Raw genomic sequence first — 144,179 nt, 5'->3', positions numbered from 1 at the left:
CAAATGTTTGCAAATTAAAATCAAAACCTCCTAAATCCATTTATTTGAATGAAATACACTAATTTAACTATATAGAATCATAGATTATAATCTTAGTATAATAATAATTCATAACTTTACCTGATTTGCCTCAATTTTCAAGGCTCCAAGTTCCTATAAAATAACCTTTCATTGATGATCTTCCCATAAGCTTGTTTCTTCTCCTTCCCTGTTCTCAAATTCAAAGCAAAATCAAACCCTAATACTTTTCAAATCCTCGAAAAACAAAGCATACTATTAGTAGGTGACGTTTACCTCACCATACTATTATGCATTTGTGCGAGTGTTCACGGATGTTGGCCTTGGATGAGGGTTTTTCCCGGTCTAAATGCTAGTATATCTCAATGTAATGAATTTAGCTAGTAACTGATTTAAACGATTCATTTACCATTAGAAAAAGATATGGTACAAGATATGAGATAGTTTAAAGGACAGAACTTCGATATTGACATTTGAGCAGAAAAGTACGTAAAATCGAATACAGCCACGTTTTTTTTCGTGTATTCATAAGAGCGTTAATTTTGTATTTTAAATTTTAACTCACTATTGTTCACATGGATTTGTCAACTGTGTTAAATTTAGGTGCAACTATGGCATTTACTTGCACCTGATTATTTTAATTCAAATTTATTCTTTATGTTTTTTATTGAATACATTATATATTTTTTTCTATCTTTTAATACAATATTTTATATAACTTTTCGATATATTCAATTTTTTCCCGAAAATTTGATATTAATTGCATAAAAGCTATCGTACTCAAATTTATACTTTTTTTTTGAATCATCAGCAAAAGTTATTAACTATCCCAATTTATAAACTCTTCCTATTTAACTGTCCAAATTTGATACTTGGACCATGAGTTATACTCTACTACCCAACACAAGTTCAGATGGCATGCCACTTTAAATATGCATTAAATCACTATTCACTAGTGTTAAATTTGTTAAAAAAAAGCCCATTGATTATGCTTTTTACGGGTTAAAAGGAAAAATATGTATTAATTATGTATTGATTTATTAAAAGTTAATATGAGTGAATATGGAACTTATATGAAATTAAGATGTGTTAGAGTATATCCTATAGCCTTAGTTTCGGTACTTTCCCTTTATAACCTTGATAATATATGATATTAGTTCATATTATAATTGCATTGGAAAGTTTTCACTTCACTTTAAATTTCGGATTTCAAACTGTTCAAAAATAAAATAACTAAAATGCAAGTTTCTCATAATTATTATTGTCCAGAATTTAAGCCTAGAACATGACGGGATAGTGGGCTAAGACAAGAAGCCCAATTTTTAAAACATATGATATATTATAAATAGTTATATAAATCTAATATAAAAAATTAAAATTTATATATAAATAAATCCTACAGTCCGGTCCGGTTTTTTACGGTCGGTTTTCAATAAAAACCATAAGCCAAACCGTTCATTACGGTTTGAAAATTTTAAAGCCGACCGACCGTAAAAAAAAAAACAAAAAACCGACCACGAAGCCAAACCAATGACCAGCGTAGACGGTTTTACGGTTCTAAACCGATCGCTTAACACCCCTAGTTTCAACTTTTAACAAGCTACCAAAGCATAAACCGTTAAACCAGGAAATCTAAATAACTTTGTTCCGTTTTGTTTTGACTATTTATGGGGAAAAAAAAAGAAATAATAATAATAATAATAATAATAATAATAATAATAATAATAATAAATAAAGGTGTAACAGAAAAGGTTAAAAATGAAACGAAATGAAATTTGGAGACAATTGGAGTGAGGTGAGACATGCACCCACGCTACTGTCTTCTGATGACATTCTGACACATAACAACACACCTGTCAATCACATCCATAACCGCCCATGCCTACAGACCACCTGTATTGAGGTATTGGGGTGCCCTCCTCATCCATAGAGCCCCATAGCGTTGGGAACATAGCCACCCCAGGTGCTATAGAGGTAGGGCCGGCTTTAAGAATTGAAATTTTTTTTGTATAAAAATATGCTTAAATATGTCTCAAATAAGATTAAAACCTATAATCTTTTGGTTGGAAGTTATATCATTTTGCCAGTAGACCAAACTAGTTGTTAATTTATTATGTTATTGAATTTAAACATCAAACTAGGTTTAGGACCCCGCGCTTCGCGGGGCCATAAACTGAACAAACAAACACGCGTAAAAACGTTAAATCACGAACACGTTGTGAGTCGACGTGAAATCATGAGCCTGTATGAGGTTATACATCAAAACTAAACAAAATAAATAAACTCACCGATACCAAAACATAACAAATTATCATATATATAACAAAAAAACCAGCATGTTACAATTGCAAACCGGCGTAGATTCAGTTAGTATCGGTAGTACCAACACAAATTGGTAAACATGAATTAGTAAGCCAAAAAAAATCATATTTTAAAGGCTTGGTATCAAGCGTTAAGACACGGATATAAAAAACATGTGATGATGGAATAAATTTAAATCATGAAAAACGTTTCGTTCATTTTAAAGACCATCTAGAACAAATACGAAAGCAAAGTTTAAGAAAACCATTTAACCGACAAATAAAACATGTAAAGCCGACACTTGCGCAAGTTTAAGGTTTAGAAATATAGTTTTTTAAATTTTATAATTAATTAAAACAAAACGTAAAATAAAGAGAATAAAAACCATCTAATAGTGACCTCTACTGTAATTTTATAAAACATATATAAATAACATATAATAAAGTAACACAATATGTTTAAAAAGTAATGGAGTTAAAAGTGAAAAAAAAAATAAAAATATATGAATAGTAAATTGAATAGTGATTTTGTGAGTAGTATGGAATCCTCTTTTTAATATATATAATAATAAAATATTATTTTTCATAAAAATACATACAATTTTAAAAAAAATTCAAGCGTAGCGGGGTGTCGGGCTTAGGGCCGTCGACCACCAAGCCCCACCCTAGGGTCGGCTCTGTATAGAGGGGGAATGATGGAAGTTGATTGGTTGTTGATTTATTTGTTTTTTTTTTGTTAATAACATACAATAACAAAATAATAATAATAATAATAATAATAATAATAAGGTAATGATTTGAAAATGTTTCACCACTGCATCCATTTTAACCATAAAGCCCCTATGATGACGTGGCGTCACACGCCCACATAAGGCTCTATCCACTACACATGTCTTAGACCATGCGTAGTGGGGCGCTACCCCATCTCATGGAGCCCCCATAGCGTCAGAACACCGCCCCCGGGGCGGTATGAAAGGAGGTGCGCACTTCCAACATAGCGCTGGTGAGGGGAAGAGTGGAAGGTGATTGGTGACTTGTAAATTTGTTTTTTTTTAAATAATAATAACTAGGTTTTATCCCACGTATTATGGGCATGGCTTTCATTTTTCGTTTAATATTTATATATATTTTAATTTTAATTTTATTTATTGTAAGGTAGTTAATAATATAACTTGAGGTTTGATGATGAAAGAGTTTCATAAATAAATAAGATGTTATAATCCGTTTAAAAGCTACATGAGTTTGGTGAGAGCTATGGCCCGCTTATTTTTTCACTATAAAATTCTTTCTTAACTATAAATAATATATTTAAAAAACTTGATATTAATTTTTAGTATATCTCATTTTATACGATTTTCTATCCGTGAGATTAATTTTTAATATAATGAGATGTTATAACCCGCTTAAGAGTTATCTGAGTTTGGTGAGACCCATACATGTGAATTCGGGTCAAATACAAGAAAAACCTCCATTTACAAATAAAACAGTGTGGTGGTTTGGAGGAAGACGGAGTTTATTAAATGTTTCGTTTATATATATATATATATATATATATTTAAGATAATAATAAAATAATAATTAGCAGATGATCCGTAGTGTAAGGCAACACCATTTGTTCATTTCTCTCTCGCTGCTCTGCTTGCTTATTTAACCAATAGTAATTTTGCATCCATTTCCAGTTGTGATATAATTCAACACGAACGATGACGATGATGACGATGCTGATTCGGAGGTTGACAAAGCCTAGGGCTTCATTTCAACTTCAACACCGGTTTTCAACTTCTATGCTGTTCGATGATACTCAGATTCAGGTTTAAATTAAATTAATTACTCTCTTTCATCAATATCATATATTAATATGTGTGTTGCTTAAATTAAAATGCATACATTTACTTCATTATTTATTGAACAGAATGAATGAATGCATAGAGTTATTTATGGTATTTAGGCACCTACTTACTTTGGATAGTTGTTAGATAGGCTCATATAAGCCTATAATTAGTATCATTTTAGCCCATATTCATTGTTGTTCAACTAACTCTGCTCTAACGGTCGGGTCGGGTCGGGTGGGGATTAACGATTGATCGGGATTATTAGTTGGACTGGAATTTTTTATATCTAATTTTCAATTTTCTATACACACTCACACACACACATTTTTATATGTAATATATATATATATATATGTATATGTAAACATTTTATGTATACACATTATATATATTTGTGTGTGTGGGGGGGGGGGGGGGGTAGCGCTGTCCACGAGTCGAGCCAGGGTGGGTTCGGCCCCGATCTCAAAATTAAATAAGGCAGCTTAGCTAGGCTCTAGCTCGATTTTGAATTTAAACGAGCCGATCCTTGGGTCGGGTTTAACTTGGTTACAAAAAGAGCCAACTCAGCTCGGATTGTTTCTAATCAACATTTTTTAGCTAGTTTTATTCGAGCTTTTATCAAGCGAGCCACGAGCTCGAAATTAAATAAGGTAGCTTAGCTAGGCTCTAGCTCGATTTTGAAGTTAAACGAGCCTAAGATCGAGCCATGACCTGAGCCGAGCCTCGGTTACAAAAGTGAGCCAACTCAGCTCGGATTGTTTCTAATCAACTTTTTTTATCTAGTTTTATTTGAGCTTGTATCGAGCGAGCCGCGAGCTTTTTGAACAGCCCTAGTTGGGGGGGGGGGGGGGGATTGGCCGGAGACTGCTGGAAATAGCCGGAATTAAGGCCAGAGTTAAGGTCCGACTAGGACTGACTACCGATTTTCTGGCTGATTACCCAAAAAATTAATTAGTCATCGGCTGACTAGCGAATAATCATTGACTAGTCGCGATTTTTACAACAGTGGGCAAATTTGTGGAGTTTGTTACATAGAATTGGTAATGGTGGTATAAAGTACTAAAGTAGACCTGTTAAAAGTTTAAAAATCTGCTGTGAGTTTATCACAAAATATATAAAATTTGTGTTCCCTGTTACAAAGATTTGCTGAATTAGAGTGGTGAATTATTATTATTTCTTTTACTTGACCTTTTGAGTAGCTGGAGGAAATATTTGGTTGATTTCTGACAGTTTTATGCAATATGACAGTTCAAAGAGAGCGTTGCACAATTTGCACAAGAGCATATCGCTCCTCACGCATCAAAAGTTGACGAAACGAATAATTTCCCTAAGGTTCTAACTTCCAAGACATCAATCATCAGTTTTTATATATCTTATACAGTTATACATATATACCAATGTCCAAAGAAACTGATTTTAAATCTTGTTTATCGATGATCTAGGAAGTTAACTTATGGAAACTAATGGGAGACTTTAATCTTCATGGCATCACTGCTCCAGGTAGAGTTGCAGCCTCTACTGTCAATTTCTAGTTAATTTTCAAATTTAAACCGTAATATTAATATTTTTTTTGTAGAGGAATATGGAGGGCTAGGACTCGGTTATGTATATCACTGTTTAGCTATGGAGGAGATTAGCCGTGCATCGGGATCGGTTGGTTTATCTTTTGGTGCACATTCTAACCTCTGCATTAATCAGTTGGTAATACTGAATAGCTAATCAAACTATGTAGTTTTGAATATTTGATACGTCACGTGTTTAACAAGTTTTGATATAATGAGTTTGTTGATGTTGCAGGTGAGAAATGGAACTGCTGCACAGAAGGAAAAATACTTGCCTAAGGTTTCATACTTTTATTTAATCTTTTATTCTTTTGTTATTTATGTATGCTATTTCACGGCTTCGGTTTAATTTCTTTTATTTGTATAGCTAATCAGTGGGGACCATGTGGGAGCTCTTGCAATGAGTGAACCTAATGGTACTATTTCTGATTTAAGTAATTTTGGATTATGTTGGGGATTAATTTTGAGTTATTATTATTTTTTATATTATCAGCTGGTTCGGATGTTGTTGGTATGAAATGCAAAGCTGATCGTGTAGATGGCGGTTATGTTCTTAATGGGAACAAGATGTGGTGCACCAATGGTCCTGTTGCTCAAACGCTGGTAATTAATTAATTAATTAATATGTTCATCGTTTCTTTGTATTCTCTTTGTTAACATATTATTTTGTTGGGTAAAATCAGGTGGTTTATGCTAAAACGGATATTACTGCTCGTTCGAAAGGGATAACCGCGTTTATTATTGAGAAAGGGATGCCCGGGTACATATTTTGTTTATCTTGATGACTATATTAAACAAACCGAACGAACACGAATGGATCATGTCCGTGTTCGCTCTTTTAACTTTAACCTAACATACGATCGAACAGTTAAACAAACAGGTTTTTCTTGTCCATCTGTTAAGAAAATGAACGTATTCGTGTTCATTTATGCCTGTTCATTAACAGTATAACTGAACGAACATAACCTGGGCTAAAACCAATTAAAAACATGTGAACAACATCATGTCGGGCCTAAAAAATTTAAATACGTACTAACGAATGTAAACAAACGTAAGCATACATACATAAGTGAACATAAACGAACCTTCATGAACATAAATGAACGAAAAAGACGTGTTCGTTTATTAATTACACAAACATAAACGAACTTCCCGTCACACGGTTTACAAAAGGTTCATTGAACGTTCGGATCATTCACAACCCTAGAAATAAGTACTACATGAGTTTTTGTATGCCTGCATATTAAATCAATGTTTGTATATGTCTCTGTAATGCAGGTTCAGTACCGCCCAAAAATTAGACAAACTTGGAATGCGAGGAAGTGACACGTAAGTTCAAATTATAGTTAATTAAATAATCCTAATATTTTATTAATAGCAGTTTAAGAACACCATTTGATTATCAGATGCGAGCTCGTTTTTGAAAATTGCTTTGTTCCTAATGAGAATGTTCTTGGCGAAGTGGGAAAAGGTATCATCATAATAAAGATAAATTTATATCTGATATATATATATATATATATACATATATACATACATACATATATATATATATAAATTTAAGTATGAATATGAATGATATATAACCTTAAGTTACAAATTCTAGGAGTTTACGTGATGATGTCGGGTTTAGATTTAGAAAGACTTGTACTGTCAGCTGGACCAATCGGGATCATGCAAGCATGTCTTGATGTTGCTCTTCCTTATATCCGTCAAAGAGAACAATTCGGTCGCCCCATTGGCGAGTTTCAACTTATGGAGGTTAGTTATTAGTAGCACGTTAAATATGGTTACAAAATAAACAAAATATTATTTCAGTAATTAAAAACAAATTCTATGAAAACAGGGGAAAATTGCAGACATGTATACATCCTTGCAGTCTTCAAGGTAAACCGTGACTCGATAGCATGTTTACTATGTCCATGTTTAATGTTTATTAACAGTTAATCAACATTTTTACAGATCATATATGTATTCTGTTGCAAGACAATGTGACAATGGAATACTTGTTCCAAAGGTGTGTTTTTGTTCTAGCTTATCAACGCATTATGGTTTGTACATTGTGCATTGACCGTTGTGCCACTTGGTTACAGGATTGTGCTGGAGTTATACTCTTTGCTGCTGAAAGAGCCACCCAAGTTGCTCTGCAGGTTAAACCAAAATTTTCAATTTTATAATTTTATTATTTAATTTACTCCTTTTGGTTTTATATTTAAAGTATATATTTTTTGCAGGCGATTCAATGCTTAGGTGGCAATGGGTACGTGAACGAGTACCCAACTGGTCGGTTGCTGCGTGATGCTAAATTATACGAGATCGGTGCTGGAACAAGTGAGATTAGAAGGATGATTATCGGGCGTGAACTCTTTAATGAGAAATAATAAAATGATTAAAATGAATATCTTAGATAGCCCTTTTAAATTTTAATTGACATACCTCAAGAATGTATTCAGTCAAAATGCATGGTTGACTTTGCAATGAGTGTTGCTTTGAAATGAGGTGGTAAAATTACTTGCATGTTAGTAACTGTTTCTTCATGAAGTATATTCATGTTTACAAAATTTTGGACATAAACTCGTGTAAGCCCGAAAACTTGAATCGAACCCCTTCCGATCCGAAACATGTCTTGGCCCGAAACCCAGTCTGAACAGAACCCATTCTAATCCAAAACCCGTTTATGCGGTAGGACGTTTCATGTTGGATACGTGTGCCTGCCTGAAACCCGTTCCGATCCAAAACATATATCGTTTCTTTAAGAGACAACCAGTGTTGTAGAAATCACTAGGCGCTAGTCAGACGGTGGGGTAGGGACTAGCGGCTGATTGGGATTAATAGGGATTAGTCGGGAATAACCGGATTCGAATTTATATGTAGGTTTTTAAATATACAGATATATTTCAAATTTTATGTATAAAATTTTCAATTTTGACTGATTTTGGGCAAATGGGGATTAATCAGTGACAGGTCGACGAGGTAACGACTAGTGATTAATCGGCGCCTAGTCGGGATTTTTACAACACTGGACACGACGTGTCCACATCGATCCATTTCATTTAAGCTGCCGACCTGCTTTGACCCAAAAATAACATGGAATTTCGACTGTGTCACACCCCGACCAATGAAGGCGGAAACGTCGAGGCGCGACATGATTGCTCATTGCACAATGACACTATAAAGTTACAATATTTAAACAACTCATTTAAATCCATATCATCATAAATAACACAACAATTGTTCATACAAAATCCCAAATAGATAGATAAACAAATAACTTGTTCTTTTATTTTCTAATATCCTAAAGCCAAGATAATAAGTTTCTTCAAGTAATCCAATCAAGCTAACATCAAACCTGTAACATTGCATAAAATAGAGTTTGTCAACACGAAGGTTGGTGAGCAATTTTCATAGTTTTGGACAATAAGTATATAGTATGAAATCCACAACTAGTATATGAAAACAATAAATAATAGCAACAATTTAGATAATAAAACTGTCAATAAGAATACATTGACAACAATAATGAAATCGTCAATAAGAATACATTGACGACACCTTTCTATATGGGGATACCATATATACTCGGAATTAACGTATGATCATACTTTGATGAGGCTACCCGCCTTAGCATTCAAGAGGCTACCCGCCTTAGCATTCAAGAATTTGCACATAATCATGTAAAGCATATAACACCAAATCGAGCATTTATTTAAGTAAACATATACAATACGTGTTGTGGTTTAAGACTCAAGTATAAATCATTTGAATTTGAATAAGTATGCAATGCCACCCCCAAAACGAAAGATGGAAAACGGGGGATGAAAAAGTACTCACATTAACAAATAACTTGAAAGATAGTGTCGTGAATAATCGGAGAGATCGGTTTAACGAGCAAGACCTATATTAAACGGGTCTCGTGTTAGTAGGTAGTCTTGGAAGGGTTTAAAATAAAATACATGACAAATAATAATACACAAGTTTTACATTCAAAAAGTTAACAATAATGCTTTTAAACAAAAGTTCGGTTTTTGGTTCGGTTCTCAACTCGGGATGAAACCGAGGCTAGTCACCACATACCCAATACCATGGAACTTGACAAATATGAACAATAAACTAAAATATGTAGAAGTTAAGCAAGTATAACAAGTTATATGGTTAGATTTGTTAAATATATAAACAATGACTACAAAGTCCTCCATATAACCTTGTCTTGCTAGCCCGACATTTCAACCGGCCGAGACCGGAGAAATGAAAGACCGAAGGTAAACAATGAGTGTATATTATATATATGTTGTAACATCAAGATTTAAGTATTGAGAAGTTAGTTAAAATGAAAGATTAGCTTATGAAGAACAACCTTAGAATTCAAGAATTTGAGAGAGAAATGAAGAAATGAGCAAGCACAAATGAAGAAGATGGGTGTGTATATATAGGGTAAGTTGAATGGGTCTTTCATAAAGGGTGTTTCATGAAAATGGGTTGGTTATAGACCCAAGAAAGCACAAACTACAAATGGGTCCTTCAAGTCTCCATTTTGGTAGTTTTAGCCCCTGGAGTTCGTTTTGAGCGTTTTCGGGGAATTTTAAGAACCGAAAAGGGTGTTTTTTTTATCCAACAACTATAAAACAAATATTTAACATACAATTCATCATTTTGATAATATCGAAAGGTTCGGGATACAAAACGGGTCGGGTTTACATTAAGAATACAAGTATAAAATAACCCGAAATTGACAAATGTCACAGTATCCCCTACTTTAGGAAATTTCTTCCCGAAAATTAAGATGATGTAAATAAATATGGATATTTCCCCTTCATCGAGTCTTCTCGTTCCTATGTAAACTCCGCGCCACGCCGTGATTCCCATCGAACTTTAACTAACTTAATGCGACTTCGCTTGGTTTTCTTTTCATTGCGGTCCATGATTTCAACGGGTCGTTCAACTATAATCATTGATTCATTGACTTGTACTTCGTTGAGAGGTATATGGAGACTACATTCGGCTAAGCACTTCTTGAGATTTGAAACATGAAAGGTCGGATGAACACCGGTGAGTTCTTCCGGTAGTTCGAGTCGGTAGGCTACTTTTCCGACTCGCTCAAGAATCTTGAATGGGCCTACGAAACGGGGAGCTAGTTTTCCTTTCTTTCCAAAACGAACAACTCCTTTCCAAGGGGATACCTTGAGAAGAACGAGATCGTCGACATTGAATTCGATCGGTTTTCGCCGTTTGTCGGCGTAACTCTTTTGTCGACTTCTAGCGGCAAGTAGGTTCTTGCGAATTTGGTCAATACGGTCGGTGACTTCTTTGACCATTTCGGGTCCGGTAATTTGAGCTTCACCGATTTCGTTCCAACTAATCGGGGAACGACATTTGCGACCGTAGAGAGCTTCGAAAGGAGGCATACCGATGCTAGAATGGAAACTGTTTTTGTAAGAGAATTCAATGTAAGGAATGTGAGAATCCCAATTCCCACCGAAATCGAGTACACACGCTCGAAGCATGTCCTCAAGTGTTTGAATCGTACGTTCGGATTGTCCATCCGTTTGAGGATGATAAGCGGTGCTAAGATCAAGACGAGTTCCCAAGGTTTCTTGAAGTGATCGCCAAAAATGAGACGTGAATCCAGACCGCAAGGACTCCAGACGCAAGATGGCCGCTTTAGTAGCCGAACAAGTCGCCGCTGTGATTCCCAAACTCCTAACTCACTTGTAAGCAAACCAACCTCCACCCGTTGTAGCACCCGTTGAACCCACACCCGCTCCCTACTTGTATAAACAATTTATCGGTGCTAACCCAACTAAATTCCTTGGTACGAACTGTGCGACTACCTTGTTGCAATGGTTTGAAAAGATGGAAAGTGTGTTCCGACACAGCGAGTGCCCTGAAGCGAAGAAAACTAATTTCGCTTCGAGCATGTTTGAGGAAACTGCTCTTACGTGGTGGGGTAGTGTTATGCATCTCCAAGGGGCGGAAATTGCCATGACGCTTCCATGGACCGAACTTAAGGAACTCATGATGAAGAAGTTTTGTCCCAAACACGAGCTCCAAAAGCTTGAAGCCGAATTTTGGGAATTGAAACAAGAAAGTGGTGATAATGCCACTTATTCGCTCCGTTTTCATGAATTGAGCACCCTTGTACCTCATTTGGCTACCCCGCTCGAACGTAAAATCGACAAATACATCGGGGGTTTACCCATGCTAATTCGGGACTCAGTCATGAGTAGCAAACCCGAGAACCTTGAGGATGCAATTACTCTAGCCGGTGCGCTATCGGAAAACCATGTTAAGGCGGGTACCCTAACCATCAAGAAGAAAAGTGATAAAAGCAAAACCGAACCCGCACCTCAAGCCAAAGTTGACCCACCACCTCAAGCCATCAACTACTCAAACTCTTCCCGCCACAACAACAAAAAGAAACCCAAACAAAACCACCGAAACTATGCCGTTACCCAACCGCAACCGCAACAACAACCCCAAGCTCCCCCGCAAAATCGAAAACCCTATACCGGTACTTTTCCACTATGCAACAATTGTCAACTTCATCACCCATCTCACTTACCTTGTCGCCATTGCACCATTTGTAACCGTTTTGGCCATCTAAATAACACATGTCGTTCCGCACAACGTACTCAACCCAACAAACCAAGAACCACTCCACAAAACACCCAAAACCGCTATGCACCTTACCCGCAAAACCCTCCTCAACAACCCCGAGCTTGCTTTAACTGTGGTGACCCAAATCATTTCCGCAACAATTGCCCACGACTCACTTTTGCAAACCAAGCCCAAACCGTAACCATACCTTACTATCAAACCCAAGCCTACCAAGTCCAAACCTACCAACCTCAACTTCCCCAACTCAATGCACCACTCATCCAACCCATGCAAGCCATCCAAGCATCTCCTCCTCCACCACCTCATGCACCTCAAGGAAATCCCGGTAACCAAGGATGAGCTTTTATGATGAATGCTAATCAAGCTCAAGTGGCAAACGATGTTGTGAACGGTATGTTTTTAGTGAACGAGCATTTGGCTTCTATATTATTTGTTACGGGCGCCGATAGAAGTTTTATTTCATTAAAGTTTGAATCTACTCTTGCCGTACCTCGCACTAAACTTTCTCGACCCTTTTCTGTCGAAGTCGCCAATGGAAATTCTATCACCATAAACTCGGTCCTTCGTAATTGTTCTCTCACTCTTTGTAAGCGTAAATTCTCCATCGATCTCATTCCGATGCAAATGGGAAGTTTCGATGTCATAGTTGGCATGGATTGGTTATCTTGCACCGTGCCGAAGTCATTTGTTATGATAAATTCATTCGGATTCCGCTTGTCAACGGTAAAACTCTCAAGGTCTACGGCAAAATGTTTCCTAAAAGGCTCAATCTCATGTCGTGTTCTCAATCGCAAAAATACTTACGCCAAAAGTATGTTCCGTTCCTAGCCCAAGCGGTGGTAAAAGACCACAGGGAAAGAAAAATCCAAGATATCTCCATTGTTTGTGATTTCCTCGACGTCTTTCCAGATGATGTTACCGGTCTTCCACCCATTCGTCCGGTTGAATTTCGAATCGATCTTGTGCCCGGCGCAATGCCCGTGGCCAAGGCTCCTTACCGTTTAGCCCCGTCGGAAATGGAAGAGTTATCAAACCAACTCGAAGAACTTTCCGACAATGGATTTATTCGTCCAAGCTCCTCTCCTTGGGGCGCTCCCGTCCTCTTCGTGAAAAAGAAAGATGGCTCATTTCGCATGTGCATCGATTATCGTGAACTCAATAAACTTACTATCAAAAATCGTTATCCGTTGCCACGAATCGACGACCTCTTCGATCAACTCCAAGGCGCAACGTGTTTCTCCAAAATCGATCTTCGATCGGGATATCATCAGTTTATACATAAACCAAATGATAAAAACTTATATATAAGTATATGTTTCAAAGTTTCGAGAATTTAAAATTTGGACGTTTTGAAGTGTTGAAATTTGTATATAGTTGTCACACCCTCAAAATCCACTAACTGAGTTTTACCGTCAGAGGGTGTGAACTAACAGGATCGGAATCATTAGTTATAATCAAACCATAAAAACGTTTAAATGAAATTAAGTGCGGAAGCGTAAAAACCAAGAGATAAAAGTTGCGTCACGCAGGACGACTCAAAACCCCATAATAACAGTTTAAAATCAGGTTGCATAAACAAAAGCGTTTCAAACAATGCATGATCCTATACAGCGCGCCCGCATCGGCTACCTGAGAATAACATACTAAAAGTGTCAACACGGGGTTGGTGAGTTCACAAGTTTATATAAAATAAAGCGTTTAACGTTTGCGTTCAGCGTTTTGCGTTCAGCGTTTTGCGTTAAGCATTTTGCGTTAAGCGTTTTGCGTTACCAGATAGTGTTAAATCAATTATATATCTATAGGTAGCTAGCCTATAAAACAAGTATTACTAAGTGTTCGACACCGAAGCTGACTGTTTATCATTTGCCTTGCCACCAGGTCTATCCCGACCATGGTATGTGTTTAGCCAAGATTACACCCACTCGACCTCCAGTCGAGTTTAGCGTTGGGTGGGGTTTGTCAAACCCAGTAGTACTACTCAACAATGTGTCGCTATTATCCAATATTAAACGGTTCAATGTGAATGAAGGACTTTAGTTATTGCGTTTGCCACTTAGTCTTTACAAATGATATATAATCTATATTAACAAAATCTTAAATGCGTTTTCGGAGTATGTTATCTCCCCCAAGTGAAAAGCGTTTGAAAACAGTTTAAAAGGGGTAAGTGAACTCACTGTTTGCGAAGTATTCCCAAAATAATTCACCAAGATGCGCGTCACAGAAAAACTCTCTCTAGCGTTCTAAAACAACAAGGAGATTTTCTAAGTGTCGGAACTATTATCGAGTCTCTAGACCCGGCACATAATACCTATGCAAACAGTATGTTTCGTGTTTCGTTTGTTAATCGTGTGTGACTTTAACAAGTGTATTTGTGATACGTTACATGTGTGAGCAATTATTTACGTGTCATGTATTCATAATGTACATCACTAGCAATTACTCACCGTAAGGGCAATTTGGTCAACACATAACAATTAACTAGCAATTATTCCCCACGAGGGCAATTTGGTCAAATCATGACAATCAATTAGCAATTATTCCCCGCAAGGGCATTTTGGTCAAAACACGATAATAAATTAGCAATCACGTTGTTTCATGCAACTTTCACAAAATTCAGCAACTAGTTTCTTAACGACAGAATTCTACTTGAAAAACTAGTCTATCCCACCGATCATAGCATCACAATTAATTTACCAAAAATCATCACAAAAGCATATATGTCTTAGGTTTCCAGAACATATTTTATTATATTTTTATTCCACATAGGTTTCTCACAATAATCAAATCATTACAGAAAACTCATAACAGTCAAATTCATGCGCAACAGAATGTTATTTGAAATTCCCGTTAAACGAAAAATCCAATAATTGCAAGACCACTTGGGTTAGGTTCCTAACTCAACAAGTCAACTTTCAGAAGTGGAACCAACCCAATTGGTCTCGTAGTTCATGAGATATAACATTTACAAAACAACCTAACAGCAAGTCTAACAACTCAGCTTTGCACAACGTTTTTGTAAAATCATAAAGGTTAACTTTTACACGTCCAAAAATTGCAAATTTACATTCTTTAGAAACTAGACTCAACCTAGTTTACTGTAGTATCAATTATCTCAACCAATTTTCAAATTTACACCCCGTTACAGTCAATTGAACATCAACAACACAATCTGTCCAGAAACTGTTTGCATCCAAACTCAACATATTAACTATCTATGGACCACAAATCATTCATATAACATTCTAGACACTATAACCACTATCCATGCATATCAATTACACCATACACACATGGTTAGGGTTTTATTTGATCTCAAACTCAAAGACACAACAATTAACATGCAATAGCACCAATACTAGCTATCAATTCAACAATCAATACATCTTTCAATCAAAACAAGACACATGAACACCATCACATATAAAAATCAGACCTAGGGTTTATAATTAACCCATTAAAATCGAAATTAAGCATAGAGGATGCATAGGATAGTTGTTTATATCTTCCTAACACCTTAATCTTCAATCAAACTTGAACAATCTTGATTGTATGTGTGTATATGAGGCCGATCGCAAGGGGGGGGGGGCATAGAGCTGCCGTCGGGTTTGGGAGGGAGAGAAAGAGTGTTAGGGTTTTAGTTTATGTTATTATTTATAATAACATGTTACACTTTAGTCTCTCAACTTCCAAATGTTACTTTTCTAGCTTAAATAACTAGTTCTAGCACATTGAGTTAACGTTTATACCATGTTATCACATAACACATAAGTCTAACACATAATTATCACATAATTATTGTTTTGACGTTTTTCGTTTATTCACCAATCGTTTGCGTCAACTCGTTTGCGTTTCGGTGCAATTCCCGAAAGACTACACATGTAGTAAGTGTTAAGCGTCATTTAAACCCTAGTTTAAATGTAATGAGGTGTGCGTTATAGATCCATTGATCTTTAAGTTTGAATTGATGGAGTTGAGTTAACGGAGTTAACCTGAAATTGACGATTGTCACAATAGTCGGAAAAATCGTACATGAACCACCATGATTTGATATTTCGAAAAAAAAAACAACAAAATTTCTTGTAAACATATATATAGTTGGGAAAATCGTACATGAATCAACATGATTTCATATCCCGGCAATAAAAACTTATGTAAAAGTAATATATATGGAGTCGAACATGTGCACGTTTCACCGCGTCTTTCATGTTGTTGACTCAAATCATGATAATAACATACAATAAAACGGAGATACAACGAGATGTTAAAAACACTTGTCCACGTATCACCGTGGCTTTTATGTTTTCAACACCAAAAATAAGGAGGCGACCGGAACGCTCGCATACGACAACTTAAAGTGTCGGCTCATATAACTCGAGTTGCTTGACCTAGAAACCAACACTAAACCCAATCATCCCAGGTAAGTAAATCACCTTCGATTCTTGGAATCTTTTTGTCAAATGATCGAATCAAGTGTTTCGTTCCCTACAGTCGTCACAAAACAAATTATAGAACCTAGCTTTAAGGAGATTGTAAACAACGAGATCCAAGTTAAGCTTGTGATCCATAAAACACAATATAAAAACTAATGTTTCGTTTTAAGGTAAAAATACCTTAGAATACTATTGAAAGTGTGTGTATGTGTACATTTATGATGCGATAGATTTTTAAACAAGTTTATAAATAATCAATAAATGCAATAAACAATCAAGTAGGGTAAACACGTATGAGCACACGTATAGGTACCCTAGAGCATAAACTATACTAGGCTGTTACATCTAACAACCTATCCTATAGTCGATGGCTCTGATACCAATCTGTCACACCCCGACCAATGAAGGCGGAAACGTCGAGGCGCGACATGATTGCTCATTGCACAATGACACTATAAAGTTACAATATTTAAACAACTCATTTAAATCCATATCATCATAAATAACACAACAATTGTTCATACAAAATGCCAAATAGATAGATAAACAAATAATTTGTTCTTTTATTTTCTAATATCCTAAAGCCAAGATAATAAGTTTCTTCAAGTAATCCAATCAAGCTAACATCAAACCTGTAACATTGCATAAAATACAGTTTGTCAACACGAAGGTTGGTGAGCAATTTTCATAGTTTTGGACAATAAGTATATAGTATGAAATCCACAACTAGTATATGAAAACAATAAATAATAGCAACAATTTAGATAATAAAACCGTCAATAAGAATACATTGACGACAATAATGAAATCGTCAATAAGAATACATTGACGACACCTTTCTATATGGGGATACCATATATACTCGGAATTAACGTATGATCATACTTTGATGAGGCTACCCGCCTTAGCATTCAAGAGGCTACCCGCCTTAGCATTCAAGAATTTGCACATAATCATGTAAAGCATATAACACCAAATCGAGCATTTATTTAAGTAAACATATACAATACGTGTTGTGGTTTACTTACTCAAGTATAAATCATTTGAATTTGAATAAGTATGCAATGTCACCCCCAAAACGAAAGGTGGAAAACGAGGGATGAAAAAGTATTCACATCAACAAGTAACTTGAAAGATAGTGTCGTGAATAATCGGAGAGATCGGTTTAACGAGCAAGACCTATATTAAACGGGTCTCGTGTTAGTAGGTAGTCTTGGAAGGGTTTAAAATAAAATACATGACAAATAAAGTAAATAAATAAAGTTTAGGATTTAAAATGTAAATATTTGAGAAATTAAAGAAACGAGTTTTGTAAAATAAGTTTACTCGAAACCGGGTCTCGGTATTCTATTCATTAGTTTTTTTCTTTTTTTTTTTACTCAACCTATGTTAAGTAATAATGTGGGTTAAAATGCGATATTGCAAAACCCTTGGTTATAAGAATACCAAGACGAGGTTTAAACGAGTGTTCGGGTTTGTCGGTTCGAGACTTGATAATTGACCAAGCTCACAGTTAACTTCTCAAAATAATAAATGTTATGAGATAACTCAATAAAATCAAAATAGACTTAACCAAGTATGTAGTTCTATTGTGAAGAACCTTAACGTTCGTTAAGCTAGTATACGACCTTATCAGTTCGAACTTGTTATAAGATCAAGTTGGTTACCGACATGCCAAGTATGTTTAGAAATTAACTAAAATTGATTTAAAATATAATCTTGATGAAAAATATGAGTTTTGGTGGCAAAAAACACACTTGTGTGTCTTAAGCGAGTGAACTCGGTTTAGTTCGGGTTTTTTTTTGTTCGGTCCTTGACTCGGAATAAGACTGAGGATGGTTACCACATACCCAATTACCATGGAACTTGTAAAATAACTTATAAATAATAATACTCAAGTTTTACATTCGAAAAGTTAACAATAAAGCTTTTAAAACAAAGTTCGGTTTTTGGTTCCGTCCTTGACTCGGAATAAGACCGAGGATGGTTACCACATACCCAATTACCATGGAACTTGTAAAATAACTTATAAATAATAATACTCAAGTTTTACATTCAAAAAGTTAACTATAATGCTTTTAAACAAAAGTTCGGTTTTTGGTTCGGTCCTTGACGCGGAATAAAACCGAGGACGGTTACCACAAACCCAATTACCATGGAACTTGTAAAATAACTTATAAATAATAATACACAAGTTTTACATTCAAAAAGTTAACAATAATGCTTTTAAACAAAAGTTCGGTTTTTGGTTCGGTTCTCAACTCGGGATGAAACCGAGGCTAGTCACCACATACCCAATACCATGGAACTTGACAAATATGAACAATAAACTAAAATATGTAGAAGTTAAGCAAGTATAACAAGTTATATGGTTAGATTTGTTAAATATATAAACAATGACTACAAAGTCCTCCATGTAACCTTGTCTTGCTAGCCCGACATTTCAACCGGCCGAGACCGGAGAAATGAAAGACCGAAGGTAAACAAGGAGTGTATATTATATATATGTTGTAACATCAAGATTTAAGTATTGAGAAGTTAGTTAAAATGAAAGATTAGCTTATGAAGAACAACCTTAGAATTCAAGAATTTGAGAGAGAAATGAAGAAATGAGCAAGCACAAATGAAGAAGATGGGTGTGTATATATAGGGTAAGTTGAATGGGTCTTTCATAAAGGGTGTTTCATGAAAATGGGTTGGTTATAGACCCAAGAAAGCACAAACTACAAATGGGTCCTTCAAGTCTCCATTTTGGTAGTTTTAGTCCCTGGAGTTCGTTTTGAGCGTTTTCGGGGAATTTTAAGAACCAAAAAGGGTGTTTTTTTATCCAACAACTATAAAACAAATATTTAACATACAATTCATCATTTTAATAATATCGAAAGGTTCGGGATACAAAAAGGGTCGGGTTTACATTAAGAATACAAGTATAAAATAACCCGAAATTGACAAATGTCATACACGAGCTCCAAAAGCTTGAAGCTGAATTTTAGGAATTGAAACAAGAAAGTGGTGATAATGCCGCTTACTCGCTCCGTTTTCATGAATTGAGCACCCTTGTACCTCATTTGGTTACCCCGCTCGAACGTAAAATCGACAAATACATCGGGGATTTACCCATGCTAATTCGGGACTCAGTCATGAGTAGCAAACCCGAGAACCTTGAGGATGTAATTACTCTAGCCGGTGCGCTATCGGAGAACCATGTTAAGGCGGGTACCCTAACCATCAAGAAGAAAAGTGATAAAAGCAAAACCGAACCCGCACCTCAAGCCAAAGTTGACCCACCACCTCAAGCCATCAACTACTCAAACTCTTCCCGCCACAACAACAAAAAGAAACCCAAACAAAACCACCGAAACTATGCCGTTACCCAACCGCAACCGCAACAACAACCCCAAGCTCCCCCACAAAATCGAAAACCCTATACCGGTACTTTTCCACTATGCAACATTGTCAACTTCATCACCCATCTCACTTACCTTGTCGCCATTGCACCATTTGTAACCGTTTTGGCCATCTAAATAACACATGTCGTTCCGCACAACGTACTCAACCCAACAAACCAAGAACCACTCCACAAAACACCCAAAACCGCTATGCACCTTACCCGCAAAACCCTCCTCAACAACCCCGAGCTTGCTTTAACTGTGGTGACCCAAATCATTTCCGCAACAATTGCCCACGACTCACTTTTGCAAACCAAGCCCAAACCGTAACCATACCTTACTATCAAACCCAAGCCTACCAAGTCCAAACCTACCAACCTCAACTTCTCCAACTCAATGCACCACTCATCCAACCCATGCAAGCCATCCAAGCACCTACTCCTCCACCACCTCATGCACCTCAAGGAAATCCCGGTAACCAAGGACGAGCTTTTATGATGAATGCTAATCAAGCTCAAGTGGCAAACGATGTTGTGAACGGTATGTTTTTAGTGAACGAGCATTTGGCTTCTATATTATTTGATACGGGCGCCGATAGAAGTTTTATTTCATTAAAGTTTGAATCTACTCTTGCCGTACCTCGCACTAAACTTTCTCAACCCTTTTCTGTCGAAGTCGCCAATGGAAATTCTATCACCATAAACTCGGTCCTTCGTAATTGTTCTCTCACTCTTTGTAAGCGTAAATTCTCCATCGATCTCATTCCGATGCAAATGGGAAGTTTCGATGTCATAGTTGGCATGGATTGGTTATCTTTGCACGGTGCCGAAGTCGTTTGTTATGATAAATTCATTCGGATTCCGCTTGTCAACGGTAAAACTCTCAAGGTCTACGGCAAAATGTTTCCTAAAAGGCTCAATCTCATGTCGTGTTCTCAATCGCAAAAATACTTACGCCAAAAGTATGTTCCGTTCCTAGCCCAAGCGGTGGTAAAAGACCACAAGGAAAGAAAAATCCAAGATATCTCCATTGTTTGTGATTTCCTCGACGTCTTTCCAGATGATGTTACCGATCTTCCACCCATTCGTCCGGTTGAATTTCGAATCGATCTTGTGCCCGGCGCAATGCCCGTGGCCAAGGCTCCTTACCGTTTAGCCCCGTCGGAAATGCAAGAGTTATCAAACCAACTCGAAGAACTTTCCGACAAAGGCTTTATTCGTCCAAGCTCCTCTCCTTAGGGCGCTCCCGTCCTCTTCGTGAAAAAGAAAGATGTCTCATTTCGCATGTGCATCGATTATCGTGAACTCAATAAACTTACTATCAAAAATCGTTATCATTTGCCACGAATCGACGACCTCTTCGATCAACTCCAAGGTGCAACGTGTTTCTCCAAAATCAATCTTCGATCGGGAAATCATTGCTAGTTAATTTTTATGTGTTGACCATTATCGTGGTGAAAAATCTAGTGAACGAAAGTCTCGGTTCAACAAAAAACGGTTCTCGTTACCATGCTACAAATGTGGTCAGAAAGGTCACATTGCCCGGAATTGTAGTGACAAAAGTGAAGAAGGAAATGCAGCCACAGTCGAACATGAAGATGGCTGGGATGTCAAAGCCTATGTTGCCAAAACTGAAGAGGTTGTTGCTCTTACAGTTTCAACTGAAAGTTGAAGAAACAAATTGGACGATTGGATCATGGATTCGGGCTGCTCAAACCATCTCACCGGTGACAAAGAGCGGTTAAAAGACCCAAGCACTCGATTGCACATATCGGTAGAAACAAGCATGAGCTAGTGTTGAAAGATGTCTACCACATTCCCTTTATTCAGAAAAATCTCATATCTGTTCGACAGATGAAGGTCACTACGTATTGTTTGGACCAAAGGACGTGAAAGTGTATAAACACTTTGAGACCCCATCGACTCCAATTCTTTAAGGTCGCAAAACAGAAACAGTGTATGTTTTGAATGCCGAATCTGCTTATGTAAAGGGAAACAAACGGCTGATTTATGGCATCAGCAACTGGGTCATGTAGGGTTTGATAAGTTGGGCTGTATGATGAATCACAACCTCGTAGATGGGCTGCCCAAGGTGGAAGTGAATGAAGAAGGGGTTTGTGCTGGGTGTCAGTTTGGAAAAGCAGAAGAATTGTCATTCAAGAGCTCCGACTATCGTGCCAAGGAGCCGCTTGAACTCATCCATTCTGATGTGTTTAGTCCAGTTAAACAAGCATCTATGCAAGGTTTGCGGTTTCATTTATTGACGACTATTCTCGTTTTGTGTGGACTTATTTTATGAAAGAAAAGGCTGAAGTGTTCTCAAAGTATAAAGAGTTTGAGGTTGTGGCTGAAACTCTAACTGGGAGCAAGATCAGATGTATGAGATCTGATAATGGGGTAGAATACATAGCCCAAGATTTCTGCGAGTATTTGAAGGAGAAACGAGTTAGAAGGCAGTTTACGTGTCCAAATACACCTCAGCAAAATGGTGTATCGGAACGTATGAATTGACATCTTGGAGAAGTCTCAAAGAGTCTAATTCATAGCAAGAATATGCCTGGACGATTCTGGGCTGAGGCAATGAATGCAGCAGGCTATGTCATTAATCAGGTACCTTCGCAAAGTCTCGATTACATTTCTCCTTTTCAAAAATTGACTAATATAAAGCCAAATGTTAGCTATTTTCGAGTCTTTGGTTGTGTGTGTTATGTGTTTGTCCCGATTCATCTCCGTCATAAAATGGAGAAGAAAGCTATCCGTTGTGTGTTTGTTAGGTATGACCCAGAACGCAAAGGTTGGAGGTGTTGCAATCCTAATACCGGCAAGGTTTATGTTTCAAGAAATGTTATTTTTGATGAAAACTCTTCCTGGTGGTCATCAAGTTTTGAATTGTTACCTGATACTCAACAACTTAAATCAGAACTTGAAGTCCAAATGGTGAAGCTACAGTTTGATGATAATCAAGTGGAAGAAGGTAGTAACGCATGTGATCAAACTGTTGTAGAGGAAGAAAATAACAATGGTTTAGCACCTGGTCTTAGAAGGTCACAAAGGGTTAGAAATCCTAATCCTAAGTATGCTAATGTAGCAATTATAGAAGATATTATTGGTGAACCAGAGTCATATGATGAAGCATGTGTGAAAGAAGAATGGGTTATGGCAGTGAAGGAGGAGATGAATGCTCTTCTAAAGAATCAAACTTGGGAACTCATTCCAAAGCCGACTGATGCAACAACAGTTTCTTGTAAATGGGTCTACAAGTTAAAGAGAAAAGCTGACGGGTCCATTGAAAGGTACAAGGCCCGTTTGGTGGCTCGTGGTTTTTCTCAAACATACGGAGTTGACTATGAGGATACATTCAGCCCGGTAGCCAAGATAACCACTATCCGAGGGTTACTAGCTGTTGCAGTTAGTAAACAGTGGAAATTATGGCAAATGGACGTCAACAACGCATTTCTATACGGTGACCTTGACCGGGTAATACTCATGGATCAACCACTGGGGTTTGAAGATAAAGATCGTCCGGAAGATGTATGTAAGTTGAAGAAAGCGATCTACGGGCTGAAACAGTCTCCGCAGGCATGGTTTGGTAAGATTGGAGAGTTTCTTGAACAAAATGGTTTTATCCTAACTATGGCTGATTCAAGCTTGTTTGTCAAGAAATTTGACAACAAAGTTGTACGAGTGCTAGTGTATGTTGATGACTTAATTATTACAGGAGATAGTGAAGAAGAAATCACTCAGTTGAAGAGTAACTTGTGTGTACGGTTCAAGTTGAAAGATCTTGGAAAATTGGTGCATTTTCTTGGTTTAGAACTAACTTATGCAGGGGATAAGTGTCTTCTGCACCAAACCAAGTATGCAACTGATATGTTGCATAAGTTTAATATGATCTCGCGCAAACTAGCAACTACTCCAATGGACCCGAGTACCAAGTTATATGCTGATCAAGGAGTGGAGATCGACGACCCTTCAGAGTATAGAAAAATGGTGGGGAGCCTAATTTACCTCACACTAACAAGACCCGACATTTCCTATATAGTTGGGGTCTTGAGTCGGTTCATGCAGTGTCCAAGGAAACCGCACCTGTTTGTCATTCGGAGAGTGTTGAGATATGTAAAGTCCACTGCAGGTCATGGAATATGGTTTAAGAGGGAGAATGAGCCAAAGTTGGTTGGTTATTGTGACGCGGATTATGCTGGGGATTTAAATGAAAGGCGGTCTACCTCAAGATGTGTTTTCAAGTATGGGTCGAGTACAATTTCATGGTGTAGCAAACGACAATCAACCGTGTCGTTATCTACCACTGAAGCCGAGTACCGAGCCGCAGTGGTTGCAGCTCAAGAGTGTGTTTGGCTTGTTCGTTTGCTAGGAGAATTGAATCAGGATGTGAATTATCCAGTTAGACTATTATGTGACAACATGTCTGCAATCAAGCTTGCAGAAAATCCCGTGTTTCATGCCCGCACGAAGCACATTGAAATACATTACCGTTTTATCCAAGAAAAGGTTTTAAAAGGAGAAATTCAAATGGAGCGGATTGACACGACTGAGCAGCTTGCAGATATTCTTACAAAGAGGGTGTCAAGTCCTAAGTTACTCAAACTTGGCAGTGGTTTTGGTCTGGGAAATTTGGATGTTGAGAGGGAGTGTTGAAGCTGTCAACATCCAAAGCTGAAGTTTCGGTCACAAGTTTTACAAGTCAAATTAATCATGTTTATTTATCTTTTATCACATGTTTATTTCTGTTACTAGTGGTTAGTTATTTTCTGTTTTCATGGTAGTATGGAGTCATGGCTTAGTGCCATAGTGGTAGTTTCTTTATTTCTAGTATTTATATTCTCAGTTTGTACGTTGATTATTATTCAGTTTTTCGTCAATACAAAAAGCTTTCACAGCAATTTGTTCTTGTGTTCTTTTGTGTAAACAACCTGCAACTAGTTTCCTTGCTTTGATTCATCACTTAATTCAACAAGAACCCACCGGTCGTTAACACAAATCATTCAGTAGTCCTAGTTGAAAAGGTTCGATTCAACATTCGGGTTACTTTCTTTACAAGTTTTTACGATTTGGGCATTAACAAAATACAATACTTTTTTAATAATGATGTAGGAGCATCTACAGGCTCCCATCGTTGGCTCGCGTGTCATCGGGTTAAGTCAAAGAGAGGATCTTGTGGAGCATTGTGACCGACTGACCGAGTATCAAGCCGTGCGGATACGGACGTTGGTGACAAGTGCTAGGCAAGGACATTGGTGGAGTACAAGAGTTTGTAATTTTTTTTAACTATTTAAAATTTAATTTTCTAGTTTATCTTATTTGTATCCTGTTTGATTGCTAGACATTGAGCAGTTTTCTTATTAAATATTCCATCAATGCATTTGACTTGAGAAGCTTACATTTTTTTAAAGAGAGATAATTGTTTGATAACAGTTTGTTTATGTTTTCGCATCCATCTACCTATTCCAATAAAATAAAATAATTAAAAACACGTGTTATTTGAATATTCATTCTTAGTTTAAATTTTTTGCTCAAACTATTCTTTCATTTTTAATGAAAACATATTTATGTCAATGCAATCAAAACATATCAATCTTTTAATTAAATAATTAATTACCTAAATTATATGGATTACAAACATGTGGGTATTTATAATAGGGGAAAGTGAATACGGTGTTGTTGGGCGTTTAAGCTTGCATGCCAAAACAATCAAAACTACGTAGTTTTGATTAAAACCTCCTTATTTAACTAAAATACCTTCCCCTTTTATATAGTAATCTTGAATATTCAAATCATTTTTTTCCCTTAAGTTTTCCCCAATTCCTACCACAAATATAACTTAGTTTTCAACCGTTTGGATCAGCTCATGCGCGCAATTGGCTTGCCGATTTTGGATTATTTTATTATTTTTTTGAATTTTAATTAATGCATTGAAAAACATATTTATACAATAAAATCACAAAAACCACATATTGAAATCTGCAAAACTTTTCACTCCTTAAAATTGTACATTAGTGACTTCATTTCTTGGATTATTTTGTTTTATTTTTTCTATTCAATTTATAAGTTCCGTATTACTCTCAATAATGCCATACATAATACTTCAATTATAAATGAATGAGAAACAAATTTATTCAATAAAAACCATAGAAGTTTCATCTTGAAAAACCTGCAAAAACTTTTCTTTGTTGAAATCACAATAGCCAAATTTGTTTCCCTTTCCAAAAACCACAAAAGATGGTCTAGTCATAAGTCAAGATATGGAATTTTTTGTAAATATGGAAGGGATCGTGAATTAAATAAGGGTTTTTAATCAAAACTCCGTAGTTTTGATTGGTTTGACGTACAAGCTTATACGGCTAACAGCACCGTATTCACTTTCCCCTTTATAATAATATAATCAAAATATTATTTTGATTATGTTAAATGAAATTAGATCTATCTTTTTTTATTAAATCAGTTTGTATACACTTTTGAGTGTCTAAGATGAATGTGGTGAAGTTCAATAAACGATATTTATATGTCTAAGATGATAAGATCAGAAGAATTTATGATTGAATAACAATTTTATTCTCACATATTCATGCAACCGCTCTATGGGTCTAGGGAGTTTTCATCCATCTTTTTCGAATTCGCTATTCCATTAAAGTATAAATCTTATCGTCTTTTGTTAGAATTCGCTATTCCATTAAAGTAATATAATTACAACTTATAGAATCACTAGGTGTATCTTTTTCATTATTGTAAAAAAGTTACGTGAGAATACACCACGTATTCCTATGAATATTCTATTAAAAATATATTTTGAACTTATAAAACTATTTAATTTGATAAAATATTGGTGTTTTTAAATTTAATCATTTAATTTTATTTATCTTGGGAAAGGTTAAGATACAAAAGAAGACAAAAATGAGAAGTGTGAGAAGAATTTGTGGCTACACAAAAAACCCCTCAACAAAAAATTCAAAAAAAAAAACAATAAAAAAGTAATAACTCAAAATATAAACAAAAAAACAAAAAAAAAAACTCAAATGTTTCCTCCGTCATTCTCGTTCAAAAAAAATGATGAAAAGACACAATGCCGAGATTAAAGACACAATAACGAAAATGAACAAAAGACACAGTTATAACTAAAAAAAACACAATAGATCGCAAAATATAACACAATGTTGAGTAATATAACACAATATCAAGAAAAAAGACACAATGTCAAGGAAAAAAGACACAATCAATGACGAAAATAAACACAAAACACCATGATAAACAAAAAGACACAATGATCTTTTTCACTTAGCATTGTGTCTTTTTTTAGAACAAGAACACGGTGGAAACATTTTTGTATTTTTTACTTTTTTGTTTTTTTATTAAACTTTGAGTTATGATTTTGTTATTATTATTATTACTATTTTTATTTTTTTAGAGGTTTTTTTGTGTGGCTACAAATCCTCCTTATCCTTCTTATTTTTGTTCCCTTTATAGAATAACTTGACCCTCTTTGTGATATGTTACATTGTTTAAATACCTGGCTATTTTTCATTTCATTACATTTAAACACCCGGACGGATGGATATAAAACTAGTTCCATAAAGTTCCTCTAAATGAAGGATACAAACTTACACAGTTTCAATTTGGTCACATGATATTGGAATGGGGGTTAATATTTAATAATCGTTAAAAGGTATATGATTATAGATAGAGGTGTACAAACCGGTTTTTTAATCTAAACCAGTTTTGGCTTAAACTGAACCGGCTTCAAGTCAAATTAGTTAAAACCGGTTTTGTATCAAACCAGGTTGAAGCTTCAGAAACTTGTAACTACTTGTAACTGATGAAACCGGTTGAGGTCAGTTCCAAACCGGTTTGGAGCTGTGAATTGAAGAAAATGTTATAGTACAAATGTTATTTAATGACATTATGGCAGAAACCAGTTACCATTTGTCATAAATGTCCAAAACTTACCATTTTGGAGTTTTGAAATTTTGAGTTTTTGAGACCAATTTACCCCTAAAGATAATAGTATAAATATATCATGCATGTCATAATCAATTACACAACTTGAATTCTCCAAGATAAAACTTTCACTTCTCCAACTTTTTAACCTTCAAGCCACAAATTCACGACAGCCAACTACTACGATGTCGTTATGATAATCAAAACCCAATGAGCCCCGACGATTTGGAAGCACGACGACGTGTGTTTGATGTCAGACAACAACACATAATACCCGTGTTGCAAGTATTGCAACGCGTTTCTCAAGGCCTACTCCAATTCAACTTTGAAAAAGCATACTGAGGGGACTTGACCGATGAACGAAAGGCAACAATATATGTATGTGTTTTTAACTGAACTTTTTTGTTTCTAAGCGTGGAGTGGTTTTCTCATGCGTATTTACTCCAATGACATTTATTTTCTAACCCTAAAATTTTGATTTACCAGCAATGATTACTTCATTTATTTTATATTACAAGTATAAATGTTATTGAAATTCGTCTGAGAAAACTATTCTACGCATAGAAACAAAAGTGGAATTACAAACACATGCACATATTGTTGTTTTTCATTGACCTCGTAAATCCCGATATGTTTTTTCAAAGTTGAATAGGAGTAGAATTTGTGTATACAGCACAACACTTTACACATTCATTATAATTAATAATACTTTATCAAAGGGTAAAAGTGTCTTTTGAAACTCTAATAACTAATCTACATTGTTTATAAATGCATATTTAATTCACTACATTAAGAATATATAATAATGCACATTTAATAATGATAACAATAGTTATTGTTTAAATAATAATGCCCAAATATATTCTATGTTTAAGATAGGTCGGGTTAGATTTAACTCTTATAAACCCGTCACGAAGCGTGGGCAACTCACTGGTACAAACAAAAGAGATGTTGATGCCCCGCAACTTTTTTTTTTGTTTCTTTTTAATTTGTTTTATATTTCTTTTTAGCTTTTTCTTTCAAATTATTTGTTGAAGCTCATTTTGTGAAAGAAAAAAAAACAAATAAAGGGAACATATTTATTTCTTTGACTTTGGTTAGATCTTATATATGTTTCCTCTGTTTGTTTTGTCACTCTTCGACAAGAACGAACTTCAAATCAATCAATCAATCATACCCGGTAAAATCCCACCGACAGCAGTAGAACGAACTTCAAATAATAAATACAATTAAAGAAATGTAAAAAGAATAAAAGTCAAACTGAAAATAAATTTGAAAAACAGATAAAAATTTTAATAGAAGAGTTAAGTTCTATTTAGTATAGGATAATAGAATGAACGGGGGAATGGAATGGACAAGGGAATGGAATGAATCATTACCATTTCATTGTCTTGTTTGATTATCACGTGGGAATGAAATGAATCATAACTTTATTATTATTTTTTCATTAAATAGTAAACTATACACACATATATTTATGTCAATTAATGGAACGATAATAACATGATACGATAAAATAAAAAAATATAATAATTATTATAATTTAATAATAGGTATACTAAAATAAAATAATAATGATGATATAATAATAATAATAATAATAATAATAATTGTTGATCATTTTTCATTCCATTCCTTGAATGAATGAAAGAAAAACCATCTTTTACTAAGGAATCAAAAATGCTATATATGGAAGTAATTGCATTCCTTAGAAATGATTCATTTCATTGATAAATGACAACTAAACTTGTTTTATTTCATTCATTTGGAATGATTCATTCTATTCCACCTATTAATACTTCATACCAAACACTATCTTAAATTATATGACGTAATTATAATTGCTAATAATTTAAATTTCAGTTAGCGTTAGATAATAAATGTCGGCAGAGTATTTATGTAAAAAACCACTATACATGTGGAGATAAAAAAGACGTGGTCTTCTTTATCAGTTACAAACACATACTTAATAGTGGAGAATAAAATAAAAAATGTTTTTAAAGTAAAAGCATTACACATTTTTTCTTCTTTTACCCAATTTTACATTTAAAATTCAAAATAATGTGATGACATATATTGTGTCACAAACTCACAAATAATCAAATTAATTACGAAAAGTTAAACTTTATCCATAAAATTCATCTTTAACCATTAAATAAACAATAAAAAACTTACCAATACAAAGTAGCTTATTAATTTAACTCTAAGAATTAAAAAAACATGGTATCGAAGAGAGGAAACACGTTGTAAGGTAGAGAAGCCATGCGTAGTTATAGAAAAAAAGAGCAAGTTTTTATATTGATATAATCGCATCCATAAATTGTTGCATTTCATCAAGATTTACATCTAAATTTTCTCAAAACCCAAGATTAAATCTAAGAAAATTTAGGTGTAAATCTTGATGAAACGCAGCAATTTATGGATGTGATTGTATCAATTTAGAAAACTTACTTTTTTTATTTTCAGAATTACGCGTGACTTCTTTTCTTTATAACGTGTTTCCTCTCTCTGATATCATGTTCTCTAACCCTTGGATTTAAATTAATAAGCTATTTTGTATTGGTAAAGCTTTTTATTGCTTATTTAATGGTTAAAGATGAATTTTCTGAATAAAGATTAATTTTTTAAATAAATTTAATTTTAAATGTTGAAATTGGGTAAAGCAATAAGAAAAAAAATGTAATGCTTTTGCTTTAAAGTCACTATTTATATAATTTTACACTATTCTTATTTTTTATACCGTGCTTTTGTTTATCTAAAGTATTTGGTTTAACAATGTATTTGTTTTTCATATAAGTTCAATAAAGTTGTTGTTGTTATTATTATTATTATTATTATTATTATTATTATTATTATTAAACCATGCTTTTTAACTTATTTCCCCCCTAAAATATCTGTTCAAATTAAACATTGTTTCTGCTTACAATTTCCTTTTGATGCTAACTTCTCTTACTAATCACTTCCATTTGATGCTAATTTACTTATTGTGTGATTATTGATATATTGCTCTTTATTGGAGTTTTTGGTTATAGAGTGATAGTTTATATAACTGGTTTGATTATATTAATTATTTGAGCATGCATTTTACACAAAATAAGGAAGATGCTATTGTTATAAGCACACAAACACAAAATGTTCCATCTTTATAGGTACTTGTATTTGTTTGGTGATGTGGTTCCAACGTTTTTTAATCGTTGGCCAAGAAATCTAGAGAGAAGTCACATTATAATTCATAGGTTTTTAGAAGAGACTTGATCATTCAATCAACATATTTTCATTCCCTATTTCATTCCTAATCGAACATGCTTTTTATAGACTTCCAATTGAAAACTAAATAGACTCACTAACAAAGAAACTACCTGTCCACTACTTCTAAACTAATAAAACATTTAACTGCCAATACTCAAATTAAAGGTATTAGAATTGCATGTTATTTCCCATGATCTTCAATATGCCCACGTTATGCATGTTTGGTGGCACACAACATTTGGATGAATTAGTTAAGTATATTAGTGGGTCAAATGTTTTTTTTTCTTAATACTAATGATCTTTTGATGTCAAAAATTTATGGACCCTAAGTTTTATCTCTTTTGAGAATAATTTGACCCTAATTGTATTTCCCTTTAAGCATCTCGTGCATCACACAGGTTCTAAAACTAGTTAAATAATAAAAAAAAAATTATAACGGCACCACAATTTTCAAATTGGAGAGCCCCGTTGCCCCACTTTGGCTAGACTATGTTGTCTCAACCGTGCTCATGCTGGCTTCAGAGTTTGGCTTGGGCATTCCCTGGGAAACCATACTACCGGCTTTCATTTGGTAGTCGTAGTGCCACCATAAGAGCAGAACTCTCTGGCGTAACACACGGTGGGACGAAAACTCGGGTGGCCTCGGGATTCGAACTGACAATTTCGTAATGTCTAGTTCAAATTCTTCGTTGCCATAATCCACCAAAAGTGACGCAAGCGAGAATCAAACTTGGGTCTCTAGTGAAGAAGCCAAGGTCTTCTCACCACTAGGCCACAAGTGGTAAGTCCACGAAAATTTTTTGTCCAGCAAAGTGACACAAGTTGTGCTGTCACAAATGCCATAAAAGACTTTTTAGTTTTTACCCACCTGGAGCGGTAAGTCCTTGAAGATTTTAGTCTCCCATTAATTTCCATAAGTTCACATCCTGTACCATGCAATACACAAAGTCATTCTTTTTTGTAATTCAGTATGAATATTTTTAGACATAAAGTTAAAACAATAATGAATTTGTCTTGAAACCTTCGGGAAAGTATCTGTTCGGTCTATGTTTTCTGCGTGAGGAGCTATATGCTCTTGCGCAAAGTGTGCAACGCTTTCTTTAAACTGTCACAGAATATCAAAACAAATCGTGAGAAACTAACCGTATATTGAGACCTAAACCAAACTATAGAATTGGAGTACTTTTGGTAGAAAGAGAAAAAAAAAAGTTTACTCGGATGCAATATTTGAGTTCAGGTGAGTTTTAGTAAAAAAGAATGATCTTTCAGGTATACAGATTATTTGCGCGTGTAGTCAAAATTATATTAGCTTGATTCAAAGATTAGATTTGTTCTAGATTAAATTAAGTGTGAAGTTGAAATCCAAGATCTATAAGCATGTGTTTGTAAGTAGCCTATAATGTTTGGAATTAGTTAATAAAAAAAAAACAATCATCAATCATACTAAGTGTTATGGGATCCTGGAAGACCTAGAAAAGAGTTAGTTAACCAAAAATGTTGTTACATCACCGCCACAGTGGACATTAACTAACCTATAAAATTGTGTAATGAATAAGGGTCAGTTAACCAAATGCTTGTGTTAGTTTGATTGATCAAAAAATGGAAGGTGGGTTTATATGCTTTAACCAGTGCCAGGGGAATGGCAAGGAGAGGGGTGGCACCAGGATCGGCCCAATCATTTTGAAGGCCCAAAGCAAAGTAAACCTTCGGAGCCCTTTGCAATGATAAAAAAGGCGGCTCGTACTTTCACATTTTGTATAACATGATGGACATCTAAGAACTTATAAATTAAATGGCTGTTTCTAGTCGGATAAAGTTGGTTATCTCAAAATAAATCAAAACAAAGTTGGTCAAGTGCATTTGTCAATGTCTTACGGCTATATTGTGTCAAAAGAATAAAAGAAAACATGCATAAAAAGAGATAATGAAAACCGACCACATGCCCACATATATAGAAAAAATATACAAAAATAGACATACTTGGGACACCCAATAAAAAAATAAAAACAAAATACGATACTATCAGAATTACAAAAAATGAATTAGGAATATTTATTCGCTTAATATTATCATGTGCGAGGAAACTTGGTATTTAAGGACTTTTACTTTTTTTTTTTACTAAAATCACCTAACATAAACATATTATAGTTCTTGAGGATTATATAATTTAACGGACTACGAACAAGTATTCTCTAACAATAGATACATTTTATATGCTTTTTATTATTTTTCTTTAAGACCGAGAACCGTAAAATATCATATTTGATAGCATATCAGGTAATATTTTCAATCATTCAAAAACTAAATAATTAATTTGGCTATATTACTATCTATAATCTTAATATATAAAAGAAGACAGTGACATTAAATCAAACCCACCCAGGTTTCACAAAAACAAATTGAAAACCTTACCATTAAATCACACTCAATATTTGGCCGTAAACTAAAACCACCAAAACCATATGCTTAATAAACATAATATACATGATGATTTTTGTAAAAAAAAAAAAAAAATAGGGGCTCTAAATATTTGGTGGCCGTAAGCAGTGGCTTTACTTGCTAATAAGCTAGGGCCGGCAGTGGGTGGCACCCCCTTTCATTTGGCTGTAGTGGTGTTTCCGTGTTTGGCGCCCCCACCATATTGATATGTAGATGGGTGGCGTCCAAAACACTTTATAAAACTTAATAAACTTTTGGTATGTATTTCACTGAATCATCGTATATGGAATTACATCAATATATATATGATCAAAAAGACATAATTCACTCCACTAAAATAGTCTCTAGACTGAAACATGAATCAGGCTATAGAAATTTAGACACTTTGTCTCGATAGATTAAAACAAAAACCTGTATTTGAGTATCATCGAACAACATTGAAGTTGAAAAGAGCGCGTTGTGATGTCGAGCGAAAACTCTTGCTGATGATGATGATGCTGCAAGCACTCTTGATCTCACGAATCTCAGCAACATCTTGGAACACACAAAGTGTAGCAAATTTACCGGTTTAAATAAAATTAGCCGTCATGTCTGTTGGATTTTATTTGACTTCTATTAAATAAAATAAGGTGTCATGCCTGTTGGATTTATTTGACTTCTCTATATCTAGCTATGAACTATTAAAGTGCTATTACCTTTTATGTAATTATTGCTATATTGTGGTCTACCCGCTAGCAGCCTAGCAGGTTTTCTTCTTCTTCTTTAGCACTTTATTAAACAACCAATACAATCAAATACGACAAAACAGAGTCTAGTAAGATACTACACAACAACACAACGACAACAAAACCAGACCCCAAAAAGGTCCCAAACACTCCTCAGTTGACAATAAATCTAACCCTATCCTCCCACACTAAACTTAGCCCACTCGATCTATTTTTTACCCAAAGAAAACTAAGAGCTTTAACATCCTCCACCACGCTTCTAACTGAAATCATCAACCCACCAAACACCATGTCGTTCCTTGCCTTCCATAAACATCATATGGTAACCATACATACTGCGTGAAACGCCTTTGCATTTCTCTTTAGAAATGTAGTAAATTTATATAATTCAAGGAGATCCCGGACACTAATTGCAAACATTTGAGGTACTTTACACCAAATGGAGATAGCTTGCCATACCGACTATGCCAATCCACATGAAACGAAAATATGTTCGGTCGTCTCATCCAATTCACCACAAGCCGCCACTCAAATAGCTTTTAAACGAGTTATAACATCTCATATATTTGTGAAACCCTTTCATAATCAAACCTTAATTATATTATTAACTTCCTTACAATAAATAAAATTAAAATCAAAAAAAATATATAAGCATTAGAAACGAAACATGTAAAACAACCCCCGTATTACGAGGGATAAAACCTAATATATAACAAATGATAATCATAAATATATAAAATAAAACAAAATAAAATAATAATATTCAATAAACAGTCCCACCCGAACTTGAAAACCTGCTTGAGTTTGGTGAGACTCGTGACCTGCTTATTTTTTACTATAAAAAGTGTTTCTTAAATACGAATAATATTTTTTTAATCAGATATTAGTTTTTAGCATATCCCTATTTTATAGATTTTCATATCAAATATTTGGTAAGGTTAATTTTTAATTTAATGAGATGCTATAACCCATTTAAGGGCTATCTGGATTTGGTGAGAGCCATACCCGTAAATTCGGGTCAAATGCAACAGAAGCTTCCATTTGAAATAAAACATTCTGGTTGCTTGTAAGAAGGCGAGGAGCAACCAAAAAACTTTTAAATGTTTTATTTATATATATTTAAGATTATATCTATTATTTAGCTTTTTATCATAATTTTAATACAACAATAACTTATGCGTGTGTATAGTTAACGTAAAAACAAAACAAAAATGTGCTAATCATGCGAATCAAATAGTGTAGTTACACATACAAGTATCGTAATTATTATGTAATTAGTTGTATCATATGCGGTGTTTTGTATACAATGTAATTATGTTGTTTATAGTTTTTGTAACACTGTAATTACACTACACTATAAATTCAAAACCAAATTGCAAAGATTAACTAACTCAATGAATACATTTGGTAGTTCAACAAACTAATAAACAAATTAGGTGATTAAACGAATTACTAGATCAATGAAAACGATTGAAGAACTAAGTACCTTGAATACCAACATAACTTCCGCCATTGAAGAACGTGATTCAACAATTGATCGCTCTGGGATTTCAAGTGAGAGATTGTCACAGATTGATAACTAATTGAATCTAGGTCTCTATTTCAATTGATTGATTTACGTTGATCGCATCTAGGTCTGTTTCAAAAGGTCGCATCTAGTTTCAGATGATTGATCGTATCTAGGTCTATTTCAATTGATCGATCGCATATACATTTGTTTCAATTGATCAAGCAGTTGATTATTACAAAGTTGTCACCACGTTATTTCTTATTTTTGTTAATTCGCACGCTTAGCGCCATTTTTTTTGTTTGTGTTCATCTAAAGAAACTTTTTTAAGTTGTCTGATTTGTCAACTAGCACACTAAATCCTTTCCCAAGCTACTCAAGACATTATAAAGTTGTCATAGATGTCGAGTGGTTATAGACTTGTAGGTAGCTTCAAGCTTTGAAGTTTAGTTTATGTGAGCCGAATTAATTTTCGGGCTGTGGCCCATGCCATAGTTTGTGGACCACATCATAATTAGGGGTGCAAACAAGTCAAGCCACTGACGAGCTCCTCAAGCTAAAATCGATCAATAGAAAGCTTGAAACGAGCCAAGCTTTTTCAAGCTCAAACCGAGCCCAAACCTCAAATAGAGTTATCAAGTTGGAGCTCTAGCCTTATTGGGAAGCTCGTTTAGGCTCGTAGAGCCTTAACGGGCCCTGTGTATTTTCAAATTTTACCTCTTTTGTACTTAATGTGTATTAATTGCACAATGCATAAACGAGCTCGAGCAAAGCTTTAGCTCGTTTACACGAGCTCAAACCAAGATTTGGCTCGTTTAAGATGCTGCACGAGCTTGAGCCGAGTCGAGACTCGTTTAAGGTTCTTCTCACAATATATAAAAATAATTAAAACATATATAAAATAAATAATAAATGAGCCTAGCTCGAATTGAGTGCGAGCTTGAAAAATGACTTGCAAGCTGAGCAAGAGCTTTAGAAAAAGAGCTCGAAACGAGTTGAGCTTGAGCTCAAGCTCTCGTAAGTTGAAACGAACTAAGCTCAAGCCTAATCAAGCTCGGCTTGTTTACACCCCTATTCACAATTCAAGTGCATCTGTTAGGCCGACATATAAATCCTTGTGGCCTAAACATATGCTTGCCTAAATACAAACATAAGGAAAATACAAATAGTCACAGAAATATAAAGAAAATGTTAATCAAATCCTAGCATAAGTAGCTGAAAAATATGTTAACCGGTCTTTTGTGACACATAAAATAGTCACAAGACAGTTATCATATTTTTAAAACGCAAACGAGTCGCTAAAACCATTAGTCAGTCACTACAAAACATCACTCACTGTTTTCTTCTTCGAGAATCGGAAGAATCCCCAAAGCTGAAGATCCCAAATGCATTCCTCTAACAATGCCACCATAATCTGTCTTAATCTTATAACAAAAAAGCAACACCGAGTCCCACAATGCTGTTCTTCCCTGCAATAAAATAAAACATAAACTCTATTACCAAACCGGATGGCATCATAAATAGTTTCAAGCTAATATATGCATACCTCAAAAGAAAACTGTGGCTTCTTATCCCAATACAAGGCGAAAACAGGAGGGCTTTGTTTGCCAACCACCAGTAAACAAGCTCCGGGATGAAGCACAGACGGGACTCCAGTAATTACACCTAAATACTTCTCGGGAAATCGTTCTTTGGGTGGAAGTAAACCTAAAAATAAAGGGTTTTTGCTCGACTGTACACCCGCATGGCACGTGGGGTCCACATGTAGCATCCACTTTGGGTGTTCCAAAAAAGCACAAAATAGATACAGCAAAAGATGTGAATCAGTTGGAACTTCAGTCCACTTCTTACTCAAGTTGTTTCCGTTTGTAATATATTCATAGTTCTTAACACAAGTTCCTGCAGCAAGCTCTGCAAAATATCGGTTCACACGGGTATTCACAGTTTAATTTTCATGCACTCAAACTTGAATTTTAAATGATTAATTGAATTACATATTATAAAAATAATAAAAAAACAAACTAGGTGTTGTGAGAGAATTCTACTATTCGTTGATTAGTAAAGAATACAAACTTTAATGCATATTGTACAACTAAATGGTATTATATATTTAGTTTATTTTATTTCAATTCGCACCTTACTATACCGAGTGTAGTTAATGTCCCAGTACTATGACAAACGCAACCGATACCAACCGAACAACACAGATACTTGTGTCGGTATTATCGTGACCAGTATCGGTATACGTTTTTATGCTTTTCAACTGATGTAAAACACGTGACAATATCCTTTACAACATAGGTAGTGATATCGGTATTCGTTTTTATGGTTTCCGTGCGAGGATGATTACTAGCTTAATATAAAAAAAGGAAAATATTAAAAAAAAAGGACTACCTCGGATTCTTTGTACTGTATAATCGGCCCGTATATGACTCTGGGGTGTCAAGCCCTTAGCCCATTCACCTTTCATTAAAGCTAGAAGCTTCTGGTGTTCTGTAATGGCATCTATACACTCCTGTATGACAGGTATTGAAGGGTTCTGAGCTGGCATCTGTTGGAGCCCACCTAGTGGAGGCCTTGCTACAAAAAAAAACATCAAATTTGACAAACACCTATGGAAGATATGAAAAAGGAGTCAAAGGTACTTACACATGGAAGCATCAAGAGTTTGCATAAGAGTCGTGCGCAACTGAAGAAGCAATCCGTCTTCATCAAGTGTATAGGCAGACTGCCAATCATTAGTACTCTCACTGGAAGTGACAGTTGTAGTAGTCGCAGCTGTCAAATCAGTTCCTATTTTGCTGATTGTGACAGATATACCAAGTTTAGAAGCCGTCTCCATAACCTATAAAATCAGAGATAAAAAGGTGTTAATAAATCAGTGGTATATATTAAGTGAAGTGTCTTTTATCAGTGCTAAATAATCATTTAACAAAAACAGAAGAAACGATAGAACACTAACAACTAAACAAATGGGGTTTTCTTGTTTGTGTTCGTTTGTTAAGATGCATGTTGTTTGTTGAAAGCGTGTTGTCTTTGTTGTGCTAATAAAGTAACAAAATGACCATGAATGATTAGATAACAGATGCACATAATGTAACCAATTTGGATGAATTAGTGTGCATGCATACAAGTTAAGCAGCTTTAACAGGCAAGTAAAACTATATAAATAACAAACTGCATCAAACCTTTATGTGACTGGTTTCAATTTTGAAAAGCAAAGGATTGAGCACAACTGAAGAAAACCACTGTCTGATAAGGTCACGCCACTGCTCGATTTGTGGATAAACACCGAGGCGGTCAAAGGCATCAGTTGACTCTTCCATGGACATAGGTGGAGGTAGATCACCTTCCCCCTTCTTTGGTGGAGTGCTAAACTTCTGAGAACCAGGAGACATACGAACAGGCCTTAATGGTGTACTTCTTGTCGTACCAGAAGTATTGGTACTCGGGCTAGATATACCAAATCCGTTTACTGTAGGAGGTGGAGTCGCCATTTTACCAGCAGAAGTTGAAAACTTCTCCTCAAAATCTGCTAAGAACGATTCAAGCTGCTGTTCAGTTGATATCTCTCGTGTAGAAGAAGCCCGTTTACTTGACCAAGGAGTGGAAAGTTTTTGGTCCGGGCCTGGTGGTGTCTTTATGTTTGGTGAGGAGACAAGATAGACTGATGGAGAAACTGGTGGTTTTGATGGAGTGTTGAAAGAATGCATCTTGGTTCCACTGTTTGAAGTCAATTTCTCACTGTTTTTACGGGTCAAGTGGCCCGAAGTGACAAATGGTTGGTGAAGAGGGACAAGTGGGCTTGAAGGTGATGTGCTGGCTTTAGGTTTAGGTGGCTCTTTTGATTCAGTCTGCTTCAACTTTGGTTTTGTTCCCAATAGCTCTCGTTGTCGGTTGGTTAGATTTGGTTGGTTATTGGAGGTAGATGCAGGTGTGGAAGCTTTTATTTTCCATAATGAGATTGCTTTGATAAGTGCAAATAACGATCCAATCCAAACCAGAGCCGTGACAGCCTGCACTACTTTCAAGAAGATATCTGTAGACAAACATAAAAAAAATTGAGTACATAACTACATACATCAACTCAATATTTAACAATTTAAAACCAGAAGCTACTCACAAGCAACGTCTTGAGTAACATATCTGAGTTTGGAGCTGTCAATGATATCGTTTTCCCTAAAATAGTATACAATAATAGAATGTATTAGTTTTGGATACAAGAAGCTTATGTAAAAGAAAAGGTTACCAATCTTGCTTATTCATGTTATGAATAACCAGCCCCAGGCCCAACCCAGTACCGGGATAGACACTAGAAGAAGCAGCATGTCCATTCAACCACCCAGAAACTGGAATGATTAAATGGCACATTCCAAGTCAGCCAGACGGAATTGAGGCATCAAGAGCATGGTGAATATTGCATATAAAGAGGACTGAGAATAGTTTCTTAAGCATTTCATTGTAGTTGTTAGTTATCTCTCCCTCTCCCTCTCTCCCTCTCTCTCTCTCTCTCTCACACACACACACACCTACACTCTTTGTAATTTCTACTTCTCGTCACTTGTAGCTCTAATTTTGATCTGATAAACTTCCCCTGCTTCCCAATTCTGCTATATCGATTATCATATACCTTTCAATTCAGGCACTATGATTTTAGCTCCTATGGTTTCTATCTTAATGTGTTTTTCTAACTTTTGTTAGGTTACATATGAATCTACTATCAAATTTGACAATCAGGTTATTTCTCATAACAGGTATGAACACAGTTGTCAATAGCGAATAGCGGTAAATAGCGACGGGTCACCCATATGCTACATAGCGAAGAGCGGTAAATAGCGACCGCTATTTCATATTTAACGATAAAGGAGTATAAAATTTTTAAGCAAATAATAAGGGTTTATATTCACAAAATAAGCAATAACGGTGGAACTTGTGGAAGGTGCAGCTGTTTGGTCGATAAACAAGCCTAAAAAATAAGTTTCTACAACTTTTTATATTAAAAAATAAAAAAAACCCTAAATACCGCTATAGTCACACTAAATGACCGATATTTAGTATATAGCGGCCTATAGCCACATCGCTACATAGCACGCTATAGCGCCCACTATCACCACTATTGACAACTATGGGTATGAACATTTGAATAGCTGTTTGTTTCAGTCAAATTCAACTGGTTTTATTTTATATTTTATAAATTACAATTCACACATCAAGCATGCTCAAAACAAAGTATACCAACAAGCAATACCAGAAACTACTAATCAAGCAATAAACAGAAATGTAACTTAAACAGTGAGATATGGCACGTGAAACAAAATGTATTAATGCAGGATTAAATCCTAGAGCTTCTATCTTAAATTCTTGATACACTTTTGTTAGGTTACATATTAATCAACTATGCTGATAACAATGCATGAGAATTTGGATACAAATTCGACAATAACAGGCATGAACATGAGAAAATCTGAACAGCCATTTGTTTCAGCTAAACTCACCTGGAATTAACTTCTAAACTACAATTTGTAATTGAAACAGTGAGGTATAGTGCGCGAAGCAAAATGTATTAATGCAGGATTAGATCCTAGGGTTTCTATCTTAATATACTTCTGTTAGGTTACATATTAATCAACTATGCTGATAACAATGCATGAGAATTCGGATACAAATTCAACAATAACACCTATCAGCATGAGAACATCTAAACAGCCATTTGTTTCAGCTAAACTACAATTTGTAACTGAAACAGTGAGGTATAGTGCGCGAAACAAAATGTATTATTGCAGGATTAAATCCTAGGGTTTCTATCTTAAATTCTTGCTACACTTTTGTTAGATTACATATCAATCAACTATGCTAATAACAGTGCATGAGAATTTGAATTTGGATACAAATTCGACAATAACAGGTATGAACATGAGAACATCTAAACAGCCATTTGTTCAGTTAAATTCCCCCGGAGTCAACTTCTAAACTACAATTTGTAATTGAAACGGTGAGGTATAGTGTGCGAAACAAAATGTATTAATGCAGGATTAAGTCCTAGGGTTTCTATCTTAAATTCTTAATACACTTTTGTTAGGTTACATATTAATCAACTATGCTGATAACAATGCATGAGAATTCGGATACAAATTCAACAACAACAGGTATGAACATGAGCACATCTAAACAGCCATTCGTTTCAGTTAAATTCACCTGGACTCAACTTCTTAACTACAATTTGTAACTGAAACAGTGAGGTATAAATATTAATTCTTAACGCGCTTTTGTTAGGTTACATATTAACCTACTACACTGATTTGCTGATAACATTGCATGAGCTACCTATGAAAATTTGGATACTAATTTGACAATACCACGTACAAACATTTGAACAGCCAAATTCACCTGTAATAAGCTTCTAAATTACAATTCACGCATCAAACATGCTCAATACGAAAGCAATAGCAATAAACAGAAATAGAAAACAGCGAGTGTGTGCAAACAGCAATACCTGCGAACGAAGGAAGCTAGAGATAGAGCAGAAGCAGATGACAGAGAGAGGATGAAGAAGAACGTGAACTTAGACGGACGGAGGCTGTTGGTAGTTAGGGCAGCAGAGAGAGCTTGATTCTGGTGCACGGCGAACTTTGTGACCGGGTTAGCTGACTCCTTTCGTCCGGCTGCCTCCATTGGTGGAACGATTAGTTGTGATTTGGTGAGTTAGGGTTAGGGTTTGTACTGGTCCGCCATTGATAAACCTTCTCGAGTTTCCAGGTTGTTCAAATAGGAGACTCCCTGCGAAGTGTTTTAAATTTTCAACAATTTTACGTCTTTCGAACGCGGGGAGAATTGAAGAATGCAAGGAGTCATTGGTCAAGCAATAAGCAAATTCAGTAGCGGTTCTGGTATCGATTTGGTACCGATTATGTACCAAAGTTTTTGAGTTTTGGTATTGATATGGTACCGGTATTTCTTGAATTTTACCTTAAATACCGGTACCGAACCGATATCGAACCGAAATTTGCGATACCGGTACCAAGAATTTGCCTTTTTCAGGATCAGTATTTTTGGTCCTTAGGTTGGTCGACTGGCGAGTTGCGAGTAGAGGTGTGCAAATCAGTTCGGTTTGATTAACAAAAGTCAAACCTGGTTTATTATCGGTTTCGGTTTGGCTTTTGATCGGTTTTGGCCGGTTTTGGTTTAGTTAACGATTTGGAACCGGGTTCGGCGGAGAAAATTACAAATTGGTTCCAAACCTACGATTTTAATCGGTTCTAAACCGGTTTCTACGTAATCGATTTCAAACCGGTTCGTTTCGGTTTGATTTTCAGGTTGGTTCGGTCAACTGGTTAATTTTGCCCACCTCTAGTTGCAAGTACTCAGTCTAGGCAGGGAGTACTCGGGGATTTTACTCGTTGAGTACTCGACGCCTATGCGTGATTTTTGCAACCATAAGTTAAATCACATAAAATGTGTTGCTTTCGTGGACAATCATGACATGTGGAGTTCAGGTTGTCATTGTTAGACTTACGTTGTGGCAAGCGGGCAACTGGCTTCAGCGAGTGGCGCGAGCCATGTTCGCGAGCCATGTCGGCCAACAACACCACAACGCCCTCATTTCACCACTCGCCGTGAGCGAACGCCGCGACCCCAGGCGAGCGTGCTCACTTGGGCTAAAGAAAGAAAATCAATGGGTTGGCTCACAAATGAATGAATTCAAGGGGCGCGAACGACAACGGGGTGAATTCACCAGTCAGCCCAATGTTACTCAATATGATTGGATGAATTCGAACGCCAGCTTCAACGACAACATATCGTCTTAGCGGTGATTGATTTGGAATTTCGTCATTAGATAATATGGATAAGTGTTAGATTGGATTAATCTTAAGCATCTTAGTGATTAAATGATTTGGTCGGTTCTCCTAGCAATCCAAGGAGTGATTTAAGAGTCTATTAAATACTCATAATAAACTAATTTGTAGTATTTGTCTATTAAATAAAATAATTATATGTAATAATTTAGTTAAACTAAATAAATAGCGTCTTAGTCACAGTTAATTTTAAGGTTTACGGGTTTAGTGTTTAGAATTTAAACATAAAAATCAAACAATAAAGAAAATGAGCTTATTGTAGTGAAAAAGAAAATAGTCAAGAACATATCGAAGTATTTAGTGACAACAACAACACTAAAAAGTATAGAGAGTTTAATGAGAAGTGGCAACAACATTAAACGGTAGGTGCAAACAAGGACCAGAGGCAGACAACGACAATGATGGGGCGAATCCCAGTACATGGAGGCCGACAACGATGTATTGAGGTTTATAGGTAGTTATTTTTATATCTGCTAAACCTTAGTTTTGCAAATACAAGTAACGTGAAATGTTATAAAATTCCATTTTTTTAACATTAATAAATCATGTTATAAAATTTCCCTCATTGTTTAAATCGGAGATGCATAAAAGATGCACCATTAGAGAGAAAACAAGAAATGGGTCATCAATTGATGGATGGTTATGGAGCTGGACGGCTGATCCGGCTACTCAAGAAGAATTGGATGAATTTTGGGAGTGTCTTGATCTTCTGCCATGGAAAATTTGGAGGATAGGGGGAATCGATGGAGTTGAAATTTAGAAGGACATGACAAATTTTCAACAAAGTCATGTCAAACTTACTGCCAAAACAGTTCCACTATTTGTTTTTCTCTTTATTGGAATAATTGGGTCTCAACAAAGTTAATTTATTCGCTTGGAAAGCGGAAACGGGAAGAATTGATACGTCGGATGCTCTTTATAAAAGGAAGATAGTCGAGGAGATCAAACGGTGTCCGCTATGTGAAGATCAACTGGAATCATGCTAGTGAGTTGTGAGATATTCCCCCGGTGTATGCGCTTGAGGTGCAAGATCTCCTAATTTCTCATCGAGATGTTGGGCTCCATAGCATGAAACAAAAGGCAATTCAAATGGTAATACTTACGGCATGTTGGTGCATATGCAAAACTAGAAATGAGTCCCTCTTCAACAATAAACGAGTCTCAATTAATAGGCTCAAGGAGGACATAAAGATATAGTTTCACTGGGTAAAATACAGGGGGGAAATAGCAGGGGTTGAATGGGAAACTTGATGTTCGCTTTGCTTTTGAGTATGTATTGTAATAAGATTCTTTTGTAGCCGGGTGTATATGCACTTTGGTGTGTTTGTTCTTGGCTAGTATCTTGCTAGTCAAGTTCTTTTTTATTTTTAATAAAAATTGGCCGTTAGAAAAATAAAAATAAAAAATTATTAATTTTATAAATATGTCAAAATTCATAAATTTTAATTTTCTTATACTAAAAAATACGTATACATTTTCGATGAGAAGAAGATTGACATGTTCATTGGGGGCATTTGCCCTTTTCTTCCTCCATGTATCAAGGGATTGGTTCCATGTAGTTATAACCAAGGGTAACAATATCGAATTTCCAAATCATAAAAAATGGTGATCACATGAAAGTTCTCTCTATTTATCCTTTCTTCTCAATTCTCGTATCAATCAATTCACAAACCATTTGAGACTTTGGAAGCTGAAACCTTTTATGTCAGTTTTCCAAGTTTATTAGGGCATCCGCAGTTGTAAAAAAAACGTCATTTTTTCATGTCACATCAACACATGTAGGCACGGGAGGCTTTTCTAATTTTATCCATAGTAGTTTAAGCCTTAGATGATTATGAATTATATATATAAAATAACAAGTTAAAAAAGTGGGATGATGTGGTTGATGGAGGTTGGTTGAACCGTTGAACTAATGGTGGGACCCTTTTTCTGCATGCAAATGTCGTTCCTACATAAACGCGTTTTGGGTCGAAAACTCACCATCCATAGTGGTGTGGAGGCGTTTTTTATGCTTTTTGAGTGTCGAGGAAGTCACACATTATGAATGCCCATTTTGATTGGTGTAACGCGGGCACGCAGCTAGGGGTGCAGACGAGCCGAACTACTCGAGATTTTGGCACGTTAAAAAACTCAATCAAGCCGACCTTAATCAAGCCCGAGCCCAAGCCCGAGTTCAAACCTAAAAGTAAGCTCGTTTAATAATCGAGCCCGAACTCGAGCTTCACTAATCGAGTTCAAGCCAGCTTGCGGGCCTAAATGAGCATGCCATTTATATAAAATTTAATATATATATATAATATTTATTAATTAATATTACAATGTATAAAAAAATAAATAAAAATAACTAAATAATATATATATTTTTATACATAAAATTATAATAGAAAAAAAAATATATAAAAATAATTACAATCATATAAAAAATAATTGATAAATAGTAAACAAGCCGAGCTCGAGCTTTACGTAAGTTAAACGAGCCGAGCTCGAGCTCGAGCTCAAACTCTGTGTAAATTAAATGAGTCGAGCTCTGGCTCGACTTGTTTACACCCCTAAACGCATGTCACTCCAATCAACATGCTCAACTGTTTCACATCTAGCAACATGTTTCCATCAATGTTTTAAAACCATGAAAGTGATAATTCAATGATCATGGTACAACTGGCTATTACTTAGACATTTTTATATGTAAGAATATATTTTACAAGTTGCTATTCGTTTTGCTCATATATATGTCTACTAGATTTTATCCCTCGTATTACGGGGTTATTTTACATTATTCGTTTTTAATATTTATATATGTATATTTGGATTTTAATTTTATTTATTGTAAGAAAGTTAATAATTAATATACTTGAGGTTTGATGATGAAATGGTTTCACAAATAAATGATATGTTATAATCTGGTTTAAAAGCTATCTGGGCTTGGTGATATCATTACCCGTTTATTTTCTTTATTATAAAATTGTTTTATTAATTATAAATAATATCTTTTTTAAAATAAAATAGGATATTAATTTTTAGTATATTCCTATTTTATAGGATTTTCACATCAAATATTTGATGAGATTATTTTTAATATAATGAGATGTTATAACCCGTTTAAGAGCTATCTGGGTTTGGTGAGACCTCTACCCGTGAATTCGGGTCAAATGCATGAGAAGCCTTCATTTACGAATAAAACATTCTGATGGCTTGAGAAAATGATTGTTTTACATTTTTCGTTTTTTAATAATTATTTTTTGGATTTTAATTTTCTTTATTGTAAGAAAGTTAATAATATACTTAGGGTTTAATGATGAAAGGGTTTCATAAATAAATGATATGTTATATCCCGTTTAAAAGCTATCTGGATTTGGTGACCCATGACCCGCATATGTTTTTTACTATAAAATTGTTTATTAATTATAAATAATATATTTTTATTTTTTAAATTGGATATTAAATTTTAATATATTCATATTTTATAGGATTTTCATATCAAATAATTGGTAATATTAATTTTTAATTTAATGAGATGTTATAACCCGTTTAAGAGCTATCTGGTTTTGGTAAGACCCATACCCATGAATTTGGGTTAAATCAATGAGAGGCTTCCATTTAAAAATCAAAAAATCTGGTGGCTTTCATAAAAGGGGGGAACGACCACATCGCGACACATAAGATTTTAGGGTTTTCGTTTATATATATTATAGATTATTATATATAGATGAATTATATAAAAATATTTGATATTCATGTTTTATATTGACATTTGATAAACATGTTTACGTCAAACGATGCAAGGTTTCATTTGTATTAGTCGATTTATACTTATGAGTTAAGTATTTAAAGTTTACTTCATATATAAGAAACACCTTTTGTATGCTTCAAGGGTTACATCCCACTTTATATAGTTTAGGCTGTTTAGCCACAAAAACAAATTCATGAGTTATTGAATAGGCTATTCATCGAGGGTAAAATGAACAATATTGGTGGTATGAGAAGCCGAATGTTACAAATGATATAAAAAAAAAACTCTTGAGTCATTCAGGATGGTGGCGCAAACCTCATCAGTAACGATGAGTCCTGAAGGAAAAATGTTGCAAATGGTATCAAAGACATTTCTACGTGTTTGGATGGTTGATGTCGAGTTATTTAGCGTGTGTTTTGTTTGTGTAATTATGTTACATATTTCTTTGTTTGTCTTGATAACTTATGATAACATTATCTTATGCTAATTATTTGTATAATCATAAAATTTGGATTTATACATGGTATACTTTGCATTCGTATTTACCTGTTTGACCTTTTAATTAAGATCGTGTGTATATCAACTTTTTACATGCCACTATTTATTTCATTGGTTGTATAAAAAGTAATATAAATACGTGTCCACAACAATAAATTGATACAAAAACAAGTGATTTTGTATAGATACATTATACATACATCACAAGCTAAAATGGCTAAAAGGCTAAGGCCCACCCATAAGAAACTATCATTATGGGTTGACTAACTTTGTTAAACGCATTTCACGTTAGTGGAAATGTGAACTATTAGATGCACTTGTGGTAATAAAAAGCCAATTTATCTTGCGATAGTCTCATGATTTTTCTTATAAGATGTTGTGAGTTGGAGTCTTGCTTGTATCAATTTGTTTTAGGTTAATCTAGGAGGTTTTACTAGTTGTAAGTTAATAAGTTTCCTCCTGGGCAGGTGGGCCGGTAACCACATTTTATTATTTGGGTGAAAGAGTGATTCATTACCAGGATCATCCAATGTGTTTAAGCCATTGCTATTAAAAAAGAAAAAAAAAAGAAAAGAAAGATGCCCTTGCTATTAATTATGTTTAAAGTCAACCGTTTAAACAAGTGAAACCGACAAGGTGATGCTTTAACCAGGTTGTAAAACAGGTCTGTGTTGCGAGTTGAAGCCAACACAAGCTTCAAACCTTTACGGATTGACATGAACATAACCGGCTTATTGTTTGCACATTACTATGTTTTTATTCTAAATTTACATATAACTTTTAATTTTAAGGAATTACTTTTAACTACACCAACTTAATTCTAAAACTTCTAAATTTTAACTATAAAAATACCTAACTAGTTTAAATTAATACATAAAACGCAATTTAGAAAACTAGAAAGTAAAAAAAAAACAAAAAAAAAGGTCATATTTAATCCCAAAGCCCGCCAAGTTAACACAAACACAACATGTTTAACTTACTATATTCAAGAGTTCTAGGGATGAGCAAATGATACCCGGTGATGGTACCGAAATGAGCATTTTGATGCATGTACTAAGTTTTTAAGAAAACCAAGATAAGGAAATTAAGTATCGATATTTACCGAATTTTTGCCTACAGTACCTAGTGGCGTAGCCAAAATTTTTTTCTTAAGGTTCGAAAATTTTTGATGGATAGACGACCAATTGTCTGTCACTTCAGTTTAGGTTTTATGTCGGTTCGATGTCAAAATACATGAACACATACCACTAAAAAGAAATTTATACAATTTCGCCCGTTCCTCAAAAGCTGCCTCACTACTGGTATGGTACCGAGCGTATTCATAAATGGTTCAGCTCGAATCCATTCATACTTGTTGGTGTGTATTGTTGTACAAGAAAAGAAAAATGAAAAACTAATTAAAAGATAAGAAGAAAAGGAATAAAAAACCAAAGGGACAAGAGTTGATAATAACAAAACATACCAAGGCCAATACCGTAATAACACATCTCATTAACAACGACCACAATACGAAAGCAAAAATAATAAAAGGAGGCTGGGCAGCAGCTAGGGCATCTAAAAAAAGATTCCACATCCGATTCCATCACAACCGTCAGATCATCTAATCCAACGGCCATAAAAAACCCTAATCCCATACCCTAAACCCTATTCTTCATCTTCTCCCATCGGCCGTTACTTCTCGTCTGCATATTCTTCGCTAAGGTCAATTCTAATCCATAGCTTCTGTGTGTGCGCGTCTATATATATATATATATATATAGATCTGCTGTTAGTGTTAATTATTTGTTGTTTAACTCTAATCGGTATTGTTTTCTCGTAGCTGTATGATTAAGCTGTTATGATTCGTGTACATGTTATCGGATTTGTTAATCGCTTGTGAATAATTAGGTTATGCAAATATTATTATGTTTATTGATGTCTAATTGCTTGATCTGAGATGTATTGCTTCAGGTCTGGTGCGTAGAGTGACGTGCAGATGCGTAGTTGTGCTTATTGATTAACATTAGGTTTACGTTGTTTATTGTAGGTTTTGGTTAGATTGATAGGTGAGCTGGAATCGTAGTGTTATTCAACAAACTGCTTTGTTATCATGTTTTTTGATTTATATTCTGCTTATTTGTATTGTTATTGCTTTTGTTTGTAAACTTGTTTGTATTGTTACTGTTTTTTGAAGCTGATTGATTAATTAGTAGTTTGATGATTTGTTTAATTAATAATTAATAAATTAATTCATTAAGCTGTTTGATTATTTAGTAGTTTGATTTGTATAGCTGGTTAAATTTAATTTAATATAATATAGTATTCTATGCATATTTGTATTTGGTAGTGCTTTTGTTATTTAACTTATTTGAGCTGTGTTGAAAGTTGTTGATTAAGGAGCTGAAAGCATTGTTTTATTAGACAAACTGCTTTATAATTTAGTTGATTAGTTTGTTTAACTTGCTGAATTGGTATTTACATATGAATTTGTTGTTTTTTATTATAAACTTAATTGATATGTATTTCTTTATTATTTAGCTTGTTGAACTGTACTTGCTGATTTTAAGAATTTACACTTTTAGGTTGTAGATTGATAGGTTGAAGCATTATTTTGTTGAAAAAACTAGTTTGTTTTACACCTTATTTATTTGTATAGCTGATAATATTTAAGTATCTTTATTTGTTTTAGTTTTTGCTTCTAAACTTATTTCAGCTGAGTTGTTTTTTCTAGCCTTTTGTCAATGTTTAGCTAGTTAACAAATTTTATCCTTATTTTGTTTTTGTTATTTCTTTTGTTTTGTAACTTAATTTGATCTGATTGTATTTATTAATTATGTTGAATGAAGCTAGTTTTTAACAGTTGTTTTGTTTTTCAGATGGGTAAAGAAAAGACTCACATCAGTATCGTCGTCATTGGACATGTCGATTCTGGCAAGTCTACCACAACCGGTCACCTTATCTATAAGCTAGGGGGTATTGACAAGCGTGTCATTGAGCGTTTTGAGGAGGAAGCTGCTGAGATGAACAAGAGGTCTTTCAAATATGCCTGGGTGCTTGACAAGCTTAAGGCCGAGCGTGAAAGAGGTATCACCATCGATATTGCTTTGTGGAAGTTTGAGACCACCAAGTACTACTGCACTGTCATCGATGCCCCTGGCCATCGTGATTTCATTAAGAACATGATTACGGGTACCTCACAAGCTGACTGTGCTGTCCTGATTATTGACTCCACCACTGGTGGTTTTGAGGCTGGTATTTCCAAGGATGGTCAGACCCGTGAGCATGCTCTTCTTGCTTTCACCCTTGGTGTCAAGCAAATGATTTGCTGATGTAACAAGGTATATATAGGCATGTATTTTGTATGATTTTTTAACATTGTGTATGCATGTATATATATAAAATTTGCTAATTGTTTTGATTAATGTGCAGATGGATGCTACCACACCCAAGTACTCGAAGGCTAGGTACGATGAAATCGTGAAGGAAGTTTCATCTTACTTGAAGAAGGTCGGATACAACCCTGACAAAATCCCGTTCGTGCCAATTTCTGGTTTTGAGGGTGACAACATGATTGAGAGGTCAACCAACCTTGACTGGTATAAGGGTCCAACTCTCCTTGAGGCTCTTGACCAGATCAACAAGCCGAAGAGACCTTCCGACAAGCCACTCCGTCTCCCACTCCAGGATGTGTACAAGATTGGTGGTATTGGAACTGTGCCAGTGGGACGTGTTGAGACTGGTGTGATCAAGCCCGGTATGGTTGTTACCTTTGGACCATCAGGGTTGACCACTGAAGTTAAGTCAGTTGAGATGCACCATGAAGCTCTTCAAGAGGCTCTTCCCGGTGACAATGTCGGGTTCAACGTCAAGAACGTTGCGGTCAAGGATCTCAAGCGTGGATACGTCGCTTCAAACTCCAAGGATGATCCGGCCAAGGGTGCTGCTAGCTTCACCTCCCAGGTCATCATCATGAACCACCCGGGCCAGATCGGTAACGGTTATGCACCAGTTCTTGACTGTCACACTTCCCACATTGCTGTTAAGTTCTCTGAGCTTTTGACCAAGATCGACAGACGGTCCGGTAAGGAGCTTGAGAAGGAGCCCAAGTTCCTGAAGAACGGAGACGCTGGGATGGTTAAGATGCTTCCAACCAAGCCCATGGTTGTTGAGACCTTTGCTGAGTACCCACCACTTGGACGGTTTGCTGTTAGGGACATGCGTTAGACGGTTGCAGTCGGTGTTATCAAGAGTGTTGAGAAGAAGGACCCAACCGGAGCCAAGGTGACCAAGGCTGCAGTGAAGAAGGGAGCCAAGTGAGGGGGTTTGTGTTTTGGTGGTTTATGGACTGTTTTATGTTTTTCTGTCATTTCGTTTTACTAGTTTTGAACTTTATTTTGTTGAAGAGTTTTGTTATTTGATCCTTGAAGTTTTATGGGTTACAGACATTTGTTGTGGCTTAAATTTATAGTTATGATGAGTTTGTAGTTGGTGGATGAAAGCCTATTGAAGTCATCTTTTTCAAAAAACATATTTTTCAATATATTTTTATTATATTTTAAGTAAGCTCGAAGTGTTTGCTGCCAATCATTTTGAGTAGTAAAAATGATTTTACATTTACTTGCTAACACAATTGTCTAATTAGAGGTTGACTAGTTAATAAAATAAATTTTAAGTATCGGATAAATGTAATCCAGCACCATTGTTTAGGAAACCATATCAATCGATACCCTCACCATGTCTAATATTCGAAAGTATCCAAAAGAAGTGATTGCAAGTTCGAAAGTTTGATTATACGAGGCATAAGCCCAACACCACCTTCTATTGATTGCGATTAGTTTGGCGATTGCGCTGTTTGTTATCTACATTGTATTTCTTCGCAGGTTACCTGACCTAATTACCCAATTGCTCGTAATAAACACCATTCCGGTCTACTTCACCGTAACCAAATATTTTGTATCATAAAAAATCTAACTAATATATTAAAGCAACATAATTTTGTTCACATGTCCTTCACCTAGATTGTCCACATAGATTTCCATGTCATCAATGTTTCATAAATCTAATTTTCATATATTCACAAAAAAATTTTAATCAATGATATTGACTTTTATATTTTTGTAATTTATTAATGTAATTATGATATTAATTATTCTAATTATTGTTAGAATTAAAAAACTTATTAAATGTTTCATAAAGCTAATTTTCATATATTCACAGAAAAATTTTAATCAACGATATTGACTTTTATATTTTTGTAATTTATTAATGTAATTATGATATTAATTATTCTAATTATTGTTAGAATTAAAAAACTTATTAAATTTGCTAGGTTTAAATTGTTCATCGTTTTTTCTTTAAAAGACATATGGTTCGTTCAAAAATCATAACGCTTCCCATTGTTTGTAACCAGATTCTTCGCCTCATCTATAACCGACATTTTTTGTTTCAAAAGGTTTTTGAACGAAAACTCTACATGGGTGAAAAATATAAGTTTAAATCTGGTATGTATTTGTAAGCTTAGTTTTCAAATAATATTACAAAATCTGTTACTAATGTGTTTTTTTATTTTTTTTAGGTATAATGGTTCATTTATGTTATTTTCTTTTTATGTTATAGACATAGTTTAACATCTTTTGTAATATCTGCTGGTAAAAAACTTATATCAAATATTTGTGTTGATTGAATATGTTTTTTTACATTTTATATAATTTCTTGATATATTTTCCACCCGTGTGTAACACGGGTTATTACCCTAGTGATATAATAAAGCATTTATTGAAGTTAAAACCTCATATTACTAAAAATCTTTAAATTGGTGGAATTTAAGTGTTTTGATTGGTGAGCTTGAATTTTTCTTACTTTTTGATGGTTTTGTAGGTTTTAGGGCCAAACATCCTAATGGTAAGCTTTAATTATCTAATATTATAAACTATAAACGGGTTGTGAGGAAGCTCCCAAACCTGAAAGTTAAGTAAATGAATTGGACGCCAGAGCCCAGAGAACCATTTGGTGGAAGTTCATTTATGTTCGTTTCTTTAATAAACCAACGCTTATATACAGCCTTTTTCGTTCATTTGATTAAACGAATAGATACAAACACATGTCATGTTTCTTTACTTCTGTTTTTAATGTTAGTTAAGCATCATTGAAAATTTCAAATTATTTATTATTAATGTAACTTTAAACTTTTGTTTAGTCCAGTTTTAGAACATTTGATTTTCAATGAGGCCAACACTCATTTCATAATATATTATAGTGATTTGAAGTTGGTGTTTTTGAACTTGATTTTTTTACTTGACTTTAAATTATTCAAGATTACTACTTATGATTGTGAGTAGTTTGTTTACCATATTATTACATGAACCATAAATGAACACAAACATATTCATTATCTTAAGGAATGGACACGAATAAGAAAATGTGTTCATTTAACTGTTCCTATTTGTTAAGTAAAGCAAATGTGCATAAACATGCCTCAATCTTGTTCATTAAGCTCGTTTACTGGTCTAACGACAGTCAATGAGTAATTGGGTAAGCGATACAATTACAGCCATACTTTAAAGCAAAGCCTTACTTGTATCCCCATGAGACTTTTCTAATATGAAATGCCAAGCATTAGCTAGGGACCAGAAGTTCTTAGGACTATTCTGGATTGACAATCAATTTCAGTAGTCATATTTATGAATCAGCTTGAAATTTTTTAGACATTATAATTGTGAACAGTTCATTCGAATGAAACCACTATTACCGGTTCATCCATGGCTTTGTTTTTTAAGTAAACATATCATCAGACGGGGTGTTCACGAGTGTAAATGATGTCGGACATGAGAATGTGTCAATGTGTCAATCGCAGATGCTGCTTCGGGGAACCAAGCGGTTTATGTGGCTTCATGTCAACATTAAATGAGAAGGTAAAAAAGAGTGACAAACAAACTGTAAATGATAAGTAAAAACCATTTTTACCTGACCAACTGAATATAACAATACTACTTTTACATATTGACATCAATAACTTTTTAAAATTTAATACACAATTATAAAAGGTATGATGTTTGCTTTGGTAAGCTCTTTCAAACCAATTTGCTAAACTCTCAATTCAATCCAAAGCTTGACCCCAACTCCCAAAACCTAAATTAATACTCGCTTAATAAACGAACTCAAGCTAAACTTTATATACCAAGGTCGAGCCAAGAGGCTAAGCGAACCTATTATTTATGAATATAATAGTAGGCAAAATAATTAACATACATAAAATGACTAACAAATAATGAATAAGTTCATCTAATCTTAAAAAAAAAACTGAACACAAGCTGAGATGAGACTGGACACGGGCTCGACTTGTGTACACCCTAATTAAAACAAACACAAGGCATGAAAATGGCAAAAGCTGAAGGCTTCCAAATTCAATCCTCACAACTTAAAAAAATTGGTAAATAAACAAAGATCTAGTTTTAAATTATACCACAACAAAACTGTGCTTGCGATTGACAATAAGAACACAAAAAACATAAATGGGAATAATAGTAAATCCTTTCTATCAAAACACTAGCCCGATAAGGTTATACAACTATCAAGTAATGTCACCTGTGTCCGCGTGCAAACCTCCTGACGTGATCTGTTCCGGACATAACACATAAACAGGTTAGCAGAGTAATAGTCACATTTATTATTATTACTTAACAAAATCCCAAGAAAGAAAATGGTGTCTCAAAATACCTGAAAAGTAAATCATAACTCTTTATCATCCTGTAGATGTGCATCCACCGCTGCGGCAGTTGCCTTTTCTGTTTCTTCCAAAACAAACGTTCTCATCGACTCAACATCGCGTGCACCTAATAATTAACCGGTTTAAAAATTCATATTCAATCAAGATAAATGAATACAACTAACATAATTGGATTAATTGAATATAACTGTACCTCGGTATCTAGCAACCTCTTCACCATTATAAAAAACCTTAAAAGTCGGATACGATCCGATCTTAACCTTTGAGCAAAGAGGTTTATTAGTTCCACAATCCACTTCACCAACCTCTATCTCATCTTCACCTTCCATTGTTTTCCCAAGATCTTCCCACAACGAACCCAAACTCTTACTGTATTATCAACACAAATCACAAAAACACAAACAAACCTCTCATAACTCATCATCAAAATGATTCATGTTAATGAATAGATTGAAATAAATGAATAATTACTCACCAGTGCTTACACCAAGGCACACAGAATTTCACAAACCAAGCAGTATCTTTCTCTTTCACCTTAACACACACAAAGCAAACAAAATGCAGATATTAAATCACTTATCCAGCATATACAACTAGGGCTGTAAACGAACCGAACATTCAGCGGAAAGTTTGTTTATGTTCATTCCTTTAATAAACCATGAACAACGAATCTCATTCGATTAACTAAATGAATGAATACGAGCAAAGACCATGTTTGTGAATATTAGATAATGTGTTCGTTTACGTCCATTTATGTTCGTTAACATTTGTTCACCAAAGGCTTTAGTGTCTTTTAATGATTTCTCTAATCTTGTTATATAGATTTATTATCATATGCGCTAAGCGCACTTAAGGCGCATAGGCCTCGCCTGGGGCCTAGGCGCAAAAAAAGCGAGGGCCTAAGGAAAACAAGCGCACTTACATAAAAAATTAAAAATATATTTTGTATATGAAAAATAATACTGTTCTTCAAATAAAATAAACAGAAGCTATTATATAACATTTAATATCATCTAATTAGTACCAAAAGTTATAATATAGTCAAGATTCAAATGTAATTCCAAAACTTGAATAACAAAATATATCAATACAATGCCTTTGACATCTCCTAGATCTAAGTTTGAATATCACTCCTTGTGTTTCTTTTGCTCGGCTTTATCTTCTCGTGTTCTTGGCATAGACGATGCTGAAGCACTCGTCTAGGGACTAGAAGCGCCTTTATTGAGCCTTGCCTGAAAAATGGGCCTAGGCGCAAGAAGCAAGGGCTTTTAATAACTATGAGATTTAAGCAAAATTATTAACTATAAAACAAAGATATCTATATGTGAATTACGTGATTAATATATATATATATATATATATATTAACATACAAATATAAATGTTAAAAAAACACCAACACAAACTTGGTACCAGGACCGAACCGTTGACACCGACCAGGCGACCATTCTCGGTTAGTCAAATCATATAAAAAATTGATTTTGAGTTCATTTGTGTCTGTGAACTGTTCACGAAAAGTTTATTTCCTTAATGAACTAACAAGAAGGTGCTGACGAAGCGCCTGCTTGTCCGATAAACGCATAACCGACGAACATGAACACGATTCGGTTCGTTTACAGCCCTAATAATTAGGTCAAAGCTAATTATGAAAATCAAACTTCATCAACAGGTTAATCAGAAACTCAAATTCACATTGAATTATTAAATAAACAATAATTCCTAAACATACACGTTGAATTTTGCATAAAATAATAATAAAGCTAATATCGTAGTCTGAAATAAATAACTAGGGCACAAATAAAATACAAATAGCAGATAATCGGAGATCTTAGAATGCATCAATTACAGTAATACATCAGCAATAACCGAATTGAATTGAATTAAAAGGATTATTGATTAATTGAGTACCTTGTCGGAGAAGGTAGCTTCGGTTAGGGTTATGACTTCAGCTCTTGAATCCAGTACAAAAGTGGACAGGAAAACTAATGAAATCACCAGCACGGAGTATAAATGATCGCCTTTCATGGCAGCAGCTTAGCTTCTGCTTCGATTGCAGATCGATCGATGTTATTCGTTTCCGGTGAATTAGGTAACCAATCAACATAAGAACCCGAACTCGAGAGAGAGTAACCCAAACCCGAACAGAAGAAGTAATTCATGTTGGTTCTCGGGTTTGATATTTAAGTTTCAGGATACCCTGAAAAACCCGAATAAACTTTTAGTTTTAACATTAAATATATATATTTAGGTATAATGGGTTAAGTGTTAGCCTTAAAGTTATCAGAATCTGGCTCAATCAACTGTTGTTGTTCTAATTATTATGGATCAATTATTTATTATTAATTTATGTTTTCCGTTTATTACAATAGCAACCGTGAACAACCAAATTGCGGCAGATTGAATACGATTATGGTTCGACTTAGTTTTACTTTCTTTTGAATTGTTTTATCAAGTTATGTTGGTCTATTATTTGATTATTTGCGTTATAAGCAAAAAATAATATGTTTTAATTTTAGCATTGTAGTTTTTAAAATTTTTGTTGTTTTCGTTTTTGTGTTTTTTTCTAGGATACTCGAAACCTGATTAATACAACCCGAAAAAACCCGAACCCGAAAATCTCATGTGAGATTTGGGTTGGGATTCGGGTCAAGATATTAAAATTTTGAAACCCGAAAAACCCGAAACCCAAAAAACGAACCCGAAGAATACCCTTAGGCCTACACTGGCTTCAAAGTATATGGTGGGACGAAAACCTGGGTAGGTTCGGGATACGAACTGACAATCTCGCAATGCCTAGCTCAATTCATTCATTGTCAATATCCACCAAAATTGACACAAGTAGGGATCAAACTTGTGTATCATTATTATAATTATTTTTTGTTTATATATAGTAAAAACTAAAATGGTTAATTAAATTATGTGTGTTTTGTCTATTTGACTTTGTAGAGGAGAGGAATTAGCCAACCAAAATAATCGTCACCTCTTGTCACATAGACAATGAGACATTAACTAATTAAATCATAAATCATGTGGATTGTTGTAAGAGGTTAGTTAACAAGTTATTTGGTTGGGCCAATCACAATGGTAAAAAATTGAAGAGCATGGAGATGTTGGAGCGTTACTCGGGTGACGCTTAAGGGGAGTTGCGCCGCCACCTTGGTGACATGGCGGTTCCACTAGACTATTACTGGTACGAGTTACTTAAAAGTAAAAACCGTTACTCCCTGGGTGTCAGACTTGAACGGGTTTGGATTCACTGGTTAGGGCCAATATGAGACAATTTGAAAATGTAACTTCGGTTTGTGTCAAGATGTGATGTTACAAAACTGAAGGTCCAAGGTGGATAAATCTTGATAATAAAAGATGAAAGATGTTATTTAGATTTTTACGTAAGAGAAACCGAGAAACTGGTTTTTATTTCATGAGTAACATAGTAATGTAGCATTGTAGTAATGTAATACACTAGAAACTCATAAAGTCGGGAGTTATGCAAAATTACAACCGTGTATCTGTTTTAACCCGTTCATATTATTGTATGCCATCAAACGTATACACAAATCATGTTTTAGGTGAAAAACCACTTTTGTGGAATCTTGTATTCGTGCATGGAAACACATACGTTTTGCTAATGAAATTTAACGCATCATGTAGTTGTATATTTTCTTCGTGTAGAGACCTTTATTTAAGGTATGAGGTTAATCAACAACCTCGTAACACATTTAAACACAAAATAAACATAGGCTATAGCTATGTATTAGTTGTTTTCATATTGAAGGTGTTTAACAAGTGGTTTTACATGACTTATCAACTTTTCAGAACGTGAGAGCATGACTAGTCATGACACATGATTGAAAAGTATAGGTACATGACAGTTTGGTGCTTGAGTTTATAATTGTCCTAGGCAACGCCCGACATGTTATAAGACCCATAAAAATGTGTTTCATGAATGTATGTCATCCAATGTATTAAAATTAAACGCACAAATGTTGTCAGCTTAAAATGAGAGTCCGACAACTTATTAAAAGGCGAGAGGACAAGTAGTAACAGGGCGTTTACACTGCAACCGACCTCTGTAGAGTCAGGTTTGATAACAGGTGATGCCTGATGTTCAGGTATTTTGTATATATATTAGTGTGTTAATTATGTAGTTTTGTTTAGTATATTGTTAGAACTTTTGTACTCCATACGTCCTTTTGTATTTCAGGTCATTGATCGTTAAAGATGCTAAATTGGAGACTTGTACGAGCATGAAATGATATCTCGGGAATACCGGAGCATAAGTTGAAGTCTTGGGAAGTGTTAGAAGGACTCGGGAAGAATTTGGATGAGAAACCTAAAGCCGATGCTAAAACTGAACAAGATGGGTTCACAAAAAGCGACCAGGAAGTAAAACGAGCATATCCTGGGCTAGAAAATGAGTTACGGAACCCATAATATATGAATTTTGGGTTTCTCGACGAGAGGAATCTAAATATGAGGTTTTCTTGGACCATCTCGTAGCGTGACGGTCCATGGAGGGTGACCATCGCGCTACGCGATGGTCCCCACCGACGGGAAAGTTAGGGTTTGATGTTATATCTTGTTTTGACGACCTTAGACGCCCCAATTCAGTTTCCAGAGCACTTTTAGAGAAGGAGAGCAGCCTACCATCACTTCCAATCATCTCAAGGCCATAGATATGATCCATAACATCGTAATCGAAGACCGAGAGATGCCGAGACGCGGTTAGATCCTTCGAGTCATACCCGGGATGTATAGTTTGTAATCTTTCAGTTATTTTATCATGTACTAGAACGATTGATTGTAATTATCTTGATGTTAATCTATGAATATTGATGTCTAGTATTATTGCGCACAACGTCAGTTTAGGTTTATTTCGATCAGAACGATTAGTGTGCCAGTTGCTATGATAATTGCTTATAGGATTGTTTTGACCTGTTAATTGTGAGAAAGCATACGCTTGCCCTTAGTTGAGTCACACTGGCAGGGACCGTTTGATACCCCGTGCCGTGTGTTAGCGAGCGTGGATGCCTAAGGTTTAACCGGTTAGTCAGTCTGTAGTTGACACATGATACTTTATCTGTTATGTGCATGAGTTTGCTTACTTGAATTCCCGGGTGTTATTTGTCTTTGTTAATTGATTGAATACTTGATTACTTGTTTGCTTATTATAAAACACAAACTGTTTGCTAGTGTGATCAGCACTTTAATTGAACTACTTCATAATTTTAAGAATTGATTTCACTTCACGCTGACCACATACTCCTCGTGTTCGACACCCTACTTACCCTAGCTTGCTTAGGTGATTAGGACATTGATTTAATTGTTTTTTACTAGATAGCGACAGTCTCGCATCAATGCCTGGTAACTGTGTGAATTCACCGATTTGCCCCTTGGTGTTTCAGTAGACCCATAGCGCATACTTCTGGTCTCTTGGCAAAACGACCACCAATGCCCCTAACCCTTCTCATTGCATGTTGATGGCGCGACTCATGAAGATATGGCTGTAAAATAAAACCAATAGCACGTTATTTACCACTTTACCAACCACATTCAAGTTATAAAATCACAATTCACCTTTACTATCTTTGATAAGTTTCTTTTCGACCTCTGCTTTTGCATGTGATTCTCTTCGCCTCAGTATCGCGTGGTAATGTTTGACATTGACATACACATACATGGGCTCTTGTGCCATTTCATGCGCCACAGGTATCCTTGCTGGCACCTCAACAAAATACATTCATACAAACAAATATGTGTATATATAAATTACAAATAAAAATGTGTAATGTTGCCAGAGTGATTAATGTTCATTCAAGTCGAGGTCGACTCGACTTAACTCACTTTTTGTTCAGAAGTTCTAGTTTTTTTAATAAATAGTAGCCATAGTTTATACAAATTTCTATACAAAATATGTACAGAAAGTTTAAAGCTGAAGGAAACTATGAGTGATCCGGAGACAAATCAAATAATATTTTCTGCATAGATTCGTGGAAAGAGTTAAAACCCGAATCAAAGCTTCAGGTTTTGAGCAGTCCTTAATTGTCTTCCAATAGCGTTTAGTAAAAGAGCATCTTCTGTGAAGACGTAGTCAACAGACCCGTTAACAAGGTTGTAAATAAGGTCCGAAGCGATTTGTATGAACTGGTCTTCTTTATCTCTAACAGGTCAAACATTGAACAAGATGTAGCATTAGTAAGTCTAGTTAACCCGTTAATTATTTATTAAAAAAACTAGAACTTCTGAACAAAAAGTGAGTCGAGTCGACCACATCTGTTGCAACTTGAACCAAACATAGTCAACACCAAATGGTACGTTTCATCAATATCAGACTGCACACACTTTGAAAGACCAGAAACTAGTGTGTTCTTAATTCAAGGAATCAACTTCCGTTCTCTTGGCAAAACGACCATCAATACTCCTAACCATAAGACAGAAGAAGCTTAAATACAAGTGCCTATAAAGATGGAACATTTTGTGTTTGTTTGCTTATAACAATAGCATCTTTCTCATTTTGTGTAAAATACATGCCAAGTAATTAATATAATCAAACCAGTTCTATAAATTATCACTCTTTATAACCAAAAACTCAAATAAAGAGCAATATATCAATAATCACACAATAAATAAATTAGCATCAAATGTAAGTGATTAGTAAGAGAAGTTAGCATCAAACAGAATTTGTAAGCAGAAACAATGTTTAATTTGAACACATATTTTTTGGGGGCTGGAAGTAAGTTAAAAAGCATGGTTTAATAATAATAATAATAATAATAATAACTTTATTGAACTTATATGAAAAATAAATGCATTGTTAAACCAAATACTTAAAAAAAACTAAAGCACGGTATAAAAAATAAAAATTGTGGAAAATTAAATAAAAATTATTTTAAAGCAAAAAAATTACATTTTTTTTCTTATTATTTTACCCAATTTCTACATTTAAAATTAAATTTATTTAAAAATTTAATCTTTATTTAGAAAATTCATCTATAACCATTAAATAAGCAATAAAAAGCTTTACCAATACAAAACATCTTATTAATTAAACTCTAAAGGTTAGAAAATATGATATCAGAAGGAGGAAACACGTTGTAAAGAAAAGAAACCACACATAATTATGAAAAAAAAGAGTAAGTTTCATATATCGATACAATCACATCCATAAATTGTTGTGTTTCATCAAAATTTACACCTAAATTTTCTCCGATTTAATCTAGGGTTTTGACCTTTTCTCCTGATGATAATAATAATAATAATAATAATTTGGTATAATCAAAATAATTTAATCAAAAGTAAAAAGTGGTAACGTAAGGAGAGAAATGAGTGTTTATAAAAGTTTATTAGAAATCTAAATGGACATGTTTTTGTACAATGATTTTTGTACCAATTCTATAAATTATCACTCTTTTTAGCCAAAAACTTCAATAAAGAGCAATATATTAATAATCACACAATAAGTTAATTAGCCTCAAACAAAAATTGTAAGCAGAAACGTGGTTCAACAGCCACAATGTTTGTTTAATTTGAATAGATATTTTGAGGGGGAGTAAATTAAAAGTCAAGCATGGTTAAGTAATAATAATTACCTTGAGAGAAAGGCAAAACCCTAGATTTAATCTGAGAAAATTTAGGTGTACATCTTAATAAAACGCAACAATTTATAGATCGATTGTATCAATATAGGAAATTTACTCCTTTTTTTCCATAACTACATCTGGTTTCTTTTCCTTACTTTCCTCTCTCTGATATCATGTTTTTTAATCCTTAGAGTTAAATTAATAAGCTATTTTGTAGGGGTGGGTTAAAATAAAAAGAGATAGTTTTCTAGGAAGACTAGGAATAAATCGTAGTCATTGGATCATGTTAATGGTTGAGATTTAAAATTACCAAAAACCGATATAGTTTCCTAGAATTACTCTTTTATCATTATAACCGATATAGTTTTCTAGAATTATTCTTTCACCATATGTTATAATGCTACATGTCAAAAATCTATTGGTTCTTACCATTCCTAGGAAACTCCTTATTCTTATTTGAATCATTTTCTTATTTTGTATTGGTAAGTTTTTATTGCTTATTTAATGGTTAAAGATGAATCTTATGGATAAAGTGTAATTTTTTGAAATTAATTTGATTTGTCGTGATTTTGTGACCACTTATGTGTCATCACATTATTTTTAATTTTAAATGTAAATTGGGTAAAATAAGAAAAAATATGTAATGCTTTTACTTTAAAATCATTTTTATTTTATACTACACTATTATGCATGTGTTTGTAACAAATGAAGAAGATCACATCTTTTTTATCTCTACTTTTATAGTGATTTTCTTAGACATATTTTCTCTACTTGCATTTATTTTCTAGTGCTAAAATTTAAACTACTAGCAATTAAAATTACTCCATGTAATACAAAAAAAGAACATGATGTGCCTTAACTTTTTTATTAAAATTTTTAATTATTTATTAAATTTATTTTCATTTTGATTTTTATTCTTTTTCACATTTCTTTAATAGTATTTGTCGAAGTTCGTTCTTGTCGAATAGTTGGACAAAACAAAGGAAACATATATTGTGGGCAGAAATCAAACCTGGGTCATATTGAACACCAAGTCTCTGTTTCTTACCACTCAACCGTTAGCTCATTGATAAAAAAAAATGATTTTAAAGTAAAAGCATTAAATTTTAAACCAAATAAATTGTTAAAAGCATTATTGTGTGATTATTGTATCGGTTACAAATACATTGTTAAACCAAATGCTTTAAATAAACTAAAGCACGGTATAAAAAATAAAAATAGTGTAACATTAAATAAATAATGTTTTTAAAGTAAAAACATTACATTTTTTTTCTTTTATTTTACTTAATTTTCACATTTAAAATTAAATTTATTTAAAAAATTAATCTTTATTCAGAAAATTCATCTTTAACTATTAAATAAACAATAAATAACTTTATCAATACAAAATATCTTATTAATTTAACTCTAAGAGTTAGAAACATGATACCAGAGAGAGAAAACACATGGTAAAGAAAAAAAGTCATGCATAGTTATGGAAAAAAAAAGTTTCCTATATTGATAGAATCACATCAATAAATTATTGTGTTTCATCAAGATTTATATCTAAATTTTCTTAGATTCAATCTAGGACTTTGACTTTTCTCTGCTGGTAATTATTATTATTTGGTATAACAGTAGTTTATTTAAAAGTAGAAAGTGGTAATGTAAGGAGAGAAATGAGTGTTTACAAAAGTTTATTGGTTCCTAACTTCCTATGTGTTAAATGATGATAAAGCTAAAGGGTAGATGAGAATCAAATGGAATGAAGTTTACAGTGATAATAGTGTGGGTGGATAACAATAATTAATATAATCAAAACCAATTCTATAAATTATCACTCTTTTTAAAAATCCAATAAAGAGCAATATATCAATAATCACACAATAAGTTAATTAGCATCAAACGAAATTGTAACGTGGTTCACAATGTTTGTTTAATTTGAAAAGATTTTTTTTTTGAGGGGGGGGGGGGTGTAAATTAAATAGCAGGCACGGTTAAGTAATAATAGTTACCAATTTACCATGAGAGAAAGGTGAAAAACCTAGATTGAATATGAGAAATATAGGTGTAAATCTTGATGAAAAACAACAATTTATGGATGCGATTGTATCAATATAAGAAACTTACTTTTTTTTTCAGAACTACGCGTGGCCTTCTTTTTTTATAACGTGTTTCCTCTTTCTGATATCATGTTTTTTTAATCCTTAGAGTTGAATTAATAAGATATTTTGTATTGGTAAGTTTTTTTTATTGTTTATTTAATGGTTAACGATAAATTTTATGGATACAGTTTTAACTTTTTATAATTAATTTGATTCATGGTGATTTTGTGACCACTACATGTGTCATCACATTATTTTTAATCTTAAATGTAAAATTGGGTAAAAGAAGAAAACATGTGTAATGCTTTTACTTTAAAAACATTTTTATTTTATTCTATACTACTATGCATGTGTTTGTATATATGTGTAGTGATTCATATGTATAGTGATTTTCTTAAACATATTTACCCTACTGACATTTATTTTCTAACGCTAAAATTTAAATTACTAGCAATTAAAATTACTTCATATAATAAAAAAAAAGAACATGGTGTACCTTAACTTTATTTATTTATTTATTTATTAAATTAATTTTCAGTTTAATTTTTATTCTTTTTCACATTTCTTTAATAGTATTTGTTGAAGTTCGTTCTTGTGAAAGTGATGGACAAAACAGAGGAACATATATAAGATCTAACCGAAGTCAAAGAAATGAATATGTTCCCTTTATTTGCTCTTTTCTCTTCCACAAAATAAGCTTCAACAAATAATTTGAAAGAAAAAGTTAAAAAAAAATATAAAACAAATTAAAAAGAAATAAAACAAAAAGGTGCCCACGATTCGTGACGGGTTCGTAAGCTAACTCTAACGCAACATGCCTTAAATATAGATTATATTTGAGTATTATTATTTAAATAATAACTATTATTATCATTATTAAATGTGCATTATTATATATTCTTAATGTAGTGAATTAAATATGTATTTATAAACAATGTTGATTAGTTATTAGACTTTCAAAAGACAATTTTACCCTTTGATAAAAGTTTTTATTAATTATAGTGAATGCATAAAGTGTTATACTATATGCACAAATTCTACTATTCAACTTTGAAAAAACATATAGAGGGGATTTGTCCGGTGGATGAAAGACAACAATATATGCACGTGCTTGTAATTTCACTTTTGTTTCAATGCGTGAAATAGTTTTCTCAGACTAATTTACATCAATGATATTTATAAAATAAAATAAATAAAGTAATCATTGCTAGTAAATTAAAATTTTAGGGTTATAAAATAAATGTCATTGAAGTAAATACGTATGAGTTATATTTACATCAATGACATTTATAAAATAAAATAAATAAAGTAATCATTGCTAGTAAATTAAAATTTTAGGGTTATAAAATAAATGTCATTGAAGTAAATACGTATGAGAAAACCACTCCACACGTGGAAACAAAAAGGCTCATGGATATGTTACAACCGCGTGCATATATTGATGTCTTTCGTCCATCGGCAAGCCCCCTCGGTATGTTTTTTCAAAGTTGAATTGGAGTAGACTTCGAGAAACGCGTTGCAATACCTACAACTCGGGTATTCCGTGTTGTCTGACATCAAACACAAGCCGTAGTGCTTCCAAATCGCCGAGGCTCATTCAGTTTTGATTATCATAACGATATCATAGTGGTTGGATGTGGTGAATTTGTTGCTTGAAAGGTTATAAACTTGGAGTAGTGAAAGTTTTATCTTGAAGAATTCAAGTTGTTATAATTGTAATTGATTATAACATGCATGATATATTTATACTATATCTTTAGGGGTAAATTGGTCTCAAATACTCAAAATTTCAAAACTCCAAAATGGTAAGTTTTGGACATTTATGACACAAATGGTAACCAGTTTCTGCCATAATGTCATTAAATATACATTTGAAACATTTTTTTTAATTCACAGCTCCAAACCGGTTTGGAACTTTCCTCAACCGGTTTCATTAGTTACGAGTTTCTGAAGCTTCAACCCAGTTTGATTTCTAACTGGGTTGATACAAAACCGGTTTTAACTACTTTGACTTAAAGCCGGTTCAGTTTAAACCAAAACCGGTTTCGATTAAAAAACTGGTTTGTACACCTCTACCTATAATCCAATATCATGTGACCAAATATAAATTGTGTTTGTTTGTGGCTTTCATTTAGAGGAACTTTATATAACTAGTTTTATATCCGTCTAGTGCCCGTGTTTAAGTGTAATGAAATGAAAAATGACCCAGCATTTAAACAACGTAACATATCACAAAGCGATCACTAAGTTTACAACGTCAAAAGCAAACAAATCAGAAAGAAGTTTAAGTAAACGTTTTAAGTACAAAACATATTTAAGTTATTAAAACCATATGCAGCATTGGCAACCACGTTACATGTTTTAACTCGTACCGACTTGGACCCATCATGTCCACTAATCTTCTCTCTGAATTCTTGCTACATCACATCATATCAAACAGACTTGATAACATCAACAATGATATAGCTAATAGCTCTAAGCCGATTCCTATTTTAAGAAACGAGTTCTACATAAATAGCAGCATAACTTAAGGCTGATTCTCACACTGATAAATATTTCGTATACTGTCTTTAACTTCCGTTCGATATATTAAATATCATATTGCAACGTGCACACATGAGCTACAGGGACAAACTATTGTCATAATTCATCTTTCTGGTCGATTTTACCACAGCTTTCTTTAGTATCAGTATAAGTAGGTTTCTGGAGCTTAAAGGGAATCGAAGCATGTTTCTTCAAAAACTTGTAGAATGCCACTACGGTTCGATCAACATCTACAGAAATCTGTCATGCCAAACAAATTTATACATTTATTTATACATCTATATTATATATATGTGTGTGTGTCACTTACAGGATCCGAGCTTTTGTTTCCCGCCGGGTAGAAAAGAATTGTGGGGTACCCATCAGCCTGTAAACGAAAGATCCAAGACTCACGAATCACTGATTATGTTTGGAGTATTAATATCAAAAGATTCAAATTTGAGCTGAAAAGACAATGCTAACCTTTGCCCGAGGATGTTCATTTGTACTACCATCCATCTTTGCAATTACCAACGAATCAACATCACGTAAATGCATCGCAAGCTTGTTGTATGTCGGTTCTAGAGCTTGACAATGCCCACACCATGGTGCATAGATCTGCACATAAATAATAATAATAATAATAATTCATAATCGATGCAAAATAAATTTATTTTTCATTTTTTATAAGTACCTCTAGTAGAACATCTTTTGATTCATCCAAGACAATGTCATCAAAGTTATTCCCAACTACTATTTTAACATCACCATCATTCTGCATCATTAACAATCGAGCGATTAAAAGTTAACTCTTATAAGATATATAATAAATAAAAATTAAAAAAGGGCCCAAATTGTTACATGTTTGGGGATGGGATCCGACTTGTACAAAGGTTTAAGCTTGTCGTCCAAAAAGTCCTCACCAAAAACCTTAAGGTTTTCAACGGTTAAATCTTGGTCAAATACAAACTTCCTACCATCATCATTTCCGGCATATCCAATAACCTAGTTAAAACAATCGGTAAATACTTCTATTAATGGTACTTCATTTTGTGAAAAGTAATAAAAAGTTAAAACAGGTGTTACTTGTGGAGCATCTCCTGTAACGCCAAAATAGTCTGCAACGGGCTTCCCAACATCTTCGTTATCCATTTCAACATATACAAAAATAAGCTGCCCAATAAAATAATGTCGTATTACTAAATCTCTCAGGAGGAACTATTTGGATATTTAAACAATTGCTAATTTCAAATACCTTTCCCTTAAATAACTTTGCAGCATCCTCAAATGTTTGTGCAACCTTACTTAAACCCTTTGAAGTTGCAAACAACAGAATCTGACAACAAAAGGTACAGTTTATGGCAATGTTATGTTGATCAATACATATACTATACTGTAACTGAATTTTATACCTGTTTCTTTATTGGGCTTTCAAAGATCAAAGTTCCAGTTTCTCTTGAAAAAGTTGTCACCAAAGGAAGTTTGTTAGCAAAAACGAACTCCTTAATTGATGACTTTTCAAATTGACCATCTGTATGAAATTAGAAGTTTAGAACCAATAAAAAGATAGAAAAAAACAGATGCCATAAGTGCAGCAATGAGCGAAAAACTGACCATAATGTGTCACTTTTTCTGCATCCTTCTTTAGCAAGACCAAAGCAGGACGTTTGACTTCAGGATTTATATGAAAAAGCTTGGCCACATTAGGGCTTACAGTTTGATAAAAGTTGACATCATCATCAAGCCTCGAAGCTGCAACAAGTTCCTCACTTTCTGTACCCTGATAACAGAAAACTCGATTTAAAGAATAATATCTTGATTTTGAGTGTCAAAGCCTTAAAACTAGAAGTGTAACAGTTTCATATCATTTGGTGTAGTATTTCTAGGTAAACTATAAATGGTGCAAGATAATAAGGCGGTTATCAGTTATAATTAATACCACCAAAGAGTCAAGGAAGGCCAAAACAACTCTGTCCTCGGATGTAAGAACTTTCTCTGCATCTTCTTCAGTCGTTATGTTGTACACACCAGGTCCAGTTTTCTTCTTGATCCAAGCTACTATAGCATCTCTAGATTGTAATACATAAAAAAAAAAAAAATCAAATTCATTGATTTTAAACACAAAATCATGATTCAGAGCATTGAATTAACTAATTAAGATATGATTTACAATCCTTATGATATCACAATTAAGAATTAAGAATTAAGCATTTTCCAAATTATTTGAAAAACATTTCAGATATACGAGTTATGATAATGCAATGAATAAATTCAGAGATAATAATATTACTCAAAGATATAAACTCAGTGTGATATCTAGGGGTGCAAACGAGCCGAGCCGATCGCGAGCTATTCAAGCTCAAATCGATATAAAGCTCGAAACGAGCCGGGCCCTTTCAAGCACAAGCCCAAACCTCAAATAAAGCTCGTTTACTTATTGAGCCAAGCTTCTTCAAGCCCGAGCCAGAGCTCGGGCCTTGTACGGGTAGCTCATTTAGGCTCGTCAAGCGTTGCTTAGTTTTAAGTTTTACCTCTTTTGAACTTCTATGTATTATTTTTTCACTACACAGTCGAGCTCTAGAGGTCTGGCACGTTTAAGGTACTACACGAGCTGTCGAGCTCAAGCCGAGCTTAGGCTCGTTTAAGGTTTTTCACAAAATACATAATAATAAATAATTATAAACGAGCCGAGCCTGAGTTTGAAAAAACAACTCACGAGCCAAGCTTTGCTCGTTTGCACCCCTAGACTGATATCAATCTAATGCAATCACAAATTCACAATATAAACTTAAACCAATTCAAAACCGAGACGATACAACAAAAACTCACTTCGTACGCGGCCCTAGATACGGCTTATGCACACCGTCAACGAAAAACAAAACCGTCGGGAAGCCTTGCACCTCATACGCCTCCGCCAGCTCACTCTCCTCTTGCGCATCCACCTTCGCCAGCACCACAGGCTCGTCTTTCAACTCGGTAGCCGCAGCCGCGTACTCAGGCGCCAGAGCCTTACAATGACGCGTAAAACTCCACCATCACGTAACGGTTACTCTCAACTAACTCCGTAAAGTTTCCTTCGGTCAAAACAACGACGTCCTTATCATCAATTAACTCGTCGTCTTCTTCGTATTTGTAATCGGACGGCAGTTCGAAGTCGTCGTCTTCGTCAAAGTCGTGAAGATCTGGATCGGAAGTAGAAGTGTGGTGGTGTGAGTGTTCAGGTTCTTCGAGGAAGCTGAGGTCTTCGTCGTCGGAGATGGAGGTGGTTTGTTTAGTGAAGTGAGAGAAGATGAGGAGTGTTGAAAGGCATAGGACGGTGGATAACCGATGATGAGCCATTGTAGTTGTTGACTTTGACCGGTAGATCCACTGAAACTTAAGCGTTAACTCGCTGACAGTGGAGTAGAAGAAGAAGAAGTGGCTTGTGGGCCGGGACTAACGATTACTTAAAGAGGTTAATCGATGGTGTATTCATTAACTCATGTATCAAAGACAAATGACTACGACAACGTGTATAATTATTACAGTTGAGCACGGTTTGGTTATTAGGCGAAATCGAAACTGAAGTCATTGGTTTTTAAAACTTGATTAACCTATACACATAAAACCCTAACCCAAATAACCGAGGGAGATTAGTATCGATCATAAGTACTAGAAATAAATTTCTCATACCCAAGAAACCCGGAAAGACAACTTGGTAACTTTAATTAAACAACAATTTTCTATTATTAAAATGAGGGTAGGGATGTAAACGGACCGAACCGAACCCGACGAGACCTTGCCCGCGTTCGTCCTTTAAACTTTTGGCGGATAAACGGACGGTTCACGAACACTCTACCAAATGAAAATTCGTGCCCGTGTCCGTCAATTAAGGAATTGAGTTTGTCCGTGTCCGTTCGTTGATATTGTAAACGAACGCTAACAAACAAATGAACACACAGTCATTAATTGACTGGAATGGACAAACGTATGCAACAACTCTAATGAGCAAACAAACATAAATGATTACATATTAATTTCAAAAAGTATAATCCTTACCGGACGTTTCCAAATGCTCACGAACACCATTGAACGAAAACGGTCAATGTCCATATTCGTTTGTTAAACTTACCGAACAAAACTTTACTATTGATGTCCAACTCAGTAGTTATTAAATGAAGGAACATAATAAACTTATGGCGTCCGAACCAACGTGGTATGTCCGGTTCGTTTATAACCCTAACCTGTCTTCGTTGAAATTAGCCCCTTTTCGGTGTTTCGATCCCACAGTAGCCATGATCAACATCCTTGCTCAGGTGACCTTCGATTACACAAATTCACGTATCTCTGTGCACAGACACATAAATTAATTTTCATTTTCTTGTGTAAATTATTATTATTATTATTGCAGGAGCGTATTCTAGGCGCCGCCCTAGGAACTGTATTCTCCGGCGTTATTGTTTTCGAGCAACGGCGAGACATCTACAAGACGATTGCAACGACTCAACCGCCCAAATCTCAGGTCTCTTTTTTATTATTTCAATTTGTTGTTTGTGTTTACCAAACCCTAATTAATTGATATGATTTGATTATACTTTAATCTAGGTGCCATAGTTGACGGTTTAATCGATGCTTACGATATTGATTTTAGTAATTTGAGAATAATTTTGATAATGCCTGGCTGCAAACGAGCTGAACGTTATGCTCATTCGTTTAATAAATGAACGGACTTGAACAAGAAATTTTGTTCGTTTGGTTAAACCATGAACAGAGGCCTAGTTATGATAATTATGTTAAGTACTTTATTTTGTATTTGGTGGATTCCGCGTAATGTTTGTGATGAAGAAGGCGGGTTTTGTTCTAAAATGAATATATGATCGTTTGTGTTCATGAACGTTCGTTTATGCTCATGAGCGTTAAAGAATGCTCATGAATGTTTGTTTGTGTTCGCTTATGTTCATGAATGTTTGTTTGTGTTCGTTTATGTTCATGAGCGGTCGTTTATGCTCATGAGCGTTCGTTTGTGTTCATTAATGCTCATGAATGTTTGTTTGTTTGTGTTTGTTTATGTTCGTGAATGTTTGTTTGTGTTTGTTTATGTTCGTGAATGTTTGTTTGTGTTTGTTTGTGTTCGTTTATGCCCATGAATGCTTGTTTGTGTTCGTTTATGCTCATGAATGTTTGTCTGTGTTCGTTTATGTTCATGAATGTTGGTTTGTGTTCGTTTATGCTCATGAATGTTTGTTTGTGTTCGCTTATGCTCATGAATGTTTGTCTGTGTTCATTTATGCTCGTGAATGTTTGTTGGTGTTTGTTTACGTTCATGAACATATGTTTGTGTTCGTTAAGTGTTCATGAACAGCTCACTAACATGCTCATTTCCTTAATAAACGAACACGAACAAGAAATGTTGTTCGGTAAGTGTTTGTGAACAGTTCATGAACAGGTTGATTTCCTTAATGAACGAATATTAACAAGGTCTTGTTCGTGTTTGTTCGGTTAATTTGCAACCCTACTCGCATCTTCATTGCCCTAAGTTTTATATAGCTAATTGTAGTTTCAAGTGGTAATACTGATGTCAAAATTCTATAATTTAAATTGGTATTGTAATGAACACCTGGTTATGTATATGTATAATATATATCTTGTAATTTGGCTAACTTTTTACATTGAACACAGATTAAAGAGCCTGTTTCAAGAAAGAAAATTGAGTTTGCACATTATTGGAACAAATCAGTGGATCAGGTTTTTGGACCTGCTATTGAGGCTCTGAGCGTGCGTCGCTGGTAGAGACACGATACTAGTGTTAAACAACCGATTCATGGTGATGTATTGCTATCTAACTTTCTACCTAATACTTGCTAATATGCGTGTTTACATTTTCTTGATCTTGTCTGCATTGCCATAGTTACTTTATAAGATTGTCATGTTGTATTGACTTATATTTTGCCATCTTTCATTGAGATTTCAATTGAAAGTTTTATCCTTCAATCATTAAAGATCAAACATTTTGACTTATGGGAGTCAAAACTTATGCCTCTGGCTCGTCCCAAATGACAATGTTTTCAACAATTTGGACCAAATACTTGTGCATGGTTAAATGTAACACGTTTATAGGATGCCCGGCCCACTTCTAGAGTCCTTGGGACAACCTGATCACAACCCGTTAAGCTTCATTTAGACTAAACCTAAACTCATGAATTTCGTATTAGGCTTGTGTAAAAAATGACATAAATGAACTCAAATCAGCACAAGGAAAATTTGAAAAAAATAAAATAAAAATAAATATTTATTTACAAATCTACATATCACATACATTATGATGTCAATCAATTGTGCCATCTATAAATTCATCATCTTTCAGTTATGAATTGCTTCTGAAAGAACCAAAGGCTTTAATGGTCAATGCTCTGAGTAGAAGGGTAGTAGAAAGCAGTTGCCGTTGCGCCTAAAGACGGGTTGACCCATCCATTGCAAAACATTTGATTTTCTCAAGAATTAATACAATTTTTTTTTTTGAAAGATTATGTTTTTTAATATGGTAATACCAACAATTGCATGTTTGGTCGTCCCGGGCCTTGTCGTTGTAAATCATGGCAGTGCCAAAGCTTCTGGCTGGGTTGATGCTGGTGCAGGTGACTGGAGAGTGGAGCGGTTACCAAGTGTACCATGAAGACTGCAAATCCCATTGGCAGTGATGCCAACACCTTCATGGCGAGGGTTTTCGAATTTCGACCGATGGCAAGGGTAGGGGAAACTGAACAGGGTGAGGGGTTTTCGACCGTTGGCAAAGGTCTCATGACCGTTTACACTAAAAAAAATTATTAACTTTTTTAATACTATAATTAAATCCACTTTTCTTCAAGTTTTTATGAGAGTGGCTACTGTTCATCCTCAATCAAATTATTGTGAATGTGTAAAATGAGAAATATAATAAAATAATTGTTTCTAGAGCAAAATAAATATAAAAATGCTGGTTGGGTTATGGAAGGTCTTTTTTAAAATGATATATAAATTTTAAAAAGTATGATTTTTAGTTAAGTTTTAGGGTAAAAAAATAGTGGAGGGATGTGAACGCTCTTTTAGCCTCTTAGGTTTTTGGCATAGAGGTATCAATAAGTTGTATAAAGCTTTGTTTTTTAAGCGGTGCGAGTTTTATCGTTGTAAAAAAATGGGTATTTAGGAGTATATTTGGAGACTATGCGAGTTGCCTTTCAAAATATGTAAATAAATAAATACAATTTAGTCATTCTTTAAATAATTTCAATGATTTCTTTAATCTATTCAAAATTTCAAATATATGCAAGTAACTTTCAAATCGGAGACAATTTTAAGTAACAGTTTATTACAAATTCCGTTCTTTATGTATATATCAAATTACAGGTTGAGGAGAGACACAAACCGCTAGGATTTATGAAAGCTTTGAGCTCGTGGGTGTTGACAGATATAAGCAGAAAGGGGGCCGGTTTTAATTGTTTTAATTAGGACCCATATTTAATTGGTCCCAAATTACTAACTATAATTAATCTTTATATAAACCACGCTTGTAATTGTAATGGGTGGTTCCGAGCATAATGAAATAAACTAGTTTAGTTCATGAACGTTTTCCGCTAGGACCGAATAACATTAAAGTTCTAATATCGTTTATATTTTCCGTTTCTACATGAATTATTGTTTGTGCGTTTTGTGTTGTCGCTTATGCATTGCCGTCTAACAACAATGTGTATTACAAGGATGATAGTTAATGCCTCATGAGCATAGATTGTATCTATTGTTACTTTTGCTACACATGCCTTGTATTGTGCATATTATCAATTCAATACAATATAGATTTACACACATCATCACTGATCATACATTTCCACAATGGCCAAAAGGGAGAAACAGTTATATATTTTTAATATAATAGATTTTATTTATTTATTTATTTATTTATTATATCACAGTTTGATAATACAAAAGTATTTACAATGATTGACAATAGAAAAACCAAAATAATATGAAATCACAATAAACATCAGGATTGACTTTAGAGAATCAATCACTGAGACTCTACATAAACATATATAGCAGCATATGATATGATTTATGTTTTACCTTGGTTCTTCAAAACCTTCACCTCTTTCTTCCCTAATAGTGGCCAGCCTAGGTGGAGAAGACGGTTTCATTTGAGGGATGATTTGCAAAGGTACGGTCTCCGTTGACCTTACCTGCACCGCCCTCATATCATTCAACGTCATCATGTCGGTTGGCATTGTACAATCTCTTTATTGATAAAGAGAAAAGTTTTAAACCAAACTTTTTGACGTTAAAAGGAAGTAATAGATAACAGGTTTGAAGAATAATGAAGCTTAGGATTGAGTATTTATAGGTGGTATGTAATATTGATGTATTCATGGGAGGTTGGTTATTAACCACCACTTCAATGGATGATTTTGAGAAAAACTAGGCTTAGATTGTTTGATTATGGTTTTTCTATGAATATTTTTGATTTTGAGCCTTACATCAACAATGTAGTTTTATTGACGGACTCAATGAAAGCCAAGTGTCAATCGAGAGTGTGGTTAAAAATGTTGAAGGTAAGAATTTGGACTTCGGTCAAATGGTCCAGTAGCGAGTTTGTTAAGGCTTGAGATCAACTCACTCGAGAATTGGAAGTAGTTCACTAGTTTTAGCTGACCCTGCTCGTTTTTGGTTCGTTTTAACTCTTTTAAGATGAGCCCAAATTGGAATCTTAATTTTACTCTTTTTATCCACTTCTACCACACAATTTATGGTTTGAAAGTGTACAACTGATAACTCATTTGATGATGAGTGACCAAGTTTCTTTTTTCAACAACCTTTTGATTTAGTGGCATAGTATTCAATTTCTCATGTAACCTGTTGAACCTTAGCTTTTCAAAAAAAGAAAATTGTTGAACCTTTGCACTATATATGTTCTAATGTCCTGTGTTTTATTGAACTTTATTTAAAAATTATAGCGCGATACGTTTGGTCATAAAATGTTCAAACTTTAGTTCTTTTTCAGAATATAGATAAAAGCCAAAAGGTCTATATGGACTAATTACAAGTTGAAGTATGGTCAAGCAATTCCCCTAGCAACAGGAAGCAAAATGGGAGCAGCCTAAACCATGAAAACAGCCTAAACCATGAAAACAGGCCTCATGAAGAACCCAATTAGTGGAACCAAATAACACTTGGTGGAACCAAGAAGCCAAGTAATAACTATATTTAATACAGGATTGTTCATCTAGCTAGAAAACAACTTGATTGTAAACAAGCCAAATAGGCTCGGATAGGGTCACGAATAGCCCTAGTGTCAAGTTTGCAATACTTCGGGCAACCAAAACCACACAAATCAACACCTTGCCCAAAATTAATCTAAAACTAAATTTAAGACGTAAACAACACACAGAAACTAAAACCGACCCATAATAAGACGTATTAAAATTATTAGCGTGCATTTCACAGATGTGCATTTTAAAACAGATACTGGCTGGTGAAGTTAAACACAACTTCATTCATACAATAACTATGAGTGCAAACAAGAGCTACCCAACCTCAAATCAATAAAAGGCTCAAGACAAGCCACATTTTTATGTACTCAAGCCAAACCCAAGACTCAAGTGACTAGTTATCAAGTGCGAGCTCAAGCCTTGTATGGAAAAATTGCTTAGGCTCGTCGAGCCTTAACAAGCTTGTGTATTATTCTAATTTAGCTCTTTTGGACTCCTAAGTATTAGTCTCACACTACACAGTCAAGCTCAAACCGAGGTTAGGCTTTTTAAGGAACCATACAAGCTCAAGCCTAACTTACGCCTGTTTAAAATTTTTCACAAAATATATTAAATTAACTAAAAGCGTATTCGAATTATATATTAAACAATAAACAAGCCAATATCGGGCTTTAAAAAACAATTCACAAACAAAGCTGCATCTTTAGAAAAAGAGTTCTAATCAAGCTGAGCTTGAGTTCTCCTGACTCAAACCGAGCCAAGCTCCACTCATTTATACCCCCATCTATAACTCATCAAGAACCCAAAATCAAGTTTATAATCTAACCTAACTTAACATTGAAAAACCTTGCAAACTAAATTAAAACTACAGTTTCACAGCTTTTTAAATAAGTAATGCAAATTCACACTGAGGATATCAAAAAGCGATAATAGATCTCGTCGTTAAAAAACGTTTGTTCATGTGTAATAATATATATAGATATCTATATTTGATTAGCAGCAGACGAACTTTATATCTAAGCAGTTAATGCTGAAAATATCGGATATCGGTCAAGAGATAATCGGTAATTTTAATATCATGTAAAATTCACATATATAGCAATTTAACACTAATAATTCAGTATAGTCTTCTACCATTAACAAATTAACCTTTTGCAAATTGCAAAACACCAACAATGGTAGCAAATAAGAACTTGTTAAGACTTAAAACAATAACATTGAACACTAAAAGTTGCCGATATATCCACTGATATATCGACGATATCGACTGCATAACTTTATATTAAATAAAGTATATCAATTATGTCTACTCACAAAGTGCGAAGAGTAATCGATCAAATTCGGGGGCATCAATGCAGTTCAAAAAGACAATATGATAAACCGAAACGAAAAGGTCTTCAAATCATTATCCAGAAACACACCAAAAACAAACTCATCAGTCAATGAAGCCCACACCTCAATTCTGTTGAATCTCCACATCACCGTCAGCAATCTCCTGCTGCAAATCCTTCGGGTCCTTCACCGTCCCTTGCAACTCCTTCGCCATCGATCGGCCTCTCATCACCTTCGCAATCTCCACAACGTCATCCAGAGATATGTTCCCACTATGCTTAATATTCTCCACCTTTTTCCTATCTCTCTCGGGCTCTTTTAAAGCTTTAATAACCAACGGCACGACGGAGACTTTGGCCTGGCGGTTTTGCACGGTGAGTTTGACGGTGACGCGGAGGCCTTTCCAGTCCTTGGCGGTTTCTTTTGCGATGTCTTCTCCGATTTTTTTGGGGGAGAGGCCCAGTGGGCCGATTTTGGGGGCCAGGGAGCTGGCGGACGTAGACTTCGACGACTTGTGATGGGTCGAACTTTGGCGGCATTGTGGTGGTGGTGGTGGTTGTTGCAGGTTGGTTAGGGTTTGAGGGGAGTTGAAGAAGAAGAAGGAGGTGGATTAGGGTTTTGATTTGATGTGTTTTGAAGGGATATGGGCTTTTGGAAAGTGTGTGGGCCTAGTGATTTAAATGGCCCAAACATATACTACGTTTTAAAATCTAACTAGTAAACTGCCCTTCTGTTTGCGGCAGGAGTGTTGATACACGTTAATCTGTACGTCGTGATGGGACGTTGATAAAACGTAAAATTACTAAAATTTGTACATACATTTATGATTGGTCTATTTTAATAAAATTTATATCAAAATGTTATATAGAAATAAGGATGCATATATGTAAACTTAAGTTGTCGTGAAGAAAAAAATATTATATTTGGCCCATGTGTCTAATTGGGTGAGCTAGGTATTCACTAAAATTTATATTTAAGCATACGTAGAAATATTGACGTGTGTTTGTATTCGAAATTTAGAGACACGTTAGCTGTGAAAAAAAGTTAAAATATATTACATTGACCATAATCGGTGTCGCACAAGACTTGTACTGAAATGTAAATATAAATACGCGCATCGTAAAGGTTAGTCAAAGTTTAAGAAACATAATAATTTAAAAATAAAGTATGTCAAATACTAATTATAGAAAGAAATAACGCAAAATCAAACATAAAAATGAGTTAAAGTCAATATGTTTATAAAATAACATTAAAATCAAAGTTCAAAATGAATTAAGTTGTAACTAACTACTTTGAAAATTAAGTAACTATGCACACATGAAAAAACTAATTGGCTTCTCTCATGAATAGTGAATCGGTACAAGTAACTAACATGCGCTTTTTAATTATATTTTTAGCTTTTCTTTAACGAAGAATTTCTTTTTATATATTTTTATTTATGGGTCAGGAGTTGAACTTAAAACCACCTTACAGACTCAAAATATTTAAAGGCTTTGACTTCACTAGTGGATCACCAACCTCATTGATAATTAAATTTTTAGTTGAGTAACAATTTCCATAATTTCTATTTTTTTTGCCTTTTATTCATGTACTATTTACATACCCTCTAATTTATATAAGTTTATTTATAAAGAGACTCATTATTTTAGAGAACCTTATTGACATGGTGATTTACTACCTTGTAGTTTTAAAGAAAATATATTCGGCTGGTCAAATTAAATGTATGCGTGATTGGTAGTAAGTAATTTATAGTGATAATTTTTAGATATTTTGATTACTCGGACATCATGACTCCTATATAATTCATATAAGGCTATACAAATCGTATAGGTGCCAAATGATGTCAGGTGACGTTGGCAAAAACCTACACGAGCCGTATAGCTTGAAGGAGAAAATTCAGAGAAAAAAAATTGAATAAGAAGATGTTATGACTCGTATTGACTTATATGAAGCATAAAATTCAACCATAAAAAACTATACGAGCTGTATAAGGCCTATATGAAACATATAACTCATACATGATGAATTATACGAAGCTTATAAGACCTATACGAAATATATTGGGCCACAAAAAAACTATAATATCACAACTCATGTAGCATCCCTAAATGTATACAACAATCTAATAGCACAAACAATAATATCACAACTCACAAGCGAAACCAATGGCCCTGTCCTCCCTTGACACTCGAACATGTTCAACTAACGTACATTCCACGTGGCACAATGGCCAAAGACACATGTACTGATCCTTATCCATGTGCCAGAGAAGCAACCCACACACCCCCAAGCCACGACAAACTAATAACGATAATAATCCAATTTACATTTTTACCCCTGTCCACCAATCCAACTTATTTAACCAAGCACAACACGTGCCGTGTTTAAATCAATCTAACTCGGATAAGACTGGAAAACAAATATGTGGGGACCACTTGACCCACCCAATCACATCACGCCACGTAATATCCTAACACATTCACCATTGAATCACCATTGAAGCCTATATATATATATATATATAATATATTAAACCACACTAACACGATCACTTCAATATTATTCAACAACAATAATTGTATAAACAAATTTGGTTCAATGGCAGCATCAAAGAGTTACCTTGTTAAACCAAACTACCTAGGTGAAATGAACAGTGTTGGTATTATCGGGACCGATTCAATGTTTGAGCTCGACGAATCGGACGTGTGGAACGTGTCCGTGGAGTTGCCTAAAACCGTGTCGTCTAAACGAATAACGAAAATGTCTTCCGTGAAGCGAGGTGAGGCGACGGAGAGTGTTCCGGAATGGTCTAAGATACTGAAAGGGAGCAAGGATAATAATAATAATAATAATAATAACTTGGTTGACGATCGAATTCCGCCGCATGAGTTGCTAGCGAGGAGGCGAATCGCGTCGTTTTCGGTTCATGAAGGGATCGGGAGGACTTTGAAAGGAAGAGATTTAAGGAGAGTTAGAAACGCGGTGTGGGAAATAACGGGGTTTGAAGGTTAATAACATTTTTCTAATGATATTGTTATATGTAGCGTTATGTGTTAGTTGTTTATTAAATGTGTTTTAGGCTTTCAGCTAACTAAATATCATTTTAAAGGATGCACACGTATCCTTGTTGGTTATACGGACGGTATAAGGTTATACGCCTAACTTTTGATACTACACACTACCCTTATATTAGTCACTTTCGGTATAATTACACAGTGGCATAATTTTCGCAAATGATTACGTCATGTATAAACTAAAGCAACAATTAAGATAAGCATAAAAATTAAAGCTTCTAGCGTTTAGTTATTGTTCTTGAGAAATGACCAGTCTGGCCCATTCCTCGAATGAAGCACCGTCGGATCACTAAGGCCGACTTTCGTCCCTGCTTGACGAGTGGGTCTTGCAGTCAAGCTCCCTTCTTATTGAGTAAGACATCGATCTATCAATAAGATCAATTTTTTTCTGATCAAGTATTAAGTATATGCTCCCTCAGACTCTTTCTTCCCGAACTATTTGTCTCTCTAGCCGCAGTTATAGTTATTTAGGTGGTATCCCGAGCCTTGACAACATCAGAATTACAAAACAAAGCCATTTTTGGAATCTGGTGTTAGTAGTTCGTGTAAACTTATTTTCTTTTAACAAAACATGTATAAACCTTAATTCACGTATCATATACGCTGTATAACACGATACCCGTATAATTTGCCAGTTGTGTGTATGTAGTCTCATTTTTCGAAAAAAAAAAATTAAAAATGTGATACTACTACTCTAACTCTAACATGCGATACCCGTATAATTTGCCATTGTACTAAACTTAAGAATTAAAATGTGATACTACTACTCTAGCAAAGATGAATAATAATAATAATAATAATAACACATAGCAGTGAGTGGGTTGTGTGTGTGAGATAAATAACACAAATAACCATACACTAAACCTCTATTTATACTTACCATAATAATCTTCAACCTCTATTTTAACTATATCTATTTGAACTCAAAACTAAAGTTCAATTAACAAGCTGACTCTATCCAAAATAATAAAATATGTTTCACATGTGAAAGCAATCAGGATTATAATTCCTTAAAGAATACAAGTAATCAGAGGTGAATCCAGAAGTTTTTGTGTTTGGGGGAGGGGGGATTATGTCAGTTAAGATGAATAGGTTAAAATGGGTCAATTAAAATAAGTCCGTTTATATGGGTTCGGGTATAAACAATTCATTTATTTAGTTACTGATATTCCAAATTATTCATGCTTATTTGCTAATGATATGATGGATTTACAACATTTCCTATCTAACTTAATTGTGTATACTTTTTTTATTATCAGGACAATATACAAACATGAAAACAAAAAAAATGAAAAATCAAAAATTTTCTACTGATAAGACGAATCTCAGTGGGGGGTCTATAACCCCCCCCCCCCCCCCCGAACAACACTTAGATCCACCACCGCAAGTACTCCCTTGAGGTGGAGGATATCTGGCACGATACACACCGGATCAACCCAACACCCCGTTAAGATGTAGCGTCGACATTATATATAGAAATTCTAAAACTTCATTAGAGAATTGGATTGTAGCTCATAGACAATGGAGGTCTCCCATCAAGGCCTTAATGTTGTTTTTTTGTTAGTTAACTTTTTATTAAAGAAAATACTTAATAAAAATGAAGATATAAGGAATTAAGGACCAAACATGGTACTTCAGATGTGGACATGATACATCGATACTCTATAATTTGTGAAGACAAATGCATTACTACAAGTGGGCCCATCTTGACCTAGGCCCACTGGACTAACATTGATTGTATTTGTGGGTCACACTACCGGAAAGAAGGCCAGTGCCAAAATCTATGATTAATTAAGCGATAAACATTGTAAAATAAAACTGAAATTAAAACAAATTCTATTTACTGTACATGTGTGTATGTTTTACTACAGAGGAGAGAATTAGAGAAAGCGGGTCACTTTTTTTTATGAACAAACAAAAACAAAACCCCACAAACCTGAACTTGATTGTAGATGACATATAGGCGATCGTTATTTACTAGATGCGTACCCGAGCGATGCGGTACGCAGACCCTGGAAATCATGCAACAATTATGGGTGTTCGTGATTCAGTTTAAAATATTAAAACCGTTTAAAACGGTCATTGGTTAGGTTTCAAGGTTGGTTTTGTTCTTTAACTTTCGGTTTCAAGTTTCAAAGGTTCAGTTTCGATTTTCAACGACAAAAAATCGTTCTCAAAGGTTTGGCTCACTTAATTTAAAACTGTCAAAAATATTAAAATAAAAATAATTACCATATTCAAATTAAATATTAATAAAATGCTCGTTTTCTATTGTGCAAGTTTTTAAAAAATATTAACATATGTGAAAGTTAAGGTTGTTTAAAAATCTCTGGGAAGGTTGGCTTAAAATAAAAATTAATCTATAGTAAAAGATATTTTTTGGGGGGAGGGACGGGGGGTGAACTTGATAGTATTCGATAATTTTATAAAGGTCGAGTAAAATTAAAAGTGAAAAATTGTAAATATTTTAAATAAATTAAATTTCACATATGATTTTATGCTTCAGAGACCATAATGCCCTTCTTCAACATGCATTGTAGGTTAGTACCATGTGTGCATGTGTGGGATATTTTGTAAATGGGAAAATTCTCAAAATAAGCATTTTTAAAAACAAAATTCTTGTTTTAGGTATCATTTGCAAAAAATTTCATAAATATGTATTATAAACTAGTCGTGACGAGTAGTTTGTAGAAACCAATTAGAATTTGCCACGTGTCCTTCAACTAACCGTAACGAGTACATTCACTAATCATTTACTCGTCACGACTAATAAGTTTCATGCCTCATAATCAAAGTCCACGAATAATTTATAAGTCATTTAGTAGCGACGAGTAGAATATAAGGTTAAACTAGTCGCGACGAGTTAATTACTAATAAACTACTCGTGTAGGGAATGTAAACGGGTAAACCAGTCGTAGCGACTAAAGTACTTATGAATTACTAGTGGGCGTTGATTACGAGCCATGAAGCTTATTTATTCGTTACGAGTAATGATTAGTGAACGTGCTCGTTACGGTTAGTTTAAAGACACGCGACAGGTTTTAATTGGTTCTACAAACTAATCGTCAAGACTAGTTTATAATATCTATTTCTGGAATTTTTTACAAATAATACCTAAAACTAGAAATTTGTTTTCGTAAATGATTCTTTTGGGAATTTTCCTTTTGTAAATTACCTAAACCTAAACGTAATATGAGGCTGTTGGACCTTAATATCTAGCCTTGATTTGGGCTTACTGAAATTGGGCCAACTTGGGGTCACACTGGGCTGGATCCAATACTGGGTGTCTACTGTTCAGATGCAGGCTGTGAAGATTATTATAGGGGTGCAAACGAGCCTTAATCGAGCCCGAGCCCGACCAGAGCTCGAGTCTAAAAGTAAGCTCGTTTAATAAACGAGCCCGGGCTTCACTTATTGAGCTCGAGCTGGCTCGCAAGCCTAAACGAGCCTGCCATTTATGTAAATTTTTAACATATATTTAATAATTATTAATTAATATATATAATGTTATGAAAAAAATAACTAAATAATATTATATTTATATATAATTATAAATATAAAAAAAATTAATTAATACATAATAAACGAGCCAAGATCAAGCTTGAGAATCTACTCACGAGCCGAGCTCGAGCTCCATATAAGTTAAATGAGCCAAACTCGAGCTCGGCTCGTTTGCACCCCTAGACTGAAGATGTAGTTATCACTCCCATCATTCTCTTCAAGATGTTTATGCTTAATAACCCGAATAGGGGTGTCAATCAAGTTGGATTGTCAGATTGAATTGTGGAACCCGACATGACCCATATTTTTATTCTTGACAAAGATTCTAATCCTAACCCAGATATACCATTTTGGTCAATTCAAAAACGACCCGTCACCCGAATTTATACTTTTCATCGAGCACGCTAAGGGAACCCTTTGTATTTCCTTTGTGAACCGATCATTTGTGCGAGCCATGTAGATGCATCGAACAACCACGAACAAAGCTTGTTCATGCTCATTCATTCGTCAAACACTCAAACTTTTTAACTAAATGAAAGAACTGATCATTTATGTTACTAGCATATAACACAAGTCAAGATTTTGATTTTTGAATATGAAAGACTGTGATCATTCAAAAAAACCTACTAGGACAAAGTAACATAAATGGTTTAAAACTAAAACCAATACTAAAACTGTAACAATGTCACATTAACTACTACTACCAACCAAAACTGTAACATATGCTAGATCTAAACCATAATACTAATCCCCCCCAAATGAATCCTTCTTTCCTTTCATCTTTGTACAATATCATCATCATTACCGAAAATATGGATCCCGCTTACATGACCGCCTTTTGCCTCATCTCTATCACCTTCCTATGAGAATTCGAGTGCAGAGCCGGAACAAACGTTGGACTCGCAGCCGGATGGTACTCAGGGAAGAGTCTTCCAGACCGGTACCGGACCCCACAAGCATTGCAAAGTGTTTTAGGGCCCATTGGGCCTCCTCTCCATTGTGGGGTTTTGGTTACTCCACAATGTGAGCATTTCTTACTCCCCACAACAATCTCGTTTTCGACATCCGGAAATGATTTCTTCCTCTTTTTGTTGTTCTTTGAAAGTACGATGAAACCGGACATTAACCATGGATTAAAGGTCGGTCTCACACGTTTGGTTCGAGTTCTCACGGGAATCGAGAGTTCAACTCCAAACGAGATGCCTTTGTTATTCAAGCTGGAACTGCGGCTTTCGAGGACTGAGTTTGGGCTAGGTGCATGAAACGACTGCATTTTGTTACTCTGCAAAAACGGGCTAACGTTTATACACAGGCCTGCTTATTTCAGAACCAATAATATATTAACGTATGCGAATATGCTTACAAGCACAGGATACTCGAGCTCTGTTAAAACCTCAGAAGGTATAGGCCCGAGTTGAGCCCAATCTTCCGCAAAACCATCTCCTTCCAAACTCTCCATCGGTAAATCAAGCATATTCAAAATGTCCCAATCCTCATCGTACGCGCTACGATTACTATTATTATTATTATTATTATTATTATCGTTATTATTATAATCGACCGTCATGCCGGAAAAACCAAACTCAGCCTTGCACATTCTCTTATCCTGGAAGAAAAAATTAGTCATTTTTAACATAGCATTTGCTATAATGTTATACAACAAACTGTCAACAAAAGTAATTAATAAATTGGTAATAAAATTGCTACAAAACCAAAATAGGCAAATAGTCAAATACCCATATGAAATAATCACAAAGATTTGGACTCGTGTAAATCTTGTACAGTTGTAACTTATCATAAGTTGTATGTGTCATGGGACAGACATAAGACAACTGTTCCAACAAAGTTTACAACACTTTTATTTACAACAAAATTTTAGAAAGTCAACCTTGTCATTGACAATAAAATTACAACAGTTTTTTTTAATTATGTGGAAGAGTATTTTTTTTAAATAATTTTACTGTTACATATTCACACACTTTTTAAAAATTCATTTTAAGGTGACAGCCCATTATTTCAATCATGATATACATGAAAAAAGGAAATAAGAAAAAAGGAAATACAATTAACACCCACGCGTGTTTTGGTAACCGAATATATCCAACTTTCTTTTTAAAAAAGAACAAATGTGATTTATTTATTTCTTTTCCTTATAAAAATTTTAACAACAAATGGTTTATTTTTATTTCTATTCCACACCTTTTTTTAATTTTATTTTATAAAATGTGAACCTGTGCATATGTATTCAAGAAAAATAAATAATAATAATAATAATAATATTTTTTAGAACATCGAATTTCTTATATTTTATGTTGTCTTAACCGGTCCAAGCTGCTTTAAAGTTTATATAATAATAATAATAATAATAATAATAATAATAATAATAATCCTAAACATATTAAACATTCTAGTTAATTTATATAATAACTTTAATAATAAAAAGGCAATAGACTAAAATAAGTTTGTTAACACTTTTATTAATTGATAAAAGGGCTTTAGCAACAGAGCTTGTTGCCTGGTTGCTTAAATTATGTTTTATTAAGAAATAAATAAAAAAAATGATAAAAATGAAATGAGCGAATACCATGAAAATGAAAATACTGTTATGAATTATTGACGAAAAGGTGGATGACACAATTGTCAAACACCTTTATTCACACGTTTTATTCACAATTGTCAAACTATTGAAATGTTCATCAATAGTTTATATTGTCGGTAATTTACTTTTTGCACAGTAGTTTTTGCCTTATAAATAGAATGTATTTGTAACGAAGTTAATCATAACAATTCACATATATCTCTTCACTCTCTTGTCTCTCAGATATAATAAAGTTCAATTATCATTTCAATAATCTTGTTATAATTAGAGCTAATATCATAACAAATACATATATTACCCACGTTTAAATAATAAAATAAAAATAAAGAACATTTCCGACTTTCATTTTAAAAAAACCAAAACGACGTCGTAACGTCAAAGCCCGCCGCCAACAAAACTTACCCTAAACACAAAAACCGGCCACCGGTTCGCCGCCGGAAAACAACACAAAACAAAGACCAAACCATAAACCAATATACAACAAAAAACCTCCGTCTAATCAAAACCAAAATATCCATATAATATAAACAACCCTAACCTGTAACTCCATCGACAGTAACCGTACCATCAAAACTTTGCGTGGTGTGTTTGTGTTTGTTTTTTTTTTTTGTAATAATAATTATTATTATTTTTGTTTTTGTGGGGTGAAGGTTTAGGAGGAAATGAAAATGGTGGTGATATTATTTAGGGTGAAGGTGTATGGGAAGGTGTGGTGGGGTGCGGTGTAGGTGATAAAAAGGTAAAAGAAACATATATAGGAGGGAGCAGGAATGGAGTAAATGTGAAGCGAGTTATTTTTAATAATAATAATAATTTAATATTTATTATTATATTTTTCTTAACGTCCAACAATCATATAATGCCTAGATATCTCGTATGAGGTGATCCAATAGTCAAAGATCATCGCTAGCTGGCCCACCCAACCTTACAAAGCACTTAAGCGTCTCCAAGTTATCTCTAGTTTCGGAAAAACCAAACAACCCAAAAACTCACTGGTGGTAAACCCGAACGCCCTCAGATCGAACTGGAGATCACATGTCCCCCAAAATGCTGTAAGTAGGGTTTAAACTTAGGTTTTCATTGAGAAACCTATGTTTCCTATCATTACACCGTATTGGAAAGTATTATTATTATTATTATTATTATTAGCTTGCAACAGAAATGAAAAAAGTGGGGTCCACTGTCACATGTAACGCCCGGTTCATGGATTGGGTCCGGCTTTGCTTGTCATTCACCGACATCTCACGTTTCACACGATTATTTTTGGTACAATAAGTGTCAATTTTAAAACATAAAATCTTTTCGAATAAGGTTTTTGTTAAGTTATGCTAATGGTCCCTACAGTAGTTATGTTTTTATTTTATAAGTTTTTGGACTTAGCGCGAATCTTAAATAAAGCTCGTTTAGTTATGAAGCTAGAGTTGGAGTTTGATATGGAAAGCTTGTTTTGGTTCGTGAAGCCTTGACGAGCCTTGAATATTTTTAAGTTTTACCTTTGCTGATTGCTGGTTTGGTAATGGCTTGTTTAAGTAGCTACACAAGCTTGAGCCGAACTTATGCTTATTTAAGGTTTTTGAAAAAATATATAAAAATAATTAAAAACGAATGTAAATGAGTTAATAAATAATAAATGAGCTCAAGCTCTTGTAAGTCAAATGAGTCGGTTCGACTTAGTTACACACTTAATCATAACAAGGGGTGTCGAACGATTAAAAAATAAACTGATGTGTGGGACTCCTATACTTAAGGATTCTATCTTTTAAGGAGCATGGACAACCCAACATTCCACTTTAGTATCATATGCTTGACTCTTCATCTTTGACCACAAAAGCTCTCAATCTCAAGTTTTTTTCTTTTTTGAAATTACCAATATCGAACAATCAACGACATCGATCAATATCCCCCGTTGCAGAATTGTGCGCATAAAGCCCATCTGAAAGGCTAAGATTTGAAGTCATTGGATTGTTTAGGTGGATATGCTACTTCACTCGTGCGGGCGAGAGAAAACTATTGACAAACGTTTCTACAATAATTTGAGACAAACTAGTAGTGTTATCGATGCATGTTTAAAAAGGTTTGTTTCTTTTAAAAACTCACTCTACAATGCGTGATTATGCTTCTTACATTTGAAGATAATCTCTAACATAAATCGTATACAAAGGATGCGTGTCATTGTATTCCCACATGTTAGGATCATAATTTTTATAACAAAAAGGCGTCGATATTAGAATCAGATGAGGTGCTAAAGCAAGAGTTAGGCAACCCTAACCCTGGCTGGACCAACTAGATGGGGGTGAACAGGGTAGAAATGGTCGACCATAAAATAAGTATAATTGGACAATGAGTAGAGGTGAACAAATACCTGGTTCCTACCCATACCCTACCCGCGTGTAGGACCTGGTATAAGATTTCTCCTCAAAGCCATACTCGAAACCGGAACCGAGTACCCGGTCAGAACCCGATCCTACCCTACTCGAAACCCGAAAAACACCAACCCGGTCAAGTACCTGACTAACCTGGAACCGATTCCTACCCAAACCCGGTTTTGACTTTTGTTAACCATACCTAGAACTAGTTCCTACCCAGTTTCGGTTCCGAAAATACCCTGTTTGTACACCTCTAACAATGAGTGAAGTATGAGGCCCGTAAACAATGAACATATATATCGACAAGCCGGATCATGTGGCAAACCGGATTCCCCCAATTAGAGCTCCGGCTTCTTCACCAAAGATTTATCTAGATTTTATCTATTTTAAATTTCATCCTTTTTTTAACCTAAACCGTGTATATCTTTAATTACCTAATTTACATGTTTATTTATGACCTTTATTTTAGTTGTTATTAGCCAGCTTATAATTTCAAATTTTTAAGAAAGTAAAATGGTCAGTCAAAAATTTAAGAATATCCGTTAAAGTAGAAGAAACAAAGTAACAAACAAGCAGGACCAAACCTGTAATATAAAAAAAATGACTATTTGATATGTCAAATCAAAGTTCTATTGTGAAAACTGAATCATATATTATCTAGAACAAATGAACGTGGTACACTAATGTGATTAATATTTAATACTTTATTATTATAGGCTGTGCATGTGTCCGTACTAGTGATATCATCATCACCACCAATAAGATCATACAAACCATCAAAGAACATGTGTTAGTTAGTTACTAAACTGTATGCTAAGCAACAACATATTCTTATCAAGTTATCATAAGTCTAGATCAGCCAGCACCATGTTTATGCATGCATGTTCTACAACTAATTCTGTATCACAATAACTTATGATTTGATCATAATTATATTTTAAGTTTTGATATTCTTCTTTTCGCATTTACATAGTAAAAGAAGACGAAGAGTAAGAATACAAACAAGATCAAGTAAAAATATTCCAATGTAAAACCAATGTAGCTTTTACTCTCCTGCAAATAATGCAAATTTACAAGTCAACATAAATCATCAAATCCTGTTTGACTTCTGTTGACCCAAACCGGTATTACAGAAAAGGAAAATTGGATTTTGATAGTAACTTTGACTTATTGACCGATAATAATCCATACCAAGACTTTAACTAATGACAGTCCTAACTTTCACTTTTTCCGGCTAGAAGCATACAAGTACTGTAATGCGCCTCTCCGTGGGTATCTGGTAACCATGTATGTACTATGTAGGGGTAGAATCACCAATTTGACAGCAAAAGCAATAAAAAATCCAATATAGAATATTATTTCCAAAGCCACAGGATACGACCGATTAACTGATGTTTCAAAATTTAATGTTGCTTCGTTAGAACCGTATAAACCGATACCCAAAACTCCCATTAAGAGAAAAATAGAACTCCCCGACGTGTACAAAATAAATTTTGTGGCCAAGTAGAGACGTTTCTTTCCTCCCCGGACGTCCTAACTTTAACTTTTGTTGCCAAATACATATTATACTTGATTTTCACTTGTTTCTCTCACAATAATGATATGAACGACATGGAGAAACGTATTAGCGAAATCGAGTATAAATCAAATGTAAATGGAGTGTAAAGTCTGTGAAGATTATGCTATCGGGAATGCTCTTGGCAACAAAAGTGAAAGTTAGGATTATCATTAGTCAAAATGCCAGTTTGGATTATTATTATCGGCCAATAGGTGATAGTTTGAATTATTAAAATCCAATTTTCTTAAAAAGGAACTTACAGGCTTGTCAGAAACAACCAACTTTTGCTCCATAACTTGACGTTATTTTGCATATATCTTCTGAGCATGTTTATATAGTTCAACATCCAGACTGTTTAGCAAAGTGATTTTGTTAAGAACCGCTTCAGAAACATGAAGTCGCGCCTGAATTATACAAAATACAACATAAGTTTCATGTCAGTTTAAAAAACATATACAAGAAAGAAATGTAGAAGCATACCTCTTTTGTAAAGTTTGCAGGAGATATTCTTTTAAAAGAATCAACACGCCTTTTGACTGAGACGATCTTAACTTAGAAACACAAGTTCCATAAGTTTCCATAAGTTTTCCAACTGTCATCTAATCATAAACGTCTCTTGGTCAGCATGTTTTACATTTAGAGTGGTTAAGAATGTAAAGAGAATGAAGTAATGTTACATTTTCAGTTTGTGCTTCATCGTTTACCGTGTCGTTTCCCTGTTAAGCAAGCAAATTAAACTAATGTTAAAACTAATTTTAAAGATTTACATTTGACTGTTGCGGTTTTATGAAATTTACCCGTTTTTACTTACTGCTTCAGTGACCGGATTGGATGCAGCTAACTGTGAAATCACTTGTGAACCGACTAAGTTTGCAAACATTGTAGCAGATTCTTTGTGGTCCTCGGTAAGTCCAACATATAACATGTCATCCAACCGTTTCTGCATCAAAAAGTCACACGGTCAACTCTTAAACTACGGCTGCTCGATTAGCCTTTAAAACTTTTAAGTACCTTTGCAACTTCAAGTACATATTTTCCAAGAGTCTGATGTGTCATGACACAGTGGCGAACTTCATGCGTCTCCCGGTTATTAGAATTGTTTGTCAAACCTGCAACCTATTTGCAACAGCATTTAGGCAAACCGCAAACACAATAAAGTTGACCGAGTTTGACCGGTCACCAAAACTCATACCTGGAAAGTGGCACCATTGTGAATGATGTCAAGAGCTACAGGGTGATTGATGAATTCATGCAATGGCATAACAATTTCCTTCATGTTATACGAGTCATTCCCATAAGTATAAGGCAAACCCTTTATTTTTCTAGCATCCCTCTGTTCATTATAATAAAAAAGTTACTCAATAGGAATCATTGATAGTAACAAAAAGATTTATAAGTTTATACAGACATACCCGAAAAAATAAGTCCTCCATCGTCCAAGGAACCAAATACTTCCACGGCCAAATCTCGAGTGTACTTATAATACGCTTTCTTAAACGCAGACGTGCAGATGTTTTTGATGCTGATGTCATGTTAGGATGCACTAAAAACCGAGCTGCAACTTCTATTGAAAACTCGTATGCACTAAATACTCGCTCAATCGGGCTTCTAAGTAATGTTACCACTGATGTTTTCTCCCTGGGCAGTTTGGTCATTATGCTATAGTCTCATGAGTTGCCAATAACCTGCAATTCCGTTTGCTGCACAAAAAAACGTAGCTATGATATTTAAAAACTAAAAAGGTTTAAACTTTTAAATGCTTATAAACATACCGAGGATCAAAATGTAGTTTATCATACGAACCCGGGCATTCCAGAGAGCTAGTGTAGAGTTTCTTCAAAAAGCTGCATACCAATGCATAATGATATTACATTGCAATATAACTATACAAAGACTGCTATATAAAAGGTAAAAAAATTTACCAATACAAATAACTTCGGCCTCCGGTTCTTGGAACATGAAGGAAAAACAACAAATCTTTTAAAATGTGACTATCTTTGGTATCAGAGTGAAGAGAAGACGATGCCCACTGCGTGACAGTAGCCGCGCAATGCTCGAAATCAAGAGTGTTTGATGATGGATAAACTGAAAGCCAATGAAACAACAGTAATAAAAAAAATTAACAATTATCAGGACAATTACACATATTTTAATGAACTTTTAAAATAACAACTAACATTAGGCGTATGCACGGTTCGGTTTGGTTATTAGTCTCAACCAAATTAACCAATCGGTTTTCGGTTTATTCGGTTAGTTTGTCGATTTACGGTTCGTTTCAGTTAATAAGCAAAATCAAACTTGGGCTAAAATTTTACAAAGAAATACATGAAATGAAGGTATTAATGCATAAAACGAAGATATAAATACATGAAACGGAGCATGGCCGTCTCCGAGATTTTGAGTGCCAAAGACGAGTATACAAAACGGGCCTTCTACAGAAAAAGTTCAGATTTTTAGCCCAATTAAACATAAACAGACTAAATACTAAATTACCCGGCCCATTTTTTCGTCGAATTAAACATTAACAAACTCATTATATAATTGTGCCCCCACCGAACCGTGCCCTAAACGCCCACCCAGAAATGGAGGTATAAATACATGAAACGGAAACGGAGGTATAAAATAAAACAAAAAAAATATGAACATTTTGAATAGTCCGGCTCGTTCCGGTTAACCTAGGGTACAAAAAAACTGATAACTGTTTTCCAGTTAATTCAGCTAATTTCGGTTCAATTATTATTTATTAGTTACTACTCACCCCTACTAATATAGTGGTACATACCATTGACAAGAAGCAGAAGCAGCAGAGGTAATCTGAGAGCATGAGCATGATCCATTCACTGAACTCCAATCCAATAGATTACTGTAACAAATGTAAATAATAATTAGGGTTTTTGGTGATTGATTACCTGTATAGGATCTGGTGCAGCACACAAACGCCGTCGATTTACGTACTCCACCGGAAGAAGCTCAGGATCACGGTGGCTGGAGAAATAAATTCAAATTACGCACTTTGGCTCGCCGGAGTCGACGGCGGCGAGAGTGATTAGAGGATGATTAGGTTAACGGATCTGAAACTAACCGATACAGTTAAACTGGCCGGCACGTATTCCGATTACCTTTTATTATTATTATTATTATTTAAAGGCGCTATTATATTCACATCGCGAGCTACTTGATATCGGCTTGATAAAAAACTCGAACGAGCCAAGCTTAATCGAGCCCGAGCCTAAAACTAAGCTCGCTAAATATACGAGCCGGAGCCCGAGCCTGAGCTTTACTTATCGAGCTAGAGCCAGCACATAAGCCTAAACGAATCTGCCATTTATATAATTTTATAAAATATATATTTAATAATTATTAATATATATATATATATATATTTATAAAAAAATAAATAAAATTAACTAAATAATATTTATTATTTTATACAAAAAATTATAATAGAAAAAAATATATAAAAATAATTTATAAATGGTAAACGAGCCAAGCTCAAGCTTGAAAATCTATTCACGAGCCAAGCTCGAGCTTTGGAAATAGAGCTCGAAATGAGCCGAGCTCGAGCTCTGTGTAAGTTAAATGAACCGAGCTCGGGCTCGGCTCATTTGTTCCTCTAGGGAAACCATACCACCAGCAGCCAGTTAATTGTGCCACCACAAGAGTAGAACTCTTTGACGTAACACACGGTGGGACAGAAACCCAGGTAGGTTTAGGGTTCGAACTGACAACTTCGCAAGGACTAGCTCAAATCCTTCATTACCAGCATATCCAAAATACCACGAATGAGAATCGAACTTGAGTCTCCCACTAGTGAACCCAAGTTACCTATCACTAGGTCACATGTGAGAGATAACTCTAAATTAACTAGTATGTAAATTACAAATTACAAGGATAATAGTATGTTCACGACATTGAATTTACACCAATTTTCTCAACCAGCTCCTATTTGTTTGATCTTGATTCCACCCACAAATAGCTAATTATTAATGGTTAAATCAATAATTAATTTTCTGATCATAAAGAGTTGATATAATGTGGATTCGGATTTGATTAAACTTTGAAGATGTACCTCGCATTTGGTTTAATGAAATGTAATTCGTTAAAAAGAATTATAATTTGAATATTCGGTAACGGTGTTTAATTGGTACGCTATTGTGTGTTTGCGATTCAATTATTATGAACTAAATGGAAACAAGATATTCTATCAGATTACATATGAAAAAGGAAGGATTGCATGTGTTGTTGTTGGAGGGGTGAAACGCCGAAAAGGATCACAATCGAGCATGTCACAAGTTTTTGAGACTCGCCAGCATTTGAATTGTTTCATTCTTGACGTTAATGATGTTTTAAGGAAGGGGGGGGGGGGGTATTGTTACGATACAATTTGATGAGTTTAATTGTCATTTGGTTTGGTAGCATTGCGATACGTTAATAACGAACATAACCATAATTGGGTTCGTCGAATTGGTTAGTTGTGATATTTTGCCAAATACCTATAAAGATAGTGAAAATGAAAGCGGAATGGCAGTTATGCATTAAATGGGATTCATCTTCTTCTCCACAAATCATCTACTTCTAAATCAAGTATAACAAAATTCATGTATAAACCAACATTTTTATGCAACTTTATTTCACAGTCATTGTCAGTTAAAAATCCAACTTTATTAGGTTTGTCAATGATATATAACTAATTAAGTATTAACTGAGTTAATCTTCCTTATGTGTTAGGGGGCTAGATTTAGGTAACAAAGAATATACAGATAAGGAAGGCGACTAGCGCAAATCGTCGATGATCCATAGTGATGCACTCATTAGGTTTAAGTACACTATTGATTAACTAAGCTAATATAAATAGTTAGTTAATCATTTACAATCATCCCGTGGAAGTAATACAATTACCTACTAGACGCTCTACTTAGGCTACTCCCATTCACAACCAAACTCAACCCAACTTTCATTAAAAAACAAATTTCTTACTCTTCCACCTACACAATCTAACCAAACCCAATTTTTCACTCTCATTCACAACCCAACCCAACTATTTTTTTAATGACTAAATATAAATTATGATTATTTTTAATATTTTTAAAAATAATTTTTTTTGTTTGACAATTTAATTATTTACTTTAAATAGAAAATAAATTAAATAAATATCTCAATATACATTATAAATAAAGAAAAGAAATTATGAATTTTGATATTTTATCATAATTTTTTTTGATTTCTATTGGATTAAAATTTTTAGATGATAAGTTTACAAAAATAATAATTATTATATAATTATCTGGATAGAATTTTAATTTTATGTGACAAGTTCATTTAGATGTTGGAGTAAATTAACTATTTTGTAGAGTGAATGGATTGTGATGTCAGCATACCGACCAACCCAACCATGGGTTGCTCCACCGATCAAGTCAGACTACATAATTCAATTTTGAATTTTTTTTAATAATAAACACCCGACCAACCAAGAAAGATTCCCTCACTGGGAATGGTCTTATACCATGACATGTCACACGGTATCATAAAGCCAATTTTAGTTGACTATCGACGACTCATGGTTGAATATGATTATATTTTGTAACTTGTAACTTTAAAAAGCTAGCTAGGTCAATTGTCAGTATTTTTTTTGATCGGCAAGAGGGCTCGATCACATATCATGTTAACTTGTACCAACGATGCTATATATCTAAAATAACAGCATAAGCCCAACCATCTATAGTCTCATGGCCTAATTAATAGGCTCAAATCATATGAACTTTTGATAGACCAGTGAAAAAATCAAACAGCCATATTCTACTTATTATTTTTTAATTTTTTGTATAATCAACTGTAGTTTTTTTATGATCACCTTTTAGTTTGGACCTAAATACCTATAACACCCTTCGGGCTGAGGATTAAAGAACTCGCATGGTTTAGATCATTGGTTTGCCCAAACAACCTTAGAGATATCGAGATGGCTTAAACGACTTGCTCCAAGTAGATTCTCTGGAAGCTCGTCTCGTGTGTTTGCCTACACAATTTGCATAAATTCTTAGTTACTTAAAGACCAACATTAAAATCTAGTACCAAACTCATCATTACTTATTTACTTAGAAACAAAAGTTGGAAGAAAACAAATACCTGTATAACAAACGCGAAATCAGTTATTATACTACTGAAACAACTGAAAGTCTTGACGGCTAAACCCCTTGCAAGTGCCGATGAACCAACATCGATGTCCATCTATAACAACTTTCAAATGATTTAAGTTTAAGAATAATAAACATAACTCTAGAGTTGATTTGGTAATTTACCTCCAAGTAGTTTTCCCCGCGGATGTAGTTGATATTTAGGACATGACCGACTAGAGTCGGCCTATGAATAGCCTGCCTGAGAATCCATGGTCCCTTTGTGTGTGTAACAAACCATAATATTAATGTATGCTTTAGTGTATATTATCATACAATGATAAACTAATGTCTACTCACCTTAGTACAAGAGGGATGACCTTAAATCTTGAATTCCTAAATGCATCATCTCCTTCTATAAATCTCTCTAGCAAAGGTATATCTTTGATAGGCGTACGCGTTGCATAATAAAACGCAAGATTATAAGTTATAGAACCTGGGATCTGATTCATCACAACATTCATACAAAATATTACTCACGACTCGAGTTTGATTTGAATCCGTGTTTGTACAAATTAAACATAATTTTTACTTTAACTACCTGGAAGTTAACAACAATGAAAAACTCTGGACGACTATCAGCTGCGCAATTCTGAAAAATAAATCTAGTGAGTTTCGTAAATTTCAAACCGAGAAACCAAAAAATTAAGAGACAAACCTGAACAATGTTTTCGGGTCTACTAGCAAGATGATCTTCACGTTTGTCTGATTTTAGCCAGTCAACCGCAACAGTTTGTAGTTATATATTTTCTACTGCAATCTGGAGGACCAATACAAACATTAAGAGCATTCCCAATGGATTCCCTAAATTGTGTGAGGGGGTTCTCCATTTTAACAACACCAACTACAATACCAATCTACATAAACAATGATTTATAATAGCAAAGAAAAAAACCTAAAAATTACAACAAAATAATCAAAATCAAGAACAAAATAATAATAGCAAATACCAGCAAATACTTATAACAGTAAAAGAAAAAATCTAATAATAACAACAAAATATAAATCAGCAAATACTTATAAGTTATAACGTCTCATAATCGAAAATTAGCAAACACGAAGAAAAAGTAATAGCAAACACCTATAAAAATAAACCTAATAATAACAGCAAATTGGTTCTCACTATTTTCATGTTAAGAATAAAATGCATCTGATCCTGTTTCTTGACTAACCTTCTTATGGTCTTCAAAAAAGGTTTCTCCGCGAACTTGAAACAAAGACAGTTCGGGCGTTGACCAACTGTTTGGCAGATCACCAGTTTGCTCTTCTGGAAGAGAGATTGTGTAGTTGTGTGATACACATTCATCCCGCACAATTGCGCCTGAATCCGAACAACTCTTTTTCTGCTTTTATAAATTTATATGTTAGAAACCTTTAAATAAAATATCAAGTACCAACCATACTATTACCTGAGAGTATATTCTAGAATCATTATCAGCAGCCCGGTTACCTTCTGATTCATCATCGAACAAAGGTTCCGGGAAATCAAAGAATTCGTCCGAATCATCATCTATTTTACCTTCTGATCCATTATCCTTCTTATGCAGCAAACCGTCTTTCTTCAGTTCTTGTAACGGGAATTCAGGTAACAAGTTATCGTCTAAGTTTGTTTTGAAGTGTTCTCTCAAAGCTACAAATATATGCATACATGTACATTGATTCAGTATGCAACATATATGGGATGAAAATCGAAAATATAAAAAATACACTCTTGTAAAGAAGCAACCAGCAAGTGCTTCAAGCATGTGAATCGTGAGGCATCGATCCGAAGATTTATGCGTGTAATGTCTCCAAGATTTCCAGTCAATAGCAAGCATGTGTCTTACAACTGATTGTTTGTACTGATTCCCAGGCGATATCACATACCCGCCACCTGTAAAAGTACCAATCGGTTTTAGGACAGAAGTATTTCGATAAATCTTTATTTTGTTACACTTACACTTAAGGAATGCGCGGACAAAGCCTTCTTGAGGGGGGGCATTTATTATGAAATACAGAATGATAAAGAATAACTGCACGCAATGGAGTAAACAAACACGATCGGTATTATTAATGATAAGAACTTGAGTTAGATGTAATCTGAAATGAAAACCAGGGGAAGGTTCATGTACAAAATGATCTTAACATGAGAACGTAGGAAACAATAACAATCTATCAAAAATGAGAACGTAGAAACAATACCAACTACAATACCATTCTACATAAGCAATGTTTTATAATAACAACAAAAGAATCAAAATTAGCAATAAAATAATAACAGCAAATACTTGTAACAGCATAAGAAAAAACATAATAATAACAACAAAATGTAAATCAGCAAATACTTATAACGTCTCATAATCGAAAATCAGCAAATACGAACAAAAAATAACAGCAAATACTTATAAAAACAAACCTAATAATAACAGCAAAATTGATTCTCACTGTTTTCATATTAAGAATGATCTGTATTTGATCCTGAAACCTGAAAAACCAAGTTATTTATGCAATGAATTTTTGTACCGTATGCCCCATTGTCTTCCTTCCTCCAATACCGTTGCAGTAATAAATCTCTTCGTTTCATAGACCTGAAATTTACAGAAATAAAATTACTGTTTTATTGTTGGACTCATAGCAAGATAAGCATATAACGATATCGTTATGAGTCATTCATACCAAGGCAACCAATCACCATCTAATTGCTTGTGAATAATATCAGTGTGACCATCTATGTGTTCAATCACACTACCCTTGAGGAAACAGAAGTCCCATCTGCAATATGTATATAGCATAGTGGTACATTATTATGATAATATGATAAAAAAGTGGAATATGTGTTCATGTAGTGATCTCCAAGAAATAGTACATTGTTGTTAACTTCTAGCATTGATTAATGTTTTAAAAGATAATATATATTCTTACTGTGATCTTGAAGAACCAAGAGACATGATTGTTTGGAAAATAATCTCTGGGGTTTCTTCTATCACACTAACAGCCGCTAATGCTGGATGTTGATCTCTCTGCAATACAGACGAAGCAATTTTAACTTTAATTTTTTTTTTGGGTGTGAAACGGAGCTGATTCAAGAGTTAGCATACCCATACTTGGATATCAGAGGTAGAAACTTAAAACTGGGCATAACTTGGCCTACGTTTGAAGTTATGGGGCTCATAATTAAGTAGTGGAAGGAAACGTCTTGGAAATCCGTATGCCGTCATTTAGAGCCCAAATTTTAAAGTCAAAGATTCTTCCAGTTTTAGCAATCTTAATTAATTAATTTATTTTTCTGTAAGGCTATGTGTAATGATCTCACTAAAAAGTGTGAAAGTGGTCCCACGTTACCGGCACGTAGACGGGAGTGTCACGCTCACTTAGTGTGTAATGGTCTCACAAGGCTCCGCTTTTTTTTATTGTTTTTTTAAACTATTGCGAGGTGGAGGCTTGTGGATTTGGTAATAAAATTAAATCAACAAGTAAACTTGCCCCACGCTCGTGACCCCATTACACATACCCTTATATGATGCATGAATCTTTGATTTAGGTTACTTGTGTGTTTATTTAGTAAGCCAATTTCGTTATTTGCCGGCCCGATTTCTGGGTGCAAGTCCGCCATATTTAGACTCACCCTAGTTGTGGGTAGCATTAAAGGATTTGGGCATCATACAAACCTTATTATGACCTTCTTGATAATTTGCTTGTTTAAACAGCCTAAGACCTGAAGCCAAAAAAAAAAAAAAAAAAAAAAAAAGCTTTATAAGCATTTACTTTTGATCACAATGAGAAAACATTTCATCAGCTTCATGTTTACCATTGCGACAACCGACGATTGTCCAGTATGATGGTTCGCACATGTCCGCAGATGTGGGATCCATGATTGATGCTAAAGAGATGTCACACACTCTACCAGAATAGTTTGACCTGAACATCAAAGTTGGTCTTATATATTAAGAATAAAATATTAACCAGAATTAATTAGTTCCTAACTCTACTTTGACAAGATTTATCTTGAAAATCTACTATTAATCCAACTTTATTATCTGTATAAGATCAAAATGAACAATATTAGTTGTCGGTCATACCTCGGACAATCGAAAAGGTTTCCCGGATACAGGTTCACCTAAATTTATTAAAACAATTTAGTCATTAATAGCAGTATAGCAAATGGTCATGAGTTTTTAATGTTAATCGATTTTCACCTTCTGAGTTAACTCCCGAAACGATTTGATCCATCTTGCAGCTTCTTCTGGTTGCTTGCCCCTAACTATGTGTTTCGGGAAGTAACAGTAACATGTGTACATTTTTAGTATTAACTATTAAGTCTACTCGGATTAGCTAGAAATTAAGGATTAACCGATCAACGCACTTACCTTCACATGAGCATCATAGTTTGAGGTGCCACTGAGCGTGAAAACAAAGAAGACCTGAATTAGACATGATAATGTAGTAGTCTTTAAGGAGTAACAATTAGCAAAATATATAGCGTCAAGCAGTCGAACGCGTATAGCTTTATCTAAAGATGATATATATACCAGACATAAATATAGATAAATTTTTCGATACCTTTCCTCGAATGCATTTCCTCCCATTGTCCATTACATGAACGTTGGAGTCCACAACTGCGCTTCTAATAGGATCCTGGAACGAAGAACCAAATTCATGTTAATTTTTAGAAAATATGTTGCATAGAGCTGAAGAGTTGAGCATGAAATTTGTTTTCTTTTTTTGCAATCATAATCTACAAGTAAAGAGAAAAAAATGCAATAAAATTGGAATGACAAAAAAATGCAATAAAATTGGAATGATACATATAAGATTAGCATGTCCATACGCAAGGATGACACAAAAAAACATACATCTAAAATGTAGATACCCACAATTGATCAATAAGGTTACAGATGTTTCATAGAAAACAAACTTAAAAAACTAGAATCGTTTTTTATTACATACCAAAATATCTACTTACGTTGGTAAGGCCAAATACCAACTAATATTGTTCATTTTGACAGGTAGTGACTCATGTCTTTGTTATTTTTTTGCTTGGATGGAGGCTTCCAAGTTCTCATGATGTCACTCATCCTTGAATTACCCTCATCAGTGCACACTTAACTATGAAGTTGACGATATTATTATTATTATCATTATTATTATTGTTGTTGTTGTATCAAAAGGTGAAGTAGAAAAACCGCAAGGACCTCTAGGTGATTTCGATAACGAATGTAAAACTAGGTAAGTCGTAGGGTTGGAAATATTGGAATTCAAGCGGATTCGTGTATTTCAAAAACGTTAAAAGAAAAAGATGTTTTATTTTGAATACAACTCCGTTTTTAATTAAATTTATATCGGAAAATATGCATATAAATAGTTATTAAACACTACAAGTTCAAATAGAATTAAATAATATGTTGAATAAAACATTGAAAAAAAGGTTATCAAATTTACTTTGTTGAATTCCCTCCCCATCATATGTTATGTTTACTTACAATCACTTTTATCTACGGGTCTTAGCTGGTGATTGAGGCTGTTTCTCTCTCGACAAAGAGGCTGTTTGACTCTTTCTAAGGCTAAAAGGTGTTGTTATTTTTAGGGGTCAGAGTTCACGGTATATTGATGATTGAGATGATGCCTAAAGAAAGCAGATCCAATGAACCAACCCCTTGTAAAAGACATATATGTCGGTTCACAAACTACAACACTGTTTGACACACATCTCCAACCTTAATGTTAAGAGACATAAACATGAACGGTCCAAATCTAAAACCTTATCTTCCTGCACAAAGCAGTTGAGTAGGACCCACAAAATGAAATTAATGCTAATTAAAATTTGAATATCATTTGGACCAAACTTCCTGTGTACGTGCCAAAACCAATTAAACTCGCATCTTAAATGCTATTCCCTATAGCCAAACAATACTTTAGGTTCGGGGTTGATGCCTAATAGCCCACTTACAGAGACAAAGTCTGTTAAACACCTAGAGGTCCTAGGTTCAAGCAAAACAAATTTGTCTTAGATAAAAGGTTCGAGGGTATGTTATAATTCAAGAAAACTTTGTTGTATACTTGAATATTAAACTAATAGGAAATCGAACAAAGTTCTTTGTAATCACGGATCAATTATATCACGTACCTTAAGCAAATCTTACATCATTTTTGTTTTTGGTCTGTCCAGGACAAATACTGGGCCAATGACCGCCACAACGACCAGTTTTGGTAGCAATCAACGCACAACGGAGAGGTGAACTTTCTTAAATCAATAAATTCATAGCATACAATCCGTAGTATATGCATTATAACAAAACTAATTAAGATAACAAAGGAACATTTCACATAACATAACATTAAAAAACAAACCAATCATAAACAAAATAATAAAATTCATTCACCGTGGAGTTCTTTCTAATATTCATCCTCATGTATATATGTATACAGTATATACCAGTTAATAAACAGAAACAACTAGCTGAAAATGATATATGATGGGAATTCATGGCTCGTCTGTGGCTCGGTAGATGACTATGGGAGATTCCTTTGGGTGCAAAGAATATATTAGTTAATATTAACTAGTTTGTGGATAATTATCTTATAGAATCCTAATCGAGTTATGATAGGATACGTGCTAGATATATAATTATTATGGGATTAATTAATCGTGTCCTAGTTTTAGTAGAACGTGCTTAGGCTTGCTATATATACAGTGATTAAGTATAAGGACACTGTAATCAAGTTTTGAGTTGAGTTTCTTGATTAATAAGCGTTATGAATGAATTAGGCCAAAATCCGATTTGTGTTCTAATACCGAATAAAGCATGTTACCAATTAATAACTTAATACATATAGAACAAACAAACATACCTTGTTGTATGAATGCGAGATAGATCTAAAGCTCTTGAAACGACGATTTTGAAGAACGTAGTAAACTGAAGAGGTATGTACCCGCCTCAACATCGAGCGGGGCGGGCCAACCCACAAGATATATACAAGACATTAGAAATCAAAGATATTATCAAGGCACAAAGCCAAAACTTATGCTCAAGCATCACATGCTTGCACATATCACATATGCTCAAGCATCACATATGCTCACGCATCACATGTGCTCATGCATCACATATGCTCGCGCGTATCACATGCTCACGCATCATATATGCTTATGCATATCACATCGTGCGTGGCGCATCCGCGCGCGGCGCATATCACATGCTCGCGCATCATACATGCCCACCCATATCACAGTTGCGCATGGCGCAGCTGCGCGTGGGGCATCCGCGCGTGACGCGTATTACATGCTTGTGCGTATCACATATGCGCATGAAATATCTGCGCGTGAGAATAAAGAGAAGACCTCGCGCATCCTCAGGATGGGCGCATATCACACATGCACATAATCAACCTCGTCCTTATCCAAATCAGGATTAGGGCAACCTTGATTGTGCACGTCAGACAACCTTCCAGAAGGCATCTTTTTAAGGAATAAGGATATGCTGATGTTGACAGCTGCTAAATGAAAGGTGGACAGCTCAGCATGACTCATGGGTTACCACGTGATCATAACCAATGAAAAAGCACCAGGTGTCTCCAGGGACACGTGGCGCAAATCGATTGGAGGAGGCCAACAAAACCCTAATTTGGTCTCAGCTCAATCAGTGGAAACCCTAGCACTATAAATACATCATAACGTACACAGTTACAGACACATTGATTCACATTGAAGCATATTCAATCACACAATCATACAGAGTAACATACAGTATTCAGCATTTTAAGCAATACTTTCCAAATTCCCTTACTCTCACATTATCATCTTCTCCTACATATACTTATTCTCACGCCGGAGGGTTACCCCAAAGAGGACCCCTCTGTCCCTTTCTGAGGGGTAAGTAACGGCGCTGTTCATTTTGTAGGTGGAAGAACACAGATCCAGAAGAACCATCGGTGGAATAGTATAATCACACCCGAGGAAAGTAGATCTGCTACCAGTGAGTAGATCCACGTTTCTTCATTGGCGCCATCCATAGTTACATCGGCAATCAGATCTCATCAGATCTACATAAAAAAAATCAATCACCATGGTTTCTGGCGTTCGTAACGTTGATCAAGCTCTGAAGGATATTGAACGTGAGGGTGTTAACGACGGACAGCAGGTTCTGAGGGTTCTGCGTGATTCTACGCGTACCACCAGCAACCGTCCCCTCGTCACAACCCCTCACGGCCAGACTGAAACTCCTCCAGACGATCTCACGTTACAAAATCTGGCCGGCGCGAAACAGAAAGGACCAATGGGTCCAGAAGAAGAAACAAATGATCCGAATGAATGGCTCATAAACGAGCAGCGGCGTCTGATGGAAAAGTACAATGAAATGGTCAAACAGAAGAAGCTAGCCGACCAAACACAAAGGCAAGCGTTTGATAAGCAGACTACAAAAAGGCCGCGCGCGCCGGAAGAAGGACATTCTGTTCACACTGCACACACTGAGTTCAGTGATGAAGAAGTGCATAGCATGAGGAAGACGCGGGATACTCATGCAGGAGGCTCACAGCTCCGCGCGCCTGTGAACATGGCGCCTGGAGCCAGAGCCGATCTGGATCTGCACATGCCGTACAGCCCACCAGTCAGAGGGCAAGTGGACGTAACCACACCCTACAGACCAGCCATCTTGGTGAAACACTCAAAGTTCACTGCGCGCATCGCGCAGGCTCCCATCCAGCACAAGACCAAGATGCCAAGTGGTTTGGGTAAATATGACGGCACGACAGATCCAGACGATTTCTTGCAAGGTTTTTACAACACGGGAAACCTAGAAAGCTGGACGATGCCAACATGGTGTCATATGTTTGCTCGCTGCCTAACGGGCGCGGCGCGGGTATGGTTCGAGAGCTTGCCGACTGGGCAAATTGATGGGTTCGAGGAACTATTAGAAAAGTTCCAAGCCCACTTCGTACAGCAGCGCAGGCACACGCGCGATCCTGATGACATCATGCACTGCGTACGCAGGAATGATGAAACGATTGAAGATTACATCACTCGGTTCAATCAGGAGTCTCTGGCAATCGGAGGTATAACCGAGCAACTCCTGCGCGTGGCCTTTATACAAGGCGCGCGCAGTGATCAACTACGACGAGCTCTCGTAAGCAAAGATGGCATGCCCACCACGTGGGCCAAGTTAATGGAGGCATCGCGAGTTTTCGCGAGAAATGAAAAACAGATTGCCCAAGATAGGGCAAGAGAAAGAGCGCATCAGGCTGAATCACCGCGCAGCAAAGAGAAGAGGGCCAAACAGAACTCTGTATGGTCCAGGTTGCAGCCAACAAGTTTTTCTTCCGCAGAAAGGCAAGCGCAACCAAGCTCACCCCAGCCCTAAAAAGATGTTCGTAATCGCGGGGAGGGTGACAAGAGGGAGGGCGGCAGAGATCCGAGCAGACCTATGCCAAGAATATGGACTCCCCTCACTAAAACACCTTCACAGGTGTTAAGTACTGAGAATGTCCAATTCAAGCCCCCCAAGCAACTACACTACAAGGGACCGCAAAACAGTGGCAAATATTGTGAATTTCACAGGTCCCCGGGCCACAACACCGACGCATGCCATCATTTAAAGGATGCGATCGAGAAGGATGTAAAATCAGGCAGGCTGGCTCACTTAGTGAAAAACCAAAGAATAGAAGATGAGCAACCGGAAGGAGCCTCTGCCAGCAAGAAATACAAAAGAATCTGTGTGGCTGAGGGGGGACGACAAGGGCAGACGTCAAAAAAGAGAAGCGCGCAAATCCACGGAGATTGGCGCGAGCAGCAAGTCATCTTCCCAAGAATCAGGGGAGGCCCTTCAATCAGCAGTCCTCTCGTCATCACCACACACATTGCTCATTACGAAGTGTCAAAAGTCCTGGTGGACACTGGAAGCGAATCTGACATTATGTACGAGCAATGTTTCAGAAAGTTAGACCCGGCAGACCAAGCGCGGCTCGAAATTGTGAACGCACCAATCTGTGGTGTTTCAAATGAAATCATCCATCCCCTAGGCCAGATTCAGTTTGAACTAACTATGGGGGATGATGAGCACAAGCGAGCCGAAGTTGTCAACTTCTTGGTCTTGCCCACCACGTCATGCCACAATATGATCCTGGGTAGGGGAACGATTGCCCAATTTAATGCTGTACCGTCGCCAGCGCACGGCGCATTGGGGTTCCCTACACCAATAGGCGTAACATTTGTTTACCACGATCATTTGTGCGCAGTGACAAGTACGCCGCGGGAAGGGAGAATGAAACTTCCAATGGCGGACAATGCGCCAGAGAAGTGGATTTTAAACCCAAAATTCCCAGAGCAAACGGTCACAATTGGCGCTACCATTTCAGACGAAACGAGATTGAGAATGAAAAGGTTGCTCACAAAATACACGTCGGTTTTCGCGTGGCAACACTCCGATATGACTGGGGTCCCGCGAGACTTGGCGCAACATTCTCTTAACACGTTCAAGTCGGTGGAGCCAATTGCTCAGAAAAAGAGAATCATGGGGGATGAAAAGGCGAAGGCCATGAATGAGCAAGTTGAGGACCTGTTGCGCGCAAACATCATCCGCCCGATCCGATACCAGACGTGGGTAGCCAATCCTGTGATGGTAAAGAAAAGCAACGGGTCATGGAGGATGTGTATTGACTTCAAGGACCTCAACAAAGCATGTCCGAAAGACTGTTACCCCCTCCCAAACATCGACGCAAAGGTGGACTCCGTGGCGCCATTCAAGCTCAAATGTTTCCTGGATGCCTACAAAGGCTATCACCAGATTCAAATGGCACCACAAGACGAAGACAAGACTGCCTTCAGAACCGACAAGGGTGTTTTTTGTTACACAAAAATGCCCTTTGGTTTAAAGAATGCGGGCGCAACCTATCAGAGACTTATGGATTCGGTTTTCAGTGAACAAATCGGAAGAAATCTAGAAGTCTACGTTGATGATTTGGTGATCAAGAGCAGGGAGGAGAGACAAATGCTCAAAGACATCGAGGAAACTCTTCAGCGCCTAACGGAAGTTAACATGAAGCTCAACCCGAGCAAATGTACTTTCGGCGCGGAAGAGGGGAAATTTCTTGGTGTAATGGTCACTAAGGATGGTTTCAAGGTGAACCCTGAAAAGGTGGAAGCCATCCTTGACATGCCTTCACCATCCACCATGAAAGAGGTTCAGAAGCTGAATGGTAGATTGGTGTCAATCAACAGGTTCCTAGCGAACCACGCCAGCAAATCTACTCCATTCGTTAACACTTTGAGGAACTGCTTGAAGAAGAGCCAATTCAAGTGGACGCCTGAGGCTGAGCAAGCTTTCAGTGAGATAAAAGAATGTCTCATAAAGCTGCCCGCGCTAACAGCTCCACTTCCTGGCGAAACCCTTACATTGTACCTGTCAGCTGGAGACCGCGCCATCGGCGCAGTATTATTGGTGGATCGCAAGGGGATCCAAACGCCAATATACTATGTGAGTCGGGTGCTGACAGACCCTGAGACGCGCTATTCCATCATGGAAAAGTTAGTTTTGTCACTAACACACGCGTCGCGCAAGCTCCATAGATACTTCAATGGTCATCCTATTGAAGTTCTGACTGGTTACAACATCCAGCAAGTCTTGCGACGCCCCGCGCTCTCCGGAAGGCTGACAAAGTGGGCGCTGGAATTAGGTGAACACACGATCACCTATAAGCCCCGTCCAGCAATAAATGGTCAAGTTTTAGCGGATTTCATCACGGAAATCCCAGAGGGAAAGATTGAAGAAGCTCAGCGCGAGGTAGACCCTCCGCGAGCAAATGATGAAGAAGATGTTTGGAGGCTATTCACTGATGGAGCCTCCAACAGCGAAGGGTCCGGCGCAGGCCTCAAACTGGTGGACCCTGATAATCATGAATATACTTATGCTATTAGGTTGGACTTCAAGAGTACCAACAATGAGGCTGAGTATGAAGCCCTGCTGGCTGGTCTGCGCATTGCGCGCAAGTTTGGAGTTAAAAGGCTAGAGGCCCATGTTGATTCTTACTTGGTAGCTGCTCAGGTCAACGGCCTTTATGACGCCAAGGAGAACACAATGCCTCTATATCTAGAGCAGGCAAAAAAGCTCGTTGAGCAGTTTGACTTCTTCAGAATCATACACATCTCGCGCAGCGAAAATAAGTCTGCTGACGCGTTGAGTAAGATGGCTTCAACTAATTTTGATCACTTTGGCAAAGATGTCAGGGTGGAAGTGATGAGCAACCCGTCAGTGCAAACGCAATCTGTCCTTGTAATTCATACAAACCCTTCATCCTGGATAACTCCAATAATGGAATTCCTGAAGGAGGGGAAGTTACCGGACGATCGCGCACAGGCGAGAAAGATAAGACACAAGGCGCAGAACTATGAACTACTTGATGGTACATTATATCGACGCTCTTATCTTGGACCGCTCATGAAATGCCTGGATGCTGAAGAAGCAAGCTATGTGATTAGGGAGATTCACGAAGGAATCTGCGGAATACACGCTGGCCCGCGCATGGTGGTTGCCAAGGCAATGAGCTCAGGCTACTATTGGCCAGGCATGTACTTGGATGCGCTAAAAGAAATCCAAAAATGCAAGGCATGTCAGAGCTACGCGCCAAACACCATGCAGCCAAAGAACAACTTGATTCCAGTGACCTCCGCATGGCCTTTTCACAAATGGGCCATTGATATTGTGGGGCCCCTGCCGCAAGCGCAAGGGCGAGTGAAATTTTTGGTAGTGGCGGTTGACTATTTCACAAAATGGGTTGAGGCCAAGCCACTAGCAAAAATCACAGCTGAAGCGATGAAGCAATTTATCTGGAGCCACATCATTTGCCGTTTTGGCCTTCCTATGGAAATTGTGAGCGACAATGGTAAACAATTCACTGACAGGAAGATATCCAGCTGGCTCAAAGAATTGCACATCAACCAAATCTTCACTTCGGTCTACCACCCTCAGGGGAATGGCCAAGTGGAGCGCGCGAATCAAAGTTTGTTAAATGGGCTGAAGAAAAGGTTGGAGGGAGAATCCCATTCTTGGGTCGAAGAGTTACCTAATGTCCTGCGGGCGCACAGGACATTAAGCAAAACTAGCAATGGCGAATCCCCGTTCAGCCTAACCTATGGGACAGAGGCTATGATCCCAGCAGAGATTGGATGCCCATCCCATAGGGTACTCATGATGAGCAACACTGATAACGAGCGCGAAAGAAGATTGGACCTCAACTTGCTTGAAGGGCGCAGAGAAGCGGCTATCATCAATGAAGCCAAATACAAGAAAAAGCTGGAAAAATATTATAATCAGCGCGTTAAAGAATGCTACTTCAAGAAAAATGATTTTGTCCTTCGAAACAATGAAGCTAGCCGCGCTATACCCCCAGGAAAAATGTCCCCCAATTGGGAGGGACCTTATCAAATTTCATAAGAATTGGGGAAAGGCGCGTACACTTTAAAAGATTTGAATGGAAAAAAGATACCGCGCGCGTGGAACGCGGCACAGCTTAGAAAATGCTTCATGTAAAAATTCAAATATGTAATCAAGGCTTTTAAGCCATCATGAATGATGATTCGCGCTATCTTTCAATATTTGTTCTATTACCTTTGCATACATGTTTCACACTTCCTTTATTAATTTGGAGCAATATGACAACACTATATTGACTTCAAAACAAAATAAAACGAAGTAAAACATACATGCGCGAGCCTTAGCTCAAACGCGTTAACGAGTCTTAACTCTAAAACGTCAGGGCCTTAGCCCAAACCTACGAGCCTTAGCTCAAACACGTTAACGAGTCTTAACTCTAAAAACGTCAGGGCCTTAGCCCAAAACAAGGAGCCTTAGCTCAAAACACTCACAAACATCCATCTTACATCCCGCGCAGCCTGATCATAAAAATCCCTAAACACAACTAAGGCAAAGTACATGCCAAATCATATTTGTTAAGGTCTCAGGTCGAGGTCGCGCGCGGAATCATAGTGGATATCTGAGTAACACATGCTGACATGTAATGGCTAAAATTCATAATTCCATATAAAAAACGCGCGACAACGACGCGCAAAAAAGGAATAGTGAAAAGTCATCGCGCGTGTCAGCATAAACAAGATACTGCGAAACCACTTACAAAATAGGACTATGGTTAAGTAAATAATTTCCTTACAACCTTGTTCTTATTTTAACGTGCAAGCATATCTTATATCTATACAAGGAAACATGAAAAGATGAATGGAAATGCGCAAGATGTGAAAAAGGGAAAACAAATTTCATTCCATAGCATTGAAATTTACAAGTGTGATGAGTTACAAAGTACAAGTATAACAAAAAACAAAAAAAAAATAAAAATAAAAAATTTGATGAAGGGCTTCTCAAGTCTCCACGTCGACGTCAGCCACTTCATCACCCTCATCATCTCCCGCAGCATCTGGCGCGGCCCGCTCCTCATCTCCAAACTGACCATAGTCAAGTTCTTCCTCCTCAATGGAGTCTTCTATCACGACGGTGTCAGGAGCAGATTCTTTCGCCGCGCCAGAGCCGCTGGCAGGGGCAACATCCCCCGCGCCACCATCATCGCCACCAGCCCTCTCGCATTCATCGAGCAACTTCTTTAGCGCGCCGAGGTCGGGCTGGTCAGCAAGCGCAGCTATCTGCAAATCAATAGAAAAATATTGAGTACAAAACACTTGGAAAATTAATCAAGAAAAACTCATTAAGGTCAAGGTACCTGCATAAGGATGGGGATGGGAGTATTCATATACTTCTCCCCCACCGCGGCCATGTCCGCGCAGGCCGCGTCGCTCTTGTAAGGGTACTCGGATGGGTTCTTCTTCAACATGCCATATTCATACCCATCCGTAAACCCTTCAGCTCGACCCACCAAACGCGCGGCAGCATTGCAGTCCATCACAAGGGCCTGAAACTCGGCAGAATATTTCATCGCCAAAGCGCAACGAGTCATGCCCTGTGACACCAGCCATTGGCGATCCTGCGCGAGGCCAGCAACAGACGTCTCGAGGACAGGAACCTGGGAGTTTAATAACTGAACAGTTTCCTTGGTCTTTTTTAGCTCCTCTTTATCAGACGCTGCTGCCGCCAAAATTTTTTCTTTCTCCGCCTGCGCAGCATCAAGTGCTTCCTGGCTAGACGCTGCCGTCGCCAAGGCCTCATCTCTATCGGCCTGCGCGGCCGCCAACTCCTTCTTCAGGCGCGCAACCTCACTCTCCAGTGATGATTTCTCAGTGATACTCTGGACGATAGCTTGGTCACGCGCCTCCGCCTGCTGTTCCAAGACACGCACTCTCCGCGCGTACTTGGCAACTTCGGCCTCCGCCACCTGCTGCTTCTCCCGCGCAGCTTGGAGCTCATGCCCGCGCTTAATAAAGGCGGTGTTGGCACTTGCTCGGTTTTCGCTGAGCTCTGCCTGGAGTTTCTCAGCTCGCGCGCGAGCATCAGAAAGGTTCCAGGCGGCCACCTTAGCCTCTCGCTGGGCTTCCACAAGAGCATCGCGTACTTTAATATAATCACGGCGAAGCTCCTGGGAGGCAGCAAAGAAAGCCGACCCAGCGAAAATATGGTCATTCAGCAAGTCCGCGCGGGTGCGCTCCTCCTGATACCTCCTTTCAGTAGGAGGCACGGCATGAGCCCAGAAGTCCTCGCATACGCCCATGGATTGGAAGGAACTGCCTTCATTAATATTCCATCTCGGGCGGTAAACGTGGTCACCTTCCTGCAAAACACAAGAAATGTTCTAAGTCATAAAACATACTTATATGGAGGTACGCGCAGCGGAGCAACAAATTAAAACATACCTGCGGGGATGAAGCAGAAAAGTCAACGCCAGCCCCACCAGAAGTCTGCGCTGCGAAGTCTTGTGGCATCGCAGGGCTGGCGCGGTCTCCCAAGGAGTCTTCAGCTTGAGCCCCCTCATCCTCCTCATCTTCTTCAATAGGCCTCTTCTCCTGCGACCTGGAGGGCTCCAAACCACTCTCGCGGGGAGGGCTGCGTGTAGGAGGAGGCGAGGGAGGTCTCGACGCCGCCAGTTCGGCGCGCAATACGGCTTCCTGCTCCTTGGTAATCCCAATAAGGGGAGACTCAGCACTAGCAGGAGCAGGAGCAGAACCAGCGGCGCCGGCAACGGCGCCAGGAGTGTCACCAGCAACTTGTACGCCAGCTACAACTCCTATGAACAAATCAACAAGGAAAAATGGTTTATGACTGGATCCAAAAGAAAAAATTCAGAAGACAAATGTGCAAAACATACCTTGGCGCAATTCTGTTCGCGCGGCGAACATCGCCATAAAGTTCATTCTACCCTTTTCAGAGGGTAGAACAGGGGACTTCGAAGCAGCCCCCGGCACAGCCTCAGCACCTTGTGGCGCCTGCGGCTGATCTGCGACCGTCGCAGGTCCTGCAAACATTCAAAGGAGCAAAGGTTTAATAATAATTCAATCAGATGAAGATAAGCAAAGTATACCTGTCGCAGGCGCGGCACTGCTTCTCTCTTCAGCCGCGCGAAAGGAGGAGGTGACGCCACCATACCTCAAGTGGACAGGAGGTCTGCCCACTTTCACAGGCAGGGAAGCTAAAGAAACCTTGGTGGTAAACACCTGGGTTTCCTTAGGTCCCTTCGTTTGAGCATGGGGATGAGCGACAGGGGTGTCATCTTTTTTCTGTTTCTTACTGCCCCCTGCGCCAGATTTCCCCTTAGCTTTGCGCTTTAGTAGGGGCGCCTCCTCTTCCTCCTCCTCCTCTTCCGCGAGCTCCAGCTCGTAGTTTTCGAGCGCATCTGCAAATACAATCAACAGAACTGTTAATAAATTTTGGTATTCTAAAGGAATAAGCATAAATGCGAAGGCTTACCAGGCGCGTCGCTATCAAAATCAAATTCCAGATCCACAGGGATGAACATGTCATCGAAGCGATCTGGGAAAACCAACCTCCCCAGCACCAAGCGCGACGGAGCCACCCTCCACTTGATCATCATAAGCGGCGTGGATATAATCCTTGGTGACTGCACAAAAACAAGTCAAGTGATATCAGCAAAAAGAATTATGTTCGCGCAGAAAAAGAAATAAAGCAATGAAATAAACTTACACAACCCGTCGACTTGGATTACGGGCTCAAGCGCGCTGTCAGCCCACAGCTTACTCATGCCGACCCCCACCAGCGCCTCCTCGCGAATTTTCTTGGCGGGGGATGGTTCAGCGGTCAGTTTCTTAACCCAGGCGCCGGTTGGGTTCTTAATAACATCCGCATCCGCGGGCGCAGAATCGATCGCGCGCATCGTCATGCGGATGGGGATTACACCAGCCCTGATGTAGAAGAACCTCTCAGACCAGTCATGAAGGCTCTTGAATGATACGGTGCTGCACTTAACCTTCTGACTGCGAGGAATAAAAGAGATCCAAGAATCTTGGATCTTGGGCTTGTAAAAAAATTGAAAGCGCCGAAGGGTGGGCTCCTCGCGCTGTGATTTGCACATGAACTCGAAATGAGTCATGCGCACGAGTCCAAACGGATGGACTTGGGATATATGAATCCCGAAAAACCGTAACACCGCGCCTACAAACCTTGTCATCGGAAGACGAAGGTTGCAGTGGGTGAAAAAATGGGTGTACAGTGAAATATAGCCGGGAGGCGGGTCCGCCGCCGTTTGCCCGGCCACAGGCAACATGCAGCCAAACACAGGGGGAAAACCCTGTGACGAGATGAGGCTGTCGAGATCGGCCTGCCTCAATTTGCAGGGGATTTCATTCCACCTTTTCGTGGCCTTGGTCCTCCCTACTTCCTCCGATTTGGTCTCAACAACCCTCTTCCCCTTGCCCTTTTGCTTCAATGTCGACATCACCACAGATTTCACACGGCGTCTTCGAGAGGCAACAGAGGTGATTGAGGGGTTAGAGGAGTCTGAACTATCAGACATACAACTGCAGCAGCAGATAATCGAGGATTCGAAACGATGAATACACTCAAATCAGAATATGAAAGGCAGAAATTCGAAAATTTGCAACAATGAAGATGAAGATAAAAAATTTCTTAAGGGCTTGCTTTTATAGGCCCAGGAGAGAGAAATTTGGCAACTGATCAGATTTCACGCGCCCCCACTCGCAGCTGTGAGCCAACGTGGTCGCGGCACGTGTCCTTGACACTGTTTGAGGGGACATGAAAACGTAACGGAACTGCCACGGAGCAGAGACGCGCCCCCACTCGCAGGTGCAAACCAATGCGAGCGCGACACGTGTTCAAGACAGCTGTGCGAGGGGACATGAAAGGCAACTGTAGCACCTCGAGCACACGAAACGTCTGACACGTTTACGGCGCACGTCACCACCAACTAACCACGTGTTTGGACCCTTCGTTTCAACCAAATGGATAGAACTTCGCGCAACGGTGGAAACAACCAACAAAACGACAAAACCCCATTAAAAGACCAAATCAGTAAGTCTAATATCTATCTTACCGCGCTCGCGCGAGATAAGACACACATTAGACTGGGGGGGGCTTGAAGAGGTATGTACCCGCCTCAACATCGAGCGGGGCGGGTCAACCCACAAGATATATACAAGACATTAGAAATCAAAGATATTATCAAGGCACAAAGCCAAAACTTATGCTCAAGCATCACATGCTTGCACATATCACATATGCTCAAGCATCACATATGCTCACGCATCACATGTGCTCATGAATCACATATGCTCGCGCGTATCACATGCTCACGCATCATATATGCTTATGCATATCACATCGTGCGTGGCGCATCCGCGCGCGGCGCATATCACATGCTCGCGCATCATACATGCCCACCCATATCACAGTTGCGCATGGCGCAGCTGCGCGTGGGGCATCCGCGCGTGACGCGTATTACATGCTTGTGCGTATCACATCTGCACATGAAATATCTGCGCGTGAGAATAAAGAGACGACCTCGCGCATCCTCAGGATGGGCGCATATCACACATGCACATAATCAACCTCGTCCTTATCCAAATCAGGATTAGGGCAACCTTGATTGTGCACGTCAGACAACCTTCCAGAAGGCATCTTTTTAAGGAATAAGGATATGCTGATGTTGACAGCTGCTAAATGAAAGGTGGACAGCTCAGCATGACTCATGGGTTACCACGTGATCATAACCAATGAAAAAGCACCAGGTGTCTCCAGGGACACGTGGCGCAAATCGATTGGAGGAGGCCAACAAAACCCTAATTTGGTCTCAGCTCAATCAGTGGAAACCCTAGCACTATAAATACATCATAACGTACACAGTTACAGACACATTGATTCACATTGAAGCATATTCAATCACACAATCATACAGAGTAACATACAGTATTCAGCATTTTAAGCAATACTTTCCAAATTCCCTTACTCTCACATTATCATCTTCTCCTACATATACTTATTCTCACGCCGGAGGGTTACCCCAAAGAGGACCCCTCTGTCCCTTTCTGAGGGGTAAGTAACGGCGCTGTTCATTTTGTAGGTGGAAGAACACAGATCCAGAAGAACCATCGGTGGAATAGTATAATCACACCCGAAGAAAGTAGATCTGCTACCAGTGAGTAGATCCACGTTTCTTCATAAACCTTTCGCGAGTATTTGAACCCGATAGTATTAGAACGAGTGAGATACAACCAACCTTCCATTATCACTCCTTCTTGATCATCCATTGATGTACACCCATCCAACACTGCCAGCTGCTGAAAACTGGTGGACTAAGAACAACAATTTATATAACCAGTTGCATGATCAAATCAAACCCGGGTCACATTAAAGTTGATAGTTGACTTGATACTTACAGGTGGATACTGTCGAAGCACGAAATGAATCTGACCTGATCTATGACGATGTTTCCACGGATTTTCGAGATGAACGAACCACGTCTTGATCTTCTTCATCAGCTGCTGGTGACCTGCGATGGCTTTTTGGGGTGTGGAGGTGACTGCTAAGAAATCCTAAGATCTCTTGTTTACAGACACAAAAAAGTGGTGGTGGCTCTTATTGAGCATGACCCCTTAATAAGGAGGTGGAGACCTCCTTATATAGAGTCTCATGGCCACCATCATGGTACCCTAATGGGCCTAGCCCAGTTAGGGTTACCTCCACAAAACCCCCTCAGCCCAATAACATTGTATTAGTCCATATAATAAAATAAGCCAAACATGATAAATTTAGGGTCGTAAAACCGGGTTTAGTACCATACCCCTACAAGCCCCCCCAAGTCCAGTGTTGCTCCTGGACGCGCAAGCGTCTAGGTGGAGCGCTGGACTTTATGAGGTGTGTTAGGCTATGAGGCGGTTTTTTCCCTGATCTGTAATCTAAACCGTGGAAACATCGTCATGGATCAGGTCAGATTCATTTCGTGCTTCGACATTGGCGCCATCCGTGGGACGGCAATGAACTACCCTTCGATTCTTCATCTCGGCTGTCAGATCTCTCCCTGGAAAAACCCAGATCTGGAAGTTTACAGAAAAAGGCTTCAAAGCTTGTTCTATTAAAGCTCAAAAAGATCCATGGATCTAAAAAGAGGCTTCTAGATCTGTGCAAAAAGAAACGGCCTGGTTCGAATGATCAGGTCTCCGGATCTGTGATGGTTTTAAATCTGCTCCGAGCTTCAGATCTATCTAGGTCTGATTTACAGATCTAGATCTAGATTACAGACCTGGATTTTAGGTCTAAAGTTGCAGATCTGACTCTAAAATTGCAGATCCAGAAATTACCAGACTTCCGCCGCCATGTACGCGCGCCCGCGGATTCTCACTCCGCAGCCGTGCATGTGCCGCCGCAGAAACCACCATCTGGGTTTTGCGCAAGAGACCTCCGCCATGCACGCGCATTCACGAGTCACCACTCCATCGCCGTGCATGCGCGCTTCAGGCCTCGCGCCAAACTTCAAGGTTGGGAATCCTCATAATATCCCGTATGGCTACGCGCCAAACTTCAAGGTTGGGAATCCTCATAATATCCCGTATGGCTACGCGCCAAACTTCAAGGTTGGGAATCCTCATAATATCCCGTATGGCTACGCGCCAAACTTCAAGGTTGGGAATCCTCATAATATCCCGTATGGCTACGCGCCAAACTTCAAGGTTGGGAATCCTCATAATATCCCGTATGGCTACGCGCCAAACTTCAAGATTGGGAATCCTCATAATATCCCGTATGGCTACGCGCCAAACTTCAAGGTTGGGAATCCTCATAATATCCCGTATGGCTACGCGCCAAACTTCAAGGTTGGGAATCCTCATAATATCCCTTATGGCTACGCGCCAAACTTCAAGGCTGGGAATCCTCATAATATCCCGTATGGCTACGCGCCAAACTTCAAGGTTGGGAATCCTCATAATATCCCGTATGGCTACGCGCCAAACTTCAAGGTTGGGAATCCTCATACCACATGCTCATGCACCACATATGCTCATGCACCACATATGCTCACGCATATTACACATGCTTACGCATCACATGCTCACACATCACAGTCTACGCGCATGCAACATCTGCACGCGGCGCGGGACATAAAGCCTACGCGCACGCGCATGCAACATCTGCGCGTGGCGCATAGCACAAAACCAAAGTCTACGCGCACGCGCATGCAACATCTGCGCGTGGCGCGGGACATAAAGTAGCTTGTAAGACGCCAATCGCGCAAGCTCCACTATCATTACAGCTCATAAGACGCCTCGCGCGCAAGCTGTTATTATTCTTTTAGCTCGTAAGACGCCTCGCGCGCAAGCTCCATTATTATTACAGCCCATAAGACGCCTCGCGCGCAAGCTGTTATTATTATTACAGCTCGAAAGACGCCTCGCGCGCGAGCTGTTATCATTCTTTTAGCTCGTAAGACGCCTCGCGCGCAAACTTTATTATTCATACAGCTCATAAGACGCCTCGCGCGCAAGCTGTCATTATTCTTATAGCTCGTAAGACGCCTCGCGCGCAAGCTTTATTATTCATACAGCTCATAAGACGCCTCACGCGCAAGCTGTTATTATTATTACAGCTCATAAGACGCCTCGCGCGTAAGCTGTCATTATTCTTACAGCCCGTAAGTCGCCTCACGCGCAGGCTTTATTATTATTATAGCTCGTAAGCCGCAACTCGCGCAAGCTTTATTATTCTCATAGCTCGTAAGCCGCAACTCGCGCAAGCTTCATTATTATTCTCATAGCTCGTAAGTCGCCTCACGCGCAAGCTTCATTATTATTATAGCTCGTAAGCCGCAACTTGCGCAGGCTCTATTATTATAGCTCGTAAGCCGCCTCACGCGCAAGCTTCATTATTTTTACAGCTCGTCACCATCATGAAGAAAACCTCCCAAAACTCAAAGACAATAAAGACAAGGCCAAAGATCAGGGAAAAAACCGCCTCATAGCCTAACACACCTCATAAAGTCCAGCGCTCCACCTAGACGCTTGCGCGTCCAGGAGCAACACTGGACTTGCGGGGGGCTTGTAGGGGTATGGTACTAAACCCGGTTTTACGACCCTAAATTTATCATGTTTGGCTTATTTTATTATATGGACTAATACAATGTTATTGGGCTGAGGGGGTTTTGTGGAGGTAACCCTAACTGGGCTAGGCCCATTAGGGTACCATGATGGTGGCCATGAGACTCTATATAAGGAGGTCTCCACCTCCTTATTAAGGGGTCATGCTCAATAAGAGCCACCACCACTTTTTTGTGCCTGTAAACAAGAGATCTTAGGATTTCTTAGCAGTCACCTCCACGCCCCCAAAAAGCCATCGCAGGTCACCAGCAGCTGATGAAGAAGATCAAGACGTGGTTCGTTCATCTCAAAAATCCGTGGAAACATCGTCATGGATCAGGTCACATTTCGGGCTTCGACAGATACATCATGGACCCGTTTATGACTCTTACACGTTACCATCTGTCAAAAGTATTTATCATTGCATATAAAGTCAGTTTCAGACTTTCCGGTGTCTATCCATAATTGTTTTTTATTATTGCTAAATTTGATTAAGTGAAACTATTATTAAAATAAATGTAAAAGGTTAACCATCTTGTTTAAATTCAATACTTAAATCTCACTTATATTTATTGGTTGGTTGAATGATATGAGCTATTCTGAAACAGGATTTCAACCGTTTATACTGGTTTTGATGATTAAGGTCTAACTCCCATAAAAACTCAATAAGACGATTAAGTTTAAGTTGTTAAAAACAAAAGTTTGTTTGCAATATTATTGGGATATCTTGAGTATAAAGCTTACTATTGGAAATATTATATTATATATAAGATATTTTATAAAAAAAAGTCAACTATTTATAATTTTTACATTAAAATAACTCTATTATTATATAGAGTGTTTTGTGAGTATATATGACTAGTATTTTTTTTTACATTCAATTGTACCTTATATACTATAAATAGTATAGGTCTTTAATGCTGTTAAATCTAATTAACTTTTGCTAATACCAAAATTACATGGACATAGACTTACTGCATAAATACAACTAAATCTAATTGACTTTTGCTAATACTATTAAATCAGTTACATGGACCGTGGACGTAAATGTATCGCAACAAAAGTGAAAGGTTAGTCTGAACTAACAAATTTAAATTATTGAATTGAAATTGCCATTTTTAACAAACATGGATGAAAACCGCAATTTAGATAACTAAAGTTCTTCAATCAAAAGCTCCAATTAGCTCCATGAGGATTCCATTGTGAATACGCTAACGATAGTAGTATAGTACACTTCTATATATGTCTTATAACACAACTCGACGAAAATTACTAGTAACCACTTTCATTTATGTTGATTGAGATTTGTTGACATTTCGTACGTTTGACGGGTAGCATTGATGTTATCTGGAATACCATCAGAGATGAGCCTGCTAGTGATGTATTTTAAGAATTTATTAGGACCATGTGATAAGTAGTTCAGCTAATTGAATGAATGGGCAATCATGCAAATAGTCACTTAAAGATGGATGAGTTGTTACATGTTACCCATAATAGGTTAAAGTAATTAGGTATATCGGTTTTTATTAATCATAACTATCGTCTTTTGGTTACTACCGGTCCCAACTAATAAATTGGCTGTTGTGGTCCCAGCTTTTAATGTATTTGTTCCTAACGGTCCATGACTAACAGATTCCTAACGTCGTTAATTTCACGTTGCCGGAAAAACGTTTTTGACCGGAAAACTCAATTTTTTTCCCGAAAACTGAACATTTTCGTCGAACATCTTGGTAACTTTGTATCGGACATTTAGGAACCTTTTTCTAGTAAAAGCCTCAATTATTGAGGTCGGGAAACCCTAGAACCGTTGTCAAAATTGGTTGATGGTGCTCAAGTGGTGGTAGTTGGTTAGCGGGGAGTTAATTGGTGGTGGTTGTGGTGTTCAACAACAAATTTGATTTTTCCGGCCAAAAATGTTTTTCCGACGACCTAAAACTAACGGCGTTAGAATTCTGTTAGTCGTGGACCATTAGGAACAAATACGTTAAAAGTTAGGATCGTCATTAGCTAATTCATTAGTTTGGACCGGCAGTGACCAAAAAACAATAGTTAGGATTAATAAAAACCAATATACTAAGTAATTATAATAATATTAAAAAATATATTTCAGATATTTCGGTTCAATAGAAAGGTTTCTTTTGATCAAAGGGCTTTTGCCCGACGGTATTAATGCATTTCTCTATGCTAAGAGATAAGAGTTTGATGTACACAATGGGGGGGTTTAAATGGATTTAATATGTGTAGTTTAGAAGTCGTTAAAAAATAATTTCTTTTTAGTAGACTATTTATCGTTAGTGCAAACGGTAAACAACATAAAAGTGAGTTTTTTAATAATCCATGAGAAGTTGCAATATAACTCAACTATGTAACTCTTTTACATCAAAAGAGAAGATAAACGGGTAATAACATGTGTCGCTAGCCCTTTTTGTTTTATAAAACTAAGGTTGTTATAAACTACACTGATGTATTGATTTTGGAGTCATAATATTATTAAGATAACTCGTTGGACTTGGTTAAGTATCTCCACAACCTCAAACCCGAGGAAACCAAAAGTATAAAAAACAAAAAGAATACACATGTGTTGGTTGTCAAGACACGTTTTCTCGTGTTTTTTCGCTTTGCATGAAGTAGTTTTTTTTTTTAAGTAAGAGTGACCCACGATAGTGAAAGCATACTTTCCAAGCCCACAAGAAGGCAAAGTCCTGTTACGTCGGATTGAATTCTTTTTTTAGTTTTATGAGTAATGTGTTTTATAAGCGTTTGTATTTATATAAATGCATATGTATGTGTAACTTCGGTTATTAATAAGTTAAGTTTTGTCGAATTATTCTTGTTCGTTCAGGTTGAAATTTAATCGACTCTCAACTTGAGTTTGGATCAAATAGTTAGAGTGGTTAATATATCAGATGTCATAACAACTTTGATGGGGTGGACTGATGAAATCATTCAACTCATGGTTCTTCACAATTAAAAGTAGTTACAAAACAAGTATTTATAGACAACTAGACTTATGCGCTAACTAGGGCTGTTCACGAGCCGAGCCAGGGTGGTTTCGAGCTCGGGCTCGAAATTAAACTGGGCAACTTAGTTAGGCTCTAGCTTGATTTTGAAATTAAATGAGCTTAAGATTGAGCCAACGAGCCGAGCCATGACTCGAGCCGAGCTAGGGGCGATTTTGGCTCGGTTACAAAAATGATCCAAATCAGCTCAGGTTTTATAGCTAGTTTTATTCGAGCGAGCCACGAGCCTGAGCTTTGAGCCTCGAACTTTTTGAACAACCCTAGCGCTAACTACTAAACACATACACTAATTACGCTAATATAGGCAAGCGTATATGTACATATGCGTTATCAACACATATACCCCCCCCCCCCCCCCGGTTGAAGGTGCATCATCTTCAACTTGAAAATCAACTGTTCATTAAGCTCCGAATTCTCCATCTACAGCGTGTAAATTTGATATCCAGAGATTGATGATGATGCATAAGAAAGATATCCGGATAAGCAAGCGTGTCACCGGAAAACGTGAATTCACCAAAGCATCCAATGCAGATTTGAAACAAATGCGTGTAAAAGGTATCCGGCGTAATTGGAAGACGCGAAGGTGTCTAAGCGGGTAACTGCTTTCATGGTGAGCAGTCACTTTGTGTCATTTCTCACTTCAACAGAGAAGTCATCGGAAAAGAATACCCACCGGAAATATGTCTGAAAACTTATGCGCCAGATATTCAACGGATAAGGTATCCGGCGTATAACATATAAGCCGGAATAGTTGGGCGCATAAGACATGATGAGCGTATAACATATACGCTGTAAATTTCAACAGTGCCGGAAAAGATGAATATCGCCGGAAAGTTCTGTTACAGTGGCCGGAATTAAAACGAAATTGATGCTGGAATATAAACTCGCCGGAAATACAATACCTCAGGCAACATAAAACGTAGATATGGCAGCCGGAAACGCAAGTCACCGGAGAAGGTGATTAACTCGTAGGAAAAACGGTTATAACCGGAAACACACTGGAAAGCCGTGAACACAGTGAAATCTTCAAATCAAAACGTAGATTTGAACATGAAATCATTCAAAAACAATGATGATGATGATGATGATGATGAAGAATATGAAAAATCGAACCGAAGAAAAATGAAAAACTCCGTCGGAAAGCTCGCCGGAATATGCCGGAAAATGAGGTCCGAACGGCGAAATTGATGAAAAGCACTAACACAGTGATTAAGAATTCAATCAAAAACGACATTCAAACCGAAATCTAAATGAATGAAGTGACATCGATTCAAAGAATCGAGAAGAAATAAGATGATCTTAACGAAAGAGATCAAATGGAGATGAGAACCGATGAATCAAAGATGATGCGGAAGCGGATCGAGCAAGATGCTCTAATACCATGAAATCATTCAACTCATGGTTCTCATTCACAATTAAAAGTAATTACAAAACAAGTATTTATAGGCAACTAGACTTAAGCGCTAACTACTAAACATATACGCTAATATAGGCAGGCGTATATGTACATATGCGTTATCAACACATATACGCTAACTAACTAACACACGCTACATCTCAACAAACATATACGCTACATGTCAACAACTGAAGGTCATAAAGGATATTTTTAGAAGTTTTTTTTTTTTAAAGAAAAGTTAAAGGTTCAAGTCTTAGAAATAAAAAATTTTGTCGGTATCCCTGGTAGAATTATGAGTATTGATTGTTCGGGAAAAAAAATTCAATATCTTAGATGGGCGATGACATTATATTGCATTGAGTGGCAAGATGAATTCATCAACAACCAACTAATTCTTTCTATTTATTGTCCACACAAAAATTACACACTTCCACAATTTCAATTTTTTTAATAACGACTTTCTGTTATAAAAAATATTTAAATCCAAAACCTCCAAAACTATATACTGTTACTTTCCATCATCGAAGCTACTTAAGAAAAAGTAATTATATTATTATGAGAGAAGAGATTTGCAGCCAACTTTAAAAAAATAAGCTTATAATAATTTCTTGACTAATATTATTAAAACCAAGAGAATGACCACTTACACGACACAAGCGAATCAAAACCAAACAAAGGGAAATAAAAACGAAATTAAACAAACCAACAAACATGTAACACAACTACTTAAATAGGGAAATTAACGAAATTGAACAAACGCCACATCTTCCACTTTAGACTATTTTTTTTTACTCCGTTGCCTAATCCACAAAAAAGAAGCCGATTTGATGTCATACACTACTTGGACTACACAAAGGGAGGATGATAGTGAAATTATTCCTAAAAGCCAAATCATCCATAGCATAACCATCGAAATAGATTGAACCATAAGACACAACTCCTTATTCTTTATGATCTTACTTGGATTATTCAATAACTCCTTCACAAAGTCAAAACTAGGACGTCTAGAAAGTTTAACCCGATCATGTATTATCCACCATATCTCTTTAACTTGGTCGACCCGTTGGTGTTAAGAAGTAAGGCTAGAGATTTGGGTCCCCAAATATTAAGACCTCGTAATTTTCAGAGTTAGTTTTCATATATATGTAAAATTGTGGCTCAATATTGTAAAATTAGGTTATGTCGGAGTGGTAAAGCCGTAAAGGCCTCTGTTGGTCTAATAATAATTCGACCAGGTTTCTTTTGAGTCATGTTTTCTCTATTTTTTCTTGTTTTTATATTCTTCTCTTGGTTCACTTCTTGTCCAGTTTATCCAAGTAATAAAATATTCCGCTAACAAACATGCCTCTATATAATAGTTATTCTTTTGCATAGACATATATATTAAATACAATTTCTAATGATCAAGAATTGGTGAGGTAATGGTTATTCTTTTAAATAGGCATTAAATACAATTTCTAATAATCAAGAATTGGTGAGGGACTGAGGACACATAGAGCTATAATTTTTCATTTTAATGCAAGCATTTTGTTATAGATTCTGCTGAAATACAGTTCTTATACAAGTCCATTTTGAAGAACCTGACAATATCATTGAGTTAACAAAAGCGTGGAATCATTGTTTTTTTTTAATCCAACATCATGCAATAGGGTATAAAGTAATATGAGTTTAACATAGCCCGAACCAACATATACTCATGTTAAATTGAAATCGAAGTTACAAACTAGCTGGCTAAAAAATAGGGTAAACATAAAATGAGGCTCCAGAATTTTGCTTTGCTTTGGGCCTCCAAAATGGTTGGGCCGGCCCTGCTTACCTTGCGATTCACAAATAGGTGTTTTGAAGTTTTGATATTGCCATCACAAAACACACAATGTAGATCATCAAATGTAATACATCGTGTTGAAAGCGCACATTTAGTTGCTATTCGATCCAACAACTATCTCCAAATAAAACAATGATTTTAATGGGACACATATAAGCCAAAAGGTAAAGTCTTGCACCTGGTGATCTGTATTGTCGAGTTCCCATCTTATAGTTTTCACCAAGAAATCTGAACATATGTCATTCGAAACTTTCCACATCTAAGTATCCAGATTTAATGAAAGTGAAATTACGAATTAAAAGCAACATGAGAGAGAAATTTATTGTACATTTGAATCAATATAGAGATTTTTGTTACTAAAAGATATTTCCAAAAATGCTATTAAGAATTAAATGTCTTTTAGTAATTGTCAAATTAAAGCACGTATAGAAGAGAAGTCGAATTTTCTTCAAATCAATTCATAAAATAGTTTTGGTTTGTGAAGAAACACAAATCTAATCCGTACAAGGATTAAATCTATATTTTCACCAGGTAAAGAATAATGGATAGGATTAGGTTAAAACAAGTCGGAGATGGCATTCAAAAGTGTGGACAAAAAAGGAAATGCTTTTAATGCATGATTGGCCAAGAACCTATTCAATGCAACCAATCTGCCATTTAATGTTTGAACCTCTACGAGGGAGGAAAGAGATGGCATTCGTGCAATGGCTTGTACTTTTTCAAGGTTGGCTATAAAACCGTTGTTTGTAACCATGACCCCCAAAAATTTTCCTTCCTCATGCCAAAAGAACGCTTACTCAAATTGAGTTTTATGTTTATCTCTTTCAGAATTCAGAATGTTTCTTCGATGTCCCGCAAAGCAAGGGTTCCTCCTATTTATATGCATCACAGATATTGCGATTGGAAGGTGTAAAGAGGAGAGAGGAAACGACGGTCCAAAAGCTGATCGCTACCTCAAGCGGGAAAAGCGAAAAAAGGAAGGGATGGTTTTCAAACAAGCCGTCAAACATATGCAAAAGACCTCAGAATAGACGCCTGACATCTTCAGAGCAGACCCGTCAGTTCTTAGGCTCCATGCTTATCCTAATCCTCCAATTAAATCATAATAAAAATAATCTAAGAAGACATTCAGAAACAACTTCACTCCAGGGAAACTATAAGTCCAAAATTCTATCCATGTGAATACATCGTGAAAGAAACAATGGAACCGGGGGGGGGGGGGGCTTATAGAGGTAGAGTCAGGAAAAGGCCCAAAGAACCCTTAGTCCATTTAATGTTTTTGTGGATCACTCATATACTACCCGCGAAAGTCATCCGCCAAGAAATAGAAAGTCCAAACATTCTTCTAAAAGCCATGGAAGCCATCTGCAAGAAGAAGAACATAGGTCTTGGGCTCTTGGCAGGCTACGAGATACATCCGCAGGCGGAAGAAAGAATGATTGCAAGATAATCCTTCTAGAAGCTCGCCGAAGGTACCCACAGGCAAAAGGAAGGGTGACTTCACATTTTCAAGGTGAAACAATTATTAACCAAAAGATTTCTTGACAATGACATTTACCTCCTTAACAAAGAGCATGTAGTGGTCTAACCAATGAAGATGAGATAAGTGGACATTCCCTAATGGCCTAGCTAATATCAGAATGGGCCTCGTGTCTCTCTAGGTGAATGGAAGCACTTTTGGATAGTGACAACTTAGCCAATCACCTTCTCCCATCCCCGACTATAAATACGCTCTCAATCATCATGAGGTATTCATTCACAACTCTGATAATACATCAATCACATTATTATAGTACTTTCTCTCTTTAGAAGAAAAGTTACTGATTCTCACGCTGGGGGAGTAGTTACGAGAAGACCCCATCTTGCCCTTCTCGTAACGAGTTCACAGTAATTTGTTTTGCAGGTACAAACTCAGATCTAGCTTGAATCCCGACTTGTTTTAACCTACTCCTATCCTTTATTCTTCACCTGGTTGAATTATAGATCTAGTCCTTGTACGAATTAGACCCGTGTTTCTTCAATATGGTTTCGTTTGACTCGATTTATATTATTATTTTATTAATTACTTGATCATAAGAGTATTATTATTTTGTTATATATTTTTTTAGATAAGAGATTTTTCGATGATAATTCTAAAATGATTTGCAACTAAGTTGGATTTTATACATGAGTCGACAAGCATACTAATTAAACATAATTTTCTGCAATAACCAATAATCAAACTCACATAAAAGGAAACCAAATTTTGGCTTTGCCAAGTTCAACGAGTAAACAAGTCCAGTTGTGTGTAATATCCATCAAATTTGGTTTCCATATGAACATGTTAAAAAGTGGTATGTAGTTAAGCTAAAGTCTTAAGTTAAGGGTTGAAAGTTAAAATGGCCAAAAGAGCTGGTTAGATTGACCGTTTAACCAAAGAGGGCCATTTTAGACGGTCTGTATTAGGGTTTAGAAGTGGCTGGCGGTTCTGTCATTTGATGGGGCAGCCTAGCTAATCCTTCTAACGATATGTCTAATGGATGAGTCAATACTGCCACTTTTTACAGCACGCTGTTAACGTGTCAAACGCTTGATTGCTATCCAGATGATTTTGGCTACAAATGAAAGTCATCATGTACTTCCCCTGAAGTTAACTTCGCTTGGGTTACAAGTTTACCTAACTCGTAACTTCACCTGGTCTGTGAGAAACCCTAGCTATGAGTTCGCCTAGACGATTGGAACTTCCCAAAATCAGAATTTTTAGGGTTTGTGACGGCTGATGGAGATGATTATGGACCGTAAGGGTGATATTTCAGCGCGGATGAGTTTTGTGAGTGTTTTTGGACGTGAAATCTCATTAAAACAACTTGCAAGCACTCGTTAATCAATCCCGAACCACACAATTTTAAGCGAATGCTTTGATACTAATTGTAGGTCCCTGGAATGGATCGATATAGGATTGACACACACTATCAGAGGTGCGAAACCCCTCTGGGTAACGCTAACGAGATGTAAACAAGTATAACAAGAACAATATCACTTTAAAGGATTCTTCTATTGATTGTAAACTGATTACAAACAATACTAGAAAAAATCATGAACACACAGTTCGTCTATCCCTATGAACAGCTGAATGGCTGGAAGTCTAACCCTAAACCTAAACCTAAACCTAAACCGAACATGTCTTTATATACTAGACAAGTTCGCCTTGCCCTTTAGAGGTGAACTTAACAACTTCGCTTGTTAAGTTAGCTGTCATTCCAAGCCTCTCTCTCTCTCTACCTTATCCTCCCAACCTTACTACATATAGAAAATAACTCAAACACCATCAAGATCCGAGATCTAACTTGGTTATATGTGATCCCGCTAGCATATAACTTAGATCGATTCCAAGAACAAAGTGTATGATCCGGTTTGAGGACCTACACAAACTTGGTAACTTGGTGTTTCAACGTGAAGTAGGGATGAGCAAAAATTGGTATGGTACCGACGGTACCGAATCAGTACCAAGGTTTTGAGTTTTCTGGACCGGTACGGTACGATACCGGTATTTCCTGAATTTTACCTTTAATACCGGTACAAAAAATTTGCGATTTTCGGAATCGGGATTTTCGGTACCGGTCGGTACCGAGCTCATCCCTAACGTGCAGTGGCGTTTCATATTTGGCAATGTTTTCAGACCCGGCCCGGACGTCGACCCGGACGCCTTCCCAAGTCAAAGGTCGGACCGACCGGGAGGGCGAACCGGCGCCCTCCCGGTGTTCAACCCGATAACGTCATAAATAATATAAATATTTATTTAATATATATTTATAAGTATACGTATATAGAGAGAGATTTTAGACTAGTTAAAAGTAAATAAAAATTAAGAATTTACGTTCATAGTTTACTATATGACATAAGTTAAATATTTAACACTTAAATAATAATTGGTCCATTCAATAGTTGTTATTAGTAGAGATATGAATTTTTTACTATGTCAAAATGACATCACCTATACAAACATCCATGTCTAATCTGGCAAATTCTATCTGCATATTATTTATTAATCAAAGCCCACTTTAGAAATGCATAAACCCTACCCGTTTAACCCTTCTTCACCATTTGCTCATTTATTTCTTTCTTTAAACCACATACAGCCGCCATACTCAGTCACCACTGTTGCTGGAATTTCTTTACCGTTCATGTTCTTTTAAACCACATCTTCTTCTGTATACCTGCCATAGTTTCTTCTGTATAGCTATTCTAAGGTTAGATTGAAGATGGATTTTGATTAAAAGTAACAATAAAAATAAAAAAAAATGCTTTTACCGGTTCAACCGTCGGGCCATCGAGGCCTGTTCGACCGTGAACCGTAAAAACCGCCGGGTTTATTTGAAAACAGGCTAAATACCGAAACGCGGACGGAAATGTTTAGCGGGTCCCGGTCGGACCGGTCCGGGTTTCAAAACACTGATATTTGGAGTGATCCTACACCATACCGAATTTTCATGATATGGAAGGATGAGTTTTGTAGCTTTCAAGTTTCCATTGGCTGATGCTAGAGATCATAGTACTCTCTTCTTCCTCCTGCGTAATAAATGCTGCATGTAATCAAATCAACTTTAAGATAAAGAACATTCATTGTAATTTGGTACAAACATAAATGGCACTCTCTGTAATTTTGTCAATGATTTACAAGACATTAGATAATTACAATACATAACAGATTTACAAACTCACATAACAATACAAGATTCACAAATAATACAACAAAATATATGTTTCCTATTCTCCATAGGAAAAACACTTAGAAATTAGGGTTTTGACTTAGATCATGTATTTTTTCAGCTGAAAGAAATACATGGCCTTAAATATTACATAGCGCCTTTCCTTCAAAAGATAGTAGTACTCCTTAATGTATATTGCAAAGAGTCCAATAGCAATTCCCGAGATTATATATGGCACTATGTTGTTACAATATAGAAGGAAAACGCCAGAAAGAAAGCCAATGGTTGTGGCTGCTATAGACGCATAAAGTGCTTCTTGACCAGCCAACCATCTTTCTAATAATATTTCCTGGCGGTGATCGTGGCGAGTAAGGATGACATTTATGAATGTGAGCGCCGAAATTCCAGCCAAGAGAAAGGATATGGCTTCCACTAGTATAAACCAAATGAAAGTTCTGTTTTCGCGGAATACAGGAAAACCACTTTGATCAAACCCACCAGGAATTGAATAAAGTATTGAAAATCCTACGGTGCATATAAGCACAGCTACCACCATCGATTGATTAATAGTTTCAAATAAACATTTTGTAGCTGTAGAAACTACTTCCATGTGGCCCTTTATGAATTCTTCTTCAGGTGTATGGCCTGCTTTATTCTTCATTTTCCTATAGTGAGGAGGGAGTTTACTCTCAACATCCTACAAGGAATATAATTTGTACAATCAATTAATAAGAAGACATCGATGATTAGTCACTAAATCAGCAAATACTTAACTACAAGGCATTCTGAACGTTCAACTGGAAAATAAGAAAAGAAATATGTAAAAGATATATATAGAGCAATAATTCAAACACCAATGGACAATAAGAATATGTAACACCGGTAAATCTTGGCCTAGAGGTAACATCCAAGGTTTATATAATGTGGATCAACCAAGTGCAACCGGGACAGGTAAAGAGCTTTCTGTTTTAAAACAATAAACAACCTATGAATGATTTGAAGATGTTTACCTTGTACCATAAATATTCACTGAGAATTTCCAAAGGAGTAATCCCCGCGTCTTTGTAACCATTTTTCTCCGGAATCTTTCCAACCATATGCAAAATATTATTGCCTTCGTTGTCTATGATAGGAGTTATGAAACCCTTTATTGAGCCAATATTCTTTAAAAACCTGTAGACATCGTGCTGACGATGAGCAATAGCAGTGTGAAAGATTGTTTGTCCGCCATCATTTCTCAGCCATATAAGATCAGGAAACTCGTGAATCAGCTCAACCAAAAACTGTTTGTTCTTTTTTGCCGCAATAAACAGAACATGTGAAGGATCCGTGTCTTGTTTATCTTTCTTAGTCACCGGGTATCTTAGTATTCCATGAATCTCATCCATCGGCTTTTCCGCTACCCTTTTCAAAAGTAATCTTAGTAATAGTATGCCATCACTGGTCACCAAACCCGTGAACGCCAAACCTACAAGTAACAATCAGATAAGAAACCAAGTAGATTGATGAGCCAAAATCTAATACACATGTAATTACTTGAAGTATTCAATAGGTGTATCACTAGAAGCTTTTAAGGATGCTTACATGATTTGATCTTACTGTTTCTAGTAGGACTTGCAAACGCCCCAGGATTTTGAGCCAATACCCGCAGCACATCCCATTCATGCTTATCTTGGGGAAATTCTTTGTTGTCCTCCAATATTCGTATTGCAACATCTACAAAAGGTTTAGCAATCACTCGAATGAGTAGAAATTATTATAAGCAACTAGCTAGATTTGTTAATCTCATAACACGGTATATATATACAAGTATATATTTTATATGGAACCCTTGCACACCTAACATGTTAGCCTCGATACATGTCAAAAAAACCTCATTCCTGTGCTCTGTCCAACTGGGATCATTCTTCATTTTATCATAGAGAAAATACGCCATGTTATGCTTTCCGTGCAAAGCAGCCAGACAGAGCGGCGTCATCTTGTAACTACCACAAACTATTAACAGTGTCGGATTCTTCAAAAGCATAGCTTTAGCCATCTCAACATTTCCTGAACTAGCTGCTAAACAGAAGGCTGTATTGCCATCACTATTCACCAGTTCCAAATCTGACTTACTCATGATGTTCACAAGATATCTCACAAACTTGGTGTTTCCGCTCATGATTGCAATGTGCAGTGGCGTTTCCATATTCGGGGTGATTCTATACCCTAACAAATATTCCCGACCCATAAGGATATCTTTTGCAGCTTTCAATTTTCCTTTGGCTAATGCTTCGCAAAGGTCATAGTACTCTCTTCTTCCTCCTACGTAATATATGCATGTAATCGCTAATGTTAACGTTCTACCTATACAATTTCAAGTGCTATAATCTAAGCATCAATGACAACTACTAAAAGAGAATTTCATACCCAAGAAAGGCGGATTCCTTGTAGGGCTGCACTTACCAGGAAAGAGATCTTCAGGTAATTGCACGGCTGTGTGGGCTGCCGCCTCCTCAGCCTGCTGCATGTTTCCCTGCACATTCATATATGCCAATGATAACCAAATACCTTAGCATGACAACAGTACAAGGAGACTTGGAAAATTATACCTGAACTTGCATGACTGGTTCTTGAAGTTGAATGTCTCCAATACACCAGGATATATTGTGCATCATGAATGAGGAGCTGACAGTGACATGAACTTATATAGACTTATTGGATCGTTAACCCAATATAATATTACTTGTTTGATACAATTATTTTGGTTTAAAAAAGTCATCTTGTTCATGGAAGAGTGGAAGACCAAATATGAACACAGCTTATATTAACAATATTTATATTTATTATATATTATAGCAACAAGAAGAGCAAGTTTAGAATAAAAAGCTAATATTTCATAAAAAGTGTAGAAAGTGATTAGCACACTGGATTAAATATAACACTCAAGGGTAGGATGGTAAAAAATCAAATACAATAGTTATGGTATTAAAATCCATATTGATTGTGATTCCAATTTTTATGGCTCATTTAATCACATTTTTATCAATGGATCGCAACATGATCGGATGAGTTGTTTAAACTGCTTTCGCTTTTTCTGATATCATCTCTTAATTTCTAAACCTTTGGTTTCTTCGACAATATATAACGACAATCATTCATTTCCACATTACACTATTTTCAATTATTGGTGTTATTGGATTACATCTATTTTGTGTTTTTACATTTTATATAATTTTTGTTTTACTGTTTGTTATTTATCTGACTAATTTAATGTAGTTAATGTGTTTCAGTGATGTGCTTGGGTGTTTTTACACGTTCGTATTGAGGGGATAAACAACACCATTTTCAATTTAATGTAGTTAACCTTGGTTTCTTCGTATGCTATCTACATTCGGCGAGGCTCCAACTTCGGCGAGCTCGAGTAACAACGACAACAGTGAGAGATGATTGACCCAAGGCGGATTGCGGTGGTCGCTAATGATGGTCTTTAACGCGATTTCCGTCTGCTAGGGCTTTCATGTCCAGATGATTTTGCGATATTGACTGTGCATTGGGAGAAGCGGAGATCGTAATCTCTGATTTTGGTGTAAGTTTTTCGTCTGGTGCTAGTGTTAATAATAATAATGATGATGATGATGATGATTTGAATTTCAATTGACGATTGTAGATGATCCAGGTTCGAGCTGGGATTATTAAGAGTTTTGCTAGAAAACTTACATAGTTTGTTATTATTCATGCTGGGATCTTCATACGCAATGCGTTATTGTTCATATTCATACATAGTTTGTTATTATTTATCTTTTATGTAGAGTGGGTTTGTTCTATGAGAATGTACGTTTTGTTCAATGTTCATCTTTATATACAGTGTGTTACTGTTCATCTTTTAACCGAGTGTATTTTTGTTCTTTGTGTTGTGTTTAAATTTAGATTAAAATTTGGTGTTGTTTTTAAATTTTGATTATTATTTGATTTAAAACACACTGTAATATATTTTGTGATATTATAGATTGATAATATTTTCATATATAATATAACACACTGGACGATTATGCCCTTGGAGTGTTATAAAACAAGTATTAAAATAAAGCACAAACACACTTTACATCTAGACCATTAGAGCATTCTTATCCCACCCCCTATCTTCAAATAAAAAATTACACTAAAACTCATTTTATTTTCTCTCTCTATTTCAATTAAATAATACTTTTTATACATTTTCTCATTACATTTTCTCTTTCCTTCACTCACAACCGCTTTTACAATATATTAAAAAATTATAGGGGATGAACAGTAACTTTTCAAATATACAAGAAAAATCACTACTTTTTCTAAAATATAAAAACTATTCACTCACAACAACCTGAATCACTCTCTAAATTATAAAAACACCCCTCATATAATATAAGAGGTTGGATGAGAATGCTCTTAGATCACTAAATCTAACACACCAAATTACTTCTTACACTTTCTAGACACATTTTAATTCTTATTATAACTCCATCCCAACAACAATAGTAGGTTGACTTTCCATTCATTTTGATGACAACTACAAGTCTACAAGTTCAAAAGTAATGAATCTTGAAATGGTCGATGATGATCTTTCACGACAAAGCTTAATAACAGAAAGTAAGGGAAAATGGTAAAGAACCCCCATAACTCCTTGAAAATCATCTCATGGTAGTTTTAATTTTGATAATGTTTGTTTTTTTTCTTTTTTTCTTTTTTAAGTTTTTGGTTTTTATTTTCATTTAGTCTATGACATTAGTTACTTTGAGGTAACTTAATATTCATGTTATTAAAATATGTATGTTAGTTGTTAATCTTGAAAATTAGTTTACACTTTACAGTAACAAAGAAAGTTGAAGAGGTGTGTAGGTCCTCTAGATGGATTTCAAGACTTGACTCGGATCAATCCGTGTTGTTGGTTAGCGGAAATCATCAACGACACTCAGATCTCGGATCTTAGTTTTGTTTAGTTTATTTGCTTAGTGGGTGAGAAAATGACAGAAAGAAACTTTATTTTCTTGAAGTTATGAAAAGGTGGTTGTTGGAAGAGTTCTTATGGAGAAATGGGTAAAGTGACCCATATATAGGGTCCTCGTTTCTTCAAAGTTTCCAAAATAAACGTACCGAGTATGTACTACACCGACTAAAAGCAAACTAAAACGGCATATATAATCCTAAAAACAATATAGAATATTGGCCCTACAATCTCCCTCTAGGATTGAGTATGTCGAGGAACATTCGTCAAGTTCTTTGCTTCGTCTTTATTTCTTAAAACTAGTACTTATCTTGATCCAGGATCTTGAACCAGATTGGATCTCAGACAATTCTTTATTTTCCAGTCTTGTAGACTTGAACTTCAATCTTATTTTCTAGGAAGGATCGGCATCAGCAAATTTTAGAAACATTAGATGCGGGAGGCTCGACATATAATTTTTTTTTGTTGACTTTCTTGAGCCGACTGGTTTCTTTCCTTGTCTTCAGAAACAATAATTTCATCTTTAGGTTCAATCACCAACTTTCACGTTCTCTTTTCTTTTAAGCATTTCAGCATCTGCAACTCTGAGCAGACTTGATCTTGATCTACCTGTCCATGTACACCTGCACAAAACGTAGAACGAATAAGATACGTTCACAGACCCTCTCGAGGGTCAAGAAGAAATCGTTCATAGGCTCTCCCAATTTCAGTCCCTCAACTTGTAAATGATTTGTTTAAGTCCCAGATTTCCAACGAACTTTGCATGAACGACCTTAACAACAAAACTCATGATTTTGAATAAAACAATGTTTAATAAAATATGTACGAACATAATAAAAAGTTAAAATCTTTTTGGCATTTTCATATATTTTAAAATAGCGAAAATATATACATTATATTTTGAAGTTGAAACATAAAATAAAACAAAAGAAAATTTTATTAGGAATAAAGATGAAATTAATGTTATATATAAAAAAATATTTACTTAAATGTTTACCAAGCTGTTTTTGTGAGAAAGATCACAACAAGGAATCACATTATCTGTTAACGTTCTAGATCACACTTCTATTTGGATATTATTATGCCAAGAACTCAAAGTCGATTGTAGATATAATTTGTCCACTTTAAACTTAACAAGTATTTTGATGTCAACATGATACGTTAAGGTACAATTAGGCACGATGCTTATGTGGTCCCCACTTAGTTAGACATGTTACGAATTCCATCATACCTCGGGCTTATTTTGTGTTAACATATCACCTCAACTTGACTTAAACCTTTTTTAGTTGATCACAGTACTCTTATTAACATACTTGACACTTTGTACATTATTTTGTGTACACTTGACTCGATCTAGAAAAATTAAAATAAAGCAGAAGATTCAGGGCCTTAACAATCAGATCTTGTATGACTACAAACAGAGAAAGTCCAAGGCTTGAATAAAAATAAATGAAGAAATAAAGCAGAAATTAAAATTCCTAGAACTGATTCTTTTTCTGACTCTTTTTTTTGGTTTTTCCCTTTTCTTTTCTGTTTTCTTTTTCTTTTCTTTTCTTTTTCTTGACTTTTCTTTTTCTTTTGTTTTCTTTTCTTGACTCTTTTTCTGACTCAAGGAAAATTAAAATTGACACTTGATTACATAAGACAACTGTGATCAGGTAAAGAGAGGCTTGGGTATGACATGTTTAATTACATTTCATCCTTCATTGATATGACTTTATCGGAATCATGCAATCACTTCTTAAACGTGTAACCACTAGTACCGGCAAGAATTTAGGTTTATATCACTATGACACTTACTTATTTGTCAAGCCTATCTACACATCAAGCAATGATCTTGTTGGCTTTTGATCTATTCTTTTCATGTGCTAGAATCGTTAGAGGTAATTTCTTATCATTTTCCAATGGACGGATCAATTTCTCAAAATTTTGAAAATTTTAATTATCCGACTCCCTCTAAGCAGGAGCTCCCTCTAAACGGGACAATTCCTTTTAGAATTTCTTAAAAGTAATATAAAATCTTTTTGGTAAATCAAATGATTTGTTTTTGCTTTTCTTAGGATGAACTGAAAATCTTTTTGGTGAGTTAATTTTAACTCATTTTCTCCCTCTAAAATTGTGACCTATTTGAAAAATATTTAAAATTTTATATACAAAAAGATAGATAGGTTGTTTTAATCAAAATTAATCATGCCGAACGATTCGACCAGAAATTCAAATCGGGTATGATCGATGGCTTTAGTGAAAAGGTCAGCAAAGTTGTTGTCAGATGGACTATCTTAAGCATGCATTATCACATTGTATAACAAAGTTGAAGAGATTCAAACTGAGATCCAACAACTAATGCTGGATCTATCACTTGAGAGAAGCAGTTGGACGAGGTTGGTTTGAGAAACGCTTGAAAAGTTGTTGTTGAACCATTTAAACAAGGCTTCCTTTCCTTAAAGTTTGTCCTCCCAATGTATCTTATGAAAGACTCGAATCCGCCATCGAATGGTTTAGCATCAAATAGCAAGGGTTCGTCTCCCATCATATGTCGGGTGCAATCACTATTTAAGTACCTAATATTATTGATAGTCCTCCTTGATTAACCCTGCATGCACTAAGCGTTCAAATAGACATGGGTTCCCGGGATACTTTTGTCCCGGGAAGGTCAACCGAAAATCGACCAAACTTGATTTTATTTCCTGAAAACCATTTATTTCTTGTTGGATCCTCACTTGATGAAGAACAGTCCTTAGGAATCCAAGTAAAAACTTGTTCCTTGGTGTAACATTCGTTACTTTTCAAACCCGAAAACCAGACCCGTTTTGAATTTTTGGATTTCTGTTTTCAAGTACACACACACACACACACATATATATATATTTTATATTCACGGGATTTCGTTTGACGTTCGTCAATGTTTACCGACTCGGTTATCATTCAAAGTATGTTTGTTCATCATTTATATTCCGACGTTTGATGTTCAATGTGCGTTCGAATAGTGTTGATTCATTTACAAAATCTCGAGCCTTATCGTTAATTGTGCTTTGCGGGATTTGACACGTAAATATTCCAAAATCGAAATTATTTAACTTAAATTATAAAGTTCAGGGTTAAAAATGAAATATTAAATATTAATCTTAAACTTAAAGATTCTTGAAATTCAGGGACTAAATTGTAAATTAAATTTAAAATATAATATTAAATTAATTATTCACCCAGCCCCCCGTCCCCTACCCCCGTGTAATTCATTTTTCCGGCAAACCGGCCGGTGGCGGCTCCGGCCAAAGTATAATCATCATAAAACTTGCCAAACGACCAAATTAAACCCCGTAAATTATTTTGTCCATAATAAGAAACCGTAATCCTCGTTAATAAACTCGTTGTGACGACTGCTTATTGACCCGTGATAATCGCCGAATTTTCGGCCAACGCATTAATCACGAATTAGTGATGACACGCTCCTCTAACTACTATAAAATGGACCCTAGCAATCGTTTAAACTCGCTCACATCTTCAATTTATCATAATACACATTCTATATCGCTAAATAAACCGTCAAAGCTTCGTTTTCCGGCGACCATGGTTCACCCTCTTCCCGCCACACCAATAGGTAATACTTACATGAATTTTGATCGTTTTTCACCACTAATCAAAACCTCTAACATGATTTTAGCAAACATGGATTGATTTAAACAGATTAAGAATTAGGGTTTATGTATGAAGATGAAGAACTTGTAATGTTATATTTATTTAAGTTATTTCAAACTATTAACAAATTGTTAGACTGGTCCAATGGTTAGGACATGCTGGTATAACAAGGAGGACCCGGGTTCGCATTTGTTTTTTTAAGACTTTTTTCTTTTTATATAATTTATAAAAATCATTAAAAATCATATTATAATAAATAAAATTATTTTTAAGTTAATTATAAATTAATTTTACCAAATTTCATTCAAAAACTCACCCTTTTTTCATATTCGACGTGTTTCGTAAAAATCCGGTTAATATATTATTAAATATCTTTTCGTTAACTTTAATTCGTTAGACTTATAATTAGTTAACAGTAAATCATTAGATTTTTTTTTAATTCGTTAACTTGAATTTATTAGATTTATAATACTTTTAACTTTAATTCGATAGCTTTATAATTCGTTAACACTTTTGTTTTCAAAATAAAATATACTTAGCACCAAAATTCCGTACATGTTATATTCAAACTTAAGTAATATTAAAATACTAATAAATCGTTAAACCGTTAATATAAACTCGTTCACTTTTAATCGTTAAGCTTTAAATCATTTGTTTTAATTCGTTAAACTCATATTTAATTAACCATAAACCGTTTGTTAGTTTATAATTCCTTATCCTTAATTCGTTAACTTTAATCCAATAACATAATTATTCTTCGAGATAAAATTCGTGCCCTGTAAATACCATAACCCTCATATTAGCGTTAGTTATATTATTAAAATATTACAAATCGTTAAAATTCCTTTAAGCTTAAAAATAATATTAACTAATCCATGCCTTAAAATAATAAAATAATTAAATAACACATGTTCCCAACAAATAATAAACTTTAATGATCTCGTTGGATTAGTCTTTAAATTCCGTATTTATTTCATTTATAGTTCGTGACGTTTGACCGCTTCGGTTTCGTTATTGTGCGTTCGGCTTTTATTACAAGTTTGTCTTCGATTTCGAGGTGAGTTTTCACCACCCCTTTTTAATATTTTAATGTTTTGGGGTAGCATATATATCCTTATAGAAAATTCAAGCATTGTTTCTCCTATTACAAACTACAATTCGTATATGGACTTGTGTGCTACTTGTATTACTTGCACGAATATTACTTGCACGATTGGGAAGCCTCATTAAGTATGATCATACGCCCCCCTTTACATTCCGGTCCATTTGTATCAAGTGGTAAAGGGCCTCATTATCCAAGTACGTTGGTTGTTACCAACTTGAAAGGACCTTACTTGCGCGATTACCCAAGTACGTTGGTTGTTAGCAACTGGAAATGACTTACTTGCTCATTTATCACTTGTCCATGAATTGTATGGTTTTTACGTACGTACTTAAACTGTGGAAACTCACCGGCTATTTATAGCCGACTTTATTTTATACATATGTTACAGGTGTAAAGATACGAGGATGAAAGTTAGAAGACACATAGCATGCCTATAGGATATTTAAAAACAACTTATCATTTATTTATTTATTGTTTCAACTTGTATTATTTTATAAACTTGTGTTACATGATGATTTAAATGAAATAATGTTATTATGGTCACCTAATAGTGTCATGTGTGTTTGAGCAATCTGTACGTCACACTCAGGCGTTTCCGCTTTAGCCGGGGTGTTACACTTGGTTTAGGAAATTTTGGACTTTTTTTTTCTTGATTTTGAAACTGTTTTTGGTGAATCCTCAGACTTTACAGTCTTAGGATCCTTTTTGATTTTATCCTTCTTGGTTTTCCAAAAAGGTTTCTTTTTTTGTTTTACTTTATTTACTTTGGATCTCACATCCATTTCACTGGGTTCACTATCAGCTTGATCAGTCCTTGAATCAAGGCTACTAAAAGCTCCTTTTGGGGACTGACTTAGCCACCTTTGAATATCAAGCTGTTGCTTGAAGCAGTGCTTGCAATGTTTTGCAAGGTGAAAAGAGTGACCACACACAAAACAACACTTTCTCCTAGGAGTGCCATATAACTCATCTAAACTATAATGTGGTTGGTGTGGTAGGAAAGGTGATCCTTGGAAAGGAACATGATTATAAAACCCATTTGTGTAATAAGGATCAACAAAATTTTGTTGATAATGACCATAGTAGTTGTTATCATAGAAGTTGTATGGCTGAGGATTTCTTGATTGATTGGCTGTTTAAGAAAATGATCGTTTATTTGGTGGAACATATTTACAAGAAGTACTTGCTTTTTCATTTTCAAAAACTTTACTCTCACTTGAATTATCCACAGTCTCACAACTTTATGATGAACAACTTGATATGTTCACCTTAACAGGCTTACTTTCATTGACACAATTTTCAACAAAAGTTTCATCACAAACGGTTTCATAAACACAACTCGTGTCCGTTTCCATCGACCCACTTTCTTCTACACAACCAGCTTCAAAAGATACATTGATGTTAGATTTATCAGATGATGGGACTGGAGCAGCAGTTTGTGACACCGCAGGAACAAATTTCACTGGTTTTGGTATTCTACCAACCCCATATGCCATTTCTTCCTCGGGATAAGTATTATAGCTAAAGTGGGGCAAACTGGTATAGTTGTCATTAAAAGGTGGTGGTACGGCAGTGTAATCGTACCCCAGCCCCGCTTTCACTTTAGTACTTCTCTGGGCTCCAATAAGATCATCTAATTTCTCAGATGATGCTTCAAATCTTTCAACTTCTTTTCCTTTTCCCTTTTGTCTTCAAAATCTTTCATTAATTCTTTGGTTACCTTTAAGTACTCCTTCATTTTCGGGTCTTTGGCGACGTATGTTCCTCCTACCTGGTTGGCTACCAGTAGGGAGTCTACGTGAGCTTGTACTTTCCTTACTCTTAATCCTCTAGCTATTCTGAGGCCAGCCAAAAGTGCCTCGTACTCTGCCTCATTGTTTGTGCTTTGAAAGCTTAAACGTATCGCATAAGTAAGCTCTATTCCCTCGGGGCTTACCAAAATTAGCCCTGCCCCGCTTCCTTCTTCATTTGAGGCCTTGTCGGTATACAATTTCCACCAAGGTTCATTACCTTTCCCTCCTTTCTCCTCATGTCCCCCTTCCTCAGGTTCTCCATTTTCATCACCTCCTCCTTCTTCGACTTCGGCCAAAAAATCGGCCATGACTTGCCCCTTGATCGCCTTCCGGGGCCGATACTCAAGCGCATAATCCCCCAATTCTACTGCCCACTTTGTCAACCGGCCCGAGATCTCAGGCTTTGCTAGGACTTGCTGTAGGGGATGGTTCGTACGTACTCGCACAATGTGTGCTTGAAAGTACCTTTGTAGCTTCCTTGCTGTGTAGATTAAAGCTAATACCAGTTTTTCTATGGGTAAGTACCTTTCCTCTGGACCTTTCAATGTTCGACTAACGAAGTAAATAGGATCCTGTGTTTCTCCTCTTTCGACCATCAGCACTGAGCTTACGGTTTTCGGCGTTTGTGAGAGGTATAGCGTCAGCGTCTCTCGTGGTTGGGGTGTTACAATCGTAGGGAGGTTGCATAGATGTTTCTTTAGCTCTTGATAGGCCTCCTCTGCCTCCCTGTCCCAACAGAATTACTTTTCTTTGTGTTTCTCCTTAAAACAGCCATGAAGGGTAGGGTCCTTTCTGCTATTTTCGAAAGGAACCTATTTAAAGCCACAAGCCTCCCATTAAGCTTCTGCAGCTCTTTGAGGCACTTAGGGGACCTCATCTCTATCATCGCTTCTACCTTTTCGGGGTTAGCTCGAATCCCTCCCTTCGTGACCAATACCCCCAAGAACTTCCCCTCTTCCACCCCCAAAGAGCACTTTCCCGGGTTCAACTTCATGTTGGCCCTTCTTAGGGTTTGAAACGTTTCTCTTATGTCCCTCAACATTCCCTCATCATGCTTGCTTTTTACGACCAAATCGTCCACATAAATATCTACGTTTCTTCCTCTCTGCTCTTCAAAGAGCTGGTCCATGAAATGCTGATATGTAGCCCCTGCGTTTTTTAGACCGAATGGCATCTTTGTGTAGCAAAAAGTTCCCTCATCCGTATAAAAAGCCGTTTTCTCTTCGTCTTTGGGATCCATTTGCACTTGATGGTACCCCTTATAGGCGTCCAGAAAACACCTTTGGGGGTATTCGGCCAAAGACTCAATCTTCTTCTCGACTTCAAGGAGTGGGTATGCATCTTTTGGGCAGGCCTTGTGCAGATCTTTGAAGTCAATACACATTCTCCAGCTATTGTCGGATTTGGCTATCATTACAGGGTTAGATATCCACTAGGGATATTTCACATTTTTGACTATTCCGGCTTGCCACAACTTTCGGGT

At 36.1% G+C, this 144,179-nt stretch overlaps 3 protein-coding genes, 2 long non-coding RNA genes and 8 pseudogenes across 9 annotated transcripts; 5 read left to right on the top strand and 8 right to left on the bottom strand.

The window, feature by feature from the left end:
* Window positions 1-4,027: 4,027 nt before the first annotated feature.
* On the top strand, window positions 4,028-8,237 carry LOC143554439 (isovaleryl-CoA dehydrogenase, mitochondrial-like). Its single transcript, XM_077044190.1, has 15 exons — window positions 4,028-4,129; window positions 5,399-5,482; window positions 5,593-5,650; window positions 5,727-5,851; window positions 5,948-5,992; window positions 6,080-6,128; window positions 6,206-6,315; window positions 6,396-6,472; window positions 6,991-7,041; window positions 7,119-7,183; window positions 7,319-7,473; window positions 7,559-7,599; window positions 7,675-7,729; window positions 7,806-7,862; window positions 7,947-8,237. Exons 1-15 carry the CDS (start codon window positions 4,028-4,030, stop codon window positions 8,091-8,093), a joined length of 1,221 nt encoding a protein of 406 aa, XP_076900305.1. The 3' UTR covers window positions 8,094-8,237.
* Window positions 8,238-37,073: 28,836 nt separating this feature from the next.
* LOC143554457 (uncharacterized) lies at window positions 37,074-42,849 on the bottom strand. Its single transcript, XM_077044199.1, has 7 exons — window positions 42,509-42,849; window positions 40,139-40,194; window positions 39,204-40,054; window positions 38,665-38,860; window positions 38,410-38,595; window positions 37,562-37,926; window positions 37,074-37,484 (listed from the first exon to the last, which is right to left on the bottom strand). The coding sequence occupies exons 1-7, from the start codon at window positions 42,685-42,687 to the stop codon at window positions 37,344-37,346; spliced, it is 1,974 nt and encodes a 657-aa protein (XP_076900314.1). The 5' UTR covers window positions 42,688-42,849; the 3' UTR covers window positions 37,074-37,343.
* Window positions 42,850-49,778: 6,929 nt separating this feature from the next.
* LOC143554456 (elongation factor 1-alpha pseudogene) lies at window positions 49,779-52,520 on the top strand (annotated as a pseudogene). Its single transcript, XR_013139024.1, has 3 exons — window positions 49,779-49,797; window positions 50,952-51,413; window positions 51,505-52,520. The product of XR_013139024.1 is annotated as an elongation factor 1-alpha pseudogene (transcript).
* LOC143554455 (elongation factor 1-alpha pseudogene) lies at window positions 51,509-52,520 on the top strand (annotated as a pseudogene).
* Window positions 52,521-55,481: 2,961 nt separating this feature from the next.
* Window positions 55,482-57,829, bottom strand: LOC143554438 (protein disulfide-isomerase 5-1-like). The gene is made up of 5 exons (XM_077044189.1): window positions 57,709-57,829; window positions 56,277-56,335; window positions 55,995-56,170; window positions 55,792-55,907; window positions 55,482-55,690 (listed from the first exon to the last, which is right to left on the bottom strand). Exons 1-4 carry the CDS (start codon window positions 57,823-57,825, stop codon window positions 55,804-55,806), a joined length of 456 nt encoding a protein of 151 aa, XP_076900304.1. The 5' UTR covers window positions 57,826-57,829; the 3' UTR covers window positions 55,482-55,690; window positions 55,792-55,803.
* Window positions 57,830-67,979: 10,150 nt separating this feature from the next.
* LOC143554437 (protein disulfide isomerase-like 1-4) lies at window positions 67,980-71,326 on the bottom strand (annotated as a pseudogene). Its single transcript, XR_013139020.1, has 11 exons — window positions 70,817-71,326; window positions 69,927-70,056; window positions 69,602-69,767; window positions 69,400-69,518; window positions 69,243-69,323; window positions 69,074-69,160; window positions 68,849-68,992; window positions 68,682-68,762; window positions 68,471-68,605; window positions 68,319-68,375; window positions 67,980-68,248 (listed from the first exon to the last, which is right to left on the bottom strand). The product of XR_013139020.1 is annotated as a protein disulfide isomerase-like 1-4 (transcript).
* Window positions 71,327-72,256: 930 nt separating this feature from the next.
* Window positions 72,257-73,889, top strand: LOC143554436 (uncharacterized). Its single transcript, XR_013139019.1, has 3 exons — window positions 72,257-72,282; window positions 72,378-72,488; window positions 73,646-73,889. It is a non-coding gene; the product is annotated as an uncharacterized LOC143554436 (long non-coding RNA).
* Window positions 73,890-78,658: 4,769 nt separating this feature from the next.
* On the bottom strand, window positions 78,659-79,073 carry LOC143554435 (large ribosomal subunit protein uL11 pseudogene; annotated as a pseudogene).
* Window positions 79,074-81,132: 2,059 nt separating this feature from the next.
* On the top strand, window positions 81,133-81,546 carry LOC143554446 (protein S40-4 pseudogene; annotated as a pseudogene).
* Window positions 81,547-85,741: 4,195 nt separating this feature from the next.
* Window positions 85,742-86,722, bottom strand: LOC143554452 (GATA transcription factor 11-like; annotated as a pseudogene).
* Window positions 86,723-90,977: 4,255 nt separating this feature from the next.
* On the bottom strand, window positions 90,978-93,742 carry LOC143554445 (protein-tyrosine sulfotransferase-like; annotated as a pseudogene). The gene is made up of 9 exons (XR_013139021.1): window positions 93,555-93,742; window positions 93,405-93,476; window positions 93,045-93,332; window positions 92,825-92,965; window positions 92,644-92,748; window positions 92,310-92,572; window positions 92,113-92,231; window positions 91,893-92,036; window positions 90,978-91,127 (listed from the first exon to the last, which is right to left on the bottom strand). The product of XR_013139021.1 is annotated as a protein-tyrosine sulfotransferase-like (transcript).
* A 3,759-nt stretch (window positions 93,743-97,501) lies between these two features.
* Window positions 97,502-101,701, bottom strand: LOC143554453 (protein ENHANCED DISEASE RESISTANCE 2-like; annotated as a pseudogene). The gene is made up of 15 exons (XR_013139022.1): window positions 101,590-101,701; window positions 101,450-101,496; window positions 100,704-100,801; window positions 100,458-100,553; window positions 100,305-100,369; window positions 99,742-99,814; window positions 99,529-99,675; window positions 99,253-99,432; window positions 98,975-99,123; window positions 98,461-98,562; window positions 98,344-98,394; window positions 98,109-98,245; window positions 97,929-98,028; window positions 97,756-97,857; window positions 97,502-97,645 (listed from the first exon to the last, which is right to left on the bottom strand). The product of XR_013139022.1 is annotated as a protein ENHANCED DISEASE RESISTANCE 2-like (transcript).
* A 271-nt stretch (window positions 101,702-101,972) lies between these two features.
* Window positions 101,973-104,696, bottom strand: LOC143554454 (uncharacterized). Its single transcript, XR_013139023.1, has 4 exons — window positions 104,631-104,696; window positions 102,342-102,416; window positions 102,149-102,202; window positions 101,973-102,042 (listed from the first exon to the last, which is right to left on the bottom strand). It is a non-coding gene; the product is annotated as an uncharacterized LOC143554454 (long non-coding RNA).
* Window positions 104,697-144,179: the final 39,483 nt, after the last annotated feature.

The sequence above is a fragment of the Bidens hawaiensis genome, unplaced genomic scaffold, assembly GCF_021521415.1.
Source record: "Bidens hawaiensis isolate Kalapana, Puna unplaced genomic scaffold, B.hawaiensis_p1.1 tig00017681_1, whole genome shotgun sequence".
NCBI lineage: Eukaryota > Viridiplantae > Streptophyta > Magnoliopsida > Asterales > Asteraceae > Bidens > Bidens hawaiensis.
Note: the sequence above shows the minus strand (reverse complement) of the source record. Positions and strands in the feature narration are given on the sequence as shown.

Coding starts and splice junctions, on each gene's coding strand:
- LOC143554439 (XM_077044190.1), top strand. CDS start 4,028: ATGATGACGATGCTGATTCGGAGGTTGACAAAGCCTAGGGCTTCATTT. Junction 5,852..5,947: donor ACCTCTGCATTAATCAGTTG/GTAATACTGAAT, acceptor TTGATGTTGCAG/GTGAGAAATGGAACTGCTGC. Junction 6,316..6,395: donor GTCCTGTTGCTCAAACGCTG/GTAATTAATTAA, acceptor GGGTAAAATCAG/GTGGTTTATGCTAAAACGGA.
- LOC143554457 (XM_077044199.1), bottom strand. CDS start 42,687: ATGGAGGCAGCCGGACGAAAGGAGTCAGCTAACCCGGTCACAAAGTTC. Junction 38,596..38,664: donor AACTCTTGATGCTTCCATGT/GTAAGTACCTTT, acceptor TTTTTTTTGTAG/CAAGGCCTCCACTAGGTGGG. Junction 37,927..38,409: donor TACAGTACAAAGAATCCGAG/GTAGTCCTTTTT, acceptor GATATTTTGCAG/AGCTTGCTGCAGGAACTTGT.
- LOC143554438 (XM_077044189.1), bottom strand. CDS start 57,825: ATGAAAGGCGATCATTTATACTCCGTGCTGGTGATTTCATTAGTTTTC. Junction 56,171..56,276: donor GTGCCTTGGTGTAAGCACTG/GTGAGTAATTAT, acceptor TTGATAATACAG/TAAGAGTTTGGGTTCGTTGT. Junction 55,908..55,994: donor AGAGGTTGCTAGATACCGAG/GTACAGTTATAT, acceptor GTTAATTATTAG/GTGCACGCGATGTTGAGTCG.